The sequence below is a fragment of the Ylistrum balloti genome, unplaced genomic scaffold (assembly GCF_031769215.1).
Source record: "Ylistrum balloti isolate Yb309-2 unplaced genomic scaffold, AGI_CSIRO_Ybal_v1 Utg370752, whole genome shotgun sequence".
In the NCBI taxonomy this organism is placed as follows: Eukaryota; Metazoa; Mollusca; class Bivalvia; order Pectinida; family Pectinidae; genus Ylistrum; species Ylistrum balloti.
The window spans coordinates 3,770-109,034 of record NW_026782442.1 but is presented as its reverse complement, the minus strand read 5'-3'; the positions used below and the strand labels follow the sequence as shown (position 1 = coordinate 109,034).

Sequence of the window (105,265 nt, the reverse complement as noted above, 5' to 3'; positions counted from 1 at the left end):
TGCAAAGATGACCGGGAGCCATGCCGTGTTGTTTGTGTTAAAAGCAATCAGATACACAGACATGACTACGTAATGGTTATAAGCGCCGTCACCTCGTCCGCCTGCACCGGTTTCTGGTAAGACTGACATCAGTCCAATAACCAGGGAATTATACTTCTTCATTTTCCATTTCTAAGAAGATATCACTGTCTCAAGTTCACTGAAGCATTTAGTTTGCTAGCCAGTTAGTTAGTTCATTCGTTAGTTAGTTAATTAATCAGTTAGTAAGCCAGTAAGTTAGTAAGTTATGAAAAAAATCAACTGGTTTTCATTTATTCAATATATACCCACGTGAATATGACAATACCAGAAAAGTTCTCAGATAGTTTTAGACTGAATTACCGCCTCAGTAACAACGTTTCTTCGCTAGATGGCGCCCATAGTATTTTCGAAGCGACGCCTATCGGCTATTAGAAACAACTATTGCAGACAGGGTAGGGGGATATCCCCAATCCCGTTAGAATTCGCAAATAATTCCGAATCTGCGAAACTGGACGAGATGTCACAATTGAGTTTCTTTTAAACTTGAAATCAATGCGATTTATCACAAAAATCCATATTTACCAGTGTAATAACATTCATTACAAAATTGTTTGTTATCAAATATGTGTGATCTTTCGTCACATCTCGGTAAACTACATCAATACCGAAATCGAAATAGCCGAGGTTAGCCGAATGCTGTGCCTTATGACGATCCCGTCGTTTCTGTTGTAATGTCAGTACTTCATGACTTTATATGCATCGTGAAATCAGCAAAGAAAGGGATATTGAGTGAAAATATTGCCAGTTTAGGGGCTTTCTTTAAAGTATAAGAAAAATCTATTTTTACAAATAATTCCAAATTATTAATTGGTGTAATATACTGAATCTCGTCTTTTTTTTTCATTTCCTAACTTGTCGTATTTTTTTTTATTTTTTAGCTGGTTAAAGGCTCGGAACACTGATAAATAGTTTCATGTTACCTATGTAAGGTCCTCTACTTTATCAGTTGACATCATACGATATAGGTATGTACCTATATACAACACTGATGACATATACCAAGTCTGTATTATCCCAGTCCCTTAAAGATACAATCAAGTTGTTCACCAGCGATGTCCACCTGGGGATAAGTACCATTCACGCCATATTTTGACCTCTGATAAGGATGTCCATGCGGAACACATTGGGTTAAAATGGTTCCCGTGTTGAAAAAAAACATTTGAATATATATAGTAATAATATGTTTAACGAGAAACGGAAGTTACACATTATTATTTATATATAGAACGGCATCTTTCATAAGATGTTAGTAATGAACACATTTTTAAGATTATGACAAAGAGCCTAGCTAATCTCCGTGTGTATCAGCTGGGACGATAAGGAGATCAAACGAATGTCACAGGGATTTACCCTACCCTGTGTATGTTGTAATCGCCTTATAGATATACTCTCGTGTGGTATGACCCTAGTCATACGGACTCTGAAGGTCAGAGTCTAGGTTATCTCCCCCTGATAACCCATCATTACGTCATAAAAACGACCACGTGAATCATACACGATTGGTATACACAAATAATCAGTAACAACGATAACGTCAGATAGCATTGTCCACAGGCTACATTTAATCCGCGCTCAGGTATATAAATATGTATGTAGGGACGTGTCTTTCTAAATCTGTTACAGATAAATACTGACCTATCCTGGTCTATTCAGATGAGACATTCAACAGACTTACTGTAAATAAATGTCAGACAGCGTTTTATACAGGCTAGGATTGCTTCATATTCACTTAGACAGCAACAAGCTATCATGTCTTTAGTTCCCACTACGTATTGCCCTGGTGTTGCTTATTTCCGGGTGTGACTCATATTAACATTACCTTAGTGAAAACTTCTGTCGAAAAAAAATCGCTGTTGTATTATACGCGCATTGTGCATTCAAAAGACAACTTCCGCCCCCAAGACAAAACAGATCCAATGGTCATGCATGTTCAGGGTTCAGCTACCATAACTGATTCATTCCTGTAATTGTCACGAGATAGTAACAATTTGGTAAATAGGCTGGCCTATTGCAACGTTATCATCTTCTATGAAACATTTTTGTTCAGCCTTGAAATTAAACGTCAAATTTGAAAAAAGGCTTAAAAAAACAACAAACAAACAAAAACAACATGTGTGTGTCAGTGGTACATAGATCCTATTATAATGACCAGGATGTCTTCGAACCTAAACGTAAATAAGCCGTAAACAATGACACAACATTACGACAACAGTCCCTACACAGTATACAAACAAATATCTGTTGACAGTCTTACCATTTGTTCATGCAACCTTATACAGATACTACAATACATAAACTAGACTTTTAAATAACACTCGGGTAGGCATTCTTATTCATGTTCTAGACACAGTAAATTGTTTTGATGGTTGAGTAACTATGGCCTAGACAAGTGGGATAGGCAAGGGATATGATACGTGAAACTGACCAGTAATAAGAGACCCCACAATCCCAAGTTCCCTATAGCTATCTTATGTCACAGTTAGCACATAGGACAGGTACAGGTAACACATAGGACAGCTAATGGTAACACATAGGACAGTTACAGGTAACACATAGGACAGTTACAGGTAATACATAGGACAGTTACAGGTAACACATAGGACAGTTACAGGTAATACATAGGACAGGTACAGGTAATACATAGGACAGTTACAGGTAACACATAGGGCAGCTACAGATAACACATAGGACAGTTACAGGTAACACATAGGGCAGTTACAGGTAACATATAGGACAGTTACAGGTAACACATAGGGCAGTTATAGGTAACACATAGGACAGGTACAAGTCACACATAGGGCAGTTACAGGTAACATATAGGACAGGTACAGGTAACACATAGGGCAGTTACAGGTAACACATAGGACAGGTACAGGTAACACATAGAACAGTTATAGGTAACACATAGGACAGGTACATGTCACACATAGGGCAGCTACAGGTAACAAATAGGGCAGTTACAGGTAACACATAGGACAGTTACAGGTAATACATAGGACAGTTACAGGTAACACATAGGACAGTTATAGGTAATATATAGGACAGTTACAGGCAATACATAGGACAGTTACAGGTAATACACAGGACAGTTACAGGTAATACACAGGACAGTTACAGTTAACACATAGGACAGTTACAGGTAACACATAGGACAGTTATAGGTAATATATAGGACAGTTACAGGTAATACATACGACAGTTACAGGTAACACATAGGACAGTTACAGGTAATACATAGGACAGTTACAGGTAATACATAGGACAGTTACAGTTAACACATAGGTCAGTTACAGGTAATACATAGGACAGTTACAGGTAATACATAGGACAGTTACAGGTAATACATAGGGCAGTTACAGGTAACACATAGGACAGTTATAGGTAATACATAGGACAGTTACATGTAATGCAGTGAACAATTAAGGTAGTGACAAATACGACAAATTACAAGTAACACATACGACAGTTATGGGTAATGCATAGGATAATAAAGGTAAAACACAGGACAATTACAAGTTACACATACGAGAGTAACAGCAATGCATAGGATAGTTACGGATGACACATAAGACAGTAACAGGTTACAGGCTCGGTGAAGACCAAAAAGAACAACAGATGTTACCACAACCATTGTTTCAATGTAAACATCAAGGGATATTACAGTAACAACCGGAGACAACGTCATTTTTGAGTGACATCGGCTATTCAGATGGTGATATTGTACTAACATAATCAATAGGTGGTACACTGTATCACCAGTTGAATCAAACGCAGTAAAATGCACCCCCCCCCCCCCCATGGAGGTGCCATTGGTGACACATACAGGTTTTGACAGATGTAGCGACACACACAGCTTTGACAGGGAAAGCTGCATGTCTAGGATGTAGCGACACATACAGGTTTTGACAGGGAAAGCTGCCTGTCTGTGGTATATAAGGACACATACAGCTTTGGCAGGGCAAGCTGCCTGTCTGTGGGACGTAGCAACACACACAGGTTTGACAGGGAAAGCTGCTTGCCTGCGGGATGTAGCGACACACACAGGTTTGACAAGGAAAGCTGCCTGTCTGTGGTATATAAGGACACATACAGCTTTGGCAGGGCAAGCTGCCTGTCTGTGGGACGTAGCGACACACGGAGCTTTGACAGGGGAAGCTGTCTGTCTGTGGGTTGTAGCAACAAACACATGTTTTGACAGGGAAAGCAGCCTGCCTTTGACAGGGCAAGCTGCCTGTCTGTGGGATATAGAGACACAAAAGTTTTGATAGGGACATACGCCCTGTCCTTTGCGTGTTACATTGTTGCCACTGATAAAACCAACGTAACTTCTGAACATTATCAATAACCTTATAAATACCAATACTTTTGAAAGTGTTCGCTATATGAATTGCACCATAACAAAACGAAAATATATTACCACAACAATTCTTAGGCAGTAAATATCATTATCAGAAATGAATTGGTGATAGAACGAACATTACATACTCTCTCTCTATATATAAATATGTGTGTGTGTGTGTCTGTGTTTTCGTCTATGATGACAACTTTGGCAATCTATGGGAAATATGTTGTACATATCGTATAAGAAGAAGTCCGTTATTGTTTCATTTCCCCTGTTAGTACATTCTGTTCAATAAAACGGGTATGCCTTTACCTGGATAATGATTACCAAAAAAAAAGACCTGAAAGTACAGTACATGTTGCTAGATAGTTAAAGAGTTTGCAGCGTGTAACACGAATCTTGAGTCCAGGAATATTTATAGTGACTTGGTGATTAACTTTCACCAAAATTACCCTTAATGGAAACAGAAAGCATACAAACAAAAGTGTACCTGGTCGTCCATGAACAATGATGGGTCCTATCGATTTTCTTACTCAAAAGAATATATTTCTTTGCAAAGAAGTTTTTTAAAACGGGATTGTTTAACATTGAACGTTTGGTTTGGATGAAAGCTCAATTTAAATTCCCAGATTTAAATAATTGATCGTGTGGTGGTCATAAAAAACGGTCGCGGGAGTAAACATCTATTTATATCTTTGATTTCAGACAATACATATTGTTAGGGGACTAGCAACATGTGCACTTTACATGTAACACACAAAGATGATCAGGACCATAGGTCAGACACTGCAGAAAACGACAAACTCTGAGGACAAGAAAACATTATAGTAGTCTATAAGCATGTTTATGTGTCCTGATAGGTACACACCACGCAATTTTAAAGACAAACACAAACCACAGGACATAAAGATAAGTTATGTCTAAAACATGATGAACAAAACGCATGGTATGGACAAAGTTAATACAAGTACATTTCACAAGGAATGGACATTATCACAAAATGTATGTAAAGGAACACAACATGTATGTAAAGATTAACAAAATGTATGTAAAAGATCACAGAATGTATGTAAAGGATCACAAAATGTATGTCGAAGATCACAAAATGTATGTAAAGGATCACAAAATGTATGTCGAAGATCACAAAATGTATGTAAAGATCACAAAATGTATGTAAAGATCACAGAATGTATGTAAACGATTCACAAAATGTATGTAAAGATCACAGAATGTATGTAAACGATTCACAAAATGTATGTTAAGATCACAGAATGTATGTAAACGATTCACAAAATGTAAAGATCACAGAATGTATGTAAAAGATTCACAAAATGTATGTAAAAGATTTACAAGATGTATGTAAAGATCACAGAATGTATGTAAAAGATTTACAAAATGTATGTAAAGATCACAGAATGTATGTAAAAGATTCACAAAATGTATGTAAAAGATTTACAGAATGTATGTAAAGATCACAGAATGTATGTAAAATATTCACAAACAGAATGTTTAGAATAGCGGAATAAAAGTAAATGATAGAAATGCATTTGCATGGTCTCTAAATGTATGTAAAATATCTTGGAATCGTTGAGGAACACTCGGTATAATGTGGAAATGGTTGACCGTATGTAACAAGAGTGACCACTGGTATGTATCCTCTCAACATTTTTTGTTCATGTTGCAGTACTATGATGACGTCTCTGGGACACATTTTAAATTCGATAGAGAATATGTGTGTTATTATCGTGTAGGTCAATCGATTACCTTTCGGAGATCTGCTTTAATAATAAAGTAGTTCTCACCAGTTAGGCGGAAGTTGAAACGAACATTCTATAACACTCACATCTGCGGCAGGTGCTCGATAGAATTAAATGTTTGATGAAAGTAGCCTGCTTTCAAGTGGATCAACTTGTGAATCCACTGCTTGCTTTAAGAAATAGATTCGTCATGATCGCTTCTATCATTGATACATCGTCAGTTACTGGGCTATCATTTCGATACTTGTGTCTGGGTTCGACTTTTCTTCTCGTCACTCTCCCATCCCTTATCACTGTGTGTTCTTTTATCTTAAATCTGTCAGATACACTTTTTTAACATCTGTGATAAAAGTCCTATGATAGTTTTACATAAAGTAAGTACATGGAACATTTCAATGGTACAATTCACATTGACCAGAGTCAATTCATTACAGTTTCCTCTCATTTCATAGGAACTACCAGAATGGTCGTTCCTGAAGTTCGCAATGCACTCCGACAAATTTGATATTTTACACAACAAATGTTGTGATCTAATCAGCCAAAAATGCGTGGAAATAAGACAAAATTCGCTGTAACTGTCACCTATATTTTTACCGCAAAACTTTCACTGCTACAAATGTGATCAATGAAGTTGATTCGTCTCCTAGGCCCAGGGCCCTAAAAGGGGAATTCAGCTAAAGTTTGCTTTAGAAAGATTCCTCCCACGTTTGGACTGAAATATTTATAATTTATATAAATGCAATTGATTCGACCCCTAAGGGCATGGGCGGCGCCCGAAATTGGATTTTTTTTGGTGGAAAATTGCTGCTCCTCCTTAACAACCCAGCGGACTTCCACCAACTTTGGTCTGAAATATCACAAGGAAAGTGCATTCATAACTTACATACCTAAAGTTATTGCAACCCCTAAGGGCCCAATGTGAGGCTTTAGAATTATTCTCCTCCGAATTAGGCTTGAAAAGTCATTGGGAACAAACGTAATTTATATAAGTGAAAGTTTTGCGACCCTCAGGGATGTAGGGGTGAAGCCCGTCATTGGAAATGGAAAAATATAGGCTTTATTTTTTTCTGATATGCCTTCTCTGTGGTGCAGAGTTAAGGAAGATAACCAACAGCATCACTACTAATTTTGATGTCTTCCATACAAGATGGCAACGTAGAATCTTGAGAATATTCTGGTCTCATACTATATCCAATGCAGAATTATACGGGAGGATCAACAACTGTCCAATGCAGAATGCACCCAGATTCCATCATGGGGTAGCGATGACCATCAGGTTAGAAAGAGAGAGAAAGATCAAGGGAAACCTGGAGACAGTCTATCGAGAAGGAAAAGACGGAAGCAGGACGGAGGTGGAAAAGACGGAAGCATGACGGAGGTGGAAAAGACGGAAGCAGGACGGAGGTGGAAAAGACGGAAGCAGGACGGAGGTGGAAAAGACGGAAGCATGACGGAGGTGGAAAAGACGGAAGCAGGACGGAGGTGGGGACAATTACAACGTTCGTCCAAAGCCACACATATTTCTGCTAAATTTGGTGTGAAATATCAATGAGGAAGGCGATCAGTTGCCAAAGATTACTGGGCTGTTTTCCCATTTGATATCATGTAATTAGCATATACAGTCTTTATATATTTTGGTCAGATGTATGTTATGGCCATAGGCATCTTATTTAAAGCCTCCACTGTGAAGTGAAATAGTGACTGTTGACTACATTAATACATAGTCACCAAAGGTTGGATAGCCACGACAAAGCATCACACCAGTGGACATCACCGGCGATGACTTAAAATGGCTTGGGGTAAGCAGTATGACCGTGTAAACCTGTTTCGGGCTGTAGAATGAGTCAGGAAGTGTGGGGAACATCGTTTGGAGCAGTTCTGTCTTTGTACACAATTGCAAAAGCCTGTCGTATAGAACATTGTACATGTTCTTTAAAATTGTATATGGTCAGGAGTCGATACAGCATGTAAAGTCTGCAAAGATAGTCAATCACAGTCTCATGTCGATCGATATGGTTACTTTTCTCTGTTTGTAGTCGGCCAACTGTCAGGCTGTCTCAGCCTCCGAAACACACATCGTAATGCAAGTTTTGGAGTCTACACAGATCGCTTGTCAGTAGCAAAGATTCATTTCATACAGCAAAATTATTTAATAAAGTCTTGACTGTCCTTATTCTACTTCTGTGTCATTCCGATATCGACCTTCCATAAGTGTCATAACATGCAGTCCACAAAAATCATAACTTGAGCGTTATGATAGAAACACGTGTCCGCAGGGAACGTGCATGTTCCTTAGTAAAGAATTATATATTGTATTCGTATAATCCTTATGTTAAAAGTAATCCGCCATTGTTATTTCTCATAAAGTAGTGGTTCAGTGTATGAATATGTCCACATTTTCCTTTCTATGTGTATGTCCACTCGCCATTACCGGGTGATCCCTTTCCTTAAGGTGCCCTTGTTTCCCATCTTCTCTATCGTGGCCCCATCCACATCCTTTGTGGGCTTTATCGTGGCTCCTTATCTACAGGTCCCCAGTGACTGCCTCTCCCTTAAGATGCCTTACTGGCTATAGGTCTCCCTAGACATGAGCTGAGACAATTACGTCTCTGGTAATGATAACCTTCGAGTCGTCTTTCGACATAATGCCTAATCTAATTATCTCCACGTTTCACACTCCATTCTCTTCTCTCTCACACACCGTAGGTCCTCCTCGCCACCTAAACTATGACAATGCATGATTTCTCTGTCAAGGACCCTAATCTGCATTTCACTCCATACCACTTTCTGTAGATCCGATTTCACGGCCAATGACTTTAATCACTATCATTCTTTCCAGGTCTTGCCCATCAGTCCAGCCTCCAGGGGTGGGTACAGAAAGTTTCGAACGGGGAGGAAATAAGTTATCATAAGTTTTTAACGGCGAGTGGGCTGTGATTTATGTTCAATAATCTGCATATACTATCCTGCTTAATGTAGCTGGAACTATTTCCTCACAAACCACTCACCGCAGCACGTGATGAAAGCTGGCTATCCGTTAATTGGTTTGAAAATGTCTTTTTATATATGTGATATCGGTGGCTTTGTTAAGGATTTCAATACAAACACAATATTTTCTTATAACGAATTCATTAAAAAAGATAACATTAACTTTGATTATGTTCTGACAGTCAACATTGATTTATAAAAACCCTAAATAGTCACAAGCATTGTACGACCCGCTAAACAAGACAAAGCAAATAGAAGCGGGAAGAAATGTCGGATTTCAATTATGATTACTAGTTTACCATAAGTATGCATTGTACGTGTACATGTAAGCACTTCCTCTAAAGATATACGGTGTCTGATATCTGCTATTTCGTTGTTTCGTTTTGTGGTCCCGACAGAACAATAATTATCGTCTTTTCGCCTCAGTTAATTATCGACAGAGTCTTTTCGCAGAGTAAAACAAAAAGACGCCATAACTTAACGCAAATTAATTATAAGACGAAGCCGGTAATTTGCAGGGCGAATTAATCTCTCCCCCCCCCCCCCCCGTTCATCGTATTTATCGTCCCAAAGCTCGTAGTCAAGGGTAGATGCCTACAAATAAATTTGTGTATGAATGAAAGAGGTAGGAAAAAATTAACACAAATTACAGAATAATACAAACAATTTACTATATAGATTAATGAAATAGTGATATATATGATTTACAGAATGCCAGGATAAAATACACAGCTTAATTTATATAGATGTAATTTCCGTTTCATCAGTTCCCATTCTCTAACGTGATCGCCGTGCACAAGCAACTTTTTTCTAATACTAAGTACAGTATAGAACTCCCTTCCTTCTGTTCTTAGCTTCCCTCCTCAATATCCCTTTCCTTTTTAAAAACTCTCTTTGTGTGTTCCTCTCCCTCCTGATTATAATAAAAACCCATTGTGAAATATCCCAAAATGTATTTGATAGAATGAAATATTAAAATCATTTTTCTTTGCATCTTGTGCAATTTCAATGCAATTGAAGAGATAGTAATTATGGGCACAAGCTAATGTCCCAACAATGGTAAGAGAATGTTCCCACAACGTGAGTAAGAACTTTTAAATATGTCCCTATAACTGCGGTTTTTCCCGACATCCCCCCTCTCTCTCTCTGTTTTTTCCCTTCTGCTTTACTTGCCTTCATGTTGTATGGTCATTCAATATATACGTTATATATCTGTATATAAACGTGATTCCTCTTGATGAAATTACTTTCGCTTTTAGACGATGCCTATTTCAATTATTCACGTTACGTACTTGAACGGTAAACATAGCCACCTAATTTACTAAGTGATTAATATGTAAATAATATATTCTGCCAAAACTGGTCCTTTTTATGTATCATACGAGTAATTGACAAGGATTCCCTGGTGAGTATAAGTCCCAACCACGCAGGCATCAAGTGCCGTCTGTGTTTACGTGCGAGATCAGGATAATACGTAAAAATCGTACCGGGGTAAAAAAAAAAGTCAACAAAACAATGAAATATTTTTAAGTCGAGAAAAGTTGCGCAGCTTTTACTTCATCATCATTTGATCATATCTTAGATTCACATTGAGGATGTACTTGGTATTTTATTTGTAAATGAAACAAGTTTATTTCATCAAATTTTCTTATCGAATTTATTTGTACTAATGTCATAAAATGACGCGATCGATTGTTACGTAACGATTGATTGTAAATAGCGATTGATTGTTACGTAGCGATTGATTGTTACGTAGCGACTGATTGTTACGTAGCGATGGATGGGATCGTTAGGTAGCGATTGATTGTTACGTAGCGACTGATTGTTACGTAGCGATGGATGGGATTGTTACGTAGCGATTGATTGTTACGTAGTGACTGATTGTTACGTAGCGATGGATGGGATCGTTAGGTAGCGATTGATTGTTACGTTAGTGACTGATTGTTACGTAGCGATGGATGGGATTGTTACGTAGCGATTGATTGTTACGTAGCGACTGATTGTTACGTAGCGATGGATGGGATCGTTAGGTAGCGATTGATTGTTACGTAGCGACTGATTGTTACGTAGCGATGGATGGGATTGTTAGGTAGCGATTGATTGTTACGTAGCAACTGATTGAAGCTTTGTCGTTGTAAATTACCTGTCAAACACGAGTTGATTCCGTCAGTACTCGTGACTCATTCTTCTTATTTTGTACCAATAAATAAAAAACGTAAAATTAAAATAAAGATTTTTATTACACAGAGAAAAAAACTTCAACGGACAAACATGTTCAATGGCGACTCGACTTCGATCGGTGGTATTCAGAATAAGGCAGTTCCTAACTTACTCTAACATGTATATAATAAATGCAGAAATAACAAGCTGACAAGTGACAGGTGACACCTTAATTGCAATTTTCCTTTACCTGTGCACAACGTCCCCAGGTACATCAGTAAATTCATTACGTAATAGCAGGGCAGATAAATCAGATGGACATCGGTAATTGGTAATTGGCACGAATAGTGTTACAATGACACGATACCACAAAGCAATTAGAATAGCGAAAGCTGCAACAAAAACAGGCTTACCGTAAAATAGCATTAAAATTTAGTAGAGAAAAACGTAATAAATGTCCACCTAATGTTATAGCAGAACAAACTACGAACAATAAATACAGGAATTAACTCAAACAGCACAAAAAAAACACATATAGTGATATTGTCAGTCAACTGATAACAGAAAGAAAGCTAATAGATTCTAAAGTTGAAGATATTTTCCCCAACCTTACGCCTATATAGATACTTAGATAATCCATTATCGGCACAATTATATCAATTAAAAAATACGAAGGGAATAGCAGCTAAAAAATATCATTATCAAAGAAGATATTATACAGATGGCTCTAACCACACATAGTAGGACTAGGCATAATTTTAGTAGATAACAGCATTTCATTATCAGTTAGACTAGTGAATTGATAGCAATAGGTTTAACCATTACAATTATTGATACCGAAAAGCCGCAAGGCGGCGCTTTCATTCTTACAGAATATGTCCTCTATACAGTCACTACAGACCAGAAATAGCAACGGGTCTACAATTATCCACTTCATTTAAAATGCTGTACATTTATTAGACAAGAAGGGCATCCAAATTACCTTCAAATATATACCAGCTCATGTAGACATTTCGCTTAATGTTTAGGCAGGCAATTTTGCTAAAACAGCTTTAATCCATGACAACATTGACTGCGAGATAAATTGCTCTAAAGAAGAAGGATATTTAATGATAAAAAATCAATAGACGAACCTTTGTTAAAAAGTTGAAAATATGTAAATAACAACCTCAGAAAAATCATAACTGAAAAAAAAATAAAACATTGATAGGAAATCTGACATGCATAAGATATTTCAGGGATAATTTTGATTCTTCTTTTAAGAACAGCTAATAATAAGCTTAACCAAAAATGCAGGGTTATCAAAATTTGTATCGACGGCAGCTACAAAAAGTGTCGGGCTCCATTGAACTATGGTACATGAGGGAGGGTCAAATAGGACGTCTGCTTATGGACGTTTAAATGCCGACCAAAATCCGCTATGGATCGGTGATGTTGTGTGATGTACAAGACATGTGATGGTCACTTCTAAGAACTGTGTTGGTAACTTTTGTGACTACCATTGGCTTGGACCACACACTGTAGCGATGGAATCGGACCCATGAAGGCTGCTTCGATAGAATCAGAGGAATCTTCGTGTCAATGCTGTGTGACAGTCCGTTTCAAAGAGGTGGCCGAACGTTCTCTATTGCGTTTAGATCGAGGAATTTTGAAGGTAATAAAAAATTGGACATTGTTCCGCTGTAAGAATGTCTAAGGTACGTGACTGGTGTGGGATGTCGCATTTTCATGATACAAAATGACCCAGCTCACTGACGTTGTAAGTTTCATCCCGATACTCAATTGTATTCAAATTATCATTGACAATGACTAATATGGTTCGATTTCCATCGGATATGCCGCCGCAGATTATCACACTACACCCACCCACTAAATCTGTCATACTAGCCCACACAGCAGTCTGCAAAGCATTCTTTCCGACATCACCATACTCGCTGCCTCCCGTCGCACATCAAACAAAATCTCAACTCATCGGTGAACAAGACATTGTTCCACCGCCGTAAGAGCCAATATCAGTGTCTCCGAGTCAAATCAAGGCGATTGGTGCGATGGTGTCGCCTTAAACCGGGCCTTTGTTATACTTCCTCGCACATTTCGGTGACGTTTCAGCCCTTGCTGTTATGGCTGCAGGAAAAATCGACTCCGAAGTTGCTGCAGCAATATTAGATGGCCTTCGCGAGGGGCGGTATCCCGTGGTCGACCGCTTCTTCGACGGTTAGGTGTATATACAATTTCTGTTGGAATAAATTTCTTATGATTTCCTCTCAATAAATAACCAGTTAGGAGTAACACATTATTCCTTCAAAATATACGTCTTCTAGTATAAGTTAACCCAACTAACCCTTCAGTTTAGTGATTCTCGCTCTTTCAAAACTAAATCTATCCTAGTTAGTCCATTCCTATCAATTACTTACTTGCTTACTTACTTAAGGATACTTAAGTATATCTTTCCGGAGCAGGCCTATAAGGCCTCTATATCAGACTCCTCAGGTTCATCCCATCTAGTTGATGGGTCACCACTTCCGATTGTTGCTTTGTAATTGTCATACAGTACTTCTTGGTTTTTGCCAATATCTATCTAGCCTAATTACATTTTCAATTTCAACATAACTTATCTTGCCGTAGCTTCTAATGCACGATCACCCAAATATCACGTATGTATAAAACGTCAGAATGATGAACACGTTTTTATGCAGTCTCATTGTGATGGAATGACGTTCGTCGGCGAGATAGCGCCTAGAAGTAGGAAGAGTCTGACAGGAAACGGAAAACATGTAACCAGTCAACAAACTAACCAACCGGCTCTGATTTTGAAGTTTGAAGACCTGACGGGATGTTCCGGAAATACCACAAGCATTCGCCAGCTTTGCTTTTTAAACAACACAATGGAGCTTTTAATGATGTGTTTGGGAAAAGTTCAAAACAGTGTCCTTTGTCCTTTAAATACGTACCGTTTTACATCGAAATTTATTAAGGATGTATTCCTCTGATATTTTGACCGGAAGTAAGACTTATTCAATATAAAATCTATTTTCGGATAACATCTTTTCCTTTGGTAGTCTTATTCAGTTTGTTATCTTGAGTTCTACTTATAAAAAATTTAAATGGCGATTCTATGACGTTTTAAAGAAATTTCGCTCGTGGACAAATTTTTTGACGGCGACCTTGACGACGTGATTCGCTTATTAGCGTTTCAACATTTCCTGGATGTTTAGGTACTTCTCTTGAGTATAACCCTTCTCATGGGTAGATGCCAAATGTATTTCGCATAAATTATCACCACAAACCAAAGATTTCAAATAATTGAATTCTGACTTGGTTTATCACTTTCTCGGATTTTCAGAGCCCGAAAACAAATATTTCAGCTTGATTCTTGATCTTGGAAAAACTGTTTTTCTTTGCGAATAAAAGGTTACCCCCTCTTGTTTGATTATGAAAGAATCCATCGAAAAGGTCTCTATCTATGTATTTAAAAAGTTTAAAACTAAAAGACAGTCAAATAAAGGATTTTGGTTGCCATTCAGTTTAAAGCTTGTTAAAGCTAACGAAAATTTTCGCATGATTATTTATTACTATCCAAGAATCATACCCCTATCTTATACTGAGAGACAAAAAAATATTTTTGAAAAGGTTGCAACGAAAATATCGGGATGTGTGCTATTCAGGCAAAAACATAAGTACGATATTTGAAAGTGAATGATTTTCTGTATATGCTGATGATTGTAGTTGAAAAAGTAGGAGAGCAACATATTGGTTTTTTGCTTTTAATCTACTTTCTAAAATCAAATCTTTCAAAAAAATCGTTATCAAGATGTTTTCACTTCTCGGAGGAATACATCCTTAAACAGACACGTGTTTAAAACGTCCCGTGGTAAGTCGAAATTTATGAAAAGGTTACATTCGTTTACGTCCCGTGGAAGATATATACTTACTAGAATGTAACATATATTTACATCCCGTGGTAGGTAAAACAATATCAAAATGTCACATGTTATAAACCTTCCGTGCCAGGAAGGGATTTGTAAAATGTTACATGTTAAACACCTTCCGTGTGTAGGAAGAAATTTATCAAAATGTTACATGTTATACACTCTCTGTGGTAGGAAGAAATTTGTCAAAATGTTACATGTTATACACTCTCTGTGGTAGGAAGAAATTTATCAAAATGTTACATGTTATACACTCTCTGTGGTAGGAAGAAATTTATCAAAATGTTACATGTTATACACTCTCTGTGGTAGGAAGAAATTTATCAAAATGTTACATGTTATACACTCTCTGTGGTAGGAAGAAATTTATCAAAATGTTACATGTTATACACTCTCTGTGGTAGGAAGAAATTTATCAAAATGAAACGTAGAAATTTATCAAAATATTACATGGCCATCATTGCAATGAAAACCGACATCAAAACCTTCAGTCTGCATCATCAGCAGGGAAAGTTCGACACATTCAAGGATGTGCATATTGTTAATAAGTTATGATTATTTATTTGGTCTAATTGATTGATTTGATGATTAAATTAACAATCGTGTACATGTCAAAATAAATAAACGCATTAATTGTAATGTTACGATATGCTTTTTTGAGAGGAAGGTGTCTGTAAACTTTTGTACACGCTAGCAAAGCTGTTAAACACTTTAGTCTGTTGATTTGCTTTTCAAATGCTCAGTCCTTGAAGAAATGCACATATTCCTGATTTACTCAAAATCTGATTTTAATATCGAATGTATTGTGTATGCCTTACAATGAATAAAACAGACATGTTAACCAACGGTCTCAGTTGTAGACGTATCTTCTTATATCTAACCCCATCGTGTGCCTCATTTGACCGAAATCTTGCAGACGACCTTGCCTTCGCTGATATCCGGCGAATTACAAATGCATCATTTTACATAGAATAGTTCTTTAGAACTGCTGTTTTCATTTAGTTGTAGGCATCTATTACCATAACAAAACTACTCATTGTGTATAGAATATGCATTTTTCAATAACTTAAAATGGCATTAAAGATGATATATGTTGAAATATTTACTTACTTCTCTGCTGATATTCATACGCCAATACACAGGTTCGTCGAGGACTATTTTCGAGTGAATCGCCATTACAAGGGTGGCCCTATGGATTTGTCTGTCATTTGTGTTGGTAAGAATGTTCCTGTGTTCAATATGGATATGTGACCGTTACGAAGGGTAGTCTGTTCGCAGACTTTTCCAGTCAGGGTTTTATTACCCACTGAAGGACAAAATATATTTGTGTTGAGGACAGTTGAAAGGATATGTCTTGCTCAATCTCGGCTTCTTGTGTGTCTTCACCATGTTTACCGAGCATATTGAAAGGATTGACAAAATTATGTCAGATATGACGGATGTGGGATCAGTCACAAGGTGCTGTAGTGTTGGCGTTATTCAGTGGACACTGCTTAAGGAGATCCGCCATATGCACTTTCTCTTTACATCCTTTCTGTTGACGGATCTGATTTTCATTCGGGTCTACCCAGAAATAGGTCATACTGTGAACACATTTTGTGATACGACCCTTTTATCATACAAAACACGTAGCAAATGTTACAAGTGGAATACTTATTCAGTAAAATCATTCACATGTAAACACCTTTTGGACTATGTTTTCCGTTTGCAAGAAAGCCGTTTGAGACATATTACCGATTCTACAGAGGTTTTCGGATTTTGAGTTGGTTTGCCAGTCATGAGTCATATTTGTATTCTCGACATTATAATCGATGACCATAAAACATGGCGTTGGTATTGAATAGTGCTACTAATAATTTTTGACTTGGATAATTCTATCCCTTTTATTTATTGGTTTGTTGTGTGCAATTTTATTTCCTTTTGAATGTTAATTGAGTGAAGATGAGTAAAAACCATTCTTCTATTGCTATTAATGGGGATTTATCTCATAAACAGATAGAAAATGCAGACGATACGACAGTTCCGGGGACTGTCAAACCATCATATTCCATAGGTCGACAGAGACGATTGCATGCAGGACTAGGAATGGGCCAGAAAATTACTCACAAGTCTGATAAAGGGGATTCTCAATCTTATTCTGCTGATCAAAGTCCTGTCTTAAGAACAAATAATCGGAATAAAATTCGCGATCGCAGAAAGTGTATTTCAGAGGATATTACAGGAAAAGTAGAGTCGTCATATGAGAAAAGTGGGAAATCTTCATGTTTTCCTGGACGATTCCAGACAAAAGACAGCAGTATCATGATGAAAAGAGATAGGTCATCAAGTATAAAATCTGATTCATCTGATGTAGAACTTGCAGGGAAAAGTTCAACAAATATGGATAATAAGTCCAGGATTAGTGATCGATCCCATGACTCGAGCAACAACTCGGATGATTCTGTAACAAAAACATTTCAAATTAAGAAAGTGGAAGAAAATGATGATGTGGTGAAAAAGGAGAGAAAAATAACTTCTTTTTCTGGTCGGAAATTGAAGCAACCAGCAAAGAGGAGATCATTTGAAGTATGTACTGTGAAAAGTAGTAGTCCAAAACCTATCACTGAAGGGTCTGTAACTGATTTGGATATTAATGACACAGACAAACCGGCTATATATTCTGAGGATATCTCTTCTCAAAGTACTGCAGACAGTGCTATTAGTCTTGGAGTACTTAGTAGTGCATCTGTTAAAGAGTTGGAATCTGGTGAGATACCAAGAGATTCTCTATTGGATGCTGGAATATCTGAAAAGATAGAGAAGAAAGTAGATGGCGAAGTTGTCAAAAAGGAAGATGAAGTTGATGAAAAAGCTGAAAAAGCAGTTGCAACTTCACCAGATGGACGTTTTATGAAATTTGATGTTGAAATTGGAAGAGGCTCCTTTAAAACTGTTTATAAAGGATTAGACACCGAAACGGGAGTAGCAGTTGCATGGTGTGAATTACAGGTACACAATATCCATAATAACTGAGGGCTTCTAATCTAAAGTTTCATTGAAATTGACTTCTGTGGCATCAGTTAGTCTGAAGGGTTTTGACTATATATCCACAATTTTATTTGGTCTTGGTTGCAGACCTATAGTCAGAATTCCACCCTATGTTAAAATCCCAAATACTAACAACCGGTGCAAGGGTCGACATTCAGACAGTGTTTTATAAAGTTTACATCAAGGTAATAGTTATTAACTACACAATGATGGAAAGGTCAAACATTATATGCTAACATGCATACATGTCAAAGCGGTTAATTGTAGTAAGCCAAGTATTTCCATTCATTTTCCTCCATTACAGTGACCACAACACTGTAGAATCTCTGAAGACTTGTGGTTGTAAACCCACCAAAAAGTAAATTCTCCTGAGGTCTGTGGGAATGGTAGATTTACAATCACGAGTCGAGAGAGATTCTGCATAGTGGCAGCCACTGTATTATTTATATATGTTGGAAAATACAGCTGTCTAGGAAAATGATAAGAAATATTTGGCTTACAACATTGAATTTCTTTTGAGACATATGCAAATTAGTAGGAAAATGTTTCATTTTTCAATTGAATGCCAAACCTTGCAGGGGTCGCTAGTATTGGGGGGTTTATATAGCATGGAGTTCTGACTATTGCTTTGTGACCGAGACAATAATATTGAGGATAGCTAGAACCCTTTGGACTAAGCATTGGTCAGACGAAGGTAAAGAACTTTCATAGGATGGATGTCAATTTGGGCTATCACAGATAAATTTCATTTTTCATGTATGAATACTTCATGCAAAGGTATATTTACGTAACTTGTCGTGCAGCTTGTGATAAGCACCTTGCCTCATAATCCACTTATTTGTTTTTGTTCACACGTCAAGAAAAAAAGTAGGTATGACAAATTCATTGTTATTATGTGTATATGAAATAGAGAACATCTTTGACACAATTAAGCAGTTTCAAATTGGATCACTGTGAGCTACTTTTCGACTAGGGAGCAAGTATTTTCAGTTGGGTTTATTGCATCAATTTAAGAACAATGGGGCCAAAAAGGAATATGACCCTGATTTTACAACAGGCATTGATTATCTTTAGTATTTTGGAACATTTCTGCAGGTTGGTATTGTCAATAGAATAGAAGTTCTTGTAACAAAACCAGTAGATCTTCTACTGGTCATGGTTTTAGAATTTCTATTCTAATGATTATCTTTAGGATTTGTAGAAGAGTGATAATACACAATTATGGTGCTTTTTGGTTGGAGCAAAGATAACCAAATATTGACAGACACCAGAATGGAGTGTTGGTATTAGCTATCTGATTAAGTATAAGTAACAAGTATCATAACTGCTTTATTACATTTCATTATCATAACGACTAGGTGTGATCACATGTCATTGAAATTGCACTTTTTTTCATTTTACGCCTATCTATTCACCATACCATCATAGGCATCATATTGCACTCCCACACAACTTGATGGAACAAATCTTGTTGGCTTAAACTACATGACGTTGCAGAACACTCGCCTGAAAAGTAACTGGCAAAAAGTTCATGAAATACATTGGCATCATTCTACTTGCTCTAAATCTTTGATAGATAATTCAGGGTTTTCCATAAGAGCCGGTCGCCGTCCAATTTGACCGGCTACTTTGATCATTTGGCCGCCTACACCGATCCAGTTCCATAATAATGTTCCATACACGACTACACGTACACAGCAGGCCAGCCTCCTACTTTCACTACACAGCCTACTACTAACAAAATTATGGAAAACCCTGTAATTTAAGCAATCAACATGAGGGGCAGACTACTATTGAATGCAAGTTTTCTACATTGACAAATTTGTAAAATCGCAAGCAAGTCTTTGTTTGAGTCTTTAATTTTTTTTTTCCAGGATAAGAAATGGAACAAAACTGAGAGACAAAGATTCCGAGAAGAAGCTGAAATGTTGAAAGAACTGCAACACCCAAATATTGTCAGATTTTATGACTCATGGGAAGAACCAAATCCAAGAAACAGGAAAGTTATTGTGCTTGTGACCGAGCTTATGACTTCTGGTACTCTGAAGACGTAAGTTATATTGAATTCATACACTATCCACAGACATGGCTTCTGTTGTCTATCTTTTTAGGAGTCTTATTTTGGAAACAGAGCCATGGAAAAACTTTATAAAAAACACTCTTTTGTCGACTACTGGCCTGGTTAAAAGTAATCCATAGAATTAGGAATTTATTAGCCCTAAATGATATTACAGAAGATTTTTTCAAAACAATACACATCTTGTAGCATGCTTTAATTCAATTAATTTCAGTTGTGAATAAATTATTGGAATCTCAATAGAGTATAATCAAATACTTCAATGGATAAAAGTGTCAAACTGAAAATTTCATGACACCAGGGTCTTGCATTCTCCCCTGGGGGAGAGACTAAGTTAGCACAATTATGTCATGAAAGTTATACAATAATGATGAATTGCAATTCCAGTAAAACTCTTTTGAATCCTTGTACAAATAGTATTTCTTATTTATTCTTCTTGATAATACATTCTTTCCAGTTGATTCTGTTTGTGAGTTCACTCAAGTGATCATTTAGGCCCCTGGCCCTTTTAGTTTTTTCTATTGACAGCTGCTAGGTAAAAAAAAATGTAACATTCACAGGGCCATTTTCATTAAAATAAACTTGGACATTCTACTTTTACTTCAGACAGAACTCGGGAACACTTGCATTTGGACACTATCACAGAAGGATATATCACAATCGCAGTCAATAAAACACTTGTTTCATTTCATCATATTCAGCTTTCATTGTAGGAGGCACAAATTTGTTTACCTGTTGAGTTGTATTTTCAAATTTTGTGAAACACAGGCACTCAAGGAATGCATATTAGCTGATCGATAGGTAACCAGTTTTATTTATAAGTAAATAGAATTACAAGTGGATGAGTGCATTTGCCAGGCCCTGTGATAACTTAGTAAAAGTTCTTTTGAAATAATGCCCTTAAAGTCAAAGTTGATAAGATAACTGGTGTGTCGCCATTTTGTCATTAGATATGGTAAATTCTCAATATATAGCCAAGAGATCATTGTTTTAAGTTTGATCTTCTAAATGTTGAGGAGTTTTCACTTGTTTTGATGCATTTGGCCCGGAAATTAGTCTTTATTACAAAACTGGTATACTTGTATAGCTATTTCCCAAAGACTTAATTAAGACTTGCAATTATGAGGAATTGTGGGTAGGAGAGCAAAAAAAAAAAAAATTTTTTTTTGTATAGGGAGGAATTCTATCAGTCACATCTAAGGTAAAAAATGAAATCACAAATCAATAGTCAAAACCATTTGAACTAAATATCTTGTGTACCTAACACATAAAACCATTCCCTAATCAATTTGTGGTTCTTGGGAAGACACTGTCAAAGGCAAGCAAACATTATTATTATTATTATTATCATTCCAAGTTTTAGGGTCAAGGTCACAACCACGTTATTATTTTCGTAAATCCATTCTATGTTCCAGTGGCTTCATTAAAGATATTTATCCAACAGCACATATTTAAAGGATTGTAATATATAGGTCAAGTTCAATGTTTTTTGAGGGTTGTTACTTTACTGTTTAAGGGCCAAGTCAAGGTCACTAGAAAAGCCTTGTTAGCACGCTAGTAGCTTCATTTCCATATTAGACACCACAATATGGACAAGTTTTTAAGTTTCAATACATAATGATTATATACAGGGTCCAAGTAAAGACAATTTTTTCTATTTCCAGAAAATCTTTGTCAGCACTCTAGTGACTACATTCCTGGAAGGATTTTTGTTCGAACTTCAGATTGATATTTGAAATAAAATTAATAAAAATAAATTGTAGGTATCAAGATTACTGTCACTGGTACTATTTAAAAATATATAAAAATCCTTTATCAGCATGCTAGTGCTAGTAGCTATATAGTGGCTTTCATTCCTTGAGAGATTTTGATCAAACTTAAAACAATTGACTATCTATTTTTGTGCTTTTAAGTCAAGATGGACCTGCGGGGGATTTGTATTTACAGTTAATTAGATGTTACATACACATATTGACCCAGGCTTACTTCAGAGTCTTGATTGATGGGACTCAAACATGTAAAATGGGCTAAAAAAATCTTCTCAAGACCCAGATATAGTAGCTCTAGTCAAATATTCTCCTTGGATGGGATGATAATAAAATGCTCTGCTAAAATAGTAATTTCATGACTTGAGATTCTCGCATCACCCTCTGAAGTGAATTTACTGATTTGAATAAAATTTATTTTATTTCTGATGCAAATAATTCAACCTTGGTTAAAATAATTAACATATACATATATATATATACATACACATGTACATATACAGTGTAGTTTGATTAACTTGTTAACAATGATTTCTATAACACATGTTACAACAGCAAAAAACATTTATAGAACTCTGGCATTATGACTGTCAGGCCCTTAGGTCTCTTTTGAAATGAATAGCCAGGAGCCTTATTGGAGATAATTGTTTAAGATGGAACAGACAGTAAAACACTAATGATTTTAATACTGATTATTTAGCAAATGAAATATGGTCACAAAGATCAAAGTTTATCGGCAACTAATGTCATTGACCAAACTGTACGACATAAGGGTCAGAAGAATTGATTCTTTTGTAATGAGTTTGCAGTTATTATTCATTAGTAACAATATCTTTTAATTTTTCAAAATTTGTTTACCTTCTCCACTTCTTCACCCCACCAAAATCCTTGGCAAACTTGGTGTCTATGTTTTATGTTGATGAACTTTGAGTATTATATTAATCTATTCAACTTCTTTACATGATGATTTCAGGTATATCAAGAGACTGAAAAAGATTTACCCCAAAGTACTGAAGAATTGGTGTAAGCAGATATTGAAAGGCCTCTACTACCTACATATGAGAACACCCCCAGTGATCCATCGAGATCTCAAGTGTGATAATATCTTCATCACTGGTACAACAGGGTCGGTCAAGATTGGTGACCTAGGGTTGGCAACACTGAAGAACAAATCTTTTGCTAAAAGTGTAATAGGTATGTTTAAGAATACTAAAGCCAAATTTGGTTTTACTACTTAATTAAGAAATGTACCTAATTGGGAAATGTTGATTTCATACTCATGTTGTAATCTGTGGTTACACCAGATTATTTTTTTTGTTTTCCTTCCGTCCTACTTACTACAGTTTATTTTAGCCAAAAGGACAGAACACAGAAATAGCGTGAGCGTGTGTAAGTATTCAATTATGTGATCAATGGGCTTCAATTTTTATTATTTTGATAGAAACATTCTGTCAAGATATGTTCTTAATGCTTTGTTTGGAAATGGTTTTTATTATAAGCATTACATCTGAATGGAAAATTCTGTAAATATTGTCTTGCATTGTAGTTAATGCAGTAGGCATACTTAACATCCTTAGAAGTAAAAAAATTGAAGAACGTTCCTAAGAAATCAGTAATCCCTCTTGAGTAATGAACGAAAGAGCTGCTGTTGTGAATTGTTCACTCTTGCACAGTTATGCTTTGCCTTTTTCCATTTTCTTATAGAACTGTCATCTCCCTTAATCTGAGGAAGGAGGTAAGAATGCAGGTAATTGGGTACTAGGCTTGACCTTTTACCTCTGACACTGTTCAGTTTTTTCCAAGTTTGTTTCTTATTGCAGATGCAGGCATATGCAACCAGATGAAAAATACTAATCTGGGTTTCCCTTTACCCATCTTTTCCCATTGTAGACTGCTGCGAACGGTACAAAGCACCATCTTTATATAATTTAAGGTACGCCAGAATTTATGGCTCCTGAAATGTATGAAGAGCACTATGACGAATCTGTGGATGTGTATGCGTTTGGAATGTGCATGTTAGAAATGGCAACGTCCGAGTACCCTTACAAGGAATGTTCTAATGCTGCTCAGATCTACAGACGAGTGACAAGTGTAAGTACAGAGACCTACTTCAGGAACTTCATTACCAGTTGGTGTTCTTTGTTGCAGCTTGATATACATGCAGACGTTTACATATGCAAACAATACCATCCTTGTATTATCACTTACTTTGTTCCTGCCTTATATATTTTTTTATCTGGGAATGCCTATAGTAGACCAGGAAGCAAGTTTTTATCTGAAAAAAGTAAAATGTGTATATGATTTATCCAATACTGGGGAAAAAAAATCTATAGTAATACACAAATAGAGATGATTATTAATGATTTAGTGTCTTTGAGTTAACATGGATTTATATTTTGTTTGGCCCTTTTTTACCTTTTAGGGAGTGAGACCAGAGGCATTTTCAAAAGTGGATGGGGCTGAAATAAAGGAAATCATAGACGCATGTATCAGATCCAAAATAGAAGACAGGTAATTATTTCCAAACATTTCACAATATCCTCATGGAGATCAATTTAAATCACTACATATTGCTTAAAAAAATTGGGATAGACTAAATGAGATTATATATACCAACCCGCAATGACTATAACCTTCTGTTCTGTATTTTTACAGCACTCCTTATTTCACATTTGATTTTGATCATTTCTAGCAACAAATTAGGAGCCGAGGGTGGTGGGTTGAAATGTTATTTGGTGCTCACTTATTATTCTTTTAACAATATGTTGAAACCAATATCATCAGAAACTATACAATTTGATTGAAATACATTTAATTTCAACCTTGCATTATGATTATGCCATTTTTCATCCAAGGAAGATGTTGTACAAATCTGAAAGTATGTCCTGTTTGATAGTTGGTACCTAAATCTTGGTCTATGAAGCGCTACAATGCTTCAAGCTTAAGTGCAGTTACAAGTACCTTTCAGAGATGGGTAAAAGAACTCCTCATGGGAACAATATGTTTGTAAAAACTTAAGGAAAGGAGTGTTTGAATAATTGGAGGTGTGTGGATTGCTAGGTGATCAAGATGAAGAAGATATATAGCACAATTCTATGAAGAAACCTGACATTCTGGGGATTGCTTTTTAGTGACCTACTGGTGAAACCAGGGAGTTTTCCTCTCCGTCTGTCCATCCCAGTGATAGAGTTTGTCAGTGGCTTTTGATTCTTAAGGGAATAGTATCAAATATCATGGACAAGTTGGATTTATAGAGCAATCAGAATTTCATGCAGGAGTTTCAGTTTCAGGGTTGTTGGGTAAAGGTCACTTACTTACAAAGTCATTAGCAGTCTAGTGGCGTCATTCCATGCCATAGGTGCCATAGCATATCATAAAAATCCTGAGGAGAACATTGCAAAATTTACATAAGACCCTAGAGGAAATTCAGATCCATTATACATTTTTAGCCCAACATCATCAGATACAACAACACATTCTCCAGTCAGTTCTGTTTGGATTTTGCTTCCTTTCGTGGCAACCCTCAAATCTATTGTTTTCTGACAAATGTTATTTTCGACAAGATAGCTTACTCTAAGGGATGTCAGATGACCATTGAGGCCAATGGGCTTCTTGTTTGATTTTGTGTAATATATCATTTGAAGTTAGATTATGATGTAAAATGTTCCAGGTACACAGTGAAGGATTTACTGCAGCACAACTTCTTTCTAGAAGACAATGGACTCAAAGTTGAAGTGGTGACTAGAGAGGAAGAAGAAATTGACTCTTCATCTGTTCAGTTGAGACTTCGTGTTGTTGACCCAAAGAAGCGGAAAGACCGGCACAAAGAAAATGAGGCCATTCAGTTTGACTTTGACATTGAAAATGATGTCCCAGAAGAAGTTGCTCAAGAGATGGTATATGTTAATTCTAACTCCATGTGAAAGATTTGGGATATGCATTAAAATGCATTTAATTTTGATTACAAACAAATCGAAATGTTAGGAATTCACATGATTCAACATATTCAATAATTTATAATGAACCATTCGCCTACTCTTTGTGACCTTTCTGTAATTTAATACAAGCAGTCAACTGTGGAATTGTTCGATATCTTTCATAGCTAATTAGTCCATCACCAGGATATCTGTGTTTCTGGAATTAACGCCTGTCTGACCCCTTCTTTCCCATTGTTTGAACCCCATTTTGGTTTCTTGCTTTGGTAGCCTTGGGGTGTGGCCTCCACACAAAGAGGCACATGGTATGGTTTTAAGCTCCCCACTGTCTTTTATAATAATTTAATAGTATCCCCAAATCTGTGAGAAATATTCAAATGTGAATGGAAATGTTAAAAAATTGTGGAAATTTTTAAATAGAAAGGAAAATAATTATTTTGGGACAAGAAAAACTTCCCTAATTATGTTTCCAATTGAATGGGCCAATTGTTAAGGAACGATGTAAATCATGAAAAGACCAGGAGTCTTATTTGGTTGTTGTATTTTGCAGGTCAAGTCAGGATTTCTTCAGGAAGAAGATGTTAAGATTGTAAGCAAGCAGATTCGCGATAGGATAAGTATGGTAAGGAGAGACATAGGCCGCAAAGCTGCAGAGGCTCATAGCAAAAGTGAGCAACATGGAGGGTCACAGTTGCAACTTCATTCCTCCCAACAGCAGATTTCCCATAGTACAAGCACTACAGATGTGTCAATGTCAGTAGATAGCCAGGCGCCATCACAAACACAACTACAGCAACAGCCACATTCACAGCAAGCCACTGTGTCCCAAAGCCAGGTTGTCCAGTCTCAGTCAACTGTCTCTCAGTCCTTGTCTCAGCACCAGTCACTCACTCAGCAAACCTACACTTCAAGTGAAGAGGCTTTAGGTAAGCAGAGGTTCCATTTTCAACTTTAATTATCATCTCACCCTCTGACAAAATGAATATTGTACTGTATTTTACTATAGAATAAGTGGAAAAAAAGATATTGATCATCTTGGATAATTGTCCTACCTTACTTTGACTATATATACATCATTACTAATGACTTATAAAAGGAATATATCAATATTTGATGATGACTGCAGTAAAACAGAAATAATGTTTTAAGTTTTGCATCATTTGCTAGAGGTTGTCAATAGAAAAGAAGTTCCTATAACACATCCAGATTAAAGTGTGATGTTTCATTGTACAGTGTGAAGCGTATTAGTAGTGAAGTTTCTTGTGTATGAGATGGTAAGGAATCAACAAACCTTTTCTAATCCTCTGAACACAAAATAATCAAGGGATGTGTGCTTTATTGTGAGCAACCACATGTTCTGGAAGAAACGCAAAAGTGGGAAGGGAGCTTAATTTTTTGTACATTACAGTAATTTATTTCACTCCATAACATCCTTGATGCACATGTTGTTTTCTTGCAGATCTATTAATCTCATCCCATTTTGCCTTTGGAATGTTGTTAATTTTATTCAGTCTTTTAAAAATAATTTCAACAGTATCTGATTTGAGGGGTGTATTTTCAAAAAGATTAAAACATCAAATGAAAAAAATTATATCTGCATCACTTTCATGAAAAAAGTAAAGTTGATATTAAGATTTTAGAGAAAAATCTCAATTTTAAAACAAATTTCATTGGTTTTAATTATTCATGATAATTACTTTTTTTTTTTAAACAGCTACAGCAAGTCCTGAGGGCGAGACGAAACCTTCAGCTCACCATTCTCAAGTATCACAGCAGGTAATACTGGATATTTCTCATGTTTGCAAGGATACTCTTAATGTATATGTAAGTCTGGAGCGTGTTGTAACTCGAGACTTTGTGATAAGTAGTTAGGTGTGATGTACCCCAAGTTTTAAATTCATTTGTTTGACTTCAGCTATGTGCTCATGTGCACGAAGGACCAACCTGAATGTCACTTCTGGTAGCAACCCCAAAATTTTAATTGAGAATGGAAAGAATTAATGAACCAAACAATGTCTTTGGTTTCTCGTTATTTTTTGGTTTGTGGAAAGTTCCCTTTTCAGCTATGAGAACCAATTTTATATGATTGGGAAATGAAGGTTTTCTTGATGAGCACCAGTTGTAAACTTCATCTCAACTTTCACCAGTGGTATATGATGAATTTTGCCTGAAATAATCCTGAGATGGTGCAGACTCAAGTGTTTTCAGTCTGAAGGGCCAAGTGAGCTTATGGCATATTGCAGTGGCTGTCGTTAGTCTGTATGTTAACTATTTTAACAAATTACTACTAGTCATGAATGACTAAGTGGATTTTGATCAAATTCAATCAAAAGTGAAGAGACCAAATTCTTCACAATCCTGTTCCTCCCATAGGATGATTGCATTTTTTTCCCAAAATTGTATTGAAGAGGGTGAAGAATATGGGATATGGAGCAAATTCTATCAGATTATTTGTCTGTAGAAATGTCTGGATTCTAACCGTAATTGTCAGAAGCTGCTTTGGTGAAAAGGGTAAATTTTGTATAAATGAGGGCAAGATGGGTGGTGCCAAGTAGGGGGAAGAGAGCAAATTTGGATTGATATCACTTGAAAATCTTATTCCATTTATTGTGCTCTGATTGTTATTTTTTCTGACCAGCTATTGCCAAACATTTGGCCGAGAGTCAAATATACATTGTAAACACAAGCTTTGGTATGAAAGATCTTCTATCTGGAATGAGCAACATGATGTTGAGAGTTTTAAACATAGCTCTGTTTAATTAATTTCATTTTTATATTACAGGCTGTCAAACCTTTACAAGAAAAGACAGAAGGAGAACAATCTATTCAAGATGTCCAGAATATACAGGTATTGCTTGATTCAAGTGAAAGTCAGATGAACACTATTTAATCCTACTACTGGCATGCTCTTGAAATTCTAACACTGAATAATTTCCAGTAATTATCCCCAGGCAACAAGTTTACAATGGGATATAGTGTACATGTACAAGTAATTTTTGTAACCCTCCACACATTACCAGTTATCCTCTGGTTTAAAGTTAATATGATTAGCAACATTTTACATATGATTATAATACACCTTCGTACCAGGTTTCATGTTGATATTTGAAAAATTATTGGAGATAAAAGAAAATTCAATTTTCCTTGATCTCCGGCATACATGTGTTATATCACACTCAGAGGCAGCGTCTTGGAACTATTCTTTAAAAACCATATATAGTTAGAGACATGAAAAGATATGTACTTAATGTAATATAATTAAAATATGTGAAACATATGATGGTTTAGTTTCATACATGAAAAAATTATTCAAGTTTTTTCTAGTGAGATTAAACAGTTCAGTCTGGCACACCTTTGTATGTGTACAAATAGCATTTGTAATCGTGAAGCATCTCCAGACACTAAAATACTCAAAAGGAATAAGCAAATCAAAAGATGTATCGTTAATATGATTGTATTACATCCTTATACCAAAGTCCATGTTAATGTTGTAAAATTTGTTAAATTTCATGAGTAATCCTCATGTGTATCCCATAATTAATTGTTTATAATGCAGTCATTTAATTCGCAAATGATGCCAAACATGTCTTCAAAAACGTCATCAGAATGTTGTAATTATCTTCATCAAAATATAGATAACAGTAGTTGAATGGCATTAACATTTGTTATTTTGTGCAGTGTATCAAATTAACATATATATATATATATCTTCTAAACAGCAGAATGTGGGGGATAATGTCACGCTTTGTGTTACCTTGATGTAATATTGTTGATTAGTTTCTAGAGTATGGCAATTTGTATCTGCAATGCCATCTTTTTGTTGTTACTTTGGAAAGAATACCATAATTCATTTAAGTTTAAAACAAATCCTTTTTCCCAGTATTTGAACTAAATTTTCCAAAATGATAAAGTTGGGAATGAAACAAATATATCTTCACCTTTCATGGTGTAATACAATATTAGTAGAATTTCAAGAGCATTTGCATCAGATTGATTTTTATTAAGAATATGAACATGATAATGATGTAGCCCAAACCGTAATGTCATGTTGAAAAAGGTAATCTCTGGTAGCATATAAGAGAAAAAAAGAGTGAGAATCAAAGAAAGATCAATTCAGAAAAAATGAAACCACTCTTTAGTCTGCTCACACTGCTGAAGAAAAAAATACACACACATAATGTTACCTTAAACAAGCAATTTGATTTTATTGTTTGTTGATTGGGAATCTAAATGTAGGTTCATATTCTTCATAAAAGTGTTTAGTGATTATGTGAACTTGCAAACATATACTTGATAACAGGCTACAGTCATACTTATATAACTATTTTTAAAAAGTTTTGCATGTAAACACTTATTAACTTCTAATATATGAGCCTAGTAAAATTTGATTTTCGACTTTTTGTTTTTAATTTCAGTGGCTGCACCTTAATTCACCTAGTAGTATTATGTTAAGACCAAGTCACTGGCAATTGTATTTCATTCCATGTAGTTGTCCCTTTGTCAGAAGGGTCTGATCCTATTCCTCATTCAAACATCTACAGGTTCCTGGTCATTCAACGTTGTCCCCGGGTGCTGTAGAAGCAATGTCTCCCATGAAACCCTTAGGAGCACAACAAAATAATGCTGCAGGGTCTTCAAGTCGAATTCAATTGAAGGTGTGATGGCACTAACTGTTAATTAAGTAGTATACTAACCTACAACCCTTTTATTTTAGTTGCCTTGTAATCATGTTTTATTTTTGTTTTGTGTGATATTTTCTCATTTTGCTTTGTTGTCTGATGTTTTGTTACTCTATTTTTGTGTTGTTTCTGTGTGTTATTTTCATCTTGGTCTTAAATGATCACAGATTTCTCTTCATGGTCCAGAGATCAAAGATGGGGGGAGGGGGGTGTTGGAGAGCATATATAGTTTTCGGTTTGTCTGTATGTAGGTTTGAAGACAAGTTGGACTTGCATCTTTTCAATGGCAACTCAAGAAAAGACTTTCTTATTTGGCATGTATATTTCTGAGGACAAGACCTGCTGGATAGTTGGTAATATATGCAGAGGAATTAATTTTGCTGTATTTATGGTCATTAATATGTCAGGAAATCTAAATACCCAGCAAGCATTCAAAAGAGAATTAAAAATATAAGGATATTTCTAATAGATGTCTGTATCCATGTATACCAACATAAACACATGCACAAAACTTAATCCCCATGAACTAGCTCAAGCTGGAACAACTGCAAAATATTAGCCGGCTAAATAAACAAATATATAGCATTAATTGATACCACAATTGATGACCTTGACCCTGACTGTTAGACCCTCTTATCAGTTTAAGGCTTCTATTGGATAACTTGAGATTTTTACATCAGATTTCAACAAAATTTTATATATTGCTTTATATCATTGAGATCTCAATGAGTTTGATATTGGTCAAAGCCAAAGCTGCGGGCATTTGAAATCCCTGATGTAAACAATTTCTTTGTTTTCATCAAATATCTTTTTATGTAGTAGCCAAATTATCTGTCATTTCGTATCCAGAATATAACTTCACTCACAGTTAAACAAAGTTCATGAAACTTGCTGTATACATTGGTCATACTAACAGGGGTAGAAATCAGAAAATTACTAAAGGTGGCCCGAACTTCAGAAGATTTACTGGCCCTTCTGTCATTGCAGTGGCCCTGGATTTTCTTCGTAATTTAGCCACTGAAATTCGTTTCCCCATTTCGGAAGATAAGTCCGAGTACGATTTTCTCTTTCGTATTTTCGTTGTTGTGTTAACTTTTCTTCTGAGGTTTTAGGCTTCTTAGCGGGCGTGGGCTTGAACCCACTGAGGAAACGTTCCATCATGCTATCAGTAGATTGCCATTGTTGTGCTCCATGTCTTTATAGTACTTGTAAGTTCTGATATACTCTATACACGGAACAAAACGTAGCAGTGATTAAGACTGTCAGTACCAGCTAAGCCGATGAAAAATGTCGTTAGAAACGAGAGTCGGCAATATGCCTTCATCGAACACGACGTCACTGTCGTTCAGATTTATCGATTTGACTCATTTGGGTATTACTAGCAGAATAGAGGACAAATTTTGAGCTTTAAAAAGTAACAAGCCCGTCGTACCGGCGCTTTGCATAACTTGTTGGCCCTTCATTACAATAGATGGCCCCGGGCAGACGGGCTTGCAGTTATTTCGACCCCTGTACTAAGATTATGTGCAGTGTATCAAATTCAGGGCCTGGGATCCCTCTATTCCAGAGTTACTTTATTAAAATTTTGTGTTTGGGGCATAGCTTTTACATTTACATTTATACTAGGATAATTAAAACTTTGTCCATACATTGGTCATACAAAGAAAGTGGGCAGTTTACCAAATTAAGGGCCCTGAACTCCTTAATTACAGAATTATTTCCCTTTGTTAGAATTTTGTTTCCATAAAGTTGTTTTTGGGAGCATTCACCAGTTTCACTGATACTTTTGTTGTCTGGAGATTTGGACCAAATTCTGTATATTGTTTTATATATAGGTCTGAGACAGGTGTGATATAGGTCTTAAAATTGGTTAATATTTGCCAGAGTTACAGGACTTCAAAATTCTTTACAAAGTTTGTTTTTTAACAACTTGAGATTTGAACAACTGCAAAAATGCTTTCAATTGAATATCCAAGCCTTCACTTCTGCTTAGTTTTCCTGAATAGCTTCCTGTCAGAGACATATCCAACATATCTTGTCTTTCCTTTTTTAGCCAATCTTCTGATGGTGTACTATTTAAATGCCCTACGTCTGACAATCCAAAAACTATTGCTGTTATCCCTATTCCTTAATAGGTCCTTGTCGGATCATTCTCAGATTTCATATGTAGGTTTCAGGTTGTCCCCAGTTGTGCCTATTTGATATTTGATCTGATAAGAAAAACAAAAATGGCTGACAAACCATCTTAGATTTTGCTTAAAAGAAACTGCAAATTTCTTATAGTTAAGAGTAAAAACAGAGGACTGAAGAAAAATGAAGGGAAAAGATCCAACTTTTTAAAGAATAAAGATCAATCAATAGCGATTGTCAAGAACTCTCTGGGATATCTGTTTAGGGGAAATTAATAGATGCATTGATTAACTAATAACATTTCAATCTTTTCTCTTTCAACCAATATTGTATTAATTTCTCGAATGAAATCATTATTTTCATTTAATCAGGCTGCAAATCTGGAACAGCTGAACATATCTGCAGCACAGCAACATCAGCAACAGACGGGAACATCCAAGCCTGTTCAGCCAAGTGGTGCATCTGCCACTCCCTCTTCCACAATCACAAGCAGTCTGTCTTCAGGAAACCTGAATGATGAACACCGGGAGAGGTATATGTCATAGCTGAGTTCATTAGCACTGTTGGTAGCACATGTTTAGCAAAAAATATCTATTTAACCTCTGGACTCCAATATAAATTTTTCCTGAAACTGCAAAGCAAATGATCAATTTAATTCCAGGAAGGTATCCCTAATCAAAATCTGAAATCCTCGGAAAAGATAGATGTATGCAGGAATAGCCCTTAAGCATCAGGTTTCTGAATTATGTGGCCAAATTAAGGAAGCTGTTGAAAAATTGTTGTTTGACATAGTATGAATTTGAAGGTTTACTGGGTGATTGTAGTACCAAATAAAATCTACTGATTACCATTTTTTCATTGCCTTCAACAAAATATCCATTGGTTTTATCCTGCCCATGTGTCATCTGAGTTTCTTAACCTGCTTTCAAGATCACAGAGGTCTGATGTGTAAAAAATCTTCAAACATTTATTAATTGAAATACCTTTATCATGCATGGATGGAGGGCTAAAAAGTTTATTCAAACAAATGACATTGGGGCCTACTTTTTGGTCACAGGTGTCGAATGTGATAATCTTCCAAAAGCTTCTTTTCAAGAATCAAAAACCTAAAGTTGCAGAAATTTTGTCTGTAGCCTGTTGGGATGAAGAGCTACAAAGTTTATTAAAATGAATAGCCTTGACCCAGTTTCATGGTTAAAGGGGTTAAATGTAAAGACACAGGTGGCGAGAATGTTGAATAAAACATACTTACGTACATAACATAAGGCCCTTTGTCTGTATGAAGACAATCTGTGAATGCTGGGAACAAGTTTGAAATTAATGTATTTTAAATGACAAGAATAAGTAAAAAGAAATGCATAAAAGAACTATTTGTGTATAATTAATTTTTATTTTTTTAAAATGTTTAATTATTGATTTTCATAAAATGCCTCCTGTTTCCTGTTATATATATATATATATATATATATAAACTTGAGTCAACATAGTGATAACCATATCATAAGTAAAGGATGCTGCTTGAATTCTGATGTGGCTTATATGTGAATCAAATGAAAAAAAAATCAGAAAAAAAAATTGCTCTTTGGCCAATGTAATGGTGCAACTTATAACCTGGAAAATACAGTAAGTTTCCTTCCTAATGCATTGAACTTTATTTAAATGGTCTTGAAGTCATCTCACTGTCAAGGTGCTGTAATTGGTATGTACTGCTCAGTTTCATACACAGTTCCCAAATTCCGTCACCTACACAGAAAAATAGAATAGAGGAATGGTGCATTCCTAATCCATCGGTGTATTTTACCCATTCTAATTCTAACATTATTCAAATTTTTTATTCATTGCAGTGAAAGTGAAATGACTGGTAAAGGGGATGATAGGAAAAGGAGAACACGTCCAAAAAGACGAAAGACATTAGAAAGAGCCCCAAGACTTACAATTCTAAGTTACGAAGCAGATGATGAAGAAGTGGAATGCCGTTTGGATTTGTCAAACAGAAACACAGTCACTTTCAAATTTGCATTAGAAAATGACAAGCCAAACGAAATTGCTGAAAGTTTGGTAAGTTCTGTAGTATCAATTTGTCTAATGTTTCGAAATATGAAGTTTTGGGATCAATCATTTGTTGCACAATTTGCAAAAAAAAGTCTGCATGATGTGTGGACAGTATTCAAATGAAGTATGCATAATTGAAAGCCTGTACAGGTGCATAGTTTGCAGGGGATATGCACATCTTTGAAATGGAATTAAAAGTTAAAGTAGAAATTATCTTGTGTCTGATATGACTGTACTTACAATGATGAAATACACATAAATGATGATTTATGAAGGAAATGATTTGTGTTGAATTCAGTTGTTACAAAATGTGGTTAACCATTTATTAATATTACACTGCATTATGTCTCTGCCTCTTTTTAAGAAAAATTATAAGTATGACTATTATTGTTGTCTTACTTCCAGTTCTCGTAACCCTAATAGCTTTCTTGGTTGTTATAATATACTGGTTATTATGTTTTATCTTGGAAAAAATAAGACTAAACCATGATGTGTGCAAGATCTTGTGTCTTCTTGTAGAAGCTTGTATGATGGAAAAATACCCTGACCTTGTGCATTTATTGAAATTACCTGATTTTGTTATAGATTATCACAAAACTGATTTGGGTCATGATAATAGAGTGTTTCTTCTGTGAAGCAGATAATGAGTTATTGACATTTTTAATATGGAATAAGTTGATGGAGCAGCTGTTAAAATAACAATTTTAATTGAGAGGAAAGAAATCTTTACAGGTACAAGAAGATATACTTCCAGAGGTCCAGTCCATTATGATAATCAAACTTCTACAAGAAGTAATCAAAATGGTGACAGAGGATCCAGTTAAGGCTGTGCATGTCTGTCTAAGTTATGTGAGCACCCCATCATCTAGTCCAAGCTCTATCAGAAAGGCAAGGCCACCTACTGATTCAGATGCTGCAAAGGTATGTCTACCATAAGGATTGTACATGCACACTTAGAACTCTTCACAGTGTATACAATACAGTTCTTCTAGAATATTGAAATATATTAGGCAGTTATGTTTATAATGTTTGATCTCATTTTGTTTGTGGAATTTTTTATGTGTATATAGATTTTTAAAAAGCAAGTTCCAGGTATTGTAAGAAATAGTTCTTTCCCAATCATTGATAGAAATGCAAGAGGTTGGTGTTATAGAGTTCTTTAATTTTCCATAATTTCCATTAAAAAACAAGGGTGATAATTTGATTTCTTTGCCTATTATTGCTGAAGGTTTGGAAAAACAAAATGAGAGGATTATGGAAGCGAAGATACTTGAAGGTGTGTTACCTTATTAGGTTACTATATCATTAGAGTATTTCTTATGTTGCATGTAAGCTTCAAGATTTACACGCTGATGCCTTTTGTTTAGATAAACCATACAGTATACGTGGGTTATTTCACTTAGGCTTATGTTCTTTATTTTTTGCATCAAGCTGAATTTCAACTCTCACCTCATATTTCATCAAGTATTGTGTTATCATTAGGATGATAAATGTTTCCTGTAATAAAAAAGATATTTAAAAGGGTTGATTTGAAACTCCTGTGACTTTTATGTTTTTTGTTGTTTCAAGTTTCTCACTTCATGATACTGCTGGGAGGGGGTGTATTAATTTGGGACTGTCCATCTGTCTGTTTCGCCATTCCACTTTAGTTTCTGTGTAATACCTTCGCTTAATGTGAATAGATGGATCAAATTTGGTTTGCAAGTATTTTGATATCCTTCAGCCTGAGTTTGACTACTAATTGTGTTCGTTGACATGAATGCATAATGAATAATGTATTCTAAAGTAGAACCCACTTTTTATGATTTTGGATATTGTGATAACCCGAGATGATATTTTTCCATTGTACTGAATATTCCTCAAATAAGCTACAAAAATCCATTTATTATAATAAAATAAAACATGAAAATTGGTTAAGAACTTTGTTCTGCTCAGTATTGACATTTGTTAGTTATAAGCACAATCACCAGAGGTACTTGAAATAGCCTGTATTGCATAGATAGGCTAAAGAGAATCATATTTCATAAACATACAGGAAAATTTATGTTTGATTGGAGGTCATTTCTATTTCTGATGTGATTCAGTCGTAGAACATTGGATTAGAAAATTACTTCACTGGAACACCATTCGAAACTAGCCGAAGCACATTGTAAATTTAGAATATGCGATGCTAAGCTACCCATTCAAAGTGGTTGGTGGTCTAGTTTACCATGTGGAGATAGAATATGGAATTCATTGAGATATTTTAGTGCTGTGCAGTTCTTTTCATTATTTCATTTTTATTGGATTTCATTGTGAAGAAATTTTAAAGGCATCTTTTGAAGACTGTGAATGGACATCACATTACATATATACTAGTATAGATTTTGACATCAACTGGAGACCTAGCTGAATCTCAATATACAATATTTGATATAGAGAGATTGATGATGTATTCCATTATTTGTTTCATTGTGTGCTCAACAACCAATATTCAATAGCAGATGGTAATATATGTCCAGTTATCAATTTAAAGATCTAACAATTGAATTTATACATTATTCAATTATGAGATACTTAATACACAATACCAATGTCCATCCTGCCAAATCATGTATTATTATTGTCACCCAAATGTATACTTGTATTTTCTACACTATTTTGTTTTTGTTTGTGCCAGACAAAGTCAGTGCTGACAACATAATTTTAGAACAAGAAAGATGTTGATAAGTGTACACTGGTTACCAAATTTTTAGCTGATCTAGCCCAAATTTTATTTTTTTGTACAGGAATAGGTTTGACTATTATCGTAGTTTCAGTTCCAGTTCTCGCAACCTTAAGAGCTTGCTATGTTAGTTATGATGTTTTTAACTTGAAAATGAAATATCATAATAAGCGAGTTCAAGATACTCCATTTCTGATTGGCCAATTTGTTTTGGTGTGATGACTTCGCAAATGTGAATGGATTTCAATCAAATCGGGTTTGAAGGTGTTCCTTACTATCTTACAGCTGGTGTTTAACTTCTGACTTTGTTGACATTGAAGCATATTAAATGAGGTACTTCACTTCTTGTTGGCCAGTTCGTTTCTGTTGATGATTTTGGTAAACGTGAATGGATTTTTATCAGATTTGGTTGCAGGTTTATCTTGATATCCTACTGGCCAGAATTGAACTATCAACGTCTTCCATTGATATTTATCCCTTCATTTGGAACTTACTTAGCCAATTTGTTTCCATGCTACCTTTGCTGAATTTCAATGGATTTCAAGGAAAATAGGTTTACAGATCATTTTATCATCATTTAGCTTGACTTCAGTTGCCTTACGAAGTTACGAATTAGTAATTGAAAATGAAGGATGTAAATTCCATAAATTTGCTTGTTACACTTTTAATTCATCTTTTCCCTTCATTTCACTTAAATTGTTTTTCCATGTGTCTGTTTGCTCCTTCCTGACATATTATTGAAATTGAAAAGTTGGATAACTCTTTCCCTGTGTGAATCTGAAGTTTCAGTAAGATCTATTTTGGTTATAATGTATTTATGATTTTAAAAACCAAAAGTGATAAAGACGTATCAATATACAGAAGTTTATATTCACAATAAATCCAGAAAACGTATAACTTGTATACACAAGGATAGACTGAGTTAGTGATAACTTGCACATTTGACATGGTGAGCAGATAAACAGTTATAGTTTATGTCAATTCAACGAAATATTTGATAAACAATGATAATGTCTACTCCTTTCATACTGTAGTTTGTAACAAATAAATGGCAATGTGTTGATATAATAAAAAAAATACTCTGCTATAAAAATGTTATACAAGCCATTTGCTCAGAAAAGCTACCAGGAGCAGTTGCAAAATTTGAATTTAATATAGAGTAAAATCAAGGAGGACATAAGTTTACTATGGAACTATTTGAGGGTACACAGAACTAGCATATATTAATGGTAACTTGTACTCTTGATTTTTTCACTTCTATGACAATAATATTGCTGAGTATTTTTGTTTCAATAATTCAAAATAGATATCTTGAAATCATTTCATTAACATTTAATAGGTTCCTTTAGTGCATTGCTATTCTAAAGCAGGTTGATAAATCACATAGATTTTTACAAAGCATTGTCCTGATTTAGAAATGAAATGATGATTTTATGAAAATTTGAATATGAATTTAAAACGATATTCTGATATTTTATTACTGGAATAGTCTTTGCTTTCAGAAGTTTTCTATTTATATACCAGATTACTTAGATACAGCAATAAAATCAATTTCAATTTTCTTTTCAGAAACTCTTTGATTGTGAACTAGAGCAAACATCAGATGATGGTCGAACTGAGGTTGGAGTTCATGTCATAACTGAGAGGAAACATGATGAGGCAACTGAAACAGAGGAATCGCGTGTGGTTGAAAGTAAAAACAGAAGCTTCATTGTAAGCAGAGTACCAGAAAAGACTGTGCTAGATTCCAAAATTTCTGAGGATGATGGAGGGGAATGGGACAATTATGTGTCTCCTGAAAATACACAGAAATCTTTGCCATCTTCCAGCACTACAACAGTTAACCATTATCCTGTAGATGGTGATGGCTCAGCACTTTCCGATTCCGAAAAATCATTAAAGGGGTCATCAAAAGTTCCTGTGGACATCAGTGATCTGAATGAAAAACTTAATCAACTTACACAGAAATCTGTCCCAGGTCAAGGTGTAGGTTCTCTTCAATTACCTGAAGGTACTCCATTCCCAACTCAAACAACGGGAAGTGGAACTGCACCAACACCTGTTGCTGACACTCATGGTAGTATGGTAGATGTCCAAAACCAGGGAAAACTGCCTCAGTCAGATCAACAACAGCCTAAATCTGTTCAAACCTCACAAGCACAAACTCAACAACAAATTCCACAGAGTGTGTCTGGGGCAACAGTGCAATCACAACCTCAGCAGTCTTCAGATACTTCAGGTCTGCCTGGTTTTCAGCAACAATTTCAAGGGCAAAGCCAAACTCCTCAAGGTGTTTCTCAAGCAGTACCACAGTATATGACCCAGGGGCAAAATTTAGACTCCAGTATTGGTAATATGCCACAACAGCAACAGATGTTTGCACAGTACCCTGGAATGATGATGCCACCTCCACCACTGTATTCAGCTGATCCATACATGTTGCAGATGCAATTCTATAATCAGCAGGTTTTGCAGCAGATCGCCTGGAGGCAAATGCAACAACAGCAACAGAATCAGCAAGTGCAACAACCTAATGCCCAGTCCATAAATCAATTTGGACCACAGATGTTCATGCCTCCAGTTTTCATGCCACCAGGACAGATGGGCTTTTATCCTCAGATGCAGACAGCACCAGCTCAACAAGCGCCAGGTCAGCAGCAGCCGCTGCCTCCATCTACTGGTGAAAGTGGTGCACCAATGGGTGATTCTAAGCCAACTTCACCCTCGCAAAGTAGAAAACGACTAGACCAGGTAGATGGGGCAGATCTCCCTTCTCCCATGCCAAAAAAAGCTGAGTACAGCATTAAGAGTCTGGAGGAGGGATTGAAAAAAATACATGGCAGAACTAAAGAGAAGGATTCGCTTGGTGCTAATGGGCAGGATGGCCAGAAATTGGGATTGGACATTGTAACGGATGCCTCTCATTCGCAAATTGATCAGCTGTCTGATGATGGTAGTGCAGGTGATTTTAGGGAGGACGGTGATTTAGGAATAGTATCTAAGCAAGCTGAAGCTGTTAAACAATCAAGATTTAGTGTTAGTAAAGTGAATGAGGACACATTCGCTAATCAGGATGTTCCTGATTCTTCTGATGTTGCAGACACAACGAAATGTGAACAAAATGATGATGTAGATGTTAAAGCAACATTAGAAAATATATTGAACAATGTTGCAAATGATGATATAACAATGAGGTCAACTTCAGAAGAAACTCCAAAAAGTCAGAGGAAAAGTCGTTTTCTTGTAACTAAAGTTTCAGAGGAAAAGAAGACAGAAGAAGGACCATCACAGTCTATGAATGAGGTGGTGGTTGATTCTCTGGCTGATGGTGGTGGGGCTTCTAGTATTAAAGATCCCTCTGATTCTAGTCAACTTATTATCTCTGATCTAGTAAGTAATCAGAAAAAATGCATGAACTTTTTTGTTGGTGATAGCAATATGGTTTCTACTTTTCCTGCATGTGCTAACGATAAAAAATATTCAAAACAGCATTATCCTTTACGACGTCGGATCAAATCAACTGGTAGCTTTGATCTGTCGTATACTCACTGCCCTGAGTGTGGCAATGCCAGTAATCCTACTATTGGTCACCACGAGCACAAGGAGGTCAAAGATGCCAAACTTGAACAGGAGTTGGAATCGGATGGTTCCTTTTCAGAGGATATTTCTTATCAAGGGATGGGTCCCAAATTAAGGAGTGTAGATAGTGGTATTCAAACATCACCAGCATTACTCAATGTGTTGCCAAGTTTATCGTCGAGCGAATTCAAGGTACATGAAACTTAATTTTAAAAAAAGCAACCCAGTATAATCCAGAGGATATTAGTGGTAGTCCTGGAACAGAACATACACTAATCATGAACTAACATGTTTTTATAACCAATACCTTTTTTGTGTTCTGTTTAATCATGATAAAGGTTTCATCATAGATCATCATTTCACTTGCAATTGATATTATAGTTCTACATTTCTCTTCTTCAATCTCAGTAGAAAAAGTGCTATGATATCAATTGGTTTCCAACTTTGCAGCTGATGACCACTTGAATAGTCATTTGCGTTGTTTGAACACATTTGATGTAAACATGTAGGGATTGAATAGTGTGTGGTGTAAAGAATAAGATATGTTAGGTTAATAAAATTTCAAATGTATTTCCCTTAAGTTTATCTATATAGAGGTCTTTGGTAGGTTTCAACTAGTTTTTGCATGAATTATCACTACAAAGCACAAATTTCGATAAGTGAACTCTGACTTGGTGGTAGTGGTGCATTAGTAATCCATTGGATTATATATCACAGATCAAATGGTACAGTTCAGTTCATGGTATTTTTTCTGTATTATGGTAAGCCTGCTGTAATTCTGGATCACATTGTTTCCAGATTTATCTCTATTTATTAGTATCGCCAAAAAACAATATTGGGGAAGTCATAATTGACATTGCAAGTGACAGTTGTTACATTTAAATCTCACATTAGCATACCATTTGGGTTTTGTGTGATGGAAAGTGATGACGTAAAAGTGTAAAAACTACTTGCCCATTTCCGTACAAGCTAACAGACCTATCATACAGCCTAGAATTACACTCTGATGTTGATATTTCATATGGTGTTTGTCTGGTAGTCTAAAAGTTAAAACAGAGAGCAGTGTACTAAAGATAATCCTTATGGTAGGTGGGGAGCACTCCAGCATACATGTCATGTTTAAGAGCAAATGTCAACATCATCACTCCGATAAGGGTACAGGTTGATATTTAAAGTGTGATTTGTGAGTTTGTCTGATTCCTGAAAACCTAATTACTTTGTTGTGGCATAATTAGTTGAATTTTGTTTGAAGGATGGTTGTGTGAAGACTTCAGATTAGCAAAATGGCACCTTTTGTTTTTCACCAATACATTCTAATTGATTTCTAACATGTGTTATTATTGAGTTTTATCCTGTCTATCTCCATATTTATAACATACAGAAATATGTACTTGATAGTATTTCAACTGTTAATAATCTTTAATTTCCCTGTTGTTTTTTATATTGATTCATCATTTGCTCACATAGATATTGTGTAACTACCATTCCTAGGGGTAGTAAATATATGTGATTTATTTCTAAGTGGGTGAAATTAGTATTTGTTAATTGTATAATTGAGCTTCCATTCCCTTCTTTTTTTTAAAAAAAATTACTTATGTCACCTGAGAAGAAGTTTCATAATGACTTATTGTGTCATTTTGTCTGGTGTCAGGCATTGTAAACTATTAACACATTCCACTTCTCTTGGAAAACCCCAGAACCAGTTTGAATAAAATTTTGCAGAAACCTTCCATGTCTAAAGGTGAACCAAACTAAAATTGTGAATTATATGGTCCCTCACCCAGGGGGCCTTGGGAGTGGGGTTTAAAATGGACAAATGCCCCAATTTCAAACCCCCTCCCCCATGAATGAGAATGACAGCATTTTAACTAAGGTGCCAGTTAATGCCTGTTTTTTTTTCTTCTTTTTGCTAATAGCAATATGTCAGATGTTGGAGATGATTTGTTTTGGTTTTGCTTAATTTTCTGTTTTCTGATTACTTTGTGATGGTGTGTTTACTTCTAGCACATCGACATTATCACCTTTTAAGTTAAATGTTGCTGTTGTTTTGTCAGAAGCAAGATGGTGAACAGAAAAACACTTCCACTGCTGAAGATTGTGAAGTAATAGAGGAAGAACAGATGGAGAAAGAATTCCTGGAAGCTGGATATGATAATGATTCTATAAGTAAAGAGACATCAATACAGTCAGAAACAAGAGAGAAGGAAGTAAAAGATGATTCCTATCAACGTTTGCTTAAAGACCCGGAGTACAATACCATGATGTTGAGGTATAGTAAATATTTTGAAGGCAGAATTCTGTTAAAGCCTACTCCTCCAGTAGGAATGATAGGATTTTGTCCAATTTGCTGGATCTTTCCCCACCGCGGTGAGAGGGACGTGGTCCAATGTGGGAAAAGGAGTAAATTATTTTAAATCAAACTCATATAGGAATAATTGGATTTTGTCAAAATAGGGTCTGCAGCACTCTTGGGTATAAAGAAATAAATTTTCATGCTCCCCATAATTTGTCTGTGGAGCATATAGTTGCATCCATGTCTATTTGTCTGTTCTTAAGTGTTTGGAGCACAACTCACCGCAGTTGAGCAAAGAACATGAAATTTGGTGTTTACTAAGGCGATGTGTCGTTTACCAAATTCAAGGCCCTCGACCCTAAATTGCAGAGTTACTACCTTTCGTTAAAATTTTGTTTCCAGAGCATAAATTTGCTTGCATTTAAGCTAGGATAATGAAACTTGGTGTGTACCTTGATCATGCTTCTTAATTTGAGTTATTGCTCTTTTTTAAATTTTGTGTCTAGAGCACAATTTGAGTTAATTTGAGTTATTGCTCTTTTTAAAATTTTGTGTCTAGAGCACAACATTAAATTGCGTCCATTGAATCAAGGACATTGAAACTTTGTGGATACATTGATCATATTGATCATGTGTGCAGTGTACCAAATTCAGGGCTCTCAACCCCGCAATTACAGAGTTATTGCACCTTTTTTCCCCAATTTCTTGTCTGTAGCATAACTTTGATCACAGTTAAGGAAAGATCATGAAACTTAGCATATACATTGCTGTGTACGAAATTGAAGCCCTCCTTCTGTAGGAATGGCAGGTTTCTGTCTCATATTGGTCAGAAACATTAATAGTTTAGCTGACACCCCAGGGACAGAGTTGGAGCTCATTGGGAAATAGATATGTTGTTAAATGTGCTTTGATATTTATTAGCTTTTCCTTTAGTTTTGGTGAAGCTATTTAAGCGGAGCGAACCAGATGAGCATTACATACCATATGGGCCACTTGTTCATTTCTAAACATTTAAACCATGATTTGATTAACATCAATGGTATGAAGTATGAGCTTTAACTCCATGGTGTTTCAAATCAGCACAGTATCCATGTCTATTTATGCTATATGTATGTTTTGTTCATAATTTCAGGCATCGAGAAGAAATGACTGAACTTAGAGATTTGATGACACAACTTCATAAAAAGCAGGATGATGAACTCAAAGATTTCATGAAAACCAAAGGGTACAAGTTCAAATTTATGATTCCTGCTCCTCCTCCGCCACCACCGCCACCTCTTCCAGGCATTGGCCGCTGTGGCAATGGAAATATGCTAAGTCCCTTAAATTTTGCAACGCTTCCAAATCCTCTTGCAACCCAGCTTGTGTCATCATGTTCTTCTGTGTCTTCTTCAGGAAGTATACTCTCGTCTTCAAAGTTTTCAGAGAGTGCTCAGAAATCAAAGTCAAAGGTGGCATTGCCATTGGATGAAACAACCTCTTCCAAAGAATGTCAGAATGTGCTATTGGATAACAGGCAGTCTGAGGGTAGTGACAGATCTCCACCTTCAGTTGATGACACCAGCAAACAGTTGTCTTCTAATTCTTCTTCACATCAAGTAAATGCAGACTGTCTTGTCAATAGAACAGAATCATTAGAGAGTGGGGAAAGTTCAGACCAAAAACTTGATTGCACTGATAGCATCAAAAACACAATGTTTAGTTCGGAAGAAGGAGAAGAAAGTGACACAAAACTGAATTCTAGTACTTCTGTCAGTAGGAAAACTAGTACAGACATGTCTTCGTATCCTGGAGGCACCAGTGGGGGAAGTTTACAGCCGAAGCAACAAAATGTTGCACAGTTATCTGCGCAACAACTTCAGTTTCTGTATCAGCAACAACAAGCACCATTGTTTTACAGCCCAAGCTTTCAGTTTTCAGGAGGAGGCCAGCTACTTCCTACTTCTGTCCAAACGCAAGTGCCTAGCAATTTTCCTCAAGGGAGTTCGCTATACCTGCCCTCCTCAAGCTTTATGCCAATACTACAGAGCAATCCATACAGTCAGTATCCACTTTTACCAAATATGAACTACACCACTACACAGAGCACTACAACCCAGGCTGGGCCCACACAGGCCAAGGACTTGTCAAGTTAACTCATTCTTTGCCAAAGGTCTTTCATATGTTAGTGTTTTATGCACCTAGCTACTATATATGATAACTTGCATTCATTCAAACAGACTTGACAAGATAATGAAATTATTGATGTTGGTCTGTCTCTGGTGAAGAGGGAACAAAATGGTCCTTCAAGGGCCATGTAACAAAAAGTATTATTATGATTATATTTGTATTTTGCATATACATGTATGTGTATCCAACCAGGAAATTGTAATCAAATTAAACCATTATGTCACTTACCATTTATAATCACCCATCACAGGGTGTATTGTTAGTAGTTGAATGCTAATGTTTACTGATCAACTTGTTTCATCTTTTTTGTTCCTCTTTTATTTCATAATGGGTAAAGCAAAATGAAAATGACAATCTGTTTGTTACCGATATTTGAAGTGTTTCATTGGAATATCAGATTCAATTTTGAATATATCTCTTTTCTTTCTCACATCCAATGTTGATGTACAGCTTAAGAGCTTTCAGTTTTGATGAAAGAATAACAAATAAAATATCACTTCTTTCATTCTGGTTTGGACTTGCAGTCTGTGAGCAACATTTTAAATCTACCATCACAAGATGGTTTGTTCAAGTTGATCTTTTCTTGATGGATCATTTTCAGATGTGGGCTAAGTTTGGTCAGTAGTTGTGAGTTGTTCATTTTTGGCCAGATCAGGAAAACAAAATGGCTTACAGATGACCATCTTTGATTTAAACACATAAAGTTTAGTAGGAAGTACTAGATGGATTAATCTCTATTTTTAGCTCTTCTGGGCTGGAAGGGTATACAGTGGTCATCTGTTGTCTGACTGTCTGTCAATTGTTCTTTGCATGTCAATACTAGTAATGATCAACTGAGCAGATTTGGACCAAATTTGAAGGGGAATCAATTTTGTATAACAATGGGTCTTGGGGCCCCCTTGGGCAGGAAGGACAGGGCCCAATAGGGGTCATTTTATAAGTTCATAAAAATCCTTCCCCTCCTGTAGAATTGATCAGATTTATGCAAATTTGGTCTGAAGCATTTGGAAATAGAGCCAATTCTTTAAAATCCTTCCTCTGTAGAAATATCTAGATTCTATCCAAATTTTATCTGAAGCATTCATGGCTGAAGAGAAATACTTTTTTTTGCAAATGATGGAAAATACTACAGGTTATTTAAATTTGTTCTTATACTCTAGGAATGATTGAACTTTGCCAAAATTTGGGTCTGAAGCAACTTAGGATGACGTAAACTTTTTGTGTGTAATTGGTGCATCCGATTTCTGTGAGGCAGAGGGATATGGCCTAATAGGGGACATGGGTAAACTCATTTAATGGTTTTCATTTAGTTAAGATGCAGTGATTTTCATGAACAAAATCAGGTACGCGATAAAGGCCCTAAGGGCCTCTTGTCATATGTAGAGTCCTTTTGGTCTCTTATTTTGTATTGTCCATTTTGCAATCTGATCGGATAACAAAAAAAGCAGGCAAGCTGCTGTCATGGATTTTGACAGGTATGGTTTCTTATAGTTTTTTTTTTTTTAAGAGTATAACAGGTTGGATCATTTTTAGATTTCATATGTAGGTCCTCCTGGGTGACTCATTTCATTTGAGAACAGATTAGAAAGTAGAGAAAAGAAAGGACACTGCTAAAATACTGATGAAGATCATACAGTGGCCTGAACCAAGGTCCATCAGGAATCTTTTGTTACTCGGTGATAAATTGAATCGGATAGCAGTTTAATTTGCACTGTCAGCTTGATAGATTTTTTATCCCGTATGTATAATTGATTTGCCACGGAAGAAAATTAAGCCATTAGATATATTATCCATAATGTTTTAAGAAATAAAGAAATCCAGAACTACATGATTAATAGTCTTAATATAGTGTGGTGTATTAATTTTCATTTCATCAAACAATTTTAAGTTACAAATTTTCTGAACATTTTGAATGTAATCTTAACAGAAGTGTTTACAAACATTACCTTCTGTAAAATTAAATCCATGTGCCATTAAAAGTGGATGAAAAAGAAGGCATTCTTTTGCACATGATCATATATTGCCAAGAATTTCTAAAAAGGTTAGCTCGAGATGACATTTTTTTCTTTTAAAGCCATGGAAATCATTTACCTGATTTGAAAGCCCACCATCATCAGATGGGCTATTCCAATTGCCCTATGTCCATGGATTGTCATCTGTAAACAATCCTTGTTGATGCTATTTCTTGACAAATACAAATTTCATGCGTAGGTTCGCCTTGGTTCCTAGTTGTGCCCATTGAATTTTGAGAACATAAATGTATGATCAGGAAAAGAAAATGGCCCACAGGAAGCCATCTCTTAAATATTGACAATGAAAGTTTGTTGTTGCTATTTGAGAAGTTGTGATTAGATCTTTCTCAATTTTTCATAGGTATGCTGGTTTCCCTTTGCCCCAAGTTTTACCCTTTTGATTTTTAGACTGACCAGAAAAACAAATGCAACTATTTTGAGTTTCTTGGAGGAATTTTCAAATTTCATTTGTTTAAAAGCAAGAGCAAAGGAAAGAAAAGAACATAAAGGGAAAAGTCCCACTTTTAAAGAACAAAGAAAGACCTAAATATGGTGGTCGCCGGAATCCCTCTGGGATTTCTCGTGTTGTTTATGCATTTTCTCATCCATGATTGTGTAATTGAAGATGTATAATGTGTACCATAATGCTTGAATCTTCAAACAAGTTTTATAAATGGTCATCTCTTGTGTATTGTGTTTCACAAATCATTCCTGAAATTTTAACTTCGCACAATATTTACATGAATTTAGAAAATTTGATTGGTCATTATGCACTTGGAAATCATCCATTTTTAGACTTAAGCTTTACACCTATTGCTATTGTTTAAAAGAGAAATTTTAACCACCCTGCATCTTTACACACTCCAGTGCTGTACATAATATGCAATATTGTGCATGCTATTTGCATCTTATTTGAGAACAGAAGAAATTAAAAACCATCATCAATTTATTAAAAAAGATTATCTTTCAAAGTAGAATGAAGAATCCCCATAATATTTTGGAGAGAAACAATACCAAGTGTGGGTAGTGTTTTATTAGGTGGAATATGCTTTGACAACATTGCCAAGGTGTTTGACTGAAATTATTCAGTATTATTAAATGACGTAATTTGTCAAAATTTATTTTATGTATGTGCATTTCAATTCTGCATTTTTTTGTGATTTGCAAATACATTTACGTTTTGTTCAGCTTTAAGTACTTTTATTGTTAAACACATGATAAAAGAGTTCATACCTGTTACCTTTATTACACTTGGACTAAAACTGTAATGTTGTTAAGTGAAAATCTATTGTTACAAAGTAAGAACTGTTAACATATGTCAAGTCATCTTTCATTTTCTCATTTCATTGCTGTTATACATATTGTTAACTTTGTCGAAAAGACAAGTCCCGGTAATATAATGGTGGCAGTAGAAGTATTGCTAGTCCTAAATGTTGTAGAGGTATACATTCTTGATCATATCCATACAAGTAATAACTACTAATGAGGAAAAAATTCATGTGGTTGTTCCCCTTGGTCTCTAGTTGTCATTGCCATTTTGAGGCTGATTAAAATAACAAATTGACTGACTGGCAGGCATAATTGATTTTGAAAGTTGAAATTTGTTATGCTGTTTTTTGAGAAGTACCAGGTGGATCTTTCACAGATTTCATATGTAGACTTCACTCAGTCCTGGATATACATGTTTAATTTTGGGATTGATGAAAAAAACAGGCTGCCGTCTTTAATTTTGACGGGTTTTGTTGGCTATTATTCTAGAGAATTACTGGATGGATCATTTTCAAATGTAGGTTTCTATGGGTGATTAGTTTTACATGTTCAATTTTAGAACAGACCGGAAATAAGATGATAGGGGAAAGATCAAGATCAAACAGTAGTGGATGCCAAGGTTCCTGTGGGATTTAGATTAGAACAATTTACACAGTGGTATACAGCACAAGATCACTAGTTTTCAATACTCTTGACTAGTTATTCATATATGCTTATTGTTTGGCATTACCTACAAAACATATAAATGATCTTTGCTGTACAACCTTTTTTTTTTTTCATATTGGACTGAGAAAAATCTGGATATGAATTTTCAAGTATAGATAAAGTTTTTTTCCAAACAAATTTTAAAACAGGAATGTAACAACTGGAACAAAGTCAAGAAAGCCAGTGTACATGACATATCATTGGTGTTGTTATTTGATGTAATCTGGTTTGGCGAATATACAAGTTTTACCATGTGTTTACTGTATACTTGTATGTTCTTATCATTCCCATTTTGAAAAGAATCTTACATATGTGCTGATTTTCTGTACTAAGAAAGAAACTAGATGTTTTAAAGCTTCCGTTCAGCAGTCTTTTTATTAGTGAATCATTTCCCTATTACACGCCTATTAGATTCAACCATTTGCTCAAATTTTCAATACTCTTGTATACTTATCTTTACACACTCAGTAAATGAGAAAATTATATACCAAACTTTCTGGCTGTATTTGAATGTAAGTTATGTTAGGTAGTAATAGATTGAGTAGATTTTGGAAGTCTACTTGTGTGGCTGGTTTTATGTAGAAATTCATCAATTTGCTGTTTTGCCTCATTTTATTTTTGGTCTAGATGATTTCCAAGAAGAAATAGCATCAGTCTAATTACAAAATTATTTTTTTTTCTGTTTGGAAGGAGAAAAGACGTGTGTATCAATAACAACCATTGCAGATTTTTAACAGTATCTTGTAAGAATTTAAACACAGTGTATGTCTGCTTTATATTGATTTTGTCTGTGGGAAAAGTTTGACTTTTACTGATAGTTTTCTGGGTATCAGGGTTGTCTTTGACAAAGTGGGAAACTATTGACAATGAGAAAAAGTATTTGAAATATAGCTAGGATGTGATATAGGTTTATTAAGCCTATAAAAATTAATTTGAAAAATTTGTAAAGTTGAAATATTATTTCAGTTTGTTGCTATCAAAGAACTAGTCCTATTCCATTTGATGGTCGTTTATTGACACCTTTCTCAGCGATATGATGGCACAAAAAGTGCAAAAAATGTGCAATTTTTTGAAAACTTGCAAATATATAAATATGATATAAATTCATAGCTAATAAAGAGATTGAAGAATGTTACACTAGACCCATGGAGAAACGCTAGTTTCCATGGAGTTTGTATATGTATTTGTGGTAGAGGATAATATCTCTACATGTGATAATTAAAAAATGCTGGAGATTGTAAATTTTTGTTGCTATGTTATATTTTTTGAATCTTAAATGAACAATGCAAAGGGAAGCTTTTTTGCAGTAAAGAGTGCCAGAAACTTTGAATTTAGTCTTTGTTGTTTGTGGCTCATTTCAAGTACTTGAAGTTGTTTGGAGTTCTGTCATTATTAACTCGCCTCGCCAAAGGGTAGGTGAGCTCATGCCATTGTGTGGCATCTGTCAGGCGTCAATTCTTCCTTTCAAAAACTTACTTTTAAATAACCACATGGTCCAGGATGTGATATTTCGCATGTAGCTTACTGGGGTGAAGGATTCGTGTGATTTTATCAGTCAGAGGCCACTTTGTGGTGGCCATCATTTCCAATCAGATATCAAAAGTCATTGTTGTGTTTCTGATGTAAAACCACACATACAAAACAATTTTCATAGAAACAGGACAGTATCTAAATTTTGAATAACTTTTGATCTATCAGAGGTCGCAGATAACCAGTTAGGAGAAATTTCACCCAATCAGAAACCACTATGTGGTGGCCATCTTGTCCAATCATAAAATGAACGTCACCATTGTGATTCAGGTATTCATGGGTATTCATGGAAATCGCACGAAATGTAAATCTCAATCAGAAGCGATGATGGGACTGCCATCTTGTCTAATCAAAAATTGATGTCATCATATATACAATATCTAAATTTTGGATGAATTTTGACAAATCAGGCAAAGATAGCCAGTCAACGAAAAGGCTCTGGCAAACTGCCTCTCATGCACGGACACTAGTGTAAAAATCAGTCAAATTCCATCCAATAGTTTTGAAAGACATCTGGCTGACATAAAATATGTAAGAAATAACAGAAATGATGATAATACAAAAGAAAAGAGATCCAATATCCGGGATAATGGTTCAGTAATGAGTAGTCTAAAGGCGGAATTTCAAAAACGTTGAAACACCAGAACAGCCATAATGGTTGACATGTTTCGAGGACTTCTTCTGAGGAAATAGTGTGTCGAAACATGTCAACCATTAAACTTGACCTAATCTACCGAAGGTAACTAGAAATGATGATAGTTAAAATTTCAATTGCGAACAATAGGGGAAATCAAACTATTCCGTCCCGACCCTCCTGAAATCTTTTGTAACATCAAAATACACCTTCATGTACATGTGAAATTGCATGGAAATTGGACAACATTAAAATTTCAACTAATCAGAGGTTCTAATTAAATGAGAAGCTAGTCACAGACTAAACATAGTTAATCTGCACTAGTATGGTTATTATGGGACAGTGAATCACAGCCTGTTGCTAATGAGGTGCACCAACATCTTTGTCCGACAGTGAGGTAACTGTTCTGGGCCCATACTGCGGGCTATGCCAAAGACTAGAAGGTATATACGGGACAACGTGTCAACATTGTCAGGCGTAGAGCCCAAGGTTGTTAAATGGGGATTTCAACTTCAACTAGACCCTTTTCATTTGCAGTAGGAGAGAAGGCTAGTCTGTCACAGGATTACGGTCACTATTTGACCTATTGATGGGGACAAACCCTCGGACACCAGTGTACACCCACGCCAACCCCCCATTCACAGACCACATGTTACCTGATAATAGCGATGCAGTAGCCCGTATGAAATCCCCTACCGTATACCGACTAGAGCAACTTACTCCAAGGTTATACTCGCCCCCCCCCCCTCGGCCACACACCCAGTGCTGCCTACGAGTAGAATGATTACACATGCAGCAGATGGACAAGCTCTGGTAAACCACTCTCTACTTTTGTACATAGACACTCAGCTAGGAATTGATAATATTAAGAGTGAGAACCCAAATTATGATAATATACAGTTAGCTAGACTTACAGAACGTTAGCTAACCAATACATATCAGGGTGTCACAAGTAGACTGAACCCTACCAGGTGCCAACAAAAAGGAAAAAAAACTAATTTAGTCAGAAAGGTCACTGATAGTGGCAATGGTTCACTGAAGACGTTGACGATGTTGTACCAGACCCTACTGAAAAATATTCCATCAGAACAGGACTCCATTTCCCATCCAACGTGTTCTATAATCATTCATAACATCAATTCTTTGCAAGAATGCTTCATCTTCATCGGATGAGGAAGATGAAACCAGTCATTGGAACAATTTTTATAAGAAATGATAAAATTCCAAAGAACTGATCAGTTAGATGAATTGGTTGTGTCAAGTAGACCCCATGAACCAGCAAAAATGAGGAACCTAATGTGGGACCAGTTAGAGTATGGCTACAGGGAGAGAGCAGCCCCTCCTAAGTGGAACTTTTCACAAATGGTTGTGTTGTTAGTGCCTTGTGATTAATGAGACTGATTCTAAAAGGCATGTATGATGGTACAGCATGTGATTAGATCTGATGTTCTGTGTTAAGGCTTGTGCTACCCACACTCAGAACAACAAGGAGCGTTGTTTCAGGGAGAATTTAAATCATTCCACAGGTTTCCGAAAAGAAATGGTCTACAAAAAATTAACAACTACTGTAGTGTCATGGGAAATGTTATATGTGCTTTCAAATATATCATACATAGCATACAATGGTAATATTATAAGGAATAAGAACAAGGTCATTTACAGTACCAGGACCTGAACTTCTGTGTCATATCACAGACATTATAATTATAACATATAATTAGTCATTTTTAGGTTATTTTTGGGTCCAATATCAAATACTAATTGCCAGTGGCATTTATTTGTTTTGGAGCTTAAATTACTGATTTAGAAAAAAAAAATAAAATTTGGCTGTTGATAGTTGTCCTATATAAAAAATTTTCATTGTTCTGCATAGAATGGGTGATATCTCACATTTGAAGTGTTCAGCGTCTCAGTCATTTCAGTACTTTCATTAACAATTTCCTTTCAATCCTAGTTTCCTTTCTTCAGAAAAAGTCTGACTTACAACAGTGATTAATACAAACTGATAGAACTTGTTTCACAATTAGTTTATAGATTAATATACATAAACTGCAGGGTCAGCAATTGGTTCAAAACCTTTATGAGTGTCAGTAAAATGAAACATAACATTCACTTTGGACTATGTTTAGCTATGATCTGACCAAAACATTGCATAAGATTATGTTGACAACGTACAAATAAATAGTCCTTAAAGCTAATAGTATCATATACTGATGTTGTAGTTGTGGTTCATATAGTCTAACACTGCTGTTGTACTACAAAGGGAGTTGAAAATCCGTCTCTCTGACCGAGGTAAAGCTTTTTCCATCATATAGATCAGGTGGTTATGGAAACACTGGAAAGGTGTCCCGACAGATAAGGACAGCTCAATCTAGGAAAACAAAAAAAATTATGAAAACTTGTTGATTGCTCACCTTTATACAAATCAAAATAATTCCTAAAAGTTTGTCACTGAAAAATATCTCAATACACTGCAAACCAACTTTGTTTTACAGCTGCTAACTTCAGAATTTAAATATCACAAGAAATTTGTGGTACTTGCCTAAAATGTGATTCCTTTCACTCTACAGGAGTATATGTACAGAAATATACCTTAATGGTGTCAAAGAGCTGGATATTACTTGTAAAGTACTTGGGAAATATCACTTTCACTTAAGTATTAATTCCACCATAATACCTAATGCACTGACACACCAATAAAATTCAAAACAATGTAATCCATGAGAAATTTGAAGAATTGGTTTCTCTGAAACAGTATGGGAAATTGATGATGTTAAATGCATTGGCGTTAATTTTCACAAACTCCCAAGCTCATCATTTAACCAAAGATGGGCATTTCATGCCTGGTCTTTTCCACAAAATTTGCTTCATCTACTAAATCTTTGATTAAAACAAGAATGCAATGAAGTGGATGTATCGCCTGCTCAGCAAGGTTTCTGGAGAAAAGTGTTATGGAACAATAGCCATAGATTTTATTTATTCCATTTATATAATTTGTCCATTTGTTTGAGGTTAGATGAGGTGTCGAAGAGAACTGAATCCCGAGGATAGATTTTCCTTATCAACACATCATGATTTCAGTTAACTTGGCACGCAGGTTACTACAACCTTAAGGACCAAATGTCCTCTAGTGGCGTCCACCACTAGCAATCTCTAAAACTGTACATTCAAGTGAATAGCACCTCTCAATACAAAAGTGAGGAGTTGTCTATCAAATTTTTTAACAGTAAAAAAGAATGAATTTCCATACAAAAGTTACTTACCCAGTCCTTGATACAATTTACAGGAGTTGTTTCATAACCAGCAAACATTGCTGGGTTTTCTAGCATTCCTCTAGCAGCCATCACACCTGAAAGGAAAAACCTTGGACTGTTAAACAGTCTCTACATAAATAAATGGAACAACATTGTTAACAAAGTTTGCATTGTTTTGCTATAAGTGTAATAGAGTTATTGTATATAGTCTATACAATAAATGTGTTCAAATACTTCCATATATTTTGAATGATAGGGTTATTGCATATATTTTGTCTATATATAGTCAATAAATATGTTAATATACTTCTATATATTTTGAATGATAGGGTTATTGTATATAGTCTATACAATAAATGTGTTCAATATACTTCCATATATTTTGAATGATAGGGTTATTGTATATAGTCTATACAATAAATGTGTTAATATACTTCTATATATTTTGAATGATAGGGTTATTGTATATAGTCTATACAATAAATGTGTTAATATACTTCTATATATTTTGAATGATAGGGTTATTGTATATAGTCTATACAATAAATGTGTTAATATACTTCTATATATTTTGAATGATAGGGTTATTGTATATAGTCTATACAATAAATGTGTTAATATACTTCTATATATTTTGAATGATAGGGTTATTGTATATAGTCTATACAATAAATGTGTTAATATACTTCTATATATTTAGAATGATAGGGTTATTGTATATAGTCTATACAATAAATATGTTAATATACTTCTGTATATTTTGAACGGGATTCCTGTAAAAAGATGGTGGCCTTTTTAATTGTTATGTTTTGAAAACGAACAGCTTTAATACAAACTGAATAAGTTACTCCTCATACAAAATTCTTTATAATTATCAAAATGATTTTGTCACTTTGAAACAGATGTATTGTTTGAACAACATTTCTAATTTCAGTGATTATGTAATAAGTACTAATTTTCGTGAGTTTTCAATTTGGTTTTTTCTAAAAAATTTTAAAGACAAGAAAAGGTTTGTCAAATCAAGTACCGGGTACATTTCAATGCTGTAATTTATATCAGAGACAAGAATTAAATGTAATTATACATCTTGCCTGTCTGGCTTTGTCAGTATGTTCACTTTTAAGAAAAATGCAAAACACACTTATGTCCACACCTCCCAAATACCAAATTTCCAAGTAAGTTCTAGCAAGATAATTTGGTGAATCACAATCCCAATCTAACTTACTGTCTAACAAAGGTGAACTCAAACACCAAGTTTCCTATTACTAGCAGTGTAGGAGATAAAGCCAGGACAAACTTTATCTTTGATGTAGGTCAAAGGTCAAAATATCGGTCATTATGACCTACTTTTGATACATGACACAAATGGGGTAGAGTGAACATGTGATACACCATTTCACTAAGGTGAACCCATCTCCATGTTAAGTGGGGAGGTGGCTTCCCATCATTTCTGCTGAAGGAATAGGATTTTAATAAATTTTGCTCTATTTCCCCTATTGGGCCTCACCCCTCCTACCTCAAGGGACCAAGACCAACTGTTTATACAAAACTGAGTCCCCTTCACTTAAGGATGCTTCAGACAAAATTCAATATTTCCTACAGGAAGAGCAGGATTTTAAAGAACTTGCTCAGTAGTAACAATTTTTTGATAAAAAATTGACAGGCAGATGACAGTGGATGGATGCCGCAGAATGGTATAAATTAACATGAGGCCAAATGGGCCCGCATTGCTCACCTTGTATTCAATGCTCTTCTCAAATATCTTTGGGCCAGGTAAGCTAACAAGAGGCCCATTAGCCTTAATGGTCAACTGATTGTAACGACTTATATGTGATAGAGACCCAATGGGCTTGAATTGCTCACCTGTTCTGTGGCATACAGAGAAGACTTGTTGAACTATAAAGTAAATTTCTGCAAACTTGAAACCCTATTCCTCACACATGCTACTACATAAATACCATAACCAAGGACCTATTGCTTATAAATAGAAGAAAGTTTGAGTCATCAATGAATTAAAAGTGGGTCAAGGTTAATTATTGGAATAAATTTGGTCGCCTTTCACCTAATTATATTACAAAACCAATATCACTTGCCTTGGGACCTTTTGGTAATCAAGAATAAGTTGCTTGAAGATTTGATTATTTGGGTCATGCCTCTCTGGGCAGAGATCTACCATTTATATAAATTTGGTTTGCTGCCCCTAACATTTCTTTTGATAATTTGGTCAAAATTCACTCCATCATTCATGACTAGCAGTGATTTGAAGAAAAAGATGATGGATGAATGATTGATGGGTGACATTGCTGAAGTATAGCATAAGTGCTTCGGACCACAAGGGACCAAGGGGATTCTATACATGTTTCAAAAATATCCTCGTAGTACTTCTCAAGAAACAGTACTAACATACTTAAACTGTCAAACCACAAGATGACCATCTGTCAGCAATTTTGTTTTCCCAACCAGCTTAAAAATTCCATGTGCACAACTAAAGACCAGGGGAACCTACACATCTTGTTTTGTTTGGGAAAAATCATTCCAGAACTTGTGATAACAAATTCTAACACTCTACATCAAAAATGACTGCCTGTCAGCCATCTTCTTTAACTGATCAATCCCGAAATTAAATTGACACAAATAGGGACTAAGAGAAACCTTTATATGAGGTTTGAAGAAAATCTTCCAAGTACTTCTTAAGAAATATATGGAAAGGTAATTAATCACAACATGCTCGAGCGTTACTAGCTGGCAGTTTGATTGAGCTTATTCTGTTCATTTATGTCAGCTCTCTTGTATAGGCTTCATTAGGACAAAGTTGCAAGAGCAACAATCTGTTTTGTATATCCTATACCATTTGTTTACTTCTGACACAGAGTACCAATCAATCTAAATTGGAATATTTTTGTTACATGATCATCAAGTACAAAGTATGCACTTTTGTGTGCAAAGATTTTAATGAAATAAAGTAAAATTAATTTTCAAATTTTCATTGTCTGTATTCTATCATGTTGTAGAAATACTCCTTGTATTTATTTTCCTGGTACAAAAGCAAAACACAATGAAAGTTAATACACAACGAAGGTTTCATGTTATACAATATGTATCTCCACCATAAAATCCATCCCTCTTTAGTTCTAAAGAAAAAGTGATAACAAGAATTGCTTACTGACAGACCACAGACTAACAACAGAGCGAATGAATAGCCCACAACCTCATGGTGGGCTAAAAATAGGACCTTTAAAAGGGAACCTTCACAGTAAATCTTGCCAACATGTAGGTCCTACCATCAACTCCAGTTCTTTCCCTGATCATGTGAGAGTCTTCTAGAGATTTAATATCACCATTGGCAACAACAGGGATGTTGACATTTTCCTTGATGAGTTTAATGGCCTCAATATTGACAGGTTGAGTGCGTTGGGATGGTGTGCGACCATGAACAGTTATCCATGATGCTCCTGCCTTTTCTGCTCTTTGACATAACTCCACAGTTTCCCTGTAATAAAAAAAAATTACACCTATATTAGGGCATCTAAGCCATACTAAATGCACTCAGATCAGCAGATGTAGGCCGTACAGAATCAACTTATATCAGGATATATAGTCCTTACAGAATCACCTTATATCAGGATATGTAGGCCTTACAGAATCAACTAATATCAGGATATGTAGGCCTTACAGAATCACCTTATATATGGATATGTAGGCCTTACAGAATCAACTGATATCAGGATATGAAGGCCTTACAGAATCAACTTAGATCAGGATATGTAGGCCTTACAGAATCAACTGATATCAGGATATGAAGGCCTTACAGAATCAACTTAGATCAGGATATGTAGGCCTTACAGAATCACCTTATATCAGGATATGTAGGCCTTACAGAATCAACTAATATCAGGATATGTAGGCCTTACAGAATTAACTTATATCAGGATATGTAGGCCTTACAGAATCAACTAATATCAGGATATGTAGGCCTTACAGAATTAACTTATATCAGGATATGTAGGCCTTACAGAATCAACTAATATCAGGATATGTAGGCCTTACAGAATTAACTTATATCAGGATATGTAGGCCTTACAGAATCAACTAATATCAGGATATGTAGGCCTTACAGAATCACCTCATATCAGGATATGTAGGCCTTACAGAATCAACTAATATCAGGATATGTAGGCCTTACAGAATCACCTTATATCAGGATATGTAGGCCTTACAGAATCACCTTATATTAGGATATGTAGGCCTTACAGAATCACCTTATATCAGGATATGTAGGCCTTACAGAATCAATGTATATCAGGATATGTAGGCCTTACAGAATCACCTTATATCAGGATATGTAGGCCTTACAGAATCAATGTATATCAGGATATGTAGGCCTTACAGAATCACCTTATATCAGGATATGTAGGCCTTACAGAATCAATGTATATCAGGATATGCAGGCCTTACAGAATCAATGTATATCAGGATATGTAGGCCTTACAGAATCACCTTATATCAGGATATGTAGGCCATACAGAATCAACTAATATCAGGATATGTAGGCCTTACAGAATCAACTGATATCAGGATATGTAGGCCTTACAGAATCAATGTATAGCAGGATATGTAGGCCTTACAGAATCAACTAATATCAGGATATGTAGGCCTTACAGAATCAACTGATATCAGGATATGTAGGCCTTACAGAATCAATGTATATCAGGATATGTAGGCCTTACAGAATCAATGTATATCAGGATATGTAGGTCTTACAGAATCACCTTATATCAGGATATGTAGGCCGTACAGAATCACCTTATATCAGGATATGTAGGCCTTACAGAATCAACTAATATCAGGATATGTAGGCCTTACAGAATCAACTGATATCAGGATATGTAGGCCTTACAGAATCAACTGATATCAGGATATGTAGGCCTTACAGAATCAATGTATATCAGGATATGTAGGCCTTACAGAATCAATGTATATCAGGATATGTAGGTCTTACAGAATCACCTTATATCAGGATATGTAGGCCGTACAGAATCACCTTATATCAGTATATGTAGGCCTTACAGAATCACCTTATATATGGATATGTAGGCCTTACAGAATCAACTGATATCAGGATATGAAGGCCTTAGATCAGGATATGTAGGCCTTACAGAATCACCTTATATCAGGATATGTAGGCCTTACAGAATCACCTTATATCAGGATATGTAGGCCTTACAGAATCACCTTATATCAGGATATGTAGGCCTTACAGAATCACGTTATATCAGGATATGTAGGCCTTACAGAATCACCTTATATCAGGATATGTAGGCCTTACAGAATCACCTTATATCAGGATATGTAGGCCTTACAGAATCACCTTATATCAGGATATGTAGGCCTTACAGAATCACCTTATATCAGGATATGTAGGCCTTACAGAATCACCTTATATCAGGATATGTAGGCCTTACAGAATCCACACATATTATGTCAGACTTACACATTTCTTTTGCTCCATCCAGTATATGTATACATTACAACACCCACTTACATAAAGATACAGAGGTCTTAAATAACCCAATTCTATAAGAACCCATCTTGCCAAAAACACTCACATAATGGTGACAGGAGTGTAAGGCGACAGGATTGTAACATGATGGGATTGTAAGGTGATGGGATTGTAAGGTGACAGGATTGTAACATGATTGGATTGTAAGGTGATGGGATTGTAAGGTGACAGGAGTGTAAGGTGACAGGATTGTAAGGTGACAGGAGTGTTAGGTGACAGGATTGTAAGGTGACAGGAGTGTAAGGTGACAGGATTGTAAGGTGACAGGATTGTAAGGTGACAGGAGTGTAAGGTGACAGGATTGTAAGGTGACAGGAATGTAACATGATGGGATTGTAAGGTGACAGGACTGTAAGGTGACAGGATTGTAAGGTGACAGGAGTGTAAGGTGACAGGATTGTAAGGTGACAGGAGTGTTAGGTGACAGGATTGTAAGGTAACAGGATTGTAACATGATGGCATTGTAAGGTGATGGGATTGTAAGGTGACAGGACTGTAAGGTGACAGGATTGTAAGGTGACAGGAGTGTAAGGTAACAGGATTGTAAGGTGACAGTAGTGTCAGGTGACAGGAGTGTAAGGTGACAGGATTGTAAGGTGACAGGAATGTAACATGATGGGATTGTAAGGTGACAGGATTGTAAGGTGACAGGAGTGTTAGGTGACAGGATTGTAAGGTGACAGGAATGTAACATGATTGGATTGTAAAGTGACAGTATTGTAAAGTGACAGGATTGTAAGGTGACAGGAGTGTTAGGTGATGAGATTGTAAGGTGACAGGATTGTAAGGTGACAGGATTGTAAGGTGACAGGAGTGTAAGGTGACAGGATTGTATGATGACAGGAGTGTAAGGTGATGGGATTGTTAGGTGACAGGAGTGTAAGGTGATGGGAGTGTAGAGTGTAAGATGATGGGATTGTAAGGTGACAGGAGTGTAAGGCGACAGGATTGTATGATGACAGGAGTGTAAGATGATGGGATTGTTAAGTGACAGGAGTGTAAGGTGATGGGATTGTAAGGTGACAGGAATGTAACATGATGGGATCGTAAGGTGACAGTAGTGTAAAGTGACAGGATTGTAAGGTGACAGGAGTGTAAGGTGACAGGATTGTAAGGTGACAGGATTGTAAGGTGACATTAGTGTAAGGTGACATTAATGTAAGGTGACAGGATTGTAAGGAGACAGGAGTGTAAGGAGACAGGAGTGTAAGGAGACAGGAGTGTTAGGTGACAGGATTGTAAGGTGACAGGAGTGTTAGGTGACAGGAGTGTAAGGTGACAGGAGTGTTAGGGTCGCCCCTCCTGCCCTTGGGGACTGTAACTGATGGTTTATACAAAATTGATTCCCCTTCACCCAGGAATGCTCCAGTCTAAATCTGGGCAAAATCTAACCATTCCTTTTGAACCAAGTGAGCTAAAAATCTGGAAAGATGATACATGACGACAGACAACAGGCAATGGCACCATGACCCTTTATCACAAGTAACCAAACAAACAAATATGTCTGATTAAATCAATGGTTCTGAATGTCAACACTGGACGTTACTCATAGGCAGATGTACCTTTCATTTTCTCTTAATCTGATCTTGACTGAGACAGAAAAGTCACTCTGTGTGACCCGTGACCTAGTCTGTGTTACCATGTCTTTTACAAGTTCTGGTTTCTTAATTAAGCATGCTCCATATCCTTCCTGCATGGCCCACCTGTAGCAATAAAGCATTAAACCATCAAATACATGTTACATTCTGCATAATTTTACTGATAGGCATCATTTTACTGAAAGGCATAATTAATGAAAGGCATAAATTTATTGATAGGCATAGATTAACTGATAGTTATAATCTTGTTGATACTGGAATGTAACACCATAAATAGGATTCACATTCCCAATAATACAATTTCAGAATACTGCACAAGTCTTCTTATATACAATTCACAGGACCACAATTTATATAGCTTACAGATATATCAAATATTACTTATAAATTGAATATAAGAACAAGGACGTAGTCATCAAGATCTCCACCTATGTTCATTTTTAAAATACATACATTTAATGTGAGCAACATGGAAAACTTAAACATTTATTGTGTATGTTTACAGTTCTGTTGAAAGTGATCCATATAATAACAAGAAGCCCAATGGTAAGCCAAGTATCATGCCTCTCGGCCTTTTAGTTCATGAGTAGAAGTTGTTTAAAGGTTTTAACAAATTTGACCCCTGTGACCTTGAATATACGTCAAGGTAATTTATTTTTGCAAACCTTGTCAGGCTTCATCCTAGGAACAAATCAGCCAAATATCATTTCTCTATGGGGTCTAGTTCATGAGCAGAAGTCATTCAAATTTTTTAACAAATTTGACCCCTGTGACCTTGAATGTAGGTCAACATATCATACATATTACAGTTTATATGTATAACGGTCCAATGTTTAATCCCTGTACACAAATGTTATAGAGCGAGTGTGGAAGTATTCATAGCTACTGCTGATAATATATAGTGTAATTAAAATTGTAAATAATGAAAACATTGTGTTGTGTTTCTATTCCTTCACCCAGTTTGACAAGCTATTACACAAATGTTATGTCACAATGCAAACTGAGTGAGTGACATCATTTTATTATCTTAACCTGATGGCACTACAAATTGTATTACAGATGTGTAGTATGCAAAATATTACATGTGCATATTACATACACTTACAAAATAATAAAGTAGTCCTATGACGAAATAAAAAATTGTTCAAGGGGGACACCTCTTACCTTTGTGGGCATCCACAGTTCAAGTCAACCCCATCTGCATACCTTAAATGACAACTCAAGACATTGTATAAGAAGTGCAGTTTTTCATGCAGATATCAATAGGTCACATTTTTGTTATAGGAAAGGGTGAAGAGAAACACCTTGCTACCATTTGGGTTTAAACTTGTGACCCATCTGTCTCTAGCCGGACATTCTACCGCTCGACTAAAGGGAACTTCACACTAGCTTATGCTAGTAAAGTAGCCTGTACTATTTACTTCTACAATTTTGTGCATCTTATATTCAAGCATGAATTCAGGTTATCATGTCATCAAAATGTACCATTAATAGATGATAATAATGATACTTGTTATATTGTAATAATTCAGTATCATAGAATAAATTAACCTTACGGTGCTATAATTTCTGCTGCATCAGCAAGATCCTGTGCGTTGCTTGCTGCAAACTGCACCACCAAAGGACGGTCATCTTCAATACAAAAACAGCTGTTCAGGTACTTTTAACAGGTCTTGAACAATTGGAAAATCTATAAATTTTAAAAATGAACTTTAAACTTTGGGCATTTTGGCCACCATGCCAGAGTGAAACTTCAAGGTAATGGTTATACAGTCCTAAAACTGCAGAACATTATTTATTTTAATGAATTCTTGGTCACTCCAAGATGTCCTCCGTACAGACTCCCTAAACAATGAATACTTGAAAGATGATAGGGCCTAACATGTATTTCCTTTTTTTTTACCTTTACAAGTAGTAAATTCACTGTCTCTTGCCTTCACAGACCTTACAAAAGACTCTGATATAATCATTGGTGTAAATGCTAAATCACAGCCATATTTTCTCACCAGCATACGGAATGCTAATCTGCAACAAATCAACAATACAAGTATATAATTACATAATAATGAATGACATAAAAGATGTAGCATCAACATCTGGAGTCCGTGGTTTTATTCTTGGTTTACATGTTTCGACTTGCTAGTCTAGCCATCATCAGAATAACAGTATAGACATTTACATAGCTCAGGTTAAAATTACGACTCAGGTGGGATGAAACTACAATAGTTTACTTCACATGGTAATGACAATACAGTAGTGCCATAATGCCATAATATAGCTCAGTCACATTGGCAGTCTACATATAAAATCTGCATTCTGGTGACAGTGTTGGTAGAAATGGTATCCTTAACTGTCAGATCTCCGAAGTTGGATTCAGGTGGTAATTGGTTCATTTTTGCCCTTTTTGTGGGTAGGTATCATAATAATATACAAAGGTTATATGTTTCTTCAGATGTTGTTCATTGATCTAGATTGATTTCTATCACAAACAGAACTTTCTTTCAAAGCATTATTAATCACATGTAAATGAGCAAGTAGGCTGTTGTTAAGGCCTGCATCAAAAACTGTCAAAATAAAAATCCTTGGATCTGAGATGATGCACTTGAACTCCAAGTGTCCTTTCATTGCAGAGGATTTCCCCCTTTGAACACCAGATACATTGGTGTACAAGGAAGCTAAGAATTCTTTTTTACAATAACTAAACAAATAACTGCCAATAACATGCATATTATGTACAACTTATAAAAGAGAGAAATCCCAGAGGGATCTTGGTGCCAACAACTGTCTTATCTTTATTTGACCAAGGGAGCCGAGGGAGTAAGAAATTTAAGAAAAACTCATCCAGTAGCTTAATTGTTGAAAAAAAAAAAAAAAACAAGATGGCCAGCTGCATGCCATATGCTTTTCAGTCTCAAAATCAAAAGACCACAACTAGGGACCTACGGGAATCTACATATGGAATTTGAGAAATATATGCAGAGCATTTTTTATTTCAAGAAACAGTGATTAAAACAAATGTCAGTGGCAAAATCCCCATGAATCAGCTTTTTCATTTTTCTGATCAGTAACAAGATCAAAATAGTACAACTAGGGACCGAGGAGAACCTACATATGATATTTGAGAAAGATCCGTCCAGTACTTTTCTAGAGAGTGATAACATGCTTTAAATAATGGTGGGCTTGGAAATCAAATATGCTGTCTAAGTTGTTCAATTCAGTAAACAATACACTGGAGAGTGTAATCTTATAAGCAGTCAGAGAAAAAAGAATCATTTTCCTGTTTTAATTTATATGACAATATTGGAGAGCATTTACAAGTCTCAGTATTTGTTTTAAACAGCATGTAACCAGTCTATTGTTGTGATTTCAATACTTCCTCAATTAACCTGTTTGGTGACTACATGCCACCTGTATCTATGACAAACACAAAATTTCGTGTAACTGTGCACATCTGTAAAATCTTAAATATAGGCAACACGTATGTTATTGAATGCCCAGTATATGTCTACAGATATTACTATATCAAAAAGTTTTCCTTTCCTTTTTTAGTTAGTTTCTGTTCATAAAAATGCACAAATTTCTAGTTGTAATTTTGATGAATCATGAACACGTGAGCACAATTATCACCTTATCAAAGTAGTACCGTCTTCATAAAATATGGCGTTTTATACAAGGCGCACTCATGTAGTCTTAACATGTGACGAAGTGATTTGAACGTATAAAACAATTACGGTTCTGTTCAACATACTTTGAATATCTGACCATAGGGGCGCACATTTTCACATTTTTTTCTTTGTCTTCAAATAGTTCTAATGGTTTCATCCAGCTACGACTTTCATTCACGATGTCCATGATGCCGACAGGTTGAAAAACAATATTACCATCACTTGTAATAATTCTCCAAACAAATCATTACAGATCGTTGAATGAAATCATCCCTGACGCTAATGTTTTTTCAGTAAAATTACTGATCTATGATTTATATCTAGATATCTTGAAATTCATCTGATGTATAGAGAATCACTTCTCCAATTAAGTTGGTGACAGGTTGAAAACGGAAGTAAACAAATGAATAAGCACGTGTACTAAACGCGGCCCAGAAATTCACCGGAAAGAGTGCGATCGCGACCAATCACCGAAACGGAACCAAGAGAGAGAGGAGAGAGAGAGTCAAGAGAGACGGAAACGGAACCGAATAGGAGGAAAAAGAAAGAAGTATATTTTATATCGTTTTAATAAAATCACAGACTTATCACAATAAAAAAGTTCTGGAAAGAGGCGTGTCGACCTCCAATTCGTGGTGACCCTCAACCTGTAGGAGTTAGGTAGTTTTACCGAAGTTTGGATCATTCTTAGGTAATATAAGCAGATATGTCACTCTTGCGATTCGCAACATGTGGTTAACGTTACCTCATAAAATTTATGAATGTGATGTAATGAGCACAACATGTGTTTATTTAACGAACATGTCCGGTGCGTACAGTAAATTCATGTTATTGACCTTTGATCGGTCTACATTTTCTAATTTCTGTTTGCTGGTTGCAATTGTACATGTCAGTACGTTGTACACATGTAATATACATGTACTAACAGTGTCGGCGTCACATATATGTTCGATCCTCACTTCTCATAAACACAGACGGAAACCTGCTTCTCTCTATCTATTTTACTAAATGATCTCTAAATTTTACAGCATACCCAATATTACTTTAATTCCAGATACATATATAATACGAAGTAGTAATTAAAACCTGTATGACACTGCCGGGATTAAAACTAGGGACCTTTAGATATCTAGCTGGACATTCTACCACTCTATTAAAGGGAAATTTCATCCACCTGATGCTAGTTACACAACCTATACTCTCAACTTCTACACCACTTCCTCCTTCACTAAGTCTAGACCCTCATCATCATGATCAACAAGAAACCAGACTCAATATCTCCCTACAATGCATCTCAATCTCCTATAGATTTTCTTCATATTTCTGGCTGAAAATTATTGTGAAATGATGGCCAGACCAGGTTTCGAACCCAAGATCCCCCAAACTGTAAATGGATGCTATATATCTGTCTTATTAAGTGAGCCACATGTTGTACCTGGTTCTTTGATGATTGACCTAGTCCAGTCCTGCTACATTCTTCCCTCCCTTTCTTAGGTCTTCACCCTGGATGACACAACTATATATTTATAATCCATAGAGAAATTGGTTAAAAATCCTTATGGTTCTGATAGAATGAAGGTAATTTGTTTCAATTTTGTCAGAAGCATCTTTAGGGAGCTGATTTTCTGTAAATGGTTGGTCTCGGGGCCAGGGACCTCAGGGTGAAGGGATCCAAATTTTGATATAAATTGTAGTTCTGGGCCACATGGAGGCAATAGGGCAGTTGCGGTAGTAGCAATAGAGTTAAATTCTTCAAAAATTTGACCAAATTTGGTTTAAAATTTTGAAAATCCTCATCTTTTGGAGGAAGACAAAGTGATATAATTGTCAATAAAGAGATTTTGATGTGTGATAGCTAAACTATCCAGGTAACTGATACAGGCCCTATGGACCACTTGTTTACAGGGCTCTTACACCCCATTTTGGGACTGGGGCCCGGGGCCTTAAGAATTGGGGAAAAATAGCAGTGTTTTCCTTAGAATTTGGAAAACTTAGGGTCTAAATTGGGAAAAAAATATACTATTTTGCATATTCGGCCGCAAATCTGGCAGATCGAGAGCCCTGGTTTAGTATGAAAGGTGTTCCGAAGATTACCCTATGAACCCCTATTGTGATGTGCAGTGTTTTAAAAAGACATCAATATTAAGGGAATTGATATTGAGAATATTACTTTGTTGACTACAGGTACAATTATTAAGATGGCCTGGCCACTGTACTTAGCAATGGTGACTGCACTTGTAGCTGTAGTGTTGATGATACTACCAAACCCACCACTAACCAACCAAGCCAGACTCTGGATGGACAAGGGAAGTTTCTTCAAATTTGGCAACCATGACATATTCTATATTGGTATATTTTTTAAGAACCTAAATTTATTCTGGTCATTGTCTTTCCTCAAACAAAAAAAACAAAAAAAAAAACAAAATAAAAAGTTCAAAATTTTGTTTATTGTTTGGTCCATTATTTCACACATGAAGTTTTCATTGTAAGTCAAATTCTCCTCTTGTAACTGGTTGAACTATTGCTATTATAATGACTTCTTATGATTTACATTCATATCCAAGTCTATTTCATAGTTTCATCACAAACATTAAATTTACTACCAGGTATCCCGGAATTATAAAGACAGACTAATTTATTCCGGTTGAGTATTAATAACTGTTGATAATGTCAATAGACTGATACTGTTGATGATGTCAATAGTCTGATACTGTTGATGATGTCAATATACTGCTACTGTTGATGATGTCAATAGATTGACACTGTTGATGATGTCAATAGACTGACACTGTTGATGTCAATAGACTGATACTGTTGATGATGTCAATAGATTGACACTGTTGATGATGTCAATATACTGATACTGTTGATGATGTCAATAGACTGATACTGTTGATGTCAATAGACTGACACTGTTGATGTCAATAGACTGATACTGTTGATGATGTCAATAGACTGATACTGTTGATGATGTCAATAGACTGATACTGTTCATGATGTCAATAGAATGATACTGTTGATGATGTCAATAGACTGATACTGTTCATGATGTCAATAGAATGATACTGTTGATGATGTCAATAGACTGACACTGTTGATGTCAATAGACTGATACTGTTGATGATGTCAATAGACTGACACTGTTGATGATGTCAATAGAATGATACTGTTGATGATGTCAATAGACTGACACTGTTGATGATGTCAATAGAATGATACTGTTGATGATGTCAATAGACTGACACTGTTGATGATGTCAATAGACTGATACTGTTGATGATGTCAATAGACTGATACTGTTGATGATGTCAATAGACTGATACTGTTCATGATGTCAATAGAATGATACTGTTGATGATGTCAATAGACTGATACTGTTCATGATGTCAATAGAATGATACTGTTGATGATGTCAATAGATTGATACTGTTGATGATGTCAATAGAATGATACTGTTGATGATGTCAATAGACTGATACTGTTGATGTCAATAGACTGACACTGTTGATGATGTCAATAGATTGACACTGTTGATGATGTCAATAGATTGACACTGTTGATGTCAATAGTCTGACACTGTTGATGATGTCAATATACTGACACTGTTGATGATGTCAATAGACTGACACTGTTGATGATGTCAATAGACTGATACTGTTGATGATGTCAATAGACTAACACTGTTGATGATGTCAATAGACTGATACTGTTGATGATGTCAATAGACTGATACTGTTGATGTCAATAGACTGATACTGTTGATGATGTCAATATACTGATACTGTTGATGATGTCAATAGACTGACACTGTTGATGATGTCAATAGACTGATACTGTTGATGATGTCAATAGACTAACACTGTTGATGATGTCAATAGACTGATACTGTTGATGATGTCAATAGATTGACACTGTTGATGATGTCAATATACTGATACTGTTGATGATGTCAATAGACTAATACTGTTGATGATGTCAATATACTGACACTGTTGATGATGTCAATAGACTGACACTGTTGATGATGTCAATAGAATGATACTGTTGATGATGTCAATATACTGATACTGTTGATGATGTCAATAGAATGATACTGTTGATGATGTCAATAGAATGATACTGTTGATGATGTCAATATACTGATACTGTTGGTGATGTCAATAGACTGATACTGTTGATGTCAATAGACTGACACTGTTGATGATGTCAATAGAATGATACTGTTGATGTCAATAGACTGATACTGTTGATGATGTCAATAGATTGACACTGTTGATGATGTCAATATACTGATACTGTTGATGTCAATATACTGACACTCTTGATGATGTCAATAGAATGATACTGTTGATGATGTCAATAGACTGATACTGTTGATGTCAATAGACTGATACTGTTGATGATGTCAATATACTGATACTGTTGATGTCAATAGACTGATACTGTTGATGATGTCAATAGATTGACACTGTTGATGATGTCAATATACTGATACTGTTGGTGATGTCAATAGACTGATACTGTTGATGTCAATAGACTGACACTCTTGATGATGTCAATAGATTGACACTGTTGATGATGTCAATATACTGATACTGTTGATGTCAATAGACTGATACTGTTGATGATGTCAATAGATTGACACTGTTGATGATGTCAATATACTGATACTGTTGATGATGTCAATAGATTGACACTGTTGATGATGTCAATAGACTGACACTGTTGATGTCAATAGACTGATACTGTTGATGATGTCAATAGACTGATACTGTTGATGATGTCAATAGAATGATACTGTTGATGATGTCAATAGACTGATACTGTTGATGATGTCAATAGACTGATACTGTTGATGATATCAACAGACTGACACTGTTGATGATGTCAATAGAATGATACTGTTGATGATATCAAAAGACTGATACTGTTGATGTCAATAGACTGATACTGTTGATGATGTCAATAGTCTGATACTGTTGATGAAGTCAATAGACTGACACTGTTGATGATGTCAATATACTGACACTGTTGATGATGTCAATAGTCTGATACTGTTGATGAAGTCAATAGATTGACACTCTTGATGATGTCAATAGAATGATACTGTTGATGTCAATAGACTGATACTGTTGATGTCAATAGACTGACACTCTTGATGATGTCAATAGAATGATACTGTTGATGATGTCAATAGTCTGATACTGTTGATGAAGTCAATAGACTGACACTGTTGATGATGTCAATATACTGACACTGTTGATGATGTCAATAGTCTGATACTGTTGATGATATCAATAGACTAACACTGTTCATGATGTCAATAGACTGATACTGTTGATGATGTCAATAGACTGACACTGTTCATGATGTCAATAGACTGACACTGTTGATGATGTCAATAGACTGACACTGTTGATGATGTCAATAGACTGACACTGTTCATGATGTCAATAGACTGACACTGTTGATGATGTCAATAGACTGACACTGTTGATGATGTCAATAGAATGATACTGTTGATGATGTCAATAGAATGATACTGTTGATGATGTCAATAGAATGATACTGTTGATGATGTCAATATACTGATACTGTTGATGATGTCAATATACTGACACTGTTGATGATGTCAATAGACTGACACTGTTGATGATGTCAATAGACTGACACTGTTGATGATGTCAATATACTGACACTGTTGATGATGTCAATAGACTGACACTGTTGATGATGTCATTATACTGACACTGTTGATGATGTCAATAGACTGATACTGTTGATGATGTCAATAGACTAACACTGTTGATGATGTCAATAAATTGATACTGTTGATGATGTCAATAGAATGATACTGTTGATGATGTCAATAGATTGACACTGTTGATGATGTCAATAGACTAACACTGTTGATGATGTCAATAAATTGATACTGTTGATGATGTCAATATACTGATACTGTTGATGATGTCAATAGATTGACACTGTTGATGATGTCAATAGACTAACACTGTTGATGATGTCAATAAATTGATACTGTTGATGATGTCAATATACTGATACTGTTGATGATGTCAATAGACTGACACTGTTCATGATGTCAATAGACTGACACTGTTGATGATGTCAATAGAATGATACTGTTGATGATGTCAATAGAATGATACTGTTGATGATGTCAATAGAATGATACTGTTGATGATGTCAGTAGACTGATGTTGCTAGTGTTGTCAAAAGACAGATACTTTTAATGAGATCTGTATTTACTGATTTTCTTTGAAACGAAAAAAGGTCTATAAATTTAAAGGGCTAAATAGACTAATATTGCTTAGAGTTAATAAAGGAGGTCAAAGGTTGTTGACAGGAGACTATATTGATGAACTTAAGCTTGCATTTTTTATCACAAAGTTTGTGTTTTCTATCATAGATGAAAAAGGATCGAATCCAAACAGAGGAACTGTGCTGATATTCCATGGATATCCTACATCTAGTTATGACTGGAATAAGGTAAATAGGGAATCCTTTATCAACTGTAGTAAGTCAGTATCATGGACCTCTTGACTTTATAAACTGTAGTAGTAAGTCAGTATCATGGACCTGGTGACTTTATAAACTGTAGTAAGTCAGTATCATGGACCTCCTGACTTTATAAACTGTAGTAAGTCAGTATCATGGACCTGGTGACTTTATAAACTGTAGTAAGTCAGTATCATGGACCTGGTGACTTTATAAACTGTAGTAAGTCAGTATCATGGACCTCCTGACTTTATAAACTGTAGTCAGTCAGTATCATGGACCTCCTGACTTTGTAAACTGTAGTAAGTCAGTAGCATCGACCTCCTGATTTTATAAACTGTAGTAAGTCAGTATCATGGACCTCCTGACTTTATAAACTGTAGTAAGTCAGTATCATGGACCTCCTGACTTTATAAACTGTAGTAAGTCAGTATCATGGACCTCCTGACTTTATAAACTGTAGTAAGTCAGTATCATGGACCTCCTGACTTTATAAACTGTAGTAAGTCAGTATCATGGACCTCCTGACTTTGTAAACTGTAGTAAGTCAGTATCATGGACCTCCTGACTTTATAAACTGTAGTAAGTCAGTATCATGGACCTACTGACTTTATAAACTGTAGTAAGTCAGTATCATGGACCTCCTGACTTTATAAACTGTAGTAAGTCAGTATCATGGACCTCCTGACTTTATAAACTGTAGTAAGTCAGTATCAGTTATATTAATACATTGTATAACTATAGTGTTATATTAATACATTGTATAACTATAGTGTTATATTAATACATTGTATAACTATAGTGTTATATTAATACATTGTATAACTATAGTGTTATATTAATACATTGTATAACTATAGTGTTATATTAATACATTGTATAACTATAGTGTTATATTAATACATTGTATAACTATAGTGTTATATTAATACATTGTATAACTATAGTGTTATATTAATACATTGTATAACTATAGTGTTATATTAATACATTGTATAACTATAGTGTTATATTAATACATTGTATAACTATAGTGTTATATTAATACATTGTATAACTATAGTGTTATATTAATACATTGTATAACTATAGTGTTATATTAATACATTGTATAACTATAGTGTTATATTAATACATTGTATAACTATAGTGTTATATTAATACATTGTATAACTATAGTGTTATATTAATACATTGTATAACTATAGTGTTATATTAATACATTGTATAACTATAGTGTTATATTAATACATTGTATCTATAGTGTTATATTAATACATTGTATAACTATAGTGTTATATTAATACATTGTATAACTATAGTGTTATATTAATACATTGTATAACTATAGTGTTATATTAATACATTGTATAACTATAGTGTTATATTAATACATTGTATAACTATAGTGTTATATTAATACATTGTATAACTATATTAGTACATTAGTACATTACTACACTCTATTCTAATTTTAACCATTTCTATTGATTATTGTTTCTTGTTTTCCTAGATATTAGATGACCTGAAGGCAGAGTTCAGTCAAGTTGTGATGTATGATCTATAGGATTTGTTATATTACATATATTTTCATTGTATAACTAATATACCAGTATATATTAATACAGTTACAAACCAGTGATTATTTATCTGTGTTAGACAACGTCTTACAAATGTCTGACAAACTGGTAATACATATACGTGTGAGACAAGTTCATTGACAAACTGGTAATATCTTTATCTTTGTGAGACAGCAATGACAAACTTATGATATATTTATCTTTGTTAGACTGGTTCAGTGACAAAGCAGTAATACATTTATCTTTGTTAGACAGGTTCAGCGACAAAGCAGTAATACATTTATCTTTGTTAGACAGGTTCTGTGACAAAGCAGTAATATATTTATCTTTGTTAGACTGGTTCAGCGACAAAGCAGTAATACATTTATCTTTGTTAGACTGGTTCAGTGACAGGTAATACATTTATCTTTGTTAGACTGGTTCAGTGACAAAGCAGTAATACATTTATCTTTGTTAGACTGGTTCAGCGACAAAGCAGTAATACATTTATCTTTGTTAGACTGGTTCAGGGACAAAGCAGTAATACATGTATCTTTGTTAGACTGGTTCTGAGACAAAGCAGTAATACATTTATCTTTGTTAGACTGGTTCAGTGACAAAGCCATAATATACGACAAAGCAGTTACATTCTTTGTACGACTGATTCAGTGACAAAGCAGTAATACATTTATCTGTGTTAGACAACGTCTTTATCAAATGTCTGACAATCTTTGTTACTGGTAATACAAAGCAGTAATACATTTATCTTTGTAAGACTGGTTCAGAGACAAAGCAGTAATACATTTATCTTTGTTAGACAGTGACAAAGCAGTAATACATTTATCTTTGTGAGACAAGTTCAGCGACAAAGCAGTAATACATTTATCTTTGTGAGACAGCAATGACAAACCTATGATATATTTATCTTTGTGAGACAGCAATGACAAACCTATGATATATTTATCTTTGTTAGACTGGTTCAGTGACAAAGCAGTAATACATTTATCTTTGTTAGACTGGTTCAGTGACAAAGCAGTAATACATTTATCTTTGTTAGACTGGTTCAGTGACAAAGCAGTAATACATTTATCTTTGTTAGACTGGTTCAGCGACAAAGCAGTAATACATTTATCTTTGTTAGACTGGTTCAGCGACAAAGCAGTAATACATTTATCTTTGTTAGACAGGTTCTGTGACACAGGTTATATATTTATCCATAATATCTTTATCTTTGTGAGACTGGTTTAGTGACAAACCCATATTATGTTTACCTTTGTTAGACTGGTTCAGTGACAAAAAGTAATATATTTATCTTTGTGAGACTGGAGCATTGACAAACCCATAATATTTTTATCTTTGTTAGAAAAGTTTGGTGACAAACTTATTATAAATTTATCTTTGTGACACTGGTTCAGTGACAAAAAGTAATATATTTATCTTTGTTAGACAGGTTCAGTGAGAAACAGTTTATATATATATATTTATCTGTGACAGCGTTGGAGACAAACCGGTAATACATATACATTTATCAATGAGACAGGTTCAGTTAACCAACCAATGTCATCTATGTAAGTTGTAGTATATTTGAGCTATTCATTTTAGGCCTATTTGGCCTCTTTCATATATATGTCTTTATAGTCAGATGACCCTTAGGCCATGCACCTCTTGTTGTATAAATAATTGGTCTTGGTCCCCAATAGCAGGAGGGGACCTAACAGGGAAAATAAACAAAAATTCTTTAAGATCTTTCATTTTCTGAAGGAATGCCTGGATTCTATCTAAATTAGGTTTGTAGTAACATCCTTATGTGAAAAGAATTAATTTTGTATACACAGTTGGTCTTAGACTCTCAACTCCCTGGGGCAGGAAAGATGGGGCCCAAAAGGGTAAATAGAGCAAATGTTTTATAAATTTCTGAAGGAATGCAAGGATTCTGTTCCAATTTGGTCTGAAGTGTCCTTTGGTGAGAACAAATATGTAAAATGGTTGATGTAATTCCCCTGGTGTGGGAAGGATGGTGCCCAATAGGGAATATATTGCAAATTCTCCAAAATCCTTCTGCTGTAGAAATGACAGTATTTTGTCCAAATTTGGTACGAGCTGGGTCAAAAAGCGAAAAAACTTCAAAATCCTTTGCCTATAATTTGGACAAAGCACAGCCAGGTGACCAGTACAGGCCTTATGGGCCTCTTGTAAGACATTTACATACAATATACATACATTTTGTTGACGCAATCAATGAAATAAACAGACATATACAAAATTTTTATAATATATCATTTTAGCTTTTTTTATAACAGTTAAAGATTGAAATTCATACCCCATATTATTATGCAAAATTGAATTTGTGTTAAGAAAATAATCGTATTCATACAACTCAAATATAACTGTAAACTATATATAAAAATTTCAAAGTATCTTAAAGCATGTGCTGATGCAGGATGCTCAAGGAAAAAAACATGTGAGAGATGATAAATATTCTGTTAAACAGTGGAGTAATGTGTTTTGACAGTTGGGTCATTCCTTTACAATATCGGAGCAGACAGACATTGGTGAGGTGCTGCTGATGAAACTTGGTGTTAAACAAGCTCACATCCTATCACATGACTATGGGGACACAGTGGCTCTGGAGCTTTTAGCCAGGTAATTCCAAAAGGAGACCTTGTTAGTCATCGTAAGAAAAAGACATTAGATTGTTGACAAAAATTGAGACATTTCAGTGACCTCCAAATAAAATATTGACAAACTGGTGTCTCTTGTCTTTAATAAGTAAATCATTATGGTAAATTGAGGGATTGAACACACAGACCAGAATATGTTGTAATCAAGTAGCTTTATGTAAATAATGTATCCAGTGATTGTTGATGAGGTGTATGGTAGTAAAAATGCAATCACCTTTATCACAAATGTGACCAGGAATTGTTTCAACAATTTGTTCTGAGAACCCTGGTTTTATATTGCATTTAGACCTTGCATAAATCTATTTGAGCAAATAAAAACACAGTGAGCAGGGGCACACATAGATATACCCCCAACACCCCATCTATAGCCATTTTGTTTCTTCGTTGTTGTCCACCGTACATAAACTTTCCATTCAAATGACTTATTCTCACTAACCAAAAGGCCCAAACATGGTTGGTGATATTGGGCTTGTAGCATGATGGGGGTCAAGTGCTACCAAGCACCTACTTTCAAGTTCACAGGGGTCAAATATCTGTAAATCTTTAAACAAATTCTTCTGTCCAGGGTGCTGATATTGGGCTTGTAACATGATGGGATAAAGGGCTACCAAGCTTTGAAAATAAATGAAATTTACCTACTTACAAGTTCACAGGGGTCAAATACCTATAAATCTTTAAACAGATTCTTCTGCCCAGGGTGCTGATATTGAGCCTGTTTGATGCTGGGATGAAGGGCTACCAAGTTTGATAAAATGAATGACCTAGACCTTTCAAGGTCACAAGGTTCAAATATGTTAAAATCTTTAAGCAACTTCTTTTCAATAATCAGAAGGCTCAGGGCTCTGATATTGGTCCTGTAGCATGATGGGATATTGGACTACTAAGTTGGGTGAAAGAAATGACTTTAACCTTCTTTCAAGGTCACAGGTGTCGAATATGTTAACATTTTAAGACAACTTTTTCTCAATAACCAAAAGGCCCAGGGTGATGATATTGGTCATATAGCACAATGGGATCAATTTCTACCAAGTTTGTTCATATGAGTGACCCTGACCCACTTTCATGATCAAAGGTGTCAAATATGTCAAAATCTTGAAACGACTTCTACTTAATAACCAAAAGAGCCCATGGTGCTGATATTGGGCCTGTATGATGCTGGGATGGAGAGCTACCAAGTTTGATAATATGAATGACCTTCAAGGTCATAGGGGTCAAATATGTTGGAATATTTAAAAGACTTCTTCTCAATAGTCAAAAGGCCTTGATTGCTGATAATCAACTTATAGCATGCTAGAATGAAGGATTACCAATTTTGTTTATGTATTGACATTTTCTCTTTTCATTTTCAAAGGGAACTGGGGTCAAATGCAATAAAATCTTCAAATAACTTTTCAATAATAAAAAGATCCAGACTGTCAATATTGATTCTTTAATATAAGTTTATGAAGGGCAACTACCAATTTGTTCAAATAATTGACCTTGACCTATATTCAAGATCTCTTGGGTTAAGTGAGTTGAGATTTAAAAATTTCTTTATCAGCAAGCAATAGGTTCAGAGTAATGACATTTATGTAGCAGCATGTATAAAGAATATAATTTCAAGTTTGCGGAATATTTTTTATGAACCAACAATGCCTTCTTTGTAAGCTGTATAATAGTTGAGCAATTGATTTTCAGCCTTTTTTGTCCTCTTTCATATTTAGGTCTTTATAGTCAGATGACCGTTAAGGCCCGTGGGCCTCTTGTTCTTCTGATTTAATTCTGTTGAGTCGTTAATCTATTAAGGGGTTCATGAGATATCTTCTACACATTAAGCTTTAAGATGGTTAAGGGTGACTTGTGACATTTAAACTTGACCACCTAAATCTAATTTGGTGTAGAAATTGAAACTGTAATACTATGGTATGAAAATGAACTGTTAGGAGCTTCATGAGATCTTGTATACAAGCTTTTCATTATAGTAGTGGTCAAAGGTGACCTTTTACCTTTAACTTTGACCACCAAATATAATCAGATGTAGACATTGATGAGCTGATGCTATAGTGTGAACATGGGTACATGATGGAGGTTAGCACATACAGACACATACACAGACTATGTGTATATTAGAACTGCTTGTTGTCTAGGTGGTCAGACTTGAATTTACACTTGTTGTAATGTGTAGAAGTTGAGAGTTCCCTTACTGGCCTTGGCTAGTGGAAATTTCCCTTTAGTGTAGCAGTAGATTGCCTAGCTAAAGACTGAATGGTGGCTACTTAGAACCCTAGCAGTGGCAGGGTGTTTTTCATTACTCCTTCCTATTACAGATTTGGTGCTGTTTACTACTGTCAATCTGTAATTGAAAGGAGCCATGAAAAACACTCTGCCATGGCTGGGGTTTGAACAGAAGACTCATTGGTGCCTAGCCTGATACTCTACCGGTTGACTAAAAGAAAATTCTGACTAGCTGAGGCTAGTAAGGCGACCAGTACTTTCAACTTCTACAAATTTAATATCTTTATCATGGAATTCTATTAATTTTGTGTATCTATTTCAGGCACAACCAAGGACATGGTAGGATCCATGTCCTGTCACTTTGTCTCTCAAATGGAGGTATGCTAATTATTTATTCAATTTTACAAAATATCTATTAACAACATTTTAACTGGAATATGTACAAATGATGTTAGAAAGTCTCCTAAACTATCAAGTATCAATATTCAATTTGTAGGTGTGTTTCCAGAGACAAACCATCCAAGACCTATACAGAGGGTAAGCTGCTATTCAATTTCCAACTTGAAATTTCTGTAAATGTGCTTAATTTAGCAGTAATGAGTTTTAATTTCATTTTAGTGCTCTCAGCGCTGACTTTATTGCGCTAAAGTATGATTGCACTAATTGCATTTTCTTCATATCAATTAAATAGTCATTTTCATGGACATACAAATTCATCATTGCACCAATTTACAATGAAAGTGATAATGTGATCAAATTGTTTGTGCCAAATTAAGTAAAGTGCATTATATCATAAGTACATTATATCATTTTTCATGTGTGTTTGTCTCTCTTCTGTTTATTGACACTACCAGACGTGACAATATAATAATATTCTTTACCCAACACCCATCACAGGATCATGTAAAAGTGTATATGTGGGAGGAGCATTATAAATTCTACTACACCCCTCCCCTTAAACATTCTTACATGCCCGTGTGATACAATTATTTGACTTAACCATACATATTTTGATTTGATTTGGATTTATAGTCAATTTTAGTGTCTATACAGATTTCACGTTTGTGATCTTGATTATTCACCTGATTATCATACCAACAGGTGTTGAAGAACTCAGTGGTTGGGCCCATCGTGTCAAGATTCTTTTTCTTTAAGTTTTTCTTCAAAAGAAGGTAATTAGTAGTGATTAGTCTACAACTTATTTTTGTGAGTTCTTTTCAAATTTACTGCTGAAAACAATATACAATTTTAGTAGTTTTCTTTACATTTTTGTGTCACATTAAAATTCTGAGTAGTGTACTTGGGTTTGAATAGATTTATCATTAAAGTAATATGTAAGAGATTGTTCACGAAGGGAGACCACATCACAAACATCTTTACTCTGGTAAAATGGATTGATTAAATTTCACTAATGGAAGGATGTTATATTGAATAAATCTAATTAAAAATTAAAAAATAGAATATGGGAATTTAGAATGATCAGACTCCACCAGTGCTTAAAGTCTGCCTGAGTCAATGTCAAAAGTGTATCACTCTGTGGTAGCTTGTCACCACTCTGTAGTAGATTGTGACCACTCTGTAGTAGCTTGTGATCACTCTGTAGTAGCTTGTGATCACTCTGTAGTAGCTTGTGACCACTCTGTAGTAGATTGTGACCACTCTGTAGTAGCTTGTGACCACTCTCTGTAGTAGCTTGTGATCACTCTGTAGTAGCTTGTGATCATTCTGTAGTAGATTGTGACCACTCTGTAGTAGCTTGTGACCACTCTGTAGTAGATTGTGACCACTCTGTAGTAGCTTGTGATCACTGCAGTAGATTGTGATCACTCTGTAGTAGCTTGTGATCACTCTGTAGTAGCTTGTGATCACTCTGTAGTAGCTTGTGATCACTGCAGTAGATTGTGACCACTCTGTAGTAGATTGTGACCACTCTCTGTAGTAGCTTGTGATCACTCTGTAGTAGCTTGTGACCACTCTCTGTAGTAGCTTGTGATCACTCTGTAGTAGCTTGTGACCACTCTGTAGTAGATTGTGATCACTCTGTAGTAGATTGTGATCACTCTGTAGTAGCTTGTGATCACTCTGTAGTAGCTTGTGATCACTCTGTAGTAGCTTGTGATCACTGCAGTAGATTGTGACCACTCTGTAGTAGATTGTGACCACTCTGTAGTAGATTGTGACCACTCTGTAGTAGATTGTGACCACTCTGTAGTAGCTTGTCACCACTCTGTAGTAGCTTGTGATCACTGCAGTAGATTGTGATCACTCTGTAGTAGCTTGTGATCACTGCAGTAGATTGTGATCACTCTGTAGTAGCTTGTGATCACTGCAGTAGATTGTGATCACTCTGTAGTAGCTTGTGATCACTCTGTAGTAGCTTGTCACCACTCTGTAGTAGCTTGTGATCACTGCAGTAGATTGTGATCACTCTGTAGTAGCTTGTGATCACTCTGTAGTAGCTTGTGATCACTCTGTAGTAGATTGTGACCACTCTGTAGTAGATTGTGACCACTCTGTAGTAGCTTGTGATCACTCTGTAGTAGATTGTGATCACTCTGTAGTAGATTGTGATCACTCTGTAGTACATAGTGACCACTCTGTAGTAGCTTGTGACCACTCTGTAGTAGATTGTGATCACTCTGTAGTAGCTTGTGATCACTCTGTAGTAGCTTGTGATCACTGCAGTAGATTGTGACCACTCTGTAGTAGCTTGTGATCACTGCAGTAGATTGTGACCACTCTGTAGTAGCTTGTGACCACTCTGTAGTAGCTTGTGATCACTCTGTAGTAGCTTGTGATCACTCTGTAGTAGCTTGTGATCACTCTGTAGTAGCTTGTGATCACTCTGTAGTAGCTTGTGATCACTCTGTAGTAGCTTGTGATCACTCTGTAGTAGCTTGTGATCACTGCAGTAGATTGTGACCACCCTGTAGTAGATTGTGACCACTCTGTAGTAGATTGTGACCACTCTGTAGTAGCTTGTGATCACTCTGTAGTAGCTTGTGATCACTCTGTAGTAGCTTGTGACCACTCTGTAGTAGCTTGTGATCACTCTGTAGTAGCTTGTGATCACTGCAGTAGATTGTGACCACCCTGTAGTAGATTGTGATCACTCTGTAGTAGCTTGTGATCACTCTGTAGTAGCTTGTGATCACTCTGTAGTACATTGTGACCACTCTGTAGTAGCTTGTGATCACTCTGTAGTACATTGTGACCACTCTGTAGTAGATTGTGATCACTCTGTAGTAGATTGTGACCACTCTGTAGTAGATTGTGACCACTCTGTAGTAGATTGTGATCACTCTGTAGTAGCTTGTGATCACTGTAGTAGATTGTGACCACTCTGTAGTAGCTTGTGATCACTCTGTAGTAGCTTGTGATCACTCTGTAGTAGCTTGTGATCACTCTGTAGTAGATTGTGATCACTCTGTAGTAGCTTGTGATCACTCTGTAGTAGATTGTGATCACTCTGTAGTAGATTGTGATCACTCTGTAGTAGATTGTGATCACTGCAGTAGATTGTGATCATTCTGTAGTAGATTGTGATCACTCTGTAGTAGCTTGTGACCACTCTGTAGTAGCTTGTGATCACTCTGTAGTAGCTTGTGATCACTCTGTAGTAGCTTCTGATCACTCTGTAGTAGCTTGTGATCACTGCAGTAGATTGTGATCACTCTGTAGTAGCTTGTGATCACTCTGTAGTAGATTGTGATCACTCTGTAGTAGCTTGTGATCACTCTGTAGTAGCTTGTGATCACTCTGTAGTAGCTTGTGATCACTCTGTAGTAGCTTGTGACCACTCTGTAGTAGCTTGTGACCACTCTGTAGTAGCTTGTGATCACTGCAGTAGATTGTGACCACTCTGTAGTAGCTTGTGATCACTCTGTAGTAGCTTGTGATCACTCTGTAGTAGCTTGTGATCACTCTGTAGTAGCTTGTGACCACTCTGTAGTAGCTTGTGATCACTCTGTAGTAGCTTGTGATCACTGCAGTAGATTGTGACCACTCTGTAGTAGCTTGTGATCACTCTGTAGTAGCTTGTGATCACTCTGTAGTAGCTTGTTATATGTTCTGATCCTTTTTTTTTTTTTTTTGTTTTCTTTTGTGTGTTTATATAGAAGTAATCTAAAAATAACGAGTATCATTTTTTTTTTGAAAGCTTTGGAGAAGTGTTTGGAGTTATGCCTTCTGATGAAGAACTTGATGACATCTTTACTATAAAACTTCACAAAGATGGAAATATGGTAGACAGTCTGTGAGTTTTCATTCTCAATTATTAGTTTCGTAATTTTGGAGACTCAGAGTAGGAAGATGGGCTTATTACAGGATAGTTGCAGAACATTTACTACCAAGTCTCCTGAAACCGTAATAAATGGGTGGGCTTATTACAGGCTCATCACTGAATGAATACAAATATATCAATGTTACATTAGGTGCGGGTCATTCATACAGTGTTGACCAACTAATGTTCATAAAATGGACAGAGTTGGATTTCCATATCAGACAGGAATGCAATTCAATCTCTCACTTTATGGAAGGGCACCATTAAACCACAAATTTTTATGTGGTTCAAATTTTGTGGTTTTCCTTCAATTTCACCAACATGGAAGTAAAGGATTACTTTAAGCTCTCTTTAGGCTTGTAGTTTTGTTGTCCTTGTATACATTGAATCAACCCTTGGATGAGACAAGGAAATCTCATACTGGTGAAAAGTGTGAATACTATTCAGGAGAAAAAAGATATTCTTTTTTCAGTCCAACCTTATGGACACAATAAGTGGGTTGTTAAGTTTTCCCACACAGTAAGATTTCCTGTGCACCACCACCTCTGCAAACTTACGTAATAACATGTCAAAAGTTTGTATGACTAGCTTTCCGTCACTAAATCCTATATGTTCTGCTAGGTTTAATATAGAATATGTCTCAGCTATGACTTCAAAATTTGTTCGAGTCTTAACAACTCTGGACTTATTCAGAATGTTTAGACATTATAGAAAAACCAACAATTATAAGTGAATAAACACCCCTCAGTGAAGTATAGTATCACCTAAACAGTTGTAAGTTTGCTGCTAGTACTAATGAACAAAAACTAACCGTGAATTCTCTGTTGATATTAATTATTCTAAGCCTCCAAATATCCACAGTTGCTTTATTTTATTTGTCCATGTATCAGTGCATATAACTTCATAATATATTAACAGCTGAAAGGTCTGGTGATCTTAAAGTGGTGAGGAAAACAAAAAAAAAAAAAAAAATAAAATTAAGAAAATAAGGGGTTCACAGTTTTAAAAGGAAATTTGAATTATTTCAGTGGTACAGGGAATTTTTGGATTAAAAAGATTAACAAGACAATGTTATACTTCATTCATCTGACATTAAAAAGTTAATTCATATTGACTATCATTACAGCCTGTTGAACTACGTCAGTGAGAGGGCTGTACACAGAGATCGATGGGTAGGTGCTCTACAGACCACCAAAGTTCCAGGTGAGAAGACATGTATCTCCATCACTGGGTACCACTAACATTGGATGCAAACACTTTCACTTCTAATATATGACTTGACAAAAGGTTCTTCATTCCCATAAATTTGGCGATGTAGAAAAAGATTTAGAATATTGCCAGGTTCGATTTTGCATTGGTCTAAATAAATGCTATTTTCACGACTTTGCTAAGTTATGTGTTATGCAAACAACAGAATGTATTTTTCCATTTGACATCTCCATAGACTCAATAAAATGGAACAATTTTTTCTCAGACTTGCCTCTTCAACCTCAAATGAAGAGAAACATGGTAGATCTTCTGTCTGTTATTCACATAAAGAGATCCTTTAAAAATTTCCCCAGAACAGATACTTGTAAGACAATACAGCTGTTCATTGCAGGGTGACTCTGGTCTTACCTTGTGCATTTCCAATTCAGTTATTCTTCAAATATTTTTTAAATAAAAGATAACTCTAAGAGCATGGAGAATTGTAATGTCCCCTTTTCTGACCAAAATTTGATTTAAAATGAAGGGAATATTACTGTATACTGCAGGATTCAATACCTATTATTAGCCTTCCAAATACACATTAAAATATGCTTAATTATTAGGTGTATTTAGGTAAAACAATATGTATACAAGGTTTTTCCCAGGCATGGTGACACACAAGCAGTTTGAAGGTGTAAATTTGCAGTACAGGAAAATAACATGTAAAAAGTTGAATGAAATTATTTGTTATATTGGTCACCTATTTTCTCCACTTGTGAATAAATCAATATAACCACAGAAACATGAATCTGAGCAGATTTATTCTAAATTTATCAGTCATTATAACATCATCAACAAACAAAATATCAAATAACATTCTCTAATAATGGTAAATTTATCACCATTAAATCATTATCACAAGTATTCCTATTTCAGTCCAATCAGAATGACCTGTCACATTACATTATACAGGCTATTCTGTATTATTCCTACTAAACCAGTCACTCAAAGAAAAGGTCACTAAAAGGTCACAATTTTAAGTAAAACAAAGAGGTTTATAAACTTACAAATGATTGACACTAAACTCTAATATTTCAGTTAAAATTCAATGTGAAAGGTCATTCAGGTTGGACAAATAAAAAATTGTTTCGTTGCTTACTGGTGTGTAAACTGCATTTGTTTCAACAGATATTTTAAAATTAGCACATTTTTTCAAAATATCTGTAAAACCTATACTGGAATGTATACAGTAAAGTTGTAAGAATTAGACAATAGCGTTGAGTGCGTGTCTATCTTCTATAACATATAAATGTTATCAGTACGTAAGGCACTATAATTGTAATTCAACCTATAAGGCAACCTAAATAACTGTATGGCACAAATCTATGTTAATGTACAATATAAATACTTCATTGATATGCAAATTCTTTTTACTAAATAAATTATACTATATATTCTTCTTTGCAGTTCACATGATCTATGGGCCTGCTGACATTGTCAACCCACCTGCCTTCATTCAGTTCTACAAGTAAGTGACAGAAAATATATAAATCACTTTTCTCATACCCTAGACAAGTAAATCAAAGCTCTTTACCAATATGAGATTTCCTTGTCTCAATGAAGTCATGTCAATAATTAAATCCCATCAACAATTAAAAGCACTGGGATAACAAAAACACAACTTGTTTCATAAAACCTTAAGTAAAATATGAAATTGATTTCAAACTATTTACACTTTCAGAGAGAATGTTCCCAACCCAAGCATAACAGTGCTGAAATCAAACATTGGACACTATCCACAGTTTGAAGCTCCAAAAGATTTTGCTTGCTAACTTTTCTAGTTTTCAATAAATCATTGGGTTGAGATAACTTGTCAATGTTTTTACAATGTATCACTTCAACATTAATCATAACCTTCTATAAATGAATAAATAACACAGGCCATTACTTTACCCAGTATATAACATTGCACTCATCCCAGTTATATGAGTAGCACATTGTATTATCACTTATTGCACAATAATGAACAAACAAGGAAAAGCAAAGAGGCAAAATGTTTAAAACAACATTCTCTGATATTTAATGTCTGAATTAACCAGGAATCAGATATACAATGTATTATACTAGGATTTTGTTTCATAAAACCTTAAGTAAAATATGAAATTGATTTCAAACTATTTACACTTTCAGAGAGAATGTTCCCAACCCAAGCATAACAGTGCTGAAATCAAACATTGGACACTATCCACAGTTTGAAGCTCCAAAAGATTTTGCTACTGCATACAAAACTTTTCTAGGATCAATAAATCATGCACAATAACTTGTCAATGTTTTTACAATGTATCACTTCAACATTGTCAGTAACTTGAAAATGTTGTTACAATGTATTACTTCAACATTGACAGTACCTGGGCAATGTTGTTACAATGTATCACTTCAACGCTGACAGTAACTTGAAAATGTTACAATATATTACTTCAACACTGACAGTAACTTGAAAATGTTGTTACAATATATTACTTCAACACTGACAGTAACTTGAAAATGTTGTTACAATATATTACTTCAACGCTGACAGTAACTTGAAAATGTTGTTACAATATATCACTTCAACATTGAAAGTATTACGTGGTAACAACACACTGACAGTAACTTGAAAATGTTGTTACAATATATTACTTCAACGCTGACAGTAACTTGAAAATGTTACAATATATTACTTCAACGCTGACAGTAACTTGAAAAATGTATTACTTAACACTGACAGTATATATATTACTTCAACGCTGACAGTAACTTGAAAATGTTGTAACAATGTATTACGTCAACACTGACAGTAACTTGAAAATGTTGTAACAATGTATCACTTCAACACTGACAGTAACTTGAAAATGTTGTTACAATATATTACTTCAACACTGACAGTAACTTGAAAATGTTGTTACAATATATTACTTCAACGCTGACAGTAACTTGAAAATGTTACAATATATTACTTCAACACTGACAGTAACTTGAAAATGTTGTTACAATATATTACTTCAACGCTGACAGTAACTTGAAAATGTTGTTACAATGTATTACTTCAACATTGACAGTAACTTGAAAATGTTGTTACAATGTATCACTTCAACATTGAAAGTAACTTGAAAATGTTGTTACAATGTATCACTTCAACATTGAAAGTAACTTGAAAATGTTGTAACAATGTATTACGTCAACACTGACAGTAACTTGAAAATGTTGTTACAATATATTACTTCAACGCTGACAGTAACTTGAAAATGTTGTTACAATATATTACTTCAACACTGACAGTAACTTGAAAATGTTGTTACAATGTATTACTTCAACATTGAAAGTAACTTGAAAATGTTGTTACAATGAATCACTTCAACATTGAAAGTAACTTGAAAATGTTGTTACAATGTATCACTTCAACATTGAAAGTAACTTGAAAATGTTGTTACAATGTATCACTTCAACATTGAAAGTAACTTGAAAATGTTGTAACAATGTATTACGTCAACACTGACAGTAACTTGAAAATGTTGTTACAATGTACTACTTCAACACTCACTGACAGTAACTTGAAAATGTATCACTTCCATTTCTCAGTTTCTTGTACCTTCCACACCAGTCTCTGGTAAGGACATTTGTCCGCCACCCTCCACACCATTCTCTGGTAAGGACATTTGTCCACCACCCTCCACACCATCCTCTGGTAAGGACATTTGTCCAGTACCCTCTACACTAGTCTCTTGTAAGGACATTTGTCCACCACCCTCCATACCAGTCCCTGGTAAGGACATTTGTCCACCACCCTCCATACCAGTCCCTGGTAAGGACATTTGTCCACCACCCTCCATACCAGTCCCTGGTAAGGACATTTGTCCACCACCCTCCATACCAGTCCCTGATAAGGACATTTGCCCACCACCCTCCACACCATTCTCTGGTAAGGACATTTGTCCGGTACCCTGCACACGAGTCTCTTGTAAGGACATTTGTCCACCACCCTCCACACCATCCTCTGGTAAGGACATTTGTCCACCACCCTCCACACCATCCTCTGGTAAGGACATTTGTCCACCACCCTCCACACTAGTCTCTTGTAAGGACATTTGTCCACCACCCTCTATACCAGTCCCTGGTAAGGACATTTGCCCACCACCCTCCACACCATTCTCTGGTAAGGACATTTGTCCACCACCCTCCACACCATCCTCTGGTAAGGACATTTGTCCACCACCCTCCACACCATCCTCTGGTAAGGACATTTGTCCACCACCCTCCACACAATCCTCTGGTAAGGACATTTGTCCACCACCCTCCACACAATCCTCTGGTAAGGACATTTGTCCACCACCCTCCACACCATCCTCTGGTAAGGACATTTGTCCAGTACCCTCTACACTAGTCTCTTGTAAGGACATTTGTCCACCACCCTCCATACCAGTCCCTGGTAAGGACATTTGTCCACCACCCTCCATACCAGTCCCTGATAAGGACATTTGTCCACCACCCTCCATACCAGTCCCTGGTAAAGACATTTGTCCACCACCCTCCATACCAGTCCCTGATAAGGACATTTGTCCACCACCCTCCATACCAGTCCCTGGTAAAGACATTTGTCCACCACCCTCCATACCAGTCCCTGATAAGGACATTTGTCCACCACCCTCCATACCAGTCTCTGGTAAAGACATTTGTCCACCACCCTCCATACCAGTCCCTGGTAAGGACATTTGTCCACCACCCTCCACAATAGTCTTTTGTAATGACATTTGTCCACCACCCTCCACACTAGTCTCTTGTAAGGACATTTGTCCAGTACCCTCCACACTGGTCTCTGGTAAGGACATTTGTCCACCACCCTCCACAATAGTCTTTTGTAATGACATTTGTCCACCACCCTCCACACTAGTCTTTTGTAAGGACATTTGTCCATCACCCTCCGCACTAGTCCCTGGTAAGGACATTTGTCCACCACCCTCCACACTAGTCTTTTGTAAGGACATTTGTCCATAACCCCCCACACTAGTCCCTGGTAAGGACATTTGTCCATCACCCTCCACACTAGTCCCTGGTAAGGACATTTGTCCACCACCCTCCATACCAGTCCCTGGTAAGGACATTTGTCCAGCACCCTCCACACTAGTCCCTGGTAAGGACATTTGTCCACCATCCTCCACACTAGTCGCTGGTAAGGACATTTGTCCAGTACCCTCCACACCAGTCTCTGGTAAGGACATTTGTCCAGTACCCTCCACACTGGTCTCTGGTAAGGACATTTGCCCACCATCCTCCATATCAGTCGCTTGTAAGAATGTTTGTTCACTATACTTCAGATCAGTCTCTAGTGAACTTATTTCTCCACTACTATCCTCAAATTTTGACTCTGAAAAAGAAATAATTCATCATTTAACATCACATCAGTTGTCGAGGGAGCTGTATCTTATTTTCTTTAGATGTAACCAATTCATAGTAAATGACATTCATATATTACTTTAATGGACATTGAAATGTAGATGTAACCACAATCCTACAAAACTGTGAGGAAACATTTGTATCACTAGTGATGAATATACACAAAGAGAAAACAAATAGTCTATTCTGATATAAAAAATTACTTATGAAAAAGAACTCTGGTCTGAATGCACTGTGTTTGAGAAATGGAATAAATCTGGTAGATGTGTATTGTTTTGGAAATCAATTTAAGATGACGTTAAAACTGCACAAAATCTACCTGAAATCTGGGCAGAGTAGACTGTCCTACTGGCATCTCTTTCAGTCTTCTTTTCCAATGTTTTACTTGAACATGGCTGCAAGAATTTAAAATCAATCAATAAATCAATGATGCATTGCATATATGTCATCAGTATCTAGTCTCTAGTATCTATTTTGTGTTCTGAATTTTCCTCTTGATCTGACGTCTCACCCTGATCAACAGAAAAATAACAGCAGAACCAGAAAATAACAGCAGAATCTAGGACTTTGTGTCATGAAGCTTATAGTTTAAAATGCACAATAAAAAATGTAGCAATTTTCTTAAAATTATGTTTAGTTTGGAATTATATATAGAAATAAATATGATTTCCATTGTAAAAAAAAAAAACCTGATAGAATCCACCTGAAGTTTTTATGAAATATATCGGTACTAGATCTATATAGGTACTAGATCTATATCAGTACTATATCTATATCAGTACTATATCTATATAGGCACTAGATCTATATTGGCACTAGATCTCTATTAGTACTAGATCTATATTGGTACTAGATCTATATAGGCACTAGATCTATATCGGCACTAGATCTATATTGGTACTAGATCTATATTGGTACTAGATCTCTATTGGTGCTATATCTATATTGGTACTATATCTATATTAGATATATATTAGTACTATATCTATATTAGATCTGTATTGGTAAGAGATCTATATAGACTAGATCTCTATTGGCACTAGATCTCTATTGGCACTTGATCTATATAGGTTCTATATAAGGTCACACATTTTGGATAACCTGCCAGCCGTTGGATTGAACCACATCATGGACTTACCACAAAAGACAGGCTCCTGCTCAACTGGTCATAGGTAACAGGATTGTCATTAGAGGCCACAATGGAGCGATCAGTGGAAACTTCATCATTCTTACAGTGGTATTCCATGGGACTATCAGATACAGAAGTTGCATTTGAGATCAGCTGAGAGTCAGAAGTGGGATTTAGACATTTCCCAGAAGCATGTGGATATTCTCCAATGGAAGTATGCAATTGTTCCCCAGAAGCAGCATGTAAGTGTTTATTTAAAGTAGAATGTGGATTTTTATCTGAAGTATCACCTTGACTCTCATTTGAATGCTCTTTTCTTTTTACAAAAGCAGCAAAACTTTCAAACATTTTCCTTCCTTTCTTTGCTTCCTTTAGGACTTTGACTACAAACCCTTCATTACTGTCTGGGTCAGTCGATAAATCATAAAATCTGATAGGATCAGGAGTCCTAAGTCCTGTCATTTTGTAGTTATCATCTACTGCTTCAACAGGAACAACAGCTACTCTTTTCTGAGCTAAAACACATTCAGAAAAATGTTCCATCTGTTCTGTAGTTATGTTTTGTGATTTCCCAGTCATTTCAGAAACATACATTTGGACTTGATCCTTAGTTATATTCTTCGTCAGGTCGAGCAATTCTTCCACCATAGTTTTCAGTTTTGTATCCTTTATGAAATTATCAGTGATAAAAACTAATATCTTCATACATTTTCTTGCCACATTCTCTATGTGCCTGTACCTGTTAGAGTCAACAATATCAGGATCATCATACAGAAAAATTCTTACATCTGTAAGATTATATTTCTTTTTCACACTCTCAAACCATGGAATTAACTCCTGATTTGCTGAATCATAATCTTCATCACAGTATACAACTCCTACGTCAACAAAGATAATTCCTAATGGTTCAGTGTAACCAAAGGGAACTGTATGTTCTGTCCCCATAGCATTAAATGATTCATGCTGATCTACTGTCTCCGCTACTGAAGTCATACTGTTCGATTTCCTCTTAGGTCTTGCTCCTTTGTCAGATTCCAAGTATGCTACATCTTTGTCAAAACTGGAAAAAGAAAATTAATGAACTTTATTGTAACAATGAAAAAACCCTTCATTAGATATATAAATTATAATCCACAAATATTGAAAAAATCCGTTGAAAATGATAACTAGAAATACATGTTAAGAATTAGGATTACCATGTCCCCTTACTTCCTTCCATTCTGTAATAAATGATTTGAAAGTTGCAGTACTTTTTTTTCACACATTTTGATACACTTACTTAGATGAAATGTCATCAACAATATTCAATACAAATTTTTTATCCCCCTTAAAGATAGGATGATGAGATATAATCCACCATTGGTACCTTAAAAAACATAAAATTCAAATCTTGCATAATATAGATGCCAATTGCCACCAATTTTCATCATTCTTATGTTAATTCTAAGTAAGTGAGGTACATATGTTAAAGTTGCAAAAAAGAAAAAAATTACTGTCACAGATACTCCATTTATATTCTATGAATATTGAACACACAGGCAACCAATTGTGACATTGATAATAGTACCGTTAAAACCCACCTAACATTTACAGTTTTCCATTAGAAAATAAATGTCTAAAGTGGGGGTATACACATTATGTTGCAATAGGATTTTAAGGTTTTTTTCTTGGAAAAATTGGAAGATTCTGTGAGTCTGCCATCATTGTCAGAATTATCTACTCAAAACTGACACAAAAAGGACCTACAATTTATTTATGGACAACCATGATAAATATGATAATTACTGTATATATTAATGCAAACTGTCCGAGACAATATCATGCAAAATCAGGACGAAGTGTTTATAAATGTGATATCAACTGCCAACACAAAACTGACGGTCGGCAAAGATAGTGCCTTGTTTGGAACATTGAAAATATGTAGATGCATTTATTGTATTCTACTTCACATCTGATATCACGACAAACCAGAAGCTATGAACACATGGTCCGTTTTCATGTGTAATGGCGGACCTTATCATTGACATAACAGTATGCTGAGTGTCGACTGAGCCTTATCAGTGAATTTTGGATTTAAACCATTATTTATCAAAATTGCAGAGCTTCAGATTGACGGTGCATAAATTTTGAAAATGACGCACAACTTCGTTTCCACAAGGGCCCGCTGACACATGGCAAATATATGCTAAAACGGAAGTAGTTTGCGTTCCGCAAGCTTTCTGCGAATCTGTAAGAACATACAACCGAACAACACATTTTGTGGGGAATATGTCAGACGGAATTGTGAGTTGTCATGGACAAATTCATTATGAAAAAAAGAAGAATCGGTAAGTAAATACTTTGAATATGAGAAAGGTAGTGTTACTGTCAGTCACGTAATTGTAAAAATAGAATGACATTTGCCTTATATCAATTTTTTTGGCTCGTGACGAGTCAACCTGGTCACAACAATAGAGAAATGGGTCAGCAGGTTTGGTGTAAAAATTGAAGTGTTAAACCGTTAATTACAATGAGCGTTGAAAGAAAACAGTCTGTAATCAAAACAAAAATGATATTTTACCGACATCACAGTATCAGAATTAAAGTCTGTCACAATTATTTCGATTGAAAGTAAGTTTGCCATCAGCCAATGCCGATTGTGTTTTGGGGCCCGAAATGGGGTAAAGACGTTACATGTACCTGTCGTCACTTGGTACTTTTACAATGTTTAATTGGCATGGAAAGTAGGCATTTGAGTTATTGGAAAACCCAATTAATTTAATGGTTTAATTTAATAGTCTATTGGCCAAAATCACACAGCAAATGTATAAAAGCTCTCATTTTTTTTTAGGTAATGTAACTGTCCCTACAGATGATATTGATCATGATTCAAAAGAAACTGGGCCAGCGCAGGTTGACCAAGTTTGTAGTACCACAGAGCAAAAATCTGAATGTGCTTTTAGTGTTCAGAACTACATCACCACAGCTAAAAGGGTAAGCATCTCCCCAGAGACATGTGAATAATTGATGCACGTTTGTGTGAGTGGGTCAGAGCTGGGGAAGTTTGACTTTGGAAGGGTAATCCAGTTGTGGAGGATTAACAAGAGGCCCAGAGGGCCTGTATCGCTCACCTGGATCTTTATGACCAACTGTACAATATCTGTGCATATGTTCCACAGTAGATGCTTAAAGCAATATGACAAATTACTCCATATGGGTTCTGTCCCTTAGTAGTCAAAAATAAGTCATTTGCATATAAGCCTTTAATGGCCAAATATGATGGGTTGATTAACTATTTTACCAAATCTAACCCCAATGACCTTAAATATCATTATGGGTCAAGCTATTTATTCACACACTATGTGGGCACCATTAAGGGAACCTTTTGGACAAATATTATGATCCTAAGCCTTTAGCTTAATCAGAAGTTGTCCAAAGATTTAACACATTTGACTGTTGTGACCTTGAATATGGGTCAAGGTCATTTCTGTTCTCAAATATTACCGGGCATCATTGAGAACCTATTTTGGAATAATATCACTATCCCAGATGTTTTGGATCATCAGAAAATGTAATTTAAACGTTTAACACATTTGACCTCTGTGACCTTGAATATGGGTCAAGGTCATTTCTTTTTGCAAACTTTGTTGGGCTTCATCAAAGAAACCTTCCAGCCAAACATAATGATTCTATGCCTTGCGGTATTTTGGAAGAAGTCGTTTAAAGGTTTTAACACATTTGACCTCTGTGACCTTGAATATGGGTCAAGGTCATTTCTTTTGGCAAACTTTGTTGGGCTTCATCAAAGGAACCTTCCAGCCAAATACAATGATTTTAGGCCTTCCGGTATTTCGAAAGAAGTCGTTTAAAGGTTTTAACACATTTGACCTCTGTGACTTTGAATATGGGTCAAGGTCATTTCTTTTGCAAACTTTGTTAGGCTTCATCAGAGGAACCTTCCAGCCAAATATAATGATTCTAGGCCTTCCGGTATTTCGAAAGAAGTCGTTTAAAGGTTTTAACACATTTGACCTCTGTGACCTTGAATATGGGTCAAGGTCATTTCTGTTCTCAAATATTACCGGGCATCATTGAGAACCTATTTTGGAATAATATCACTATCCCAGATGTTTTGGATCATCAGAAAATGTAATTTAAACGTTTAACACATTTGACCTCTGTGACCTTGAATATGGGTCAAGGTCATTTCTTTTTGCAAACTTTGTTGGGCTTCATCAAAGAAACCTTCCAGCCAAACATAATGATTCTATGCCTTGCGGTATTTTGGAAGAAGTCGTTTAAAGGTTTTAACACATTTGACCTCTGTGACCTTGAATATGGGTCAAGGTCATTTCTTTTGGCAAACTTTGTTGGGCTTCATCAAAGGAACCTTCCAGCCAAATACAATGATTCTAGGCCTTCCGGTATTTCGAAAGAAGTCGTTTAAAGGTTTTAACACATTTGACCTCTGTGACTTTGAATATGGGTCAAGGTCATTTCTTTTGCAAACTTTGTTAGGCTTCATCAGAGGAACCTTCCAGCCAAATATAATGATTCTAGGCCTTCCGGTATTTCGAAAGAAGTCGTTTAAAGGTTTTAACACATTTGACCTCTGTGACCTTGAATATGGGTCAAGGTCATTTCTTTTGCAAACTTTGTTAGGCTTCATCAGAGGAACCTTCCAGCCAAATATGATAACCCTACGCCTTTCAGTATTTCAGAAGAAGTTGTTTATATGAAAAGTTGACGGACGCAGGACGGACGACAGTCGCCGTGCTATGGCATAATAAACTCTGTAGTTGTCCGCACCTCTTGTTTTGTACACTCATTTCTGTAACATAAACAAAATTTCTTGTAGGACAGTTTGATAAGTAATCATTTGCTTACCTGTGCAAATTATGTAAAGTCGTCTTTCCTAGGGTTGGCATATCTTCTATACCCATGTTGACCACATTTGTCTCTCCTCTTCTTTCAATCAAATTTACACTTTCCTTTGGGTCCTCAACATTGAACTTTTGAGAAGCTTTACTGTCAATCTTAGTCCCAGTTTGCTCCTTTAGTGTTCCTGCATTCTGCTTCTCAAAATAATTTCTAATATCACCTCTGATCGCATCAAGTTCTTTGTCAAAATGATGCTGCATCTTTGCGAAACATTCGGCCATACTTTTGTTTTCATATGAATTTTTGATGTCAGCTTCCATATCTGAGAATTGGTAGGATCTCCTCAGACGTTGTGTGGTTAACAGGTGTCTCGTTTCCGCAACTTCTGTGTGGTAGACCAGTTACAGTACTGTAGCCAGGCCTAACGGAACAAAAAAACAACAAACCTTTCAATCAACTCATTCTTTCTGCCTGATATCCGTGCTCCCCTGGCGCTTAACGCCCTCCAAAGTTTCTATCCTACTTAAATACGCCCGCAGATGCCTGCTTATATAATCTATATAATATGTATATGCCTGCCGGTATCCAGATGTTTCGCACCAAAGACCGTTTGCCCCAAGACTTTTCGCACCGTAGACCTTTCGCCCCGGACCGTTCACACCATAACCCAAGACCGTTCGCACCATAGATCCCATAGCCAACAAAACAAACATTCATTGACCAGGAGGGGGTACCATACATCTGACTGCTATTTTGTGTTTGATTTATTTCCTTGTCTTGCATTCAAGATTCAGCCATGTCTGCACCAACTGAGTTGATAACTTCCACTTCCTGTGTAATGGCTGTCATATGACTTGGACGAAGTGTCATGTGACTTTGATCACCGCGTGGTCGACATTGTATGGAATGACTCCTTGATAACGGACATAGTAGTTGCAGTAAATGACCTGTATGCTCAAACGTACCAGTGTAGTCACAGTACATTTATCGAAGCAGACGAGGAATAAAAAAGACCTTCAAATGTGTCAGTCTATATCACCATCGGTATAGAGGGCACGGTTTTAAATGAACAAATACGAACAAAGACAGTCAGCAGAACTGTTATGGTTTATTAAAATTGACATTTCAATCTCAAGAATAATAATAAATGTAATTAGCTATAACTGCGGGGTGCTTTCTGACCATTGCAAATTGCTGTGTTAATTCCTCCAATTTATCGCACTTGAATGTATTGAAACTAATAAATGCATTATAGTGTACCTTCTGTAGATTGTTCCCCACATTCTGTACATATCCAAGTAGTGTGGTCATTCCTCATCATTTGTCGATATTCCTGTTGGGAAATGCCTGAAAAATAGATATAAACTTTTAAAAACTAAACTATAAGGTGAAATCATGTTATATGAAAATATATTTGAAATTTAATTCACATATGAATTATAATTTATTGATGATATAAATGAAATGGGGATGGGATTTGGGGCAGAGGACGCTACGACACCAACTCAGCCAGGTTCAGTTCATACATATTTATTCAGAAATAGATGAAAACTCCATCATTGTGACAGTGTTCTTGAATACAATGTATATGATACGATGGCTATGATGAACAATGGCTTGGCCTCCTGTCTGGTGTCTGTTATCCAGTCAGCACTGAGATACCCCTGTCCAATGCTCATGCCCAGCATGTGCAGTGGGACAGGTAGGGGAAGGGTCACATGACCAGCAGTGGGACAGGTAGGGGAAGGGTCACATGACTAGCACACAGGTAAAGGTCACAGAACACAAACATAAACAGAAGGGCTCATTCCCCGAACACCAACTCTGCCAACTTGAAAGGAAGGTGTTTATATAGGAAACCTTTGAAGCTAAAGTTATAGTCTGTTTCAACTTGTATTTGTAAATAGGATACTTACATATCAATAATGAAAAAGATAAAAAGTTTCTATTTGTTTTACATCATTGTAACACAATTTGTAGCATATAAAAGATGGAGAAGCTCGGATGCTGAATCAGCATTGGTCAGGTCGATCGTCCCAGTCTGATAATGGTCCTTCAAGGTGGCCAGGCGTCTGTCAATGTTGGCGTATTTCTTCTTCGGGGTTGAATGGTGCCTCCTATACTCTCTGAATCCGGCTAATATCATTCATGTTCTGTATGTCCGTAAGCGTCTGGATGATGGTGTATATGTTGGGGTGGACATGCAATACCTTCTTCTTTAGTTTTCCTTACCAAGCTTCAGGATGGTTGATAGTCCGGGGTCTCTGTTGAGAAGTGGTTCCAGGTTGTTCGATATCCCCCTATCTATTGCTCTGTGACGTAATCTGTGAATGATAACACAGGATGTGTGATGTCAGCATCATCAGCATCATCAAGGGTTTGTAACCAGACGTCTTTAATGCGGTTTAAGGGGATGAGTGGCAGAACTGCAGCTCGGCGTACAAGTAGTTTGACGTCATCGTTGTCACGGCCTTGGTAGTGTCATCCCAGTCGTCTCGGAGTTGGTTGAGCTCCTTCTCAAAGATGGACGGAATGGGTTGGACAGATTCTACGCATTTATTGGTGATCTGGTTCATGAACTGTTTGGCTACAACACTGGCTGGGTCTGAGGTGTGGTTGTGTGGATTTCTTCCAAAGTTAGCTGGTATGTTGTCTACTGTCGAGAGGGATGCTGAACATCTCCAGAATGTCCTGGTGCCGTTGCTCCGAATCTGTCTCTAGATGAATCCGTTATGCGAAAGGTTCTGCCTGCCTCTTTTGTTGGTGATGAACTTAACATTGATCTGAGAGTTAGGGTACAAGATTAACTCATATATGTGACAAAAGTCAAGTAATAAATCAGGCAATGAGAAAGCGATGCTTCAAAGTGCAGATTGAAACATAATAATTCTCCAAAATGTAATGGGCCTTTATTTTCCCCATTGAACAGCTTGGGATTGGAACAGTTTTATATTTGATTCCTTTATTTTACAGTTATTAACAGTTTTCAGTTTTCTGAACAGTTATCAGAATCAGAACTTAATCATCTGATTTACCTGTTTTCTGAACAGTTATCAGAATTTACCTGTGAAAGTTACCTGTACTACAATTCTAAAACAGCCTATAATCCACTATCATCGCAGTTGACCTCCTATGTAAACATGTTGTCATATACAGAGTTGGTGTTCGGGGAAGACCCCAACAGAAGCACATGACACTACGCAGCTGACAGCTGGACAATAACACACGACAGTACTAGACACCACGATACTGCACAATCATCATTATTATCATGTTATTACAATTTAATTACAATGCAGAATATACTGTTTATTAATAATATATATATCATCATCTGAAAAACCCGGACAGGCTGTCTCTGCCACATAAATTATATTTCTATCTGTAATCGTAACCATTATTTATTATAAAGAATAAAAATTAATATAAAATAATGAACGATACACCTACCTGTGCCGCATGTACGATGGTTCCACCGATCACACGAGTCGCACTGTATTGCATGCTGCCATGGTCGTACAATCCGTCTACAATACTCCAACAATGTTGGAGGTTTACACGGCGTGTAACCTCTAACTTCCCATTGGCAAAATAACCGATGCGGACCATCGCTCTGATTTTGGTAATATTTAACGCACTTACTTACAAGTAAACATCCAGATATATCATAAACATATCTTTCTTTCAAAATCCCATATTTAAATCCACAGTTATAAGCTATAAATGTGTTGTTAATGATTACATGCCTCCTTCAGCGGGATGGCCAAAAATCTAATACGTCTAATGGACAAACTACTAGATACAAGCGCGTAGGTACCGACAATACTTTATCGCTTATATAAGCCTGATACAATGTATTACCCTTATGGTAGACTTACGCAAGTCATTTTATACAGCAGAGAAAAACAATAACTAATACCGGTGTAGGAGATGCCCACAGAACGGTTAGAAAAAACAACAGAGGATATATAAGACACGTCCATTAGACGGATAGAAACAACAAATGAAGATATATAGGGGATGTCCATTAGGCGGATAGGAACAATTACTAAGGATATATGGGGGATGTCCATTAGGCGGATAGGAACAATAACTAAGGATATATCGGTGATGTCCATTAGCCGGAGAGGAACAATAACTAAGGATATATAGGGGATGTCAATTAGACGTATAGAAACAATTACTAAGGATATATACTGGATGTCCATTAGACGGATAGAAACAATTACTAAGAATATATAGGGGATGTCCATTAGAGGGATAGGAACAATTACTAAGAATATATAGGGGATGTCCATTAGACGGATAGGAACAATTACTAAGAATATATAGGGAATGTCCATTAGCCGGAGAGGAACAATTACTAAGAATATATAGGGAATGTCCATTAGACGGATAGGAACAATTACTAAGAATATATAGGGGATGTCCATTAGGCGGATAGAAACAATAACTAAGGATATATAGGGGATGTCCATTAGGCGGATAGGAACAATAAATAAAGATATATAGGGGATGTCCGTTAGAGGGATAGGAACAATAACTAAGAATATATAGGGGATGTCCATTAGGCGGATAGGAACAATTACTAAGGATATATAGGGGATGTCCATTAGACGGATAGGAACAATTACTAAGGATATATAGGGGATGTCCATTAGGCGGATAGGAACAATTACTAAGAATATATAGGGAATGTCCATTAGGCGGATAGGAACAATTACTAAGAATATATAGGGGATGTCCATTAGGCGGATAGGAACAATTACTAAGAATATATAGGGGATGTCCATTAGACGGATAGGAACAATAACTAAGGATATATAGGGGATGTCCATTAGGCGGATAGGAACAATAACTGAGGATATATAGGGGATGTCCATTAAGCGGATAGGAACAATAACTAAGAATATTTAGGGGATGTCGATTAGACGGATAGGAAGAATAATTAAGGATATACAGCAGATTTCCATTAGGCGGATAGGAACAATTACTAAGGATATATAGGAGATGTCAAATAGACAGATAGGAACAATAACTAAGGATATATAGGAGATGTCCATTGGGTGGATAGGAACAATAACTGAGGATATATTTAGGATGTCCATTAGGCGGAGAGTAACAATAACTAAGGATATATAGGGGATGTCCATTTGGCGGAAAGGAACAATAACTAAGGATATTTAGGGGATGTCCATTAGGCGGATAGGAACAATTACTAAGAATATATAGGGGATGTCCATTAGAAGGATAGGAACAATTACTAAGAATATATAGGGAATGTCCATTAGCCGGAGAGGAACAATTACTAAGAATATATAGGGAATGTCCATTAGACGGATAGGAACAATTACTAAGGAGATATAGGGGATGTCCATTAGTCGGATAGGAACAATAACTAAGGATATATAGGGGATGTCCATTAGACGGATAGGAACAATAACTAAGGATATATAGGGGATGTCCATTAGACGGATGTCCATTAGGCGGATAGGAACAATTACTTAGGATATATAGGGGATGTCCATTAGACGGATAGGAACAATTACTTAGGATATATAGGGGATGTCCAATAGGCGGATAGGAACAATTACTAAGAATATATAGGGGATGTCCATTAGACGGATAGGAACAATTACTAAGAATATATAGGGAATGTCCATTAGACGGATAGGAACAATTACTAAGAATATATAGGGGATGTCCATTAGACGGATAGGAACAATTACTAAGAATATATAGGGGATGTCCATTAGACGGATAGGAACAATTACTAAGGATATATAGGGGATGTCCATTAGGCGGATAGGAACAATTACTAAGGATATATAGGGGATGTCCATTAGGCGGATAGGAAGAACTACTAAGGATATTGAGGGGATATCCATTAGACGGATAAAAACAATAATTAAAGATATATAGGGGATGTCCATTAGGCGGATAGAGACAATAACTTAAGATATATACGGGATGTCCATTAGGCGGATAGGAACAATTACTAAGGATATATAGGGGATGTCCATTAGACGGATAGGAACAATAACTAAGAATATATAGGGGATGTCCATTAGGCGGATAGGAACAATTACTAAGGATATATAGGGGATGTCCATTAGACGGATAGGAACAATTACTAAGGATATATAGGGGATGTCCATTAGGCGGATAGGAACAATTACTAAGAATATATAGGGGATGTCCATTAGGCGGATAGGAACAATAACTAAGAATATATAGGGGATGTCAATTAGACGAATAGAAACAATAACTAAAGATATATAGGGGATGTCCATTACACGGATAGGAACAGTAACTAAGTATATATAGGGGATGTCAATTAGATGGATAGCAACAATACCTAAGGATATATAGAGGATGTCCATTAGGCGGATAGGAACAATACCTAAGAATATATAGGAGATGTCCATTAGGCGGATAGGAACAATTACTAAGGATATATAGGGGATGTCCATTAGGCGGATAGAAACAATAACTAAGGATATATAGGGGATGTCCATTAGACGGATAGGAACAATAAATAAAGATATATAGGGTATGTCTGTTAGACGGATAGAAACAATAAATAAAGATATATAGGGGATGTCCATTAGGCGGATAGGAACAGTTACTAAGGATATATAGGACATCCCCTATATATCCTTAGTAATTGTTCTTATCCGTCGAATGGACATCCCCTATATATTTTTTAGTAATTGTTCCTATCCGCCTAATGGACATCCCCTATATATCCTTAGTTATTGTTTCTATCCGTCTAGTGGACATTCCCTATATATTCTTAGTAATTGTTCCTATCCGTCTAATGGACATCTCCTATATATAGAAGTGAAATAATAGCTCCGGTAATTTTTGTTGTTGTTACGTTGGTTACAAAGTTGAGCACATCACCTACATTTAAACTGATTCCTCTCACATCCGAAACGTGATTAAATTCTCCTTGTGGCTTTAAAATTTTACATTGAGTTTTACTACCATTAACCACGAGGACTACACCGGCCTCTTCGGGAGTGGATTCTGGTGTTGTAACCGACATACCTATTTTCAAAACTTTAGATGGTGCTAGCACGGTATAGCCAGCGTTTTCACCTGTTGCACCATCACCGAACGAGTATTCGTACTTCCCTTTCACCAGTCCACCTTTTTCTTCAGCCCAGATAGTTATATATTTTTTATTCATTTTTCTTTGTAATTTTTGTGTATTCATTAATAGCTGAGAATACTTGACTCTTAGATCCTGGATATCCATCTCTAATTTAGTCACATCAGCTTTTCTTTGGAAATTCTTATTGACGTACGACAGAGACACACCGGGTTCTGGTGGTGGGATGTTATACTATGACGTCATATATCCAAATTTGTGAATAGGCATGTTTTTTTAATATATATATTTTTTATAAATCAATACAATCCGTTTATGATCTCTTGAAGCTCTCTCCCCGCGCTCATCTCTTTTAGAACGTATAAACACAAATGACCACAAAATACCTGATCGGCTGGCTGAACCTGCTCTGTATTGTACAAGATCCCTCGCTTCAAATAGGATATCAACTCATTCGGAGGTTGTATGCCATAGCTATCGAAATAGTATTTATTTTTTCCTTGTTTGTAACAGGCGGTCCAGTGCGTTCCTCCTCCGTCACTAGAATCTAAATTCAGAATCCCACATTCATTTCTCTTTGGTCTCTTCGGAAGTGTATCGCGCAGAAATACTCCTCTAAAGTTTGGTATTTTCAATTCATCTGCAGCCCTCGTTAACTCGATATTACTTAGCGGTTTATATGGCAGAACGACTTTTCCCACTGAAATGTTCATTTTTATATATATCTATCAAAGTTTAAAGTGTCCGTGGGCTAGTGTGCGCATCCCATCCTGGAGGATAATTCGCTTGTCGTCATTTGCCGAAAGAGCTGTTTTGTTAATTTCTTCGGTGTACACATCATGACAGTGGCTCCTGATGACGTTCATCTTTCTCAACTGATCCTCACCCGTAAAGAAACATTTCTTGTAATCCTCAAACGAAATACTCTTTTTGACAACGGACCTTTTCACCCCCTTACACTTCTTCTCCTCATATCCCTCAAGCAACTTGTAACTGTACAACTTAGCTCTCGACCCCACGAATTCTCGGATGATCTTACCTCCTGCGTCGTCCTTGAACATCCCCACCACTTTCTTGTTACGACCGACTTCGATGCCCGATGGGTGATCCTTTGGGAAGTTGCTGGTGTCAAACTTGGCTGCCACGTCACCAGAGATGTCCTTGTAAAAGTCTTCCGTCTGGATTTCGTATGCCAAGGAATCGGTATCGGTAAACAGGAGTTTTGCCTTTTCTCCGTACTTTGTCTTCATGTAGTTGTAATGGAAGTCGTACATCAACGTCTTGCTCAGATCGAGGATGCACATCCCGAGATAAACGGGCTTGTTGAACTTCAGTTTCGTCTTTTTCGTATGTACGGCAACCAGGTTCTCGTCGAAGGTGGTGCAATGTTTAAAATTGGGTTTTGCTGCCAACTTCTTCGCTTTTGTCTCGTCGTTGACTAGTCGGATATCCACTCGGCTCCTAATGTTCTCCATAGTCTTTCCGAGCTTGTTCATGAGCTTGAAAAAGTCATTTTCAAACTCATTGTTTGCCTCTGCTCGGAGATTGGTGTTCAGGTCGATGTATTGCTTCAACCATGCACTTTCCTCGAACCTGATGCCCCTGTGGATCTTTGTAATCTTCATTCCCAAGCCCTCGTATAGTTTGAGGTTCTCGTAGTGAATGACATAGTTAGTTTTGTCATTGAGATTGGGAATAAGCTTTTCCACATTATGGACTTTGAGACTTTCTGGAGCGAGCGGATAGTCATTGTGGATATCATGCAGATCCTTTGTATATTCAAGGTCAACCTCCAGTATACAGCTGTGGTTCTTCCAAGAGTCCAGTTCACTGTCTGTCATCCACCCGAATCCGTGTGTAGGGAGCGGTTTGCTCATGGCCCAACCATAGAGATTGTTGGCATCCAAATAGGCAATATACTTCGCAGGATCATGGGGGTTGAATGTTTCACCCATGTATGGGTTGTTTGCTTTGCCATATCTGTTGCTGATCATCGATATCCCGCCTCTGATACCTTTCTCCACCATGAGCAACATGTCTGGATCTGATAACAGCTCCAACTTCACTTCGGTGATTTTCAAGGCAGCGTCCCATGCTAGTCCAATAATACCAGCAGACGTCCAACTTCACTTGCCAAGAGCAACACGTCCGACTGGTGCAGTTCATGCTCATTCAGTCATCGTCACTAATCTCTTCTCCACTGAGTCTGGAGTAGAACGCAACTTTTCGTGGAAGGGCTGTTTCATCTAGTCTTTTGAGTGAATCCATATATTCATATGGGTAGACACCCTTTCTCATTAGTAAGTCTAGTTGTTTTCCGTTATAGTACTTCGAAGTGTTGGTGAAGCAGTCCTGATCCAGATTACCGGACAGCTTATCCAGGCTAGCGGCCAT

The 105,265-nt window shown here is 36.0% G+C and overlaps 4 protein-coding genes across 4 annotated transcripts in view; 2 read left to right on the top strand and 2 right to left on the bottom strand.

Annotated features, from left to right (window-relative positions):
- The first annotated feature begins 17,150 nt into the window (after positions 1 to 17,150).
- On the top strand, positions 17,151 to 50,984 carry LOC132558062 (serine/threonine-protein kinase WNK-like). Its single transcript, XM_060222585.1, has 15 exons — positions 17,151 to 18,245; positions 20,159 to 20,334; positions 23,101 to 23,321; positions 24,061 to 24,218; positions 24,550 to 24,638; positions 25,798 to 26,023; positions 26,613 to 26,988; positions 27,777 to 27,838; positions 28,845 to 28,910; positions 33,243 to 33,403; positions 34,716 to 34,929; positions 35,656 to 35,844; positions 39,197 to 41,017; positions 43,261 to 43,475; positions 44,632 to 50,984. The coding sequence occupies exons 1-15, from the start codon at positions 17,199 to 17,201 to the stop codon at positions 45,632 to 45,634; spliced, it is 6,024 nt and encodes a 2,007-aa protein (XP_060078568.1). The 5' UTR covers positions 17,151 to 17,198; the 3' UTR covers positions 45,635 to 50,984.
- A 2,417-nt stretch (positions 50,985 to 53,401) lies between these two features.
- On the bottom strand, positions 53,402 to 66,261 carry LOC132558056 (tRNA-dihydrouridine(20a/20b) synthase [NAD(P)+]-like). The gene is made up of 8 exons (XM_060222580.1): positions 65,979 to 66,261; positions 64,134 to 64,255; positions 63,787 to 63,862; positions 63,395 to 63,436; positions 62,195 to 62,335; positions 58,354 to 58,562; positions 55,082 to 55,167; positions 53,402 to 54,189 (listed from the first exon to the last, which is right to left on the bottom strand). Exons 1-8 carry the CDS (start codon positions 66,080 to 66,082, stop codon positions 54,022 to 54,024), a joined length of 948 nt encoding a protein of 315 aa, XP_060078563.1. The 5' UTR covers positions 66,083 to 66,261; the 3' UTR covers positions 53,402 to 54,021.
- A 1,832-nt stretch (positions 66,262 to 68,093) lies between these two features.
- Positions 68,094 to 86,655, top strand: LOC132558059 (mesoderm-specific transcript protein-like). Its single transcript, XM_060222583.1, has 13 exons — positions 68,094 to 68,244; positions 72,323 to 72,402; positions 73,925 to 73,975; positions 75,806 to 75,856; positions 76,483 to 76,613; positions 79,188 to 79,243; positions 79,362 to 79,402; positions 79,967 to 80,037; positions 83,025 to 83,120; positions 84,274 to 84,350; positions 85,803 to 85,863; positions 86,077 to 86,158; positions 86,530 to 86,655. Exons 1-13 carry the CDS (start codon positions 68,094 to 68,096, stop codon positions 86,653 to 86,655), a joined length of 1,074 nt encoding a protein of 357 aa, XP_060078566.1.
- An 18,388-nt stretch (positions 86,656 to 105,043) lies between these two features.
- LOC132558058 (uncharacterized) overlaps positions 105,044 to 105,265 on the bottom strand; it is a 1,254-nt gene continuing 1,032 nt past the window's right edge. The window contains exon 1 of the mRNA XM_060222582.1: positions 105,044 to 105,265. This exon is cut by the window's right edge and continues 1,032 nt beyond it. Coding sequence (XP_060078565.1) covers positions 105,044 to 105,265 — 222 coding nt within the window.

Excerpts from the sequence above, each read along its gene's own strand:
- LOC132558059 (XM_060222583.1), top strand. The coding sequence starts at position 68,094 with ATGGCCTGGCCACTGTACTTAGCAATGGTGACTGCACTTGTAGCTGTA. Across the intron at positions 73,976-75,805 it reads AAGTTGTGATGTATGATCTA|TTGGTCTTAGACTCTCAACT; the intron begins TAGGATTTGTTA and ends TTGTATACACAG. Across the intron at positions 80,038-83,024 it reads AAGTTTTTCTTCAAAAGAAG|CTTTGGAGAAGTGTTTGGAG; the intron begins GTAATTAGTAGT and ends TTTTTTTGAAAG.
- LOC132558056 (XM_060222580.1), bottom strand. The coding sequence starts at position 66,082 with ATGGACATCGTGAATGAAAGTCGTAGCTGGATGAAACCATTAGAACTA. Across the intron at positions 64,256-65,978 it reads CCTATGGTCAGATATTCAAA|ATTAGCATTCCGTATGCTGG; the intron begins GTATGTTGAACA and ends GATTTGTTGCAG. Across the intron at positions 55,168-58,353 it reads GGAAAGAACTGGAGTTGATG|GTGTGATGGCTGCTAGAGGA; the intron begins GTAGGACCTACA and ends TTTTCCTTTCAG.
- LOC132558062 (XM_060222585.1), top strand. The coding sequence starts at position 17,199 with ATGAGTAAAAACCATTCTTCTATTGCTATTAATGGGGATTTATCTCAT. Across the intron at positions 26,024-26,612 it reads AAGAAGTTGCTCAAGAGATG|GTCAAGTCAGGATTTCTTCA; the intron begins GTATATGTTAAT and ends TGTATTTTGCAG. Across the intron at positions 33,404-34,715 it reads AATGATGAACACCGGGAGAG|TGAAAGTGAAATGACTGGTA; the intron begins GTATATGTCATA and ends TATTCATTGCAG.